Here is a 104,742-nt window from a genome sequence, read left to right on the forward strand (position 1 = left end):
CATGCTTCGCTTAACGTTTTTGGTTTTAGGTCCCCTGCTTCACTTAACGATGTTCATTTTTTTCAATTACAAAAGTGTCTTAACGTGTTGAAAAATGGTTTTAAATGCCTGGAATCGTTAGTGCACCTTCTAAAATGTGTGCATACTTAATTTCGCGTTGATCTGACTTTTCGTTAATTTTTTGTGAATTTTTTCTCCCCCATAGGAAACAATGGAGCTGTCAGATTTTGACAGCTGTCAAAAGTTGGGGGGAAAAATTCAGCATAAATTAACGAAAAGTCAGATCAAAGCCAAATTAACTTTTGCATCCGTTTTAGAGGGTGCAGAAGCTAATCCAAGCATTTAAAACCATTTTTGGCCCTTTTATGACACACTTAAATTTGCAAAAATTGACTTCGCAAAGCCATTGAAATGTATTGAGTCGGCTTCAATACATTCCAATGGAGGAAACATTGTATCGTTTAACAATGTTTCCTATGGGTTTTTTCGCTTAAGGACGCCAATTCGTGCCTACTGGAACGGATTAACCGGTTTCCAATGCATTCCTATGGGAAATGGTGTTTTGCATAAAGTTTTTTTCGCATAAGGTTTTTTTTTTTTGGAACCAATTAAAAACGTTATGTGAGGCACCACTGTATTCAGGTTTAATTGCAGTGTTGGCACTTTGAAATAAATAATTTGGTTTTGTGTTGCCATTTGGGCACTTGGGCTCAAAAAGGTTCGCCATCACTGCACTGTATCATTTGCCAAATTTACTCTTCTGGCACAACTAATTCCACACATATTTTTTTAAATTATTGCTAAAGCAAGTCATGTAATGGGTATCTCTTTATGTCAGTTCAAAGCAGTGTTACATTATGAAAACACACATTTTGGGTACGTTAGAAGGTCGTATAACTGTGTTTGTATTTTTGCACATTCTTAAATCACCTTGAAGATTATACACTTAAAAGTGGGACAGAACCCTTCTAAATAAATACAATAAATAATAAGTAGCAACAAGTAGAACACAGATATAATTTTATATTTTTATAGTTCATCAATCAATTAGTATTATGTAAACAAAGCTATCCTAGATTTTTACAAAAAAAGGCAGATTAACTATAATAGCTTTCAGAAGAGCAAAGAAAACAATATAATATAACCAGTTAATGTGCTAATTTATAGTAACACTTTACCTCCAGCATGTAATATTATTTATTCATCCCTCAATAACTGGTAAACATTCATTGTATTTTAATATGTTCTCAGTAGCACAATGCGCTCTTGGAAAATATTAGTAACATTTTATTCCCAAAAATGTAATAGCTAGAACAATGGCTTCTCTGACAACTGCAGAATAAGCGGAGAATGTTAAATGAAACACAATGGGTTTTCTTTGTTTTTGCAGGTACATTAAGTGTCCAATTCATTGAACTCACTGTTCTGCAAAGTGCAACTATCCGGTTAGAGAACAGCAATTGATTATTTATGACAATCTGCATTATATTTTCCAGAGAGAAGCCAAGAGCCACCATCAGCATGCATCTCTCATCTTTTTTGGCTGAGCTGCCTGGCAGGTACTGGGAGGGATGAACACAGATGGGTCACTTATCCCAAGTTTTAGATCAAAGAAACGGGTGGAGGTTGTCACACTGTAGTTCTTACTGTAGGTTTCCTGAACTGGGTAACAGTCCTTGACTGTGTAAACGCCCACCCAGGTTTCAACTGTAATAAAGCACAAAATATTACTGCTTGTGTGGGAAAAGCATGAGAAGTTTAATTATCCTTGCAAACATAAATACATATTCATTTCTCAAGGATTAAATAGCTTCCACTGGTTTCAGTGGAACTGTTTTCTAGTAAGTGATTTGAGAAGTACAATCTGAATAGAGATAGATACTAAATTTAAATTTAAGGACGTGATCCTACTGAACAATGACAGAGCAAAATGTCCCATCAGTGTCCTAACATAGGATTATACAGCTTTGTCAGTGCACAAGCCCTGATCATTGGCTCCCTCTGAGGAAATGTGACCTAGACTCACTCAAGGTCCCCAATGCTGCTGTGCATGAGTTAAAATGTGATACCGTTGGTTCACTATGGGTTTGCTGCATGACACAATCGAATACTGACCAGTGGGGCTCATCTTAAATTCAGTGTTAATATAGCTCTTGTTAGGGTCAGATCACACATTAAGGGAAATGCATATTTTCTCCTGTTAAAGCATCACATCTTCAGGCTTGCAAATATTTTATAGGTACATGCCTGAGATATAAAGTATGTAAAAAAAAAACACCTGCTGACCAGAATATTATTTGGCATTTATCCTGGCATAAGTGGAATAGCAACAATTTTGGTGGTGACTTGCTGTACAGCCATTCACAAGATGCCAAAAGCACCACTAGTTGTTTGCCAACCATGTGACTTCCTGTACAATTGAGAATGCAGACAGAAACTCACAATACATAGAAATATACCAAAATGACTTTTGCAATTACACTTAATCCAGAATAAAAACCCCAAATCAAGCTAGTTTTCTAATAGCAAAGTCTCTTCCTCCTATGTGTGCCTTGCTTTTAGATGCAGAATTGAATTCTCATCTCGTAAAGGTCTTAGATCAACTGAGGACACTCATTTAAGACACTTAATCTGCTTTAGTAGGACCAGGAAACCTGTGATCTTTCAGATATTATTCTAATGCTCATCACCCCTTCACGGATTGCTGCCTTGTCCTGGTGAAGAGGCTTGAGTAATTCAGAGAAGCTATGGGCTATGCCGTGCAGGAGCAGCCAAGATGGACAGGTCATAGTGGAGAGTTCCGACTAAACACGATGCACCTGGAGCAGGAACTGGCAAGCCACTCCAGTATCTTTGCCAAGAAAACTCCATGGACAGTAACAAAAGGCTAAAAGATATGATGCTGGAAGATGAGCTCCTAAGGTCGGAAGGCATCCAACATGCTACTGAGGAAGAGCAGAGGACAAGTACAAGTAAGTCCAGAGCTAATGAAGTGGTGGGGCCAAAGCCGAAAGGACGCTCAGCTGTGGACGTGCCTGGGAGTAAAAGGAAAGTCCAATGCTGCAAAGAAGAATACTGCACAGGAACCTGGAATGTAAGATCTATGAACCTTGGTAAGTTGGATGTGGTCAAACAGGGGATGGCAAGAAGAAACATTGACATCCTGGGTGTCAGCGAACTAAATTGGAGGGGAATGGGCAAATTCAATTCAGACGATTGTCACATCTACTACTGTGGGCACGAATCCCATAGAAGAAATGGAGTAGCCCTCATTGTCAATAAAAGAGTGGGAAAAGCTGTACTGGAATACAATCACAAAAATTATAGAATGATTTCAATATGAATCCAAGGCAGTCCTTTCAACATCACAGTAATCCAAGTTTAGGCAGCAACCACCAATGTTGAAGAGGCTGAAACTGACGAATTCTATGAAGACTTACAACACCTTCTAGAACTGACAGCAAAGAAAGATGTGCTTCTCATTATAGGGGACTGGAATGCTAAAGTAGGGATTCAAGAGATAAAAGGAACAACAGGGAAGTTTGGCCTTGAAGTTCAAAACGAAGCAGGGCAAAGGCTAATAGAGTTTTTTCAAGAGAACAAGATGGTCATCTCAAACACTCTTTTCCAACAACACAAGAGGCGACTCTACACATGGAAATCACCAGATGGCCATACCAAAATCAGATTGATTGTGTTCTCTACAGCCAAAGATGGAGAAGCTCTATACAGTCAACAAAAACAAGACCTGGAGCTGATTGTGGCTCTGATCATCAGCTTCTTATAGCAAAATTCAAGCTTAAATGGAAGAAAGTAGGAAAAACCACTGGGCTAGTCAGGAATAATTTAAACCAAATCCCTTATGAATACACAGTGGAAGTGAAGAACAGATTTAAGAAACTAGATTTGGTGGACAGGGTGCCTGAAGAACTATGGATGGGGGCTCGTAACATTGTACAGGAGACAGCAACAAAAATGATACCAAAGAAAAACAAAATGCAAGAAAGCAAAGTGGCTGTCCAACGAGGCCTTACAAATAGCAGAGAAGAGAAGGGAAACAAAATATAAGGGAGATAGGGAAAGTTACAGAAAATAAAATGCTGACTTCCAAAGAACAGCAAGCAGAGACAAGAGGGTCTTCTTAAACGAACAGTGCAAAGAAATAGAGGAAAATAATAGAAAGGGAAAAAACAGAGATCTGTTCAAGAAAATTGGAGATATTAAAGGAACATGATAAAGGACAAAAATGGTAGGGCCTCACAGAAGCAGAAGACTACAAGAAGAGATGGCAAGAATACACAGAGGAATTATACCAGAAAGATCTGGATGTCCCGGACAGCCCAGATAGTGTGGTTGCTGACCTTGAGCCAGGCATCCTGGAGAGTGAATAAGTGGGCCTTAGAAAGCATGGCTAACAACAAGGCCAGTGGAGGTGATGGCATTCTAGTTGAACTATTTAAAATCTTAAAAGATGACACTGTTAAGGTGCTACACTCTATATGGCAGCAAGTTTGGAAAACTCAGCAGTGGCCAGAGGATTTGAAAAGATCAGTCTACATCCCAATCCCAAAGGAGGGCAGTGCCAAAGAATGCTCCAACTACTTACAATTTCACTCATTTCACATGCTAGCAAGGTTATGCTCAAAATTTCACATGCTAGCAAGGTTATGCTCAAAATCCTACAAGGTAGGCTTCAGCAGTATGTGGACCGAGAACTCCCAGAAGTACAAGCTGGATTTCGAAGGGGCAGATGAACTAGAGACCAAATTGCTAACATGCACTGGATTATGGAGAAAGTCAGAGAGTTCCAGAAAAACATCTACTTCTGCTTCATTGACTACACAAGAGCCTTTAACTGTGTGGTCCACAACAAACTAATGTGGGATAGGAAGCAACAGTTAAAACTGGATATGGAACAAGTGATTAGTTCAAAATTGGGAAAGGAGTATGTCAAGGCTGTATATTGTCTCCCTGATTATTTAACTTATGTTCAGAATACATCATGCCAAAGGCTGGACTGGATGAAACCCGAGCTGGAATAAAGATTGCTGAAAGAAATATCAGCAACCTGTTGTTGTATTGTAATGCAGATGATACCACTCTGATGGCAGAAGGTGAGGAGGAATTAAAGAACTGAGGGTGAAAGAGGAGAGTGCAAAAAATGGTCTGAAGCTCAACATAAAAAAACTAAGATCATGGCCACTGGTCCCATCACTTCCTGGCAAATAGAAAATATGGAGGCAGTGACAGAGTTTACTTTCTTGGGCTCCATGATCACTGCAGATGGTGACAGCAGTCACGAAATTAAAAGATGCCTGCTTCTTGGGAGGAAAGCGAAGACAAACCTAGACAGCATCTTAAAAAGCAGAGACATTGTCTTGCCGACAAAGGTCTGCATAGTCAAAGCTATGTTTTTTTTTCAATAGTGATGTATGGAAGTGAGAGTTGGACCATAAAGAACTGATGCTTTTGAATTGTGGTGCTGGAGAAGATTCTTGAGAGTCCCCTGGACTGCAAGGAGACCAAACTTATCCGTTCTGAAGGAAATCAACCTTGAGTGCTCACTGGAAGGACAGATCCTGAAGCTGAGGGTGCAGTATTTTGGCCATCTCATGAGAAGACTCCCTGGAAAAGACCCTGATGTTGGGAAAGAGTGAAGGCAGGAGGAGAAGGGGACGACAAAGATGAGATGATTGGACAGTGTCTTCGAAGCTACCAACATGAGTTTGACCAAACTCTGGGAGGCAGCGGAAGACAGGAGGGCCTGGCATGCTCTGGTCCATGGGGTCATGAAGAGTCAGACACGACTTAACGACTAAACAACAACAAGAACAAATGCTCATCAGCCTCAACTAGTGTAGCTAATAAGGAAGTGTAATGGGGACAATTCATCAACATCTGAAGGATCATAGTTTTTCCATTTGAGATAAAGCAATGGGAAGTTGCCAATTATGTCGCTCTGGTACTGTAAGAACATTACAAATTGCTTTGTTTAAAATATGGATTCTAGAGGTGTCTGGATCCACAATACACTCAACAGAGTCCACATATTTCAGTGGATCAATTAGTACCTGGGCCTATACTAAACTCTTCTTCAGAGTTAGACAATGAGACCAGCTACAAAACCTGCTGGGGAGTCACACTGATAGTTACCTGTCCATAGACATTTACTGGACACTTTTGTTGACACAGAAATAGCTATTCAAACATAACATTCTGAAGTCATTGATGACATCACAAACATGATATTATCCAAGTCTTGGGAAAGTGAGAGACAGTTAACCCGGACAAGACGGAGGTCTTGGGGGGGGTGGTCCTTCCATCAGCGGCGTGGGTGACTCCTTCTCTTTTGGAGGGTCGACCCTCACCGCAAAGAGTGAGGTTCGCAGCTTGGGGATACACCTGGACCCGGCGCTTACCATGGAAACCCAGGTAGTGTCTGTGGTCCATTCTGCCTATTTTCACCTGTGGCGGATTGCCCAGCTGCGACCATATCTTGATGGGGGGCCCTCACTAGTCTTGTCCATGCGGTCATAATCTCGAGATTAGACCACTGTAATGCACTCTACGTGGGGCTGCCTTTGGGATTGATGCGGAAACTTCAAATGGTGCAAAATGCAGCAGCCAGGCTCCTTAGTGAGGTGAGGAAATATCAACATATCTCCCCCACCCTGGCTGCTCTGCATTGGTTGCCCATTCATTTCCGCATTGATTTCAAAGTTTTAATGATGACGTATAAAGCCCTAAATGGTTTGGGACCTCGATACTTGGCAAATCGCCTTCTCCCACCCGACAAAGCCAGCAGGGACGGCTGAGGGACCTTACGCCAAGGGAGGCCCGGAAGGAAAGAACAAGAAACCGGGCCTTCTCAGCAGTGGCCCCTCGGCTGTGGAATAATCTACCAACAGAAATCCGCCTGGCTCCCTCGCTGAGTGTTTTTTTTTTTTTAAATTAAAAACTTGGTTCTTAGGCAGGCCTTCCCTCCAGTTAATTAACTGTTTCGTTTCTTTAATTTCCCATCTTGATAATGTATATATCCACTAGTTAGTTGCTTGTATTATTAATTTTTAATAACTATATTATTCTATTGTATTTTAACATTTTTTGTAAGCCGCCCCGAGTAGACTTTGTCTAGAGGGATGGGGTATAAATCTAAATAAAGTATAAAGTTAAGAGTCAAACAGAGGGTTAACATTGTTAAGATGGATATTCTTGACACGTTACATTATCTTTTAATATAGTTATGTTCCTTTCATGATAAGGGGACATTTTTGAAATAATCTGCAAAGGAAGTTCACATGGTTCTTATCTGAACTTCTACAGAAAACTAGAACTTAACCAAGTGCTTCAGTCAAGCTTTTTTGGTCAATGATGGTGTATGTGAAGTGCAGATACCTGAACATGGGTTTAGGAGAACCTCAGAAAATATTTAGTGGGATGGGAACTGCAGCCTGGTGCTTATCTGAATTTTATGAAGAAACCAGGGTGGATTAAAATTAATTAACTAAAGAAAAAAAATCCTCAAAATAACATTTAAAGTTTATATCAATTGTTTTTCATTTTAATCAAATCTATTTCAATGAAATGCTTTTGAGGAAAAAATTATCTGAATATAGTTTTCTATTTAAAATACATTATAGTTCAAAGGTTATTCAGCATGAAATAGAGCTTGGTTATTTAATATGATGCTGTATATTCATGCAATATTTACATTTTGGTAAACTAATTCAACTAATCCAAGTTATCCATGCTGAGATAACATGCACTTTTTCACAGTAAAAATGGTATAAAATTTAAAAAGGGACAAGCATTAAAATGAAGTGAAACCTTCTCAGCAGCTTACAAACCTTGGGACCTTTGTGCACATAGCTTGCAGTTCTTTATTCCTTCCCATGAGGAGCAAAATGGCAGCAGGCCATAAAAGAGACCCAGTCTGGTTGCAAATATTAAAGATTATAACTACTAGCAATAATGAGTCTTTACATTTAAAAATGATTTAAATCAAGTCTTACTAATAATATAAATCACTATTTAAATCGTGATTTAAATCGACTTTAAATCAAATGCACCCTGGAAGAAACCAAGAATTTTTAAATTTTGCGTCAGGATGCAACATGCCTTTGTACCTTGTAAACTGAAGGGACGTGCAAAGTGGCAAATCCTCTCGACACTTTCCGTACAGTTCCTTGAAACTTGCCCTACCACCAAAAAGCAGTCTTAACCCCCCCCCCCTTTTAATGGGAGATTAAAGGTTCTGCAAAGGTCGGAGCAATTTATGTGGGATTATTTGCTTTTAAGTTAAAATCTTGAACCATTCTGACAAAAAACAAGCAGAAAGCCAAGGTGTATATATATATATATAAATTGTTGCCAGTTATTTCTCAGTTGAAAAGGGAACACAAACACAGTAGTAATTCCTGTACGTGCTTTCAAGTAATACCATTAATATAGGTACAACAGAAAAAAAACCTTTATGGTCTAGAGGTCAAGAAATAATTTTTAAAAAGCAAACAAATTAATACTTACGTTTTCTAGCTCGCTTCCTGTCAGACCATTCTTGTACTATAATCTGATCACCAGGTCCTCCAATGTAGTATTGATCTTCATAGGTTGAGTTAACAGGAATATCATAAGGATCCCACGGCTCGCTCAAAGCTGTCTTGGAACATAGCTTTGTCACTTGCTCAATCTGAAACATCACTGCCTCTTTATAGAGGTATATATATTCAAAGAATCTGAAAAAAAAATGGACAAGAATGGAATTAATATCCATGCTTGTTTTCTACACAAGATCAGGAGACATATAGAGCATATCTGTCTCATAGACTCTGGCTAAATTGAGGAACCTTTGCAACTTAGTTACAAAACTAAGAGCTTCAAATGGATCTCAGCTCTGTCACCGAATTACATTTTTAGGATTTCTTGGGTGAATCCACTACCGGATATGAAACTGGTATAAAACTGCTATACATTTCTATTGTGGCTGTACCTCAATTTTTTTTCTTTACCACATCCCTCTGCTCAATTTTTCCATCTGTGGACTGCATAACTTGGGCACTGTGGTCAGAAAATTGCAAAGTGCAGGCTATGATGTAAATGTACATCCTTTAATATTTGGCTGTCAAGATTACAGTAAAATATAGGCACACATTAGGTCTGGTCATGTCGTAAGTCAGTCATAAAGCATTCTGCCTTATGCAGAATATGATGATAGATTTAGGTGGGTTAAATACTAAACTGCACCATTTCAGATTATTTATGTGTGCTGTATTTCTAGATGCTCCCTCTCCATGTAAAAAAAGCTGTCTCCATGTACAAAACTAGCATATAAGGGAGAAGCCTATAAGTCTCCCTCTGTTACACAGGGACTTAACATTCCCAACTCTGGATTTCCTTCATGAGGCTAACGCAGGGTTTGGGGGTCGAGTCAGATGTGAACAGTGGTACTTAACATATTCTGTGCCGCATCAAGACTATTTTTTAACTTCTCTCTTCCAGTTTCACTCCAAAATCAGAAGATTCTCTGCTAATGAAGACCAATGCCTATAGGGCACTTACAGGAAAGCCTGAGCAAAAGAATTAAACATATCTTATTTTTTGGTAAGTAACCCCATTCCAAGTTACCTTGCTAAACACAGGATTAGGAAATGCACATTTGCTTGCCAACAGAATGTTTAATTTGGCTGATAGTTGACATATATAGTGTGAGAGTTGGGTGGAGACTTAAAGGTGCATCCCCTTTTTACCTACAGTCTCAAGAGGTATGATCCAGAATTCAACTATATCAGTCTACTATATTCTGTGCAATGTGTAGATTGGCTAACAGCACAGACTGCTTCACTATGCAAACTCAACCAGACAGAGGCAAAATATATGTTGTAAGACACTGTGGGGTCCTTTGACTTGCAGCCTTGATTTTAACAGCAAATGAAGAACCAAACAATGTTTCCATTGCAAATTTAATACGCTAAATATGAGATATTGAATCACTTTCATCTCTTGCACTCAATATAGTTTTAACCATTCTATTCCAGTCAAATTCAAAGGGAAGCAGAGCATGAAATTCAAAAGGAAGCAGAGCATGAAATTCAAAGGGAGGCCGTGCATTTCTGGAAATTCTGTTTGTTTTCTCATTTATATTTGAGATTTCAGACATGTTTTTACTTACAATTATTTTTGTCATACTGGCATCTCAGGACTCACCAAATAAAATAAAATAATAATTTAATATATTGGTCATGCTGGATCACTACTTTGCAACTGCAGTCCTATTAAAAACTAAGAAAATATAACAGTATATATGTTAGCCAAATGTTAAAAGGTTCTCCCTCTGGTATATATATGGTACAAATGCTGTTTCTCAAAGAGCAGCATTAAAATGTTTTACAAAAGTACTCCAGTTTCTAATACAACACATCTACTTGGCTGCCTGCCAAATGTGCCCTCATAGTCACACCAGGTACTGAAATGCAAAGTTAAATAGGGCCTCCTACAGCAAGTGGAGTACCAAAATGGATCACAATTCAGCCTGCTGTGTTGTGAAAAAAATGACAACTTTCATTGAGGGTATTAATATAAGTAGAGGCTACTCCTTATTGAAACCGTTGAAATGTCCCCTGGAAGGTACTGGATCATGCTGCCCATTCTGTACTTGGTGCACTCCTATGAGGAAATAATCCTGCAAAGTTCTGTTTTTTCAGTGAGGAGCTGGGTCTGCATAATCTTCGCAATGAGTTTGTGAAGCACTGGTCACTCCCTGTTTCCTTTGAAAGATCATAGCACTCAGCCATTTTATAGTCCATTTAATGTTATTTGTGAATCTTGATTGTAGTTACCACAGCTCCACCTTTCAGGAACCATTTCGCCCTGAAGACAGCAAAAAACAGAATAGTCTGATAAAATGCATACCACTTACCTCCCAGCATTCAAGCTGATATGTTCTTGTCAAGCTTCCTCACTAAGATGGGAATGGCCAATGCAGCTGCAATCAGTGTGATTAAAGTTACATCTTTTATTTTATTAGGTTGATTATATTAGCTATATGGTTGATAGTGTAATCTTCTAACTGATGTCAACAGCCTTTACACATTAATGTTCTCTGAACTATATATTCCTTGACTTGGTAGGTGAGACAATAACTATATCTTGAAGTAGTTTTTATTTTAACTCACTCCAAGAGGATTAAAACAATGTTTTTTTTTTTCATTTCAAAGAATGGAACACAGCAATTGGGAGTAACAACTTCCAAGAGTTCCAGTATCTACTGACCACAAACAGCCCACAGCTTCCTGAGAATGAAACTGCTTACCAAATGTTTTATCTCTCCCAGAACAGGGAAATACCTTTTCATGTCAAATAGAGATGGGCACGAAACAAACCACGAAGCAACCCCCCCTCCCTGAAATCAGGCCATTCCATGGTTCATTTTGGGGCACTTGGGGAAAATGGGACTACCCAGAACAAAACAAACACTACAAACACTGAACTAATATTGGCACTGGCAATTCATTTGTGGCCTCTAACTTGGGACATCTCAAATCCAATCTTTACAAACTTGGCCTAACTTTTGGGCTGACTCTCTTCGCTACCCCCTCTTATGTTTGGCAACATTTGAGTTATAGCGTCCTGTGAAGATGAACCAGTGCAAGTGGCTGAACCTAGAAGTGAGACGTACCCTCACTCATCTAAGGCTGAAGGATTCAGCACCGTCTTTACTTTATTGTCTTCCATGATCTAGAGGCCATCAATGGTGAACGTATGGCATGCATGCCACAGCTGGCATGTGTAGCCCTTTCTGCCAGCAGGCGAGCCATAAGTCGCCACATCGCTACTCCGCCCCCCCACGCAGTCAAACCTGAGAAGGCGGCTGCAACTGCGGTGCTGGTGCTTCGGCAGGCGGATCCGGAGCAACTGGTGCTGGCAGCAGATCCAGATTGGGGTCTCGAGGCACCTCCGTGCCGGGATTCCCCCTTCCACTGCCACTTCCGGTTCTGCCACCACCATGGCACACCACCCGCTGTCCCCCCCCCGCCAGTTTGTGCATGCGAGCCCAAAAAGGTTCACCACCACTGATCTAGGCCATGGCACTGGGAGGAGAAGGCAGGAAGTTAAGATAAAAGGGAAGCGGGAGGAAAAGATCAACCAATAGCAGAGGGTTTCTTGATGACAGAGGGAGACATGTTCAGGTTAGGAGATATGAAGAGGGAAAAGAGGAGCTGGGGGTCAGAAAAGTGGGAAAGCCCTGAGATGGGAGGTAGAGAGAAAGATAAGTCACTGTCAGAGGGTGCCAAGGAGCCCTACATGTTCCCCTTTCCCCAAAAGAGAGAGGCAAAGGACAACAGAGAAAGGAAGGTTCAAAGGGGAAAGGAGGGTGCAGGAACCGAAGAGCAGTTGGGGAAGGTAGAACCTTTGGAATGGACTGTATATGTTTATCTGAGACGGAAAAGTCCTTGGAAGAAGGCGGTGCACCTAGATTTGATCCCCACAGGCTTGACACAGCCCAAAGGCAACTGGGGTCAATACCCTTGTTGCAGGACTATTCGCACAGTGAGGAGTCAACCCATGAGGAAACCTACTGATTGTGAGAGGTTTGGAATCGCCCCATGTTAAAAGACTATTTTGAGATGGTGGGGTTGCACAAAACGTGGCCCAATGCATATATGGTTGCTGGTCGCATTGGACCCACTGAAGTTGTTGTTCATAATACAGTTAAAAGGCATTAAACCGTTGTCTAATGTTACACAGTCTCCTGTGATGCCTTTATGTAAAGGGGAGGAACTGCCCATCTTAAAACTAGAACCCAGTCACACACCCCCAAAGCAGGTCGCTCCAGGAAAGTGCTCTATAGCCATGTGCCAAGGAGCACTTTACTGGGGGAAATCTGTTTGGGGTGGCTATAATTTGGATGCCACAAATCCAATCTTCACCAAACTTGGTGGGTGTGTGGAAAAGAGACAGCTGAAAGCTCACTGTAGGTTTGACATCTCTACCTGATGAAGGGGCATTCTGCCACTCCCGGAAGTCCTGAATCGCATGAATCATGAAACTGTTCATTTTGTAAGAAAATTTGTGAAAGTTTGTGGGTTGTGAATAGCAACAAACAATGAATCATTTTATTGATACTTACATTTTTCCAGTTTGTGTCCATCTCTAATTTCAAACCAAAAACATTTCATAGCTCCCTTTTAGTTCTTTCCTCACTCAACTGGCTCTACCTGCCTAATACTATCTGACCCCTTTTGCATTAACACCCTGTCAGATAGTTTAACGGTCATCTTCAGTTTTCCAATTCTCCTACTCTCTTCCGTTTAGTTGCTTTTCTACTGAATCGTGATTGGTTGAAATGCATCCCTGGGAAACTGTTTCTTACTTCAACTCTAGGTGGTTTCCTTCACAACAGCCACCCCAGAGCTGTTCAAGAACCATGTTGCTTTAAGAAGAGAGAACTGGCTTTCAAAAGAGGTTTCCCCCCTCCTTTTTAGAAGAAATAGCCATGTTAGTCTATGCTAGCATATCAAGCAAAATCCAAACAAAACATAGACAAAAATATGTGGCACCTTGAAGAGTAACTATTATATTTTAATGTGAGCTTCTGTGGATAAGTCCATGTATCCATGAAAGCTCACATTAAAATATAATAGTCTTTAAGATGCCACATCTTTTTGGCTTTTCTGTTCTGCTCTATGTCTTTGGATTTTGTGTTTTTTTCCTGTAGCTTTTGCTGACTGTAACTGCTTTTATTGATACTTATGTTAACATTTATATATATGTAAACCATTTTCTGAGGTTCCTGTCTAGAGAAAAGTGTGTAATTAGCTTTAATAAATAAATAAAATAGACCAGCTGTTGAATTTCCTAACTGACTAACCACAGCCACATTACAAGCCCTGGTGGTGATTAGTGATTTTCATTATCATGTTGTTCCTGCTTGTTATTTATTGCCTGGGATTAATTTAGCCACAAATCATTGTCATTGTTTACAGAACAATGCTTCCTGGGAGAGGAACTGAATATCAACAGGGATCTTAAAGGTCACTGACAAGTGTAAAATCCTACACTATCAACAATTTATGCCCAGGAAACAAACTGCCTCTTTAAATATAAATATTAGCCATGTAGTCCCACTCCAATTAGATAGTAGCTCCCAGCTGTATGCATGCGAGTATGTTTTAATGAAATATTGGAATCTGGAAGTTATAAGGTTTTATATATGTGTGACTGGTCTAAGGACTGGAAATAAACAACAACAACAACAACAACAACAACAACAACAACTACTACTACTACTACTACTACTACTATCATCATCATCATCATCATCATCATCATCATCATCCCACTCTTATATCTGAGGAAGTGGATGTCAACGAAAGCTCATATTAAAATATAGCAGTTAGTCTTTAAGGTGCCACAACATTTTTATCTTCTTTATTTTTTAATTTTCTTTCATTTTTGGCCCAATAAAGTGGACCAGAATCCTAATGGTTTTTATGCCACTCACTTTGGTTGCACCCAAAGTTGAACCACTGGCATGCCACTGGGAATGTAAATGGCAACTTGCTGCAGACTTACGCCAGCAAAAATCCTCTATCCACTCCACCACAGTGGAGAGCCACTCCACCACAGTATGGCTCTCATACTCACACTGGCACTGATAATACTTTTTAAAAGACAAAAATCATGGAACAATCACTCTTTTCCACTCTACCACCCCACCAATCTTCGACTCCCATCTGTAAGCAGTTTGCACTTTATGCCACTGAACATTGTCATACTGTTTCTAGGTTATCTATTTGGGGATGCAGGTAAGATGAAAAAAATTAGAAAATCCCTTTATATTAAAATGTAGGATGTTTCCATTAATATTTATGGGCAGCTCTTGCTCATCCCTGGAAGATTTTAAAATAATAATCAACGAGAACGAGCAAATGAACTATCTGATTAGTCATTCTCAACAGGGGCTATATGGCTGCCTGGGGAGTCCTGGCACATTTGAAGGAGGCCACAGACTGAAAACAATTTTTCACAAACCACCTTATAAGGTTTGTTATGCAACTTATACAATCCTGATTCCGCCTTTATTTCTTTCATGTTGTGTTTATAGCTGTGGCCAAAAAGAAAAAGAAAAGAAAACACCAAAATCCAAAAAAGAGAGAGTAAGTCAACAAATGTGGAAAACAAAACAATGGTCAACAGATTGAAAACACCAGAGATCATATAACAAATATATGTTGGCTACTCAAGCGTACCAGAGAATTTCAAAAGAAAATAAGGGTACAATAAAGCCTTTGACTCCATTGATCAAAAAGAAATGAAGGTGCCACAATATTTGATTGTCCTAATGCATAATGTATACTCTGGACAAAAGGCTACTATTAGAGCAGAATATGGAGAATTAGAATGATTTCTAATAAGTAAAGCTGTTGGGATAGGAGTTTGAACAGTAAAAAATCATAACTGGATTGCCGCTGGTGATACTGATCCCACTGGCAGTGATCTAGTATATATTTTTTTACCATTAAGGCTACCCCACCACTATATCCTGAGGATGTCAAAGGCTTTCCCAAAGCAAAATAGGGATGTAAGTAACCTTGGAAGTTAAAAGTGGAGGACAGGAAGCTTCCCATTAGTTCAAATTAAAGGTTTCTGACACCCAATCCAGGTTTGTTGTTGTTTAGTCGTTAAGTTGTGTCCAACTTTTCATGACCCCATGGACTAGAGCACACCAGGCCCTCCTGTCTTCCACTGCCTCCCGGAGTTGGTAGCTTCAATGACACTGTCCAACAATTTTGCCTTCACACTTTCCAAACATCAGGGTCTTTTCGAGGGAGCCTTCTCTTCTCATCAGATGCCCAAAGTATTGGAGCCTCAGCTTCAGAATCTGTACTTCCAGTGAGCACTCAGGATCGATTTCTTTCAAAATGGATAGACTTGTTTTCTTTGCACTCCAGGGAACTCTCAAGAGCCTCCTCCAGCACCACAATTCAAAAGCATCAATTCTTTGGTGGTCAGCCTTCTTTATGGTCCAGCTCTCACTTCCATACATCACTACTGGAAAAACCATAGTTTTGACCATGCGGGCTTTTGTCAGCAAGGTGATGTCTCTGCTTTTTAAGATGCTGTCTAGGTTTGTCATTGCTTTCCTCCCAAGAAGCAGGCATCTTTTAATTTTATGGCTGCTGTCCCCATCTGCAGTGATCATGGAGCCCAAGAAAGTAAAATCTGTCACTGCCTCCATATCTTTCCCTTCGATTTGCCAGGAGATGATGCGACCAGTGGCCATGATCTTAGTTTTTTGATGTTGAGCTTCAGACTGTCCCCTTTCACCCTCATTAAGAGGTTCTTTAAGCCCTCCTCACTTTCTGCCATCAGAATGGTATCATCTGCATATCTGAGGTTGTTGAAATTTCTTCCGGCAATCTTAATTCCGGTTTGGGATTCATCCTGTCCTGCCTTTCGCATGATCTAGTCTGCATATAAGTTAAATAAGCAGGGAGACAATATACAGCCTTGTCGTACTCCTTTCCTAATTTTGAACCAATCAGTTGTTCCATACTCAGTTCTAACTGTTCCCTCCTGTCCGACGTATAGATTTCTCAGGAGATAGATAAGGTGGTCAGGCACTCCTATTTCTTTAAGAACTTGCCATAGTTTGTTGTAGCCCACACAGTCAAAGGCTTTTGCGTAGTCAATGAAGCAGAAGTAGATGTTTTTCTGGAACTCTCTGGCTTTCTCCATAATCCAGTGCATGTTAGCAATTTGGTCTCTAGTTCCTCTGCTTCTTCGAAATCCAGCTTGTAATTCGGGAGTTCTCGGTCCACATACTGCTGAAGCCTACCTTGGAAGATTTTGAGCATAACCTTGCTAGCGTGTGAAATGAGTGCAATTGTATAGTAGTTGGAACATTCTTTGACACTGCCCTTCTTTGGGTTTGGGATGTAGACTGATCTTTCCAAATCCTCTGGCCACTGCTGAGTTTTCCAATCTAGGTTACACCAGCATAAATGTACACAACAGGATTTTGCCCAGGAAAAGAAGACCTATGAGATGGATTGCCTCAATAAAGGAAACTGCAACCTGGAGTTTTCAAGAAATGTGTTATTTCAAGGGCATTAGCATTTTTCTTCACTCTATTCTAAACCTATATGTCTTCCATCTCTGGCTAATCCTTTCCACTCCTTCTCATAGCCAGTTTTCATTTTTACTTCATAATTCCCTTTCTTTGCTTACCTGTTTCTCAGGAAGCCTCATCTCCCTGGTCTTTCAAGATATCATGCCATGAAGCTACAATGTGCTGTTCGGATGGGGTCTCCTTCAGCTTTTTCCTTTAAGATTAGTTGCAAACCTTGGAATTACACCAAATCAGATGATGTGTTCTTATTGTATAATGGTGCGGTTATGTTTCTACTTGTATGAATACAGAAGGAATTGGAGACTATAACTCTAGGAGGAATATTTTGATTGAGGGAAGCTTTTCTGTAGCTTCCATCCAGTGATATTTAATACTTATAATCTTTCACAGCTGAATATTTTCTCACCCTTATGCAGCAGACAGTAAACTTTCTTCCAATTTCATGACCACTGACATGTTTATGCGTTTTCCTTGAGAATCTAGGTGTCTTTGACATTAATTTTCAAAAGAAAGAATAAAAAACTTTTTGTATAGTTCACATTGTTTCAAGAATCTGGTATCTTCTACATCCTCATCCAGTTTTTGGCACATTCTTGTAATCATCGTAATTCCTTCTTCCATTAAGGCAGCATCTAACTTTAGATCTCCACACACCTGCTGCTATTTACTGCCTCCATTCTGTAATAATTTCAGGGGAGAATTCAAAAATTCTGCATTCTTTCTTCAAATATGTGTTGACCCACTGAATTCAAAAGGACTTTAATATTCATGATTAAGTTGAGTTCCCCTGATTTTAATGGGTCTTTTTTCGATCAATCCAAAATCCGAATCTAATCCAGTAGCGCTAACCATTATATCAGGATGGGCAAGCTGTGGAGAATAGGGAGGCAAATCTCCTGTTCTGGAAGTCCTGACATATAACATCCTCAGAAATCTAAAATTTAAAAAATGAAACCAGAAATAGCTATTAAGTTCCAATTATGGTTTTTTCAAATGGCACAGGGAGGTCTGTGTCTTGTCTGGGGCAATCATTTCTGCTACAAAGAATTTGAGAAGCTGCATTTTTTTCCGTTTAGTCGATTTTTTTTTCAGCAGCAGAGGATCTGGCTAGAGTTTACATACATTCTGGGTATTGTATAATTCCCATCCCAGCATGTAGGTAGCCTATAGCAAGTTGCAAATCACAGGGTTGGCAACTTTGATCAACTAGTTTCAACAATTTTGAAATGAACTCTTATTAACTTAGAAGTCAGAGTGAAGGTAAAAAATAAATTTATTTAAAGAATTGGGGATAATCTAACAGACACCTGTCTTCTTCCCAGATGTCCTGAGATGCCTACCCACCCAGCCTGTTCCAGAAGAAAATAAATGGTAGATGAGTTACGTAAAAGATACCAATAATACACATAAAGCACTAAATTCAGTTCTTAATTGCAACTAGAGAAGACACACTAATCCTAAGGGCCCTTTTTTGTTGCTGTATAGTCATTAAGTCATGTCCAACCTTCATGACCCCATGAACCAGAGCACGCCAGGCCTTCCTGTCTTCCACTGCCTCCCGGAGTTTGGTCAAATTCATGATGGTTGCTTCAATGACACTGTCCAACCATCTCATCCTCTGTCGTCCCCTTCTCCTCTTGCCGTCACACTTTCTCAACATCAGGGTCTTTTCCAAGGAGATTTCTCTTCTCATGAGATGGCCAAAGTATTGGAGCCTCACCTTCAGGATCTGTCTTTCCAGTGAGCACTCAAATGTTAACTTAAGTCTTATACATTGAATGGGTTTACTCTAGTTGGGATTAATTGTTGGACTTTTGTGAAAAACACAGAATATGAACACACAACAAGCCATCAGGGCCAAGCTTCTCAGCAACAATCTATTCTTCCCTGGCAAACTGCTGATAGTGGCTATGTTTAAACACTCACTCTGATTTACATTCACACCAAGTTGCTGCAGAAAAAAACACAATATAAGGGGTTTTCTGACACACTAGTTCTCTGTCTTCAGCGACATGGTAATTTTTTGTTTCAGTGGAGGATTCAAACGTATGACTTTACCTACAACTCAAAGTAATAAACTTCACCACAGTTCTACAGAGGGTACCAACCAGCCCTAAGAATGAAAAAACAGAAGGTTTTATTCAGTTACAAAATACTTTTAGGTAAAATACAGTTGCCTATATTCTGCACCAGTGGTGATGCAAGTTTTCCATATTCTGCACCAATGGTGGTGCTAATTTTCTTATGCCCTATGCTGATGAATTCCCAGCCACAAACCAGTTCCTGCCCCACTACCTTTTCAAAAGTTCCTACCTTCTGCCAAACCATATTCACTATTGTTTGTGAATGTAGCGCCAGAAAGCCGGCTGATTCTGTCTTACATTAAACTGTGTAAGGAGGCAGGAGCATGCTTGATTGCTTAGCTGGACAGTCATCAGGATGACTCAACATCTTGCAAGATCAAAGTTTCCCAGAATGTTATTGTATTCTATTAAATAATTCTTTGTGCTGGTTTTTTTTAAATCCTCTCATTCTGTCTCTCTACTTCATGCTCTCCCCATGCTCCTCCCCTGCTTCCTCCATCATTTCATTGTTTGCTGACATAAGCAATCTCCATCGTCACCCTGACTGATATACCTGGCTTTAAAGAAGGACTACTCAGGGTAAAGGGCCTGGTGGGCTTACTGAAGAACCACACTGGCTGTTTTTGCTTCATTTGCAGCACCAGGGGGTGCTGGCTGGCAGGGTTCTCAGGACAATTAACCTAGCTGTGCCCACCTGATGCTTTAATCTAAGCATCACTTAACCTAGAGAAGCAACCACATCAAATTCTTCTTGCCTGCAGCATTTCTTAGCAAACAGACATTGATGGCTAGCTTCTCTGAGGCAATAATTTCCAAATCCTGATTGAGCAACAGTGCTTCAATTCACTTGTAATATCAATCATCTGAAAGAGAGGAGAAAGAGAGAGAGAGTACCAGAACTGCAGCTCTACAATGATGAACCATGAAAATGGCCTTTAAAATAAAACCAGCATAATAATGACTGAATCCAGGTTTTGTCATGTTTGAGTGCTGATATAATGAAACCAAAGGGATGATTTCAGTTAATCTAAGGATTATTAAATCTGGATTGGACTATGCGAGTTTGAAGATAAAACCATTTTCACATTCATAAGAAATGCTGTTAATTAAACAAAGAGAAGTGGCACATGATCTTATTTGGTCAGTTTTGAATGGTACCATTTGCATCCCAGACAAATGCTGTTAGATTTGTACTCTAACATATGCTCTGTTCTATCAGTTTAGAAGAATCATCAATTCAAGTAGGCAAACCTCTTTGAGCACCATCCAGTGCAACATCAGATTGTAGCTCTGCACTTTCCTGATTTCAATCAAATTTCATCAATTTTCAAATCACAAAGTACTTTACTTTACTTTACTTTACTTTTACTTTTATTGGATTTGTACCCCGCCCCCCTAGACAAAGTCTACTCGGAGCGGCATTACATACATAAAAACATAGCGAACAGCATCCTAAAAAGATCTAAAACATCAGATTTTTAACAATTATAAAAATCCTTGCCAAGATGGAGTGATTAAAAGAAAAAGTAAAGGTCAGTTTAATTGACTGGAGGGGAAGGCCTGCCTGAAAAGCCAGGTTTTTAAATGGCTTTTGAAATTGATACCTAATCCTCTAAATTCTGGGAAAATTGAACTGGTAATAGTACCTACTGTAGATGAAAATTATAAAGCAAAACATTTTTGCTAGAACTTAATATAACTTTATTCTGCTTCCAAACAGTAAGTCTTCTTTTGCATCCATTGTTGTTAGGTGCTGTCAAGTTGGAACTGACTTGCAGTAGTCCTAAAAGGGTGAGTGAGATATTTAAGGAGTGGTTTTACCCATTCCACTTTCCCAGTGAGTTTCCATGGCTGACTGGGGATTCTAATCTTTTTCTCCAGAGTCCTAGTCTGTCACTCTATCCACTACACCACACTGCTAACCATCCATAATGTGGTATAGTGGATAGCCCACACAAAGAATTGTTAAAATTCTGGAACAAAATCCCTTTCTAGCAATGAAGATAAATCAATCTATAACTTAATAGCTCTTGATTCTCTGTCAAATATTTTGATTGGAGGGCTCTTCAATCCACCCAATTTCTCTGTTTGTCGAACCCAGCTGACCACTGTTCTTCCTTTGTTATTTTACTATATAATTCATGTCCCCCAAATACTTCATAGAAGACAAAAAGGTAAGTTTTAGTGCACATATATCTGGAATTTTTATGATAAAATCTCAGGACATTACATTTGCCTCATTATGGTAGAGGTAGAATTTAGCATTAGCTCACTTTTATACTGGGGAAAGGAAAAAAATAACCCTCGTTTAAGGTAAAATTAAAAATAATGATGACAATCGAAAAGTTTTTTTTTTCATTCACATTGCAGACTGGACTTTCTAATAATACTAAAGGTTCAGAATCGTTTATAGAATAAATAAAGCTGTTGCCATCATGTCTAATGTCAGGTTTTCTAAAACAATTCAGCTATCCATAATTACAAACAGAATAGTGAGCTATATGAGTCTTCTGCAATATGAGTCTTCTGAAAGCCAAAATGGCTTCAAGGTCCATCTCTGCATTCTGCAAAAGTGCAACATTTGATATACTGAAACCATCTGGAAGAATGGATATCCAGCCTATTGGAAATACCTCCAAAGGAGGAATGTACAATTTTGCCAAAACAACTTGTTAAGCTTTATATCTCCTTTCCCAGCCTGGTGCCTTCCAGGCTACAACTCCCATAATGTAAAACCACTGACCATGTTGGCTAGTATTTCTATCAGTAATTAAAAACATTCAAAGAGCACCAGGCTCAGAGGTGAGTAGGCATCATTCTTCTTTGTAGTCTCTGTGAATCACACATACGGGTTTTGTTGCTGAGCTTAAAAAGAGTAGCATTTTCCCTTCCCTCGCAGCCACTGTACATGAGCAGACACACCCTGACAGCTCTCCCTCAGTTCCTTTTTGTTTGCTGAGCAGCACCTAAAGAGAACACCAGAGCTTCAGTACCTAAACAGAATCATCAATGCATAAGAAAGTTGTGCCAGGAACCATCCTGAGATCTGCGATAAAGAAATTAATTAGAATAGGATAGCGACAATTGAAATGTGTATCTCACCAAAACTACTTTTTTTTTGTTCCAAACAGTAACACTTAAAAGAGAAAAGAAATACTTTGAAGATTTAAACAAGATTATTTTAAAGTTTACTTGGCAAGGCAAAAAGGCAAAAATTAAACTGAAAATGCTACAAGAATCTAAAGAAAAAGGAGGGTTCGGACTACCAGAATGGAAGCTATATTGCCAAGCATGTATTTTAGTCTGGCTTAAAGAATGGATCAATCTGAGGAATAAAAGACTGCTCTATCTAGAAGGGCATGATCTACAATTGGGCTGACATGCCTTTTTATGGTATGAGAAAGCCAAAACCCATTGTTGCTGTTTAGTTGTTAAGTCATGTCTGACTCTTTGTGACCCGATGGACCAGAGCACACCAGACCCTCCTGTCTTCCACTGCCACCCAGAATTGGGTCAAAGTCACATTGGTAGCTTCAATGACACTGTCCAACTATCTTGTCCTCTGTTGTCCCCTTCTCCTCTTGCCTTCACATTTTCCCAACATCAGGGTCTTTTCCAGGGAATCTTTTCTTATGAGATGGCTAAAGTATTGGAGCCTCAGCTTCAGGATCTGTTCTTCCAGTGAGCACTCAGAGTTGATGTTCTTCAAAATGGATAGGTTTGTTCTCTTTGCAGTCCAGGGGATTCTCAAGAGTCTCCTCCAGCACCACAATTCAAAAGCATCAATTCTTTGGTGGTCAGCCTTCTTTATAGACCAGCTCTCACTTCCATACATTACTACTGGAAAAATCATAGCTATGACTATGCGGACCTTTGTCGGCAGTGTGATGTCTCTGCTTTTTACGATGCTGCCTAGGTTTATCATTGCTTTCCTCTCAAGAAGAAGGCATCTTTTAATTTCATGGCTGCTGTCACCATCTGCAGTGATCATGGAGCCCAAGAAAGTAAAATCTGTCACTGCCTCCATATCTTTCCCTTCGATTTGCCAGGAGATGATGCGACCAGTGGCCATGATCTTAGTTTTTTGATGTTGAGCTTCAGACTGTCCCCTTTCACCCTCATTAAGAGGTTCTTTAAGCCCTCCTCACTTTCTGCCATCAGAATGGTATCATCTGCATATCTGAGGTTGTTGAAATTTCTTCCGGCAATCTTAATTCCGGTTTGGGATTCATCCTGTCCTGCCTTTCGCATGATCTAGTCTGCATATAAGTTAAATAAGAAGGGAGACAATGTACAGCCTTGTCGTACTCCTTTCCTAATTTTGAACCAATCAGTTGTTCCATACTCAGTTCTAACTGTTCCCTCCTGTCCGACGTATAGATTTCTCAGGAGATAGATAAGGTGGTCAGGCACTCCCATTTCTTTAAGAACTTGCCATAGTTTGTTATAGCCCACACAGTCAAAGGCTTTTGCGTAGTCAATGAAGCAGAAGTAGATGTTTTTCTGGAACTCTCTGGCTTTCTCTATAACCCAGCGCATGTTAGCAATTTGGTCTCTTCTTCCTCTGCCCCTTCGGAATCCAGCTTGTACTTCTGGGAGTTCTCGGTCCACATACTGCTGAAGCCTGCCTTGGAGGATTTTGAGCATAACCTTGCTAGTGTGTGAAATGAGTGCAATTGTACGGTAGTTGGAGCATTCTTTGGCACTGCCCTTCTTTGGGACTGGTATGTAGAGTGATCTTTTCCAGTCCTCTGGCCACTGCTGAGTTTTCCAAACTTGCTGCCACATTGAGTGTAGCACCTTAACAGTGTCATCTTTTAAGATTTTAAATAGTTCAACTAGAATGCCATCACCTCCACTGGCCTTATTGTTAGCCATGCTTTCTAAGCCCACTTGACTTCACTCTGCATGGGGCATAGATCAATAGAAGCTATTTTCTCCTGATAAGATGGCACACAGGAGATTGAGGACCAGCCTGACCCTGCTCCGCACCCAGTGTGGGTTCAACAGCAGGACTAGTGTTTTTTGTTTGTTTGTTTGTTTTGTTTTTGCAGCTATGCTGGAGAAATTTCTGTATGAACAGAAAGGCCACTTTAAGGGAGATCACTTCCAGCAAAGCATCTCTTTCCAGTGAGACTGGACACAAAAACTATCCTTTATTTCCTTTGACTCCATCCTGAGACAGATTGTCATGGCTACTTCTTTTTAAACTGCTACGAAGGAGAACACTACTTGTCAAATTATAGTTGGTATTAAGCCCTAGATTTGAGAATCTTTATGAGGTGAATCAAACGATGGTTGTCCCTGTTCCTGGCAGAATCAAACACCCTGTAGCATCCCCCGAGAATCTCTTAGCATGGCTGGCAAGGCGTTTTGTGCATGCATGGGTTAGTATGGTGCACGAAGGGTTTCAGTGGCTCCCCTGGAGCAGGCTTTTAAGACCATAATGGAGGGCCTCATTTGGCAGAACACGCACAGGCAAGCAGGCCTAGCTTACAAGAGTCTGAAATGATTATATAGAGCTTACTGGAAACAGAGACATCTTTATACATTGCATACATGTGTGTAAACGAGTCAGCGCAACTTTACAAGACGGAAGCCGAAACCTTTTGCTTTCCAATGCTTCCGTTTGTTAGTCACTCTTGCAAGTGCATACACCAATATAAATGTGTGTGCGTGTGTCCAAAGATGTATATACCTTACTACCGCTTGTACAATCGCTGCGCCCACCATACGAGGTGCCTAGCAAAGACGAGGCAGAAAGAGACGCCAACGACGGACTTATAAAAACATCCCGACGTCCACATGATTGGCCGCAAAATTATCCCCCGCCCTGAAAAGGGCGTGGCCCAAAGAGAAAGACCCCCTCCTTCCCCCCCTCCCCCGGCAAAGCTGATCTCTGACGCTCTTTTCAGGGGGTCTCGTTCGCAGGCCATGGGCGGGCGCGCGGGAGGGAACCTACTTCTTGCACGGGATGAGCCCCTTCCTCTCTTCCAGGATCCGGAGGCGCTGGTTGGGGCTGTCGTAAGCCACGGCCGCCCGAGTGTTGGTGCCGGTGCTGTGGTCGTACTCCACCGTCCGCCCCTCCCACTGCAGCGGGGCCTGGCAAGGGACGACCGGCTGCGCGAGGGCCGCCCGGGGGCCGCCCCACCTGGCCAGGCCGAAGAAGAGCAGCAGAGCGAGCCCCCGCCGAGGGGACCCGCCGTCTGTGGCGGCGCCCGTCGCCATCGCTCCGGGCCCTTCTTCCCTCCTCCCCGAAGGCAGCGGCGGAGAGCAAGAGCTGCTTGGCCGGCGGCGTTTCTCAGTCCCTCCCTCCTTCCCTTCGAGAGGCGGGTTCTCTTGCTTGCTTGTGGCCGCTGCCGGGGGTTGGGCACGGCGCAGAAGATGCGGTGCCGGGGGTGCTTCGGCGTCGAAGCCCCGGCGCTCTGACAGGAGGAACTGCAGAGGGAGCCGCTGACGACAAAAATGGGCATCGCCTGCTTTACCCAACAAGCTCTCGGCTTCCTCTGCGCTGGGGCAGGATTGACCCCTTGTCCTTCCCCCGTCAGAAGGGCAGCAGGGCAACACTGATTTCTGGGCATGGTTATCTGAACTGCGCCGCTGCTTGGCAGCCTAACGGCCGAGATTGTCCGAAGGCTGGGGACGTCTTGCGAGAGGGCCATCCATGAGGAGAAGGGAAAAGCCGCGTAGAGTTTCTGAAGCATCTTGACAGGGCAGGTGCTCTGAGGCAGATAATCTCTGAGGCTGGCGAGGGGGGGGGGCGCGCACACACAAATCCATATATTAAGTAGCACTCTGAAATATCTCCCTCTCATGGGGTATTCTGTATGCAGTTGGGAGTTTTTAGTGTTTAAATACAGTAACCAAAATACAGTACAAACACTAAATAGTCCAATAATACACAGGGTTGGAACCAGGCTTAGTCATACTTACAGTAAAACCCCTCCCTGGCCGTGAATGGCACTTAATTTAGTGATGAACTCTTGTCTCCTTGATTTCAGTAGTTCCGCTCTTAAGTTTGGATCCAAGGTAAATCATAATGTTAAAGAGTAGCAATCAAAACATTGGCACTGGTTATTTATACCAAAGACTGTACACAATATTGCTACTAGTACGGTAATTCTCCCTGCTGTCTGCGCTGTGTGTATTTAATCTGAGTTTGGGGCACCCATTTACACAGACTACATGCTGGCACTGCCCTGATCCTATACCTGTTTACTTAGAAGTGAGCCCCAGTGGTTTATTCTCATAGGATTAAATGAACTGAAGAGTCCCTAGTTTAGATGTAGTCAGTGGATAGAAGTGTATTCTAACTACTGACAGAGTGAGAGACTGGGACTCTGGAGAACAGGGTTAAAATCCCCACTTGGCCATGGAAACTCACTGGGGAGATGGTAAAACCACTCCTTAAATATTTCACCTTGAGATATAGGGTCACTATAAATTGGCTCCAACTTGACAACACTTGAATTTAATGTGCACTATAAACAATGGGACTTAAGGTATTAAGTGTGTCTTCTTGATTTCAGTGGAACCTAAGTTCAACTGAATTTGTCTGGTTGAAACAATAAATTTGCTATTCCTCCTACTGTTCAGAGTACTGTATTACTATTGTGAAGGATAAAACTAGTGTTGGGAGGTACTAGTGAATATAGCAGCCTTCTTCAGATTGACAGTCTTCAAATATACTGGAAAGCTCTCTCTGCTCTTATGAGCTCTAGCCAGTGTAGCTGTTATAGCCATTATAGTGTAGTAGTTAGGATGTTACACTGGGACCTGGGAGATCCAGACTTGTTCCACTGCCATGGACACCCTTGGTCCAACCTCCCTCCTTCTGTCTCACTCTTTCTATCTGCTTGACTTATCTCACAATACTGTAAGGACAAAACAAGGGTGAGGACGAGCCATTTAAATCTTGAGCTTACAAGAGGAAAAGCATATGACACTAATTATGAATGAATATATAAGTATTCTAATATGCATACAGTCAATTCACACTTTGTATATTGCATTGGACTCCTGAATTACATTCCATGGAATATCTACACATTTACTTTTAATTTGATGAAGCATAATGAGATGGAACCCCTCCCACTATACAGCAGCATCACCATACTTAGGAAACCAAAATTATTTCCAGAGATAATGCAAAAAAGATGGCTTCTTAAGGTAGCAATGTTTCCTTCTGTTCCATTTCAATCTATGTCTTGCTCACAGTGTGTGCCCATTACTAGTTCCAGTCTGACCATAATGTATGCCTGTCTGCTCCTAGAGGGGGCAGGTAAGTGTGTGGTGATACTGGTACCTTTTTGGCTTCTTCCATGACTTTCACTGGAAGTGTGTCCATGGTGGAGCTGGAAGGTGCACAGTGATTCTTTGCAAATTGTGCCCTTTGTCCATGAATAGAATTTGTGCTCATGTGGATACAGCACCATCTTGGAGATGCCATTTTCCGTTAACTGACACCCACTGGCTAATAGAACAGACAAAGGGAAATGGCCGTCTGTGGATTTTGCCTCAAGAATCCCAAATGTGATTTGGTGAACAACATGAAATAAATGAAGAGCATGCTCTTGGCGTGTATGTGGGATACTGCAGTGGAGTAACCTTGTTCTGTTATTGTTGAAGGACTACGCAAATGTTAACACAGGTAATTTAATATGCATATACCCTGTTTTCCCCAAAATAAGACCTAACCTGTAAATAAGCCCTAGTGTGATTTTTCAGAATGCTCGTAATATAAGCCATACCCCCAAAAGAAGCCCCAGTAAGTGAAACACTGCCCTCCACCAGTATGCAGCAACCAGAAGATGACATGACTGTATTTGAATAAATGTAAATTGTTGTACGTGAAAAAAATAAGACATCCCTAAAGTTTTGTGTTTTTTTTTGAGCAAAAGTTAATATAAGAACCTGTCTTATTTTCAGGGAAACACGGTATTCATCGAATCAAGTAATAAAACAGCCACGGGTGGAAGAAAAAAAGTCTTTGTCCAAAGTAAGATCATGGGCCATTAGTAAATACGTATCAACAATTAGCTGTACCCCAGGTAGTTCAGTACCACTTTTTAAAGGGTTGGCAGCTAATTTCTCTTTTTTCCAAGCACTTGCATGGGAGGGGTTATGACTTATTACAGCTCCCACCACCCTTTGTTTTACTCGTCATGCTGGGTGGGGATAATAAAAGGTCCAAACATTCCATACCTATGCAGTATAGAAACACATCTATGTGGGAAGCTGATGTGTCCCTCTTTTAAAAAACAATTTAAAAAACTACTTTGATGATAAGCACTGTCATATCATGCCATTATTAATTTCCAGATTTCAGTGCCACGAGGTGTGATTGATGTCTGCTAACTTAAACGGCTGACAAAAGGAGACCAGTTCATGGAGGACGCACCTGCCAATAGCTGTTAGTTTTAGTAACTTGCATATACATACATACAAGTTTAGTAACTTGCATATACATACATACATACATACATACACATATGCATATATATATGCATATATATATATATATATATATATATATATATATATATATATATATATATATATATATATATATATATATATATATATATATATATATATATATATATATATATATTTATATTTATATTTATATTTATATTTATATTTATATTTATATTTATATATATGCATATGTGTATGTATGTATGTATATGCAAGTTTTTTTAAATAAGTCCATGAAAGCAGATTATCTGAAGAAGTGGACTTGACCACGAATGCCCACGATAAAATATAGCAGTTAGTCTTTAAAATGCACATTTTTGTCATTTCATTTTTTAATATTTGTTTTGTTTTTGCCAGAAATTTTCATGTAGCTGTTTCTGGTAAATAACCAACATTCACAAATTTGTTCACAAATAGGATCAAAATAATTTGAATTTTTTTTAAAAAAAAATCAGATGTGGGAGAAAGTGAAAATGACATATTCATCCATCTCTAACCCTTCATCAGTGAATAGTATTGTAGACCCCATCAAGTAGTGCTTACGAGAGACAGAAGCACATCTAAATAGTGTTGGTCATGATGATGGCATTCAGTTTTACCTTTATGCCACTATTACTGGTGCTAAAGAAATTTGCACAACTATCCTGACCAGTGATCCTATGAATCAGCAAAATGTAAATATACAGTATGTGCTGTGGGTCACAAATGCTATCTCCACATATCTCAAAAAATATTGTTAGTATTCTATATAGATCAGGTTTAAACTCTGAAAGACAGTTCTGCTGACTGTAAACAAAGTGTAAATATGAAAGCATGTTTAGATGATTGATTTTACTATCAGGTTTTATTAATCAGCAAAAGCTGGATGTCACAGCTTTGCCAAGGAAAAAATGAAACATACTGATCAAATCAGTTCATTATATGCAAAGCATAAATGCAAGGAATTGCTTTTAAAATTCATCATAAAATATTACTATTAACACTGTTAATGTGATGTTCTTACCATTATAGACCAAGGAGTTCTTTAATTAAACTAGATGCTTTGCCTCCGGAAGTTTACAGGTTTAATCTGTGGCACCTGGTTTAAGAATCAGAGGTAGCAGAATTGTAACCATGAGCTCTAGAAACTTACTAAGGAAATGGATTGGGAGGGGAAAGGACATCGGCTGTATATTGTTGATTCCTTTCAGTCGACTCCAATAGAGACCCTGTAGTACTGTGGATTATCAAAAGGGCTTCTCTTCACATCCAAGATATTGAAGATATGTGTTTGTATGAATTGAGGTGTTTTTTCTTTTAAACCTATACAGTATATGTTTCCCAACTTACGGTTAATACATTCCAATCCTACTGATAATGAGGAACTTGTGTGGAGGCTGATCTCTTAAGGGCACATATTTGTGAAACCGCAATGAAAAAGTGGTGGATCTGTCTGAATGAAATAGGTTCAATTGAGTCCAGTTTTTAGCCATACAATTTCATGAGTACACATTTCCACCTACAGTATTTTATTAGAGTCACTATACGATGTAGCCCCCTATGGGTAACGGAGGTCATTACAGAAAATTCAAGGAAAATTAACTCAGAAAAGTTAAAGCTTTACAAGCAGGCAGGAAAGTTGAGAGATGGATTGAAAAGATTGCGCTCGTTCGACGATGAGCTTGGAGCTATAAAACAAGATAAAAAGAATCAGACATCCTACCCTCTTTCCACAGACATCCCTTTTTTCCCAATTCACTTTCAAAAATTTATTACACGCGTCAGATCGCTCACTGGGGGCAAACCAATTGTAAGCTTTGAGACGCGCGGTGAGAAATGTGTGGCTGGTGATGCTGATGTCGCCCCGGGATTAAATTAAACCGAGGTGATGTCAACGTGCGTGCCTGTGAAGAAACACGCGCGCCCGCCCGCCCGCCTCACCCCCACCCCGACCCCCCAATGGATGGTGCTGGCGAAGGAGATCGATCCCGTCCCCCACGTCACCGGCGGCACCGATTATAAATCTGGTCCCGGCAAGCCCATGGTGTCTGCAAGGTTCTCATCGCCGGAGCCGACGGGGAGGCCAGCCCAAGGCGGAAGGCTCGGACTTGTCCCCGGCTACCCGCCACTCTTTCGACGGAAGAGTAGGGACCGAATCAGTGGGCGATCCCTTCCCCTCCGAGAAGGTTCGCAAGGGATCCGCCGGGTGGCTTCTGTCTGTCCGTCCGTCCGTCCGTCTCGGCCGATGGAGGTACTGGCGTGGCTGTGGCTGGGCTTCTTCGCCCGGGCGGCGGGGCTGCCGGGCTCCCCCTGCGAGCCGGTGCGCATCCCCATGTGCCGGCACATGCCCTGGAACATCACGCGGATGCCCAACCACCTCCACCACAGCACCCAGGAGAACGCCGTCCTGGCCATCGAGCAGTACCAGGAGCTGGTGGAGGCGGCCTGCAGCCCCGTGCTCAGCTTCTTCCTCTGCGCCATGTACGCGCCCATCTGCACCCTCGAGTTCCTCCACGACCCCATCAAGCCCTGCAAGTCGCTCTGCCAGCGGGCCCGCGACGGCTGCGAGCCCCTCATGCGGCGCTACAACCACAGCTGGCCCGAGGCCTTGGCCTGCGAGGACCTGCCCGTCTACGACCGGGGGGTCTGCATCGCCCCCGAGGCCATCGTCACCGACCTGCCCGAGGGTGAGTCGGGAAGCAAAGCGCCGCTGCCACCCCGGGGGGGGGGGAGAGGCTCCCTTCGGAAGAGAGCCGGGCCGGGCGGGCGGAGCGGGGGACTCCGGTCCGAGGCTCCAACCGGGAGCCGCGCGGCGGGGATAATGATGCCTCGCAGTACCGGGGAGAGCGAGGCTGCGCTGGGAAGCCCCCCTCCCGGGGCGGCCGGTGCCTCCGCACTTGGACGGCTGGCTCCTGGCTTTCCCGTGGCCCTCCTTCCCTCCCGTTCCGAGACGCCCGTCTTAAGAGGCCGGGCCCCACGAGGAGAGCCAGCCGGGCAGATCCCGCTCTGCCCAGAAGAGGGTCCCGCCTGGAGCCGTCCGGGACGCGGCCCTCCTCGGGGCATTCGCGGCGGGGTGTGTGTGCAGGGGCTGCGCGCTGCCCGCCGTCGAGCCCCGGGGGATAGGCGGCTCTCGGCGCTGCGCCGCCTGTGGGGCTCCAAAAGCTAGAAGAAATCCCCGGCCGTGTCGCTGGACTGAATGACCGGGTCCCGCTTAGATCCCCGACCCGTCTCCTTCCAGTCTCGTGGTTCCAATCCGAAGCTCAGATGTCCCTCTCTGTGTGTTTGTGTTTTCTCTCCTTAAGACGAGGTCAAGTGGATCGACCTGTCCGACGACGTGATGGTCCAGGAGAGACCTCTGCTTGCTGAATGCAAGAACTCCAGCCCGGGTGAGTCGTCTGAACCCCCTTCCCTGAAGCGTTAGAGCGTTTCTTCCTTCGGATCTCCCGACAACTTTCATATCTTATCCTGTTTGTCCTTTCTGTTGTCGTTTTCTCAAAATAAAGCTCGCTGCAAGTGTAAGAAAGTGAAGCCGACGATTATGACGTATCTCGACAAAAACTACAGTTACGGTAAGCATCTATTTTAAACATATCATAGGAAATTATACTACGTCGAGCATTGTAACTGTCGAGTGACTCTTCTTACTTCTTGATCGTGATCACTCTGTAAACTTCTTCGTCTTACCGTCTTTGCGCGCTGAGGATGCGCTTCAGCCGCGGTGAAACCCGACCGGTTGATTATCTCCCCTGAAAGTCAGAGGGTCGAAACAGCAGGAACATAACGCTGAGGAGCTAATGCTTTTTCTTCTTCTTTGCCCTAGATTATGAGAAAGTGAAGCGGACTTATTATTTCCCCTCTCACCTTCTAACTAGCGATGGTTGGGAAGGGGTTGTTTTATTTTTTTTGATCTGGTTGATACTGACCTTTCTTAAGTTCTACTTTGTGGGCCAAAGAGGGGAAATGACAGAGGTTATTTTATTTCTTAGATTTAAAAAAAAAACTAATGATGCACTTAAGTAACATCAAACAAACCCCCTGTCCAAACATTTTTGAAGTAATAAAAATTAAGACAGTGTGTTGTTCAAATAATATTTTTTAAACAAGAGAAATAAGCCTCCTAAAATCTCCTTAAGAGTACTGACCTGAGTATTTGGCGGCTGTATTGACTGCATATTTATTTGGTACTAAGTTTATATTGAACAATGGTCTTTACCTCTGAGCAAACTAGTAAGGACTCAAAGTAAAAGTCCTATTCATTGGAAAGGACTTAGAACCCCAAAATAACTGTATTTATTTGGAACTATTACCAATCACATTAGAACTAATTTCCTAGTAAGTATTCAGAGTATTGCAGAAGTGTATCCAAAACCTCTACATGTTTGCTCAGGTGTGAGTCCAATTCCATTTAGTGGAGCTTTTTCCAATAGATCCCAAAGAACTGCAGCTTCTTACACTCTAAATGCCCCTCCATATGTTTTATGACTTGATATGATGACTCTGGGTCAGTAAGTTCTATTAAAATCTGCTGACTTCTAACTAAAGTGCATTTTCAGTAAGTGTTTTGTTGAAATCAACAGTAGAATGAGAGTGAATCTTTAAAATGCAAACTATTATACACATTTAGACGATTTATTTATTTATTTAAAATGTTTATTTAAAATATTTTATCCTGCCTTTCTCCTTAAAAGGATCCATCCTCTTAGCAAGGAATTTTAAAACAGAGGTTATTATTGATTTTGCCACGTGGTTTTATAGTTGAAAAAGAATGGGCTTTATCTGAATGGTTAGCTACATATGGGTTTTGCTGGAACTTGTAGGTTAAATTGATAATGATCAATGATTTTGTCCAGGGAAATAAGATTTGGTTTGGTACTAAATAAATATTGACCCGGAAGGATGCAGATGTAGTCATGCTCAGAGGAGATTTGTTGCAAGCAAAGGGTTTTGTTTTATATAGTATCCCAAAGAGACAGCCTTTTTTGCACATATAAAAGAAGCCACATTGCTTGTCTGGAGAGTCACTATCCTTAGTGGAATGCATGGGAAGAAGGGAAAAGAATAGGATGAAAAAGGAGACGTGATGGGGGGTTAACAATATTGAGGCCAATAATGCTGGTACTGTTGTTCTCACTCATATATAATTTTCTACTGTTCCAAGCACAGTGATAAACACATCAATTAACAAAATAAATGTTGGTCATTTATTATTTATTATTTCAGCTTATATACCACCCCATAGTGCATGTACTCCCTAGGTTGTTTGCAACACATTAAAATAACATTATTATAAATGAAACCAAGTGCCTTGCAATAAATACCATACAACAGAATAAAATCCTGTCCCTAGTTAAAACCTACCTTAAATACATTAATCAAATCAAGCATATTTGAGCATCTCAGGTGGTAAGGCATTATAAAAGATAACTTTAAACAATGTTGTTTTTACTAATTTCTTAAAAACTGTGAGAGAAGGTGCCTGACAAACCTCTGTTGGAATCTTGTTTCAGAGGAAAGGGACTACAACCCAGAAAGTGTGGTTTGTGGTGTTAACTTTCTTGGCCTCCTTAGGTGTCACCATTTCTAGAATCATGGGCTGTGAGGAGTGAGCAGGATGGGTAGCTGTTTTGTGGGAGGGTGTTCAGTGAGACCTACTCTCAGATAAAGTGGCTTTAGTACTGCAGCATTTGTTTTCAAAGATGATAATGGTGGAAATCCCGTACTATGCTAAAGTAAGTCACATTCCAGAGCAACCTGTTTGAAGCATGCGATGTATGCCAAACATATAGGAATCCAAAGTCAGAGCAAAAGAACTACATTTTAAGTGCCTCTTTTAAGGAGTCAGCTGACTGGATAGCCCAGGGAGTTGGGTACCAGGCAAGGTTGGGGGTTCAGTTCTCTACTGTGCCTTCTTTGGATGGTAGATTCCTTAGTAGGCCCTCATTTCTTGTTCTCAGTTTTCAGGGCAAGTGAGAGAGACACAGCAGCAGGAAGTCCTTCCAATATTGCGACTCAGTAAAAGTCAAAAGCAACCCCAGAAATTTCGCCCAGAAAGCCTTTGTCAGCCCTATTTTCCCATCTTTCTCACTGGGATGAGGGGTAAACCTTGATTTGTGAAGAGAAGCTTGCAACTTTAAGTTACACCCCAATATAAGAAATTTCAGGGGCTCTAGTTACAGGCTGTAGTAAGAGCACAGGTGTGGAGCGAGTCCCACAGTTCAAGGGGGCTGATTCTCCAGCAAGTGTGCTGTGTAGTAAAAGGCTTGTTTCTGAAAAACATGTACCAAATAAGGAAGTTTGTTTCTTCAAAATCTTTCCTCATGGTGGGAAAGATTCACTGAACACTCAACATCTTTACTCATCCATCTACCTTTACCCTACATGTTGCAGTTATTCATGCTAAAGTAAAGAGTTTGGAGAGAGGAAACTGCAATGAAATAATCACAATGGTCGACGTGAAGGAAGTGTTGAAATCTTCCACTCCAGTCCCCCGTTCGCTAGTTCCTCTGTATACCAATTCCTCCTGCCAGTGCCCACCTCTTCTACCAAATCAGGACGTCCTCATTATGTGTTATGAATGGCACTCAAGGTAAGCAAACATATTGTCTTCAGAACGCTACAGTAGATTTTTGTGTCATGAATATTTTCTTCCAGAATATGGAGAGAGTGTAGCACAATCGCTAGAGTGTTCAAATCTCTGCTCAGTCATAAAGCCTAGGGAGTTGGGTCATGCATTACCATTCTATTGTAAGGGTGGATGATACCTTTTATTGGACCACTGAAAAATCATACAGATTCTAAGCTTTTGTGAATAAAATGCCGCTTCTTCAGGCTTAGCAGAACCCCTTCATGGATAGTGCAAATAAATTGTAGACAAGAGTCCAGACATCGATGGGACATGTCTGAAAGGTGATCTCGAGGCTGTCGTGTCAGGCATCCACGCAACATGGTTTGGAATTTTTACACCCTTCCTCCCTTGATCTTTTAAGAACAAAAAGCTGCTAGTTACTCTATGACTGCCCCACCCCACCGCAAACACATACATTGCCTGCTCTGAAACAACAGAAAGTTTCTTTTTATCTTGTGTGGGTGGAGAAGGGGCAGCGTAAAGATACAGTAGTATCCAGCCCAAGTAGCATTCAATTCATCCTGCCAGTGGCTGTTGCCATATGCTCCCATGAGCTCCTTAGAGAAAGAGTGAGGTGGAAATATGATTAGCAATAATAAACAAGAACTTCACAAAATTATTGAAGTGTGGAAGTCTCTTGTTCAAGGCGCTTTGTTGCATGTCAGACAGTACAGTGGTGCCTCGCTGGATGAGGATAATTCGTTCCGTTCAAATTGCTGTTAAGCGAAATCCTCATCAAGCGAAATGAAAAAGCCCATTGAAATGCATTGAAAACCAGTTCAATGCATTCCAATGGGCGAAATACCTTAGTGTCCAGCAAAGATCCTCCATAGGGCGGCCATTTTTCAGTGCCTGTAATGCAAGGAATCTGTCCTAAAGCACAGCGGGGAGCCATTTTGCACAGTGGGTGGCCATTTTGAAACCTGACAATCAACTGTTTTTGATCATCGTTAAGTGAAAAATCGGTTCCAAAAGCAGGGAACCAATCAACGTTAAGCGAAAAAAGCCCATTCAATCATTGTTTAGTGATCGCAATAGCGATCACAAAAAACTAATCGTCAAGCGATTTCCTCATCTAACGAGGTAATCGTCAAGCAAGGCACCACTATATTCTTTATTTGTTCAGCATACACAACTTTCATTTAGTTTTGAACCCTTCTCTAAGCGTTTCCCACTGCACAAGTTTGGTATTTCTGCAAACTTTGTACTTCCTCAGATCTTTCTAGTCACTCCCTCTTGTACAGGGGAAGGGTGATGCCAAATAAACTGAGAGCATTGCCAGTCTGTACAAGTCCTGCAACAAGATGCTGTAGCTTGATGTGCTCTTCAGAACACTCCGTTCCATTGCCCTCTCTCTTGGGTTTCTGTTCCCCTCCTTTCAGCCAGTCAGACTTCTGTGCTCACTGAGCATTCTCTGGCATAAAATCCAAGATTTGGGTGGGGTTTTCCTCTCTGCTCCTTTTCTTTCCTTGTTTTTATTTGTACAAGTCTTTTGTTTCTTACGGCCTGTTTACACTTTCTTTGTGTAAGTAGGTGATTCCATATAGACTACATAACTAACTGAGTTTGGCAAATTAAATGCACCATGAGTGTCAGGGAGTTTTAGGATGGAGAAGCTGAGCTCCCTCTGCCCCCCGCCCCCCCGAACGGGCTAAGACTGCTGTGTAGCTAAGCCCTTTGAAGGAATTAACAACCAGCCATGTATTAAAATAGTCAAGCAGAGGAGAAGGGAAAAATATTGTTGTGGTTTATCCCTCTAGAAGTAACTGGGCTTACAGTAGGTCCTATGCGTGCTTACTTGGAATTAAGCCCAATTAACACAGTCAGAGAGGAGCTCTGCTCTTATGAAGTGTTTTACTGTCCCTCAAAATACATCTCAAATGTAGCTGTCACTGTCATGGCGGGAGGAAATGTGTCTTGCCAATAAGTGGCACTAGAAAACACCCACCTTCTTTAGGAGTCGTTTCATAGAGCCAAACCAGGGCTTACTTTCTGGAGCTGGGGGGGGAAGGAGGGGGGAAGGCTCTGTATCAGCGATATCTATTATGTGTGCTTGAGCTCAACTTGAATGTGGGAATGCAGGGAATACTTATCAGATTTGTGGATGACACAAAATTGGGTGGAATAGCTTGTACCTTGCAAGGCAGGAACAAAATTCAAAAATATCTGGATAGGCTCAAGCACTGGGCTGAAAACAACAGAATGAAATTCAGCAGGGATAAGTGAAAAGTTCCTATGGGAAAAATCCAAATATACAGTTATAAGATGGGGGGGTACTTGGCTCAGTAGTATTATGAGTGAGAAGGATCTTGGAGTAATTGCAGATCAGAAGCTGAATATGAGCCAACAAGGAGATGGGTCTGCAAAAAAGGCAAATTTGATTTTGAGATACATTAACAGAAGCATGATCTTCAAATCCCATGTTCAGCACTAGCTAGGCCTCATTTAGAGTACTGTGTCCAGTTGTGGACATCACACTTTAAGAAGGATGCCAGCAAACTGGAGCAAGTTCAGAGGAGGGCAACGAGGATGATCAGGGGACTGGAAACCAAGCCCTATAAGTAAAGACTGAAATAATTTGATATGTTTAGCCTTGAGAAAAGCAGAGAGCAGGCAGATATGATGGCACTTTTCAAATACTGTACTTGAAAGGCTGTCATTCAGAGGAGGGGCAGGATCTCTTCTCAGTCATCCCAGAGTGCAGGACACGCAACAATGGGCTCAAGTTACAGGAAGTTAGATTTAGGTTGAATGTTAGGAAAAATGTTGGAGCAGTATGACAGTGGAACCAATTACCTGTAGAGGTGTTGAGCACTGCAACACTGGAGGCCTTCAAGAGAAAATTGGACTGTCATCTGCCAGATCTGCTCTGGATTCCTGCACTGAGCAGGGGGTTGGGCTTGATGGTCTTATAGGCCCCTTCCAACTCAATTATTCTATGATCCTAAGTGAGGAACAAAGCCTACAACATGAGGATTCAGAGCCATCAATGAGAAACATCCATAAATGTGTTGTTTTACTGTAGCATGTGTTTGCGCTCTGCATATGCTCCAGAGCTAGTGTTTTTAATAGACCAGATGGGCGGGATATAAATCAAATAAATAAATAAATAAATAAATAAATAAATAAATAAATAAATAAATAAATAAATAAATAAATAAATAAATAAATAAATAAATAAATAAATAAAATTTAACACAACACAGGACCCATGTTTAACTGGGATAAATTTCAGTAATGGAGAACTAATGAAATTGTGGGACCATCTGAATAGTATGTGGTATTTATATTAAGAAGCAGCCCACATTTAGGGACACATTTCTTTTCCCTTTGTTTATACGCTGGCAGATTTTCATTCAGGATGTTCTAAGTTCTTTTAGGATGTGCTAGATTTCAAGTTTGCGCTGAAGGGGAAGAAGGCAATTTGTTCTTGTTCTTTCCTAAAACCAAGAAATGTTCCTCACCCTTTCCATAAGTTATAATTCTCTTTATTCTAGATTTTCCCCCAAGTACTAGTTTGCTCTGAGAGTTCTTCTAGAACAGTGGTTCCCAATCTTGGGTCCCCAGGCGTTCTTGGACTACAACTCCCAGAAATCCTGAGCAGCACAGCTAGTGGTGAAGGCTTCCGGGAATTTTACTCTAAGAACATCTGGGGACCCGAAGTTGGGAGCCGTTGCTCTAGAAACTCAAATAAATGTTATTAATTCTAGGTGTAGCCAGTATAGATTTGTATAAGGGAAGTATTCTGATGCTGGCTTTTTTTCCCTAAGTCCTGTAATCGTTCTTTAATTTTCACTTTCATTGATTACTACTTCTTACATTTTCATTTTTTTGTTTGTTTGTTCCACTGTTGACACATTTGTGATGTCCATCTTAACAAAATGACAGAAAACATGACCAAATGATTCATAAATATCAATCTTGAACCCCACCCCCATCCCTCCCAGAGAAACAGTTCCAGGGGCTCTGATGGTTTCCGTGCCGTATTTATCAGAAAAGGAGACAGATGGACATTAGAATAGAAAGGCTGGCAGAAACTATGGATTAAAAAACCAACAACCCAGCAGAATTTAAATGTCTTTGATTCTGGGTAAATAAAATGAGATTAAATGAAAGAAACGTGATAGCAGTTGATCTTGAGGTATTTCAGAATTACAATGCATCCATGTGAACAAAGACTTTAAAAATTATGTTCAGGTCTATGCAAAGATTAGGAGATCTATATTTCATGGAACAAATTTACCAGTGATGTTTCTAAAGGTCATTGAGGTTTTTGTTTTTATTTTGTGTGCTTCATCAAAGGATTTTGGGGGGAAAGACAGCAAAAACAAAATATTATGTTTCTCATTGCATTTGGCTGTATGTAAACAGGGTTTGAGTTACAGTGGTTTTTAAAAATGTCAGAAGTAATGGTCTCTTCCTTGGAAAAGTACTGGAAGAAATACCACGTTCTTGTTTCTATCACAATTACCCATTTTTCTAATTATATTGTGGGCCTTCATCTTGCATTAAAGGACATGGAAATCTTGCACTGAATTAGGGCAATTACAGCAAAAGGTCATCACAAATGCTCAATGTCATGCAGTATTGGGTCCAACATACATATAGGGATGTATGCATGTCTTGTAAGCAGTTTGTAATAATTTCTTCTCTGTTGAATACAACAGCAACAGACTGAGATACAAAAGTCATGCTTTCCAGGTCATGGACCAATTTGACAGGAAGCATGGAATCCTAAATGAACTCTGTGTGGGCAAGTAACTTGGAAGATAAAACCATGTGATTTTACTTTAGTTGTGGTAGGAATGTGATGAGTACTTGCAGTTTTCCTTGTTCTTGGCGATATTGTGAGTCTTATAATGCTGAGACTCCCCCCGCACATGTGTGAGATTTCCCAGCTACAGCAAAAATGACACCTTCATTTTGTTTCTCTTTTATTTTTTTCAATTTTTGCCTGTTCTTCTGTGCAGGAAATGACCAAACATTGTACACCTTAATATTCTGCCTGGCAAATACAGCTGCAGGAAAAAACACCATTCTTCACAGGAATTCTAACAATCCTGCACAGCCTTGTATTTCTTCTGCCCTTTCAAGATGAATCCTGTGCAGGAAATATGCCATTCTGTGCAGGAATTATAATTATCCTGTGCAGGTTGACATTTTATCCAAAAAACCCCAGATAGTTGCAAGAAATACCACATTTCCTATGAGATTTCTTAGGAAAAAAGTCACACTTGAGGAGAAAAGAATGCCTCTCAGTTTGTCTGTGAGAACAAGAGGCTGTGAGATTCATTTCCTTAAGCTGTGGTAACTTTTACTGGACACAGACACTTAAAAAGGAGAGAAGGATGTTGTCTGTGATGAAGTACAGATGTTGGAAAATGCCACAAAACTTGGGTCTTTGGCTGGATCATGTGGATTCATTTTAAATGTGGCTCGAGATAGTTTTGAGAGTCAAGTCCAACATTTATCTCCAAGGAATACCGTTACTATTGCCTCAGTTTGAGGTCTAATGCAGATCTATTTTTCTGAATTTTAGCAGATATGAAATTAATCAGTTTACTCCAAACTTTCTTCTGGAACAGACATGGGGAAGGAGATGGGTAATCTTGAATACAGCAAATATATAAAATAAACATTGGTCAATTTATGACATACTATATGTCTATAAATATATATAATATAACATAGATAAATAAATGAGATCCTGGAATTAATGTGAAAACAAAGAGACTTGCATTAGTTAAACTATAAAAATGTTGAAATGTTTTATATACTCTCCCATTTTGGGGGGGGGGCTGCACCTGTTAGAGTGAAAAATGATTAGATAAAATTAAGCGAACAATTCTAAGCTTCCTCTGAGGCATCCCAGAAACATAAGCTGTTGAATCTGCAACATCCAAAGCCTGCTTGTTTCCCAGCATGTTCTGAAGCATCCTAGAACCTCATTAGCCCTGTACGGAGTTGGGAAAAGTTACTATTTTGGACTAAAGCATCGTGACCATGGTGTCTGTAGAATTCTGGGAGGTAGAGTCCCACAGTACAATTTTTTCCAGGTCCTGTAGTTTATCTCACCTGCCTTAATATATGTATGGTTTTTTAAAGGGGTGCAGCAGTTATGAGACTGAAAGAAGCCATCTTCTTTTCACCACTTCTGGCTGTAATGACCCAGAAGGGCACAGGATTCTCCTTTCTGCCTTCCATAGGATGGTTCTGTATATCAAATGTTATGGCACAGGCGCAACCAAAATTGCTCAGGTCCCATTGATCTGAGTGAAACAGACTTTGGTTACATTCTATTCAGGTGTAAATTTCAGTAAGTTCAGTGAATTTTTTTTTCTAGCTATGTGGGATTAGGGTAGCAGCATGAGACACATCTCTCCCATTGATATCAGTAGACTATCAGAGTACTGTACTTAATCCTGACTGGAGTGCGTCCTTGTCTTTTATATTGCATTCTGTTATTAGGAAATTAACTATAAATGTCTTTGTGCCCTACTTGTTTCTACCATTATTTCAGGTTGATGCTTCTTGATGGTTGTTCTGTTGAAAAATGGAAGGATCCTTTAAGCAAAAGATTTAAGGTGAGTACATTTAATAACACTTCTAAAATATGTTTCCCTTTCAGTGGTCTAAAAAGATAAGTTGGTTGGTAGTCAGTAGTGAGATGAGCAGATACACAATGCAGAAGAACATGCTATATTTCCAACAAAACCTTTTGCCACTGAACTTAATACCACAAAGAAAGTGATTATGAGAATTTTTGCAGACATGTTAATCACTGGGTATGGCTATTATTGTGGCCAGCCATTGAGTACATGTGTATAAGAAGCCATATTGAACAGCAAATTAACATAAACTGCCACATTATATAAACACGCTGCTATTATATGAACACAAAACTAAGATTTATGCTTTTGCACCACAGGATTTCAGGAGAATGTATTGCAAAAACCACATGCTTGGCAGGCTAGTTAAAATCTTTTCAAACTGTTCCAGGGAATTTTTTTTTGTGTATTCCACTTTTCATCATCCTGGAAATTCCCTTTGAGACATTTTTGGTTGTTTTACTGGAAAATGTGGAGAAGCCAGTTTTTCCTTTGAATACGATAGATTGGTGTGTAGAAACAATGTGTACACTGGCATTTTTTTTTTTGCCTTAGTCTGGTGTGAATAGATAGGTTTTGTTCACTCAGTAAAAGGAGTAGATGAAGGTTTGAAAAGGCATGTGTGAGCCCCGACAGCCCCAGTGGCTTCAGTTGGGTTCTCACTGAATAGGAGAGAACAACCATCACTGAACGCACATAACCAGTAGTCAGTGAGTAAAACTCAAAATGGTTTATTAAAATTGGACTGCGAGAAAAGGTAACAAACTACAGTATTATATGCAGAGTCAGTTGTCCCAGTTCCTGACACTACCCCTACTCTCTCTCTCTCTCTCTCTCTCTCTCTCTCTCTCTGTGCTAGTCCTCCATTCCCTGCTTTTGTTTACCAGGAGGGCTCTTGTCTCTCTGGGAGGGAGCACTCAGTTCCCTTCACTGAGCTCTCAGCTCATTTTGTAGGTTCTGTTTTTTGCCAAGCTTCTTTCCCTCAAGGTTGTTGGCAGGTAGAGTGGTATTTTCCCTCCAGTGGCTCCGATCTCACTCCTTGTGGTTGACGGTTGCAAGGTCTCCTTCTCTGCCAGTGACTATTCAAATGGGGAGTGGAATCACTTTACTTCCTCTGTTCCCCTTTTTCTTTTCTCTCCCTCTCTCCTGAAGGCAGCCTGTATTTTTATTTGGAGGCCAATCCTTTGGGCACGCTAAACTGGGACCAGACCCTCTGCCAGGGATGCTCCTTGTAGACACAGTTCCAGTCACTCAGGACTCCTTGGCCCAGCAGTTGCCAGACCACACTTCTTGTGTCCCCAGTCCTTGTCTTTTGATGGCCCAGCATCTCCTCTCACAGCCTTCCCAGGTTGGATTTCAGCCTCCTGGGTGATAACATTGGTTGCCTCCTCTGACAGTTCTCTCTTTGTTTGAAGGGTTTCTTCCTCCCCTCTTGCACTGTGTCATGTATCAGCCCTTCTGATGCCAGGGCTCTATTTTTCTGTCTGGCATCAAGACGTCTTCCTCCTCCTTTTCCCAAGGGATATCTCCTATTTCTCAGATGGGACTACCCTTCTCTGGGTTTCTGCTTTTCTACCATTTCTCCCTTTTCTTCCTGCCACGTTTCTGCTTCTTCATGTAGCAAAATTCCTTATATCTCTCTCGTCCATCAGTTCTTGCCAGTTCCTGTCTATCAGCTCCTAGATCTCATAGAATCACCATGGCCTCGGTTTGTGTTCTGATATCTTGGCATGGGCTAGACATTGAGGCCACAGTACCTTGCAAACTTTTGGCAACCACCAATATTTTGAACAATATTTTGACATGTATTACCAGAACTAGCCACTAGATGGAGCCAGAAACCGTGCTATGAATACTTGTTAGTGAATAATGCATAGCATAGTCTCTAGCTCTGTCTAGTGGCCAGTTCTGATAATGCATGTGAAAATACTTTATTCTGCTGTTTTCCCTTCTAACATGCTAGATATATAGCATTTGCTATTATCCAGAGTTTTCAGTATCCACAGGAGGGGCTTGGAACCAAACCCCAGTGGATATAGGGGTCCTACAGTACATTGTGTAGAACAGCCTTGTATACTTTGTTCATCCTCAGCTCTACACTATTACAGCTCCATTACCAGCTGAACAGGTGTATCATCACAATATTAGCAAGTTGTTTGTCACGTATCTTTAAAACTTGGACATATATTTTAAAATCTTGTTTTATTTCTAAATTATTTTTCCTAGAGATGGGAACAACGACTTCAAGAACAGAAGCTGCGAGCAGTGGCAAATAAAAACCAGAATGCTAAAAACTCTGGTCGCAACGGGGTGCCAAAACAAAACTCTAAGAATGCCAAACCGGTGGTTGCTAGTCCCAAGAAGATCACTAAGCTCAGAAGTGACCAGAAAGAAGTTAATTCCAAAAAAATGTGAATTGCAGACTTCCCCACAACAAAGCTCACCACTTGGCCAGAATGGCATGTGGGCATTTCCTGAAGTCATCAATGTAAACATTTACAAACAGACATTATTTGCATCAATGTACGGTTAAAGGAATACTTTTTCACATTAAGCCACACATATAGTTTAGCCCTACATGTGGTGAGTTGATGAGAATCAATCGATTGAACCTGCATTTTACATTGCCAGTCATAATTTACTAATGCATATGTATTTGGATAGGCTATTCTCTGTGTTAACGTGTTCCAGAAAATTTCCTCTGAAGTTCACTACACACATATTCTCTAGAAGGGGCATCCAGTATTATTTCTCTCTCCATAGTAAACACCATTTTTTGTTGCTGAACTATGTGAATGCTTGTGTAGCAAAGGCATCCTAAATCAAATGCATTTGCAAATTTTTTTCCTTTGGGTCAGCATCTGTTATGAATGTTAACTTTGCACATAGAAATGTTAACTCAAGATCAGTACATGCAAAACCAAACCAAATCAAATCCAGTTTGAGAATTTAGAACCTAGGCTTACGTATTTACTGCACGAAGAAGAGATTATTAAAATAGAATTAAACTTTTAAAAGTCCTGAACAGATGTGCTACAAATAGCAAATTCTTTAGGTCATTTTCAAAAACTATTTCTAAAAACTTGAGGAAAGAGAGATCTAGGATTAGCTTAGGATAGAAAAAGTGGTGGGAAATTACCCCAATTAAGAGTGTTTAGGGGCACACATGGATCTCTTTTCCATTTGGGGCATCCTATTCTCTTCAGCTTATGGAACCCCTTAGCAAATCCTGCTAATTAATAACAGGTAAATTTGAACTTGTCCCTTCAATGTTACATCTATTATGTGCCTGAATTAGATTCCCTCTAATGTATGGGATCTAGGAAATGTGTTCAGGCACCAGAATATCCTTGGTCCGTAACTTGTCTCTCTGAACAATTGATTGCAATGCAGAAAAGTATGCAGGAACATTTACAATCATGGGATCTTCTGGTGTCCTTTTTTAAAAAAAAAAAAGTGCAGCAGCTCCACTGTATAAATGCCTACATCAAGTGCATTCTGTAAGAAGCTGATCTTCACCCCTGCTGCCACCATGTTTGATGCAACAGAGTCTGAATGCTGATGTTCATGTCCTGTGATCATGATTCTGTAGCTTTCTACCACAAAGCTAGCCAGGGGGTGCCACTGTACGCTACGAAGTGACTTGTGTTGAGATCCTTCACTTTCTGTATCTGACAACAGAACTCAGTTTTGTGTGTGATTTTCTGGATTGCATCACCATGTGGTTTTTTTTTACAGTGATTGGAGATAGAGTTTAATCCCCTACAAGAGATCAATATAGGTGGGCTTTTTGTGTTGTTTATAACTGCACCGAGGTAAAACACTGCTGACATGGTGTAATGTTTGAAACATTGGACACTTTTGAAAGATAATCTGTACAGAGTCTAGAAACATTCCTTTTAATATTAAGTAATGTTACCGGGTGAATCCAGGAGCTGTAGTCCCAAAAAATGGTGTGTTTCTGAGTTCTCCCTCTGTGCTTGTCTTGAAGGGACATCCTCGAGTGTAAATGTAAAGAAAGTGTCGGGTCATTTGTGCATCTGCAATAGGATAGTATGGACCAAGGGCCAATATGATTACTACTGGGATGTAAAGTATTTCTTGAAAGCTGTTGTATAATCTCACACAATTGTAAACTTTTTCATCAATAAATAATTTAATCTTTTGTGGTATAATCTGAATTTCATTTAACTCGAAGGGGTAGATAAAGATGGTCCTCTAAGGTGCAGTCACTATGGAATTTTCTGTTGGCAGCATAAACCTAACCTCCTCCTGACTTTGCTGCTTCTAAACGTTTTCATTTTGAGTCATCTGTGCACAGAGTTGTTTGGTTGTTAGCTGGCTGCTCAGTGCATTGATGGACTATTAATTGTAACCCTTCTTCTTACCCATCCCCAGAGGAATTTATATTTTATAAAGGGACTGTGCCTTTTTACAAACAAGCAAAAACCAAGGTGCCAAGTGATCCATGGATTATCTCTTCATTTGGCACCCTACTGCTGCTCTTACTTTTTTTAAAAAAGCAAAATTCCTCTATAAAACTGCTGTGTGGAGGAGAGCAGGAGCTTCGACAGTAGCAAGCCAATCTGTGCCAAGCAGGCTGGCTTTACAGGTAGAATGCTGTTTCCCCACATGCTTAGTCCTGGAAGAGAATATACAGTGGTGCCTTGCTAGATGATGATAATCCGCTCCACTGAAATTGCTGTTTAGCGAAATCATCATCTAGCGAAAAGCATTTCCCCAGTGGAATGCATTGAAACCTTTTAATGCGTTCCAATGGGGAAGAATCGTTGTCTAGCGAAGATCGGCCATAGGAAAGCCGCTTTGTGAACCGCCGATCAGCTGTTTAAATAGTTGTCTTGCAAAGCTTAAGTCCCGAAAACACCCATTTTGTGAGCAAGGAGGGGGCTGTCAAAATCGTTGTCTAGTGAAAATTGGTTTGCAAAGCAGGGACCAAACATTGTCCAGCGAAATTCCCCCATAGGAATCACTGTTTTGCAAATCGCCATAGCGATCGCAAAAAGTCAATGTCTAGCGGAAAAACTGTCATGCGGGGTAACTGTCTAGCAAGGCACCACTGTATACACTTCCAGAATGCAATATTTCCCTGTGCACTATAATGAAATCCTGCTAATTAATAACAGGTAAATTTGAACTTGTCCCTTCAATGTTACGTTGTTATTACAAGAAATATTGTAGCTCTAATGACACTTAGGAGCAAACCTAAAGAGTTGCCGAAAACGTCTTTAAAGGTTTATAATACCATGAGTTTCTGGAATGTTATTTTTCCAAAAATAAAATGTTTTATCATTTACGTTTTCTTCTTTTTTAATTAAAGAGAAATGTAATTAAAGAGAAATGTAAAATGACTGTCAGCTTAGAAATGTAACTTTTCTTTTGCAAAATATAGGAAACCCTTATTGCCCTCCTAACCCCAGAATAAAGACACGAGACAATAATATGGGTTAAATACGGGCCACACTTTGTTGATTTAAATTCAAATTTGAATTTGCCATCCTTTGGCAAAAAGGAGGTGACCTGCTGTAGTGCGGAAACAGGTAAATGGCAGCGGTATCCAAATAACCCTTGATCATCAAATGTGCAAGTCCCCGGCCCCAGGTTCCAGCGGTCTTAAAGACAGCAGGAACCTAGCCGGCTGCTAATAAACACCCCATACCTCAAGCCATCTTTAGTTGATGACTGTTGATCTGGAAGTGGCCCAGCGCATCTCTGCGTTACAGGCACTGTAATCTTCACCACTGTACACTTTGGAGTTGCACCTCCGGTATCACTTTTGTGCATTACTCCCTATGCTACCCCTGGTTTGAGAAGACCAGCTTGTATCTCATCAGCAAGGCTCTCACTTCTTTTAGTCTCTCTGGGGAAAGTAAGGGACTGATTTGGACATATTCCGGGTTATATTTGGGTTCGCCCCTCCCTACCCAATACAGTGGTGCCCTGCTTAACGGTTATCGCTTGAAGACGACTCTGCTTCAGGATACTGTTTTTGCGATTGCTATTGTGATTGCTATCACTTTACGACATTGAGTTTCGTGCTTCATGAACCGATTCTTTGCATTACAACGATCAAAATAGCTGATCATCAGGTTTTCAAAATGGCCACCGGCTGTTCAAAATGGCACCCTGCTGTGTTCAGGATGTTTTTTTTTTTTTTGCTGCACAGGCATCGGAAAATGGCCGCCCTATGGAGGATCTTCGCTGGACATTGAGGTATTTTGGCTGCTGGAACACATTGAACCAGTTTTCAATGCATTTCAATGGGCTTTTTTATTTCGTTTGATGAGGATTTCGCTCTACAGCGATTTCGCTGGAACGGATTATCCTCGTCAAGCGAGGCACCACTGTAGTGTAATTCATATCTTTCATTGTCAGCTTCTTTCCTAGAAAATAGGACAACGTTTTCCCTTCTATAATATGGTTTTATCATGTTTACGTGAACCACTTTTTGCCCTGGTTCTCCCTCCTCCTGGGTTATATAATTGATTTCATTCATTTTGGAGATTATTCTGTACGGACCTGCCCAATTTAATTGCAACTTATTCCCTTTGATGGGTTTTAGCATCAGATCCTCATCTCTAGGGTTGAATGTTCTCTCTCTGGCCTTTCTGTCATACCTTAATTTTTGTTTCTGTTGCTGGCCCTGTAAATTATTTATGTGTTTGTATGTAAATCATATACAGAAAATCATAAATGGTCTTTTCTTCTTCATTTAATAAACATTACTTTGATTACATTTAAGTTTGATTATATAGATTCACTGTAAACAAGGTATTTATATATTCAAATATTTATTTATTTCTTAACATGTTTAACTCTGTCCAAACTTAACCACATAAACTTTCCAAGACTTGTCCTATTCTTATATCTTTCTCTATCTCTCTATTACTCTTCTCTCGAACACAACTCTGACCCTTACTGCCTAAACTGTCTCCTCACTAGTTCTAACCGATTATGTCTTTCTGTCCCCTTTTATTTTATTTTTTGGTTCTGCCCTCCTGTACGGTCATTGGTTATCCCATCAGTGTTCTATTGTGATGGACAGGCTAGGTATTCGGACTGTCCATCACACAATAGTATCCTCCCCTTATCTCTTCACAGGGATCTCAAGAAATCATCTGATGAGAGCAGTAGCAACATCCTTCAAGGTGCTCTTCAATCAGAACAGTGCAGGGCTTCTACATGAGGCTGAGAGTTCCATTCCCAGCTGAGCCTGCTTGACAGCACCTGGACTTGATCTATACAGTCCCATCCAGCTCTGCAGTTCTCAAATGATGATGATTTTGTCAGGATTTGTTCCTAACATGTGAGCAATGGGTTAAATTTAACATTGTTGGGTGAATGTAAAATGGATGACAAATGCAAAGTCATGCCTGTAAGAGTCAATGTAAAATGGATGACTGATGACATGAAGCTGGAACAAGATTAGGTAGTGCTGGTTAACTACGTTCAGCTGCTTTGTGTATAGTGATAGGCTGCTCTTACTATATAAGCAAAAGAGTAAGAACAGCACATTGCCATACAGTAGTGAGTCTGGTGGCCTTTACTTCTTTGAAGGTCTATGTTGCTCTAAGAGATTTATGCACAAGCTATGTATATAATGCCATGTATATATGTCTGATCTATGCTGAAAAATAATATATGAAGTCTGAATATATTATGTCCTAAGTCTTTATCAAACTCTGTTGGTGTTTTTCCTAAACTGTCTGTGTCTTTTACTCTGCTTATGAATTTGAAGCTGCCTGATAAGGGACTCTGTTTAACCTGTTATGTTAGGCCCAAGATTTGTCTTCATCAACAGAGTGCTTGTGGAGTTTCAGTATCCAAATGCCGACTCCAAATTTCTAAAGAGGCAAACACCACATCTGTTTTTTTGGAGTTGGCACCTCGCCAACAGATTTTAGCCATCCTCCTTTTTGGGATACCGCCAGCAACATGCTTGTGCACCCGACAATGCATCCCTGTCAAAGCCCAGGCTTACAGATGATATGCAGAGATGACCTGGGTGTTTGACATGATGATTCTCAAACAACTTCTCTGCTCCAGAGCTTGTACTGCTTCCAGGCTTATTGAGAAGCTTTGAGCTATGAGGCTAGCTAGGAGATGGGTAAAGAGCAGGTGGAAGGCAGGATCAGAGATGTGTACTGAGGAGGGTGAAGGCCGGGTTCTTGCCAGAAGTCTAATCAGTTCCAGGACATTCAGAGAATGGCTCTGTGCTGGCATGAGATCTTTATGTATGAGTCAAAGATCACAAAGAAGACCAAGATATTTTGTTAGAGGAAGCCATTTCCTCCATAAAGCAGATGGTAAAATTTCAATTACAATCTATGTAAACATTTTTTCTTAATTTGCAGAATTTATTAATCTGTCATTATTGAAAGAGTTGCAGTATACCAGGTGTGCCAGGTGACACCAACAAATAGAGTTTCCCAGACTTATGAAGTTACCAGGCAAGGAAACAGTACTGATAGCAGAAATTATTGTATTGAATTAAGTTCATTGCAGGAAATATACATACACATACAGCTTTGTCCTTGTTTCCAGTCCAGTGGTCAAACACCGCAGTTCCAATAGAGTTCAGGCATAAATCAGATCAGAGTCCTTGTAAATCAATTCAGCAATCAGAGTCCATATAATTCAGTCCAGCAGTCAGAGTCCTTCTCCAAGATTCTTCCACAACGATACAGCACCTTTCACCACGACGACCACATCACCATGACACCACAGAGTGTGTGTGCTGGGTCTGCTTGCTTTATCCAGGGTTAGCCAATCCTAGGTTTTCTTTCTCAGCTGATACAAGTCTTGTATTACCCCAGCTGCATAAATTCTTATTTGGCTTATTTTCTTTGTGTGGATTCTTACAATTACTTACAGTGTTTTTGCTCTTTTACAACTGCTTAGTACAAAACTGTATTAACAATTCCTCCAGGTTTATGTCAAACCTGTCAATCTCCTCCAATTGCTTAATGCAGTTTTGTTTACATATATTCTTCACTTAAATTGTTTACAATATTTTACATTTCAGATTATTTACATGCATATTGGATGATAGTTTCTGGAGGCAAATTAATCTTATTCTAGTAAGCATGCTCATTAAATGATGCACTGCTGCTAAGGATTACTTTGTGTTAAGTAAACCAAATCTATATGCTTTTCTATTTTGCTGGTAACCCAAGAAATACATTAGTTTCGCCTTCCTATCACCTTTCCTTCTTGTCTCTTTAGGGATATGCACCCATGCTGGTGACCCAAATATAAGCAGAAATTTTAAATTTGTTTTTTTCCCAGTCCAGATTGTATGAGGTATATTATTTATGCCACTATGCCAAAGTATATTTAAATTAAAATTTGCACAAAGAATAGCTTTTCCCAAAATTTATCAGATAGTTTACTACCTTTTATCATAGCCTCTGCCATATTTTGAAGTGTTTGACCTCTTCTTTCTATTAAGGCATTTTGTGTTGGGGTATATGGTGCTGACTTTCTTTGAATAATCCCATGCTTGTTCAAAATTGACTGGAACTTTGCAATTGTAAATTCTATTCCATTATCAGTCTGAATTTGCTTAACATTCCTTCCTGTTTTTCTTTCTACAAACCTCAACCACTTTTTAAATTCTATGTGTGTTGAGCTCTTATCCTTCATTAAATAGCAGAAATCAAATCTAGATTTCTGGTCTTGTATTGAAAGGATATACTTTGCTCCTCCTAAGGATGCTTGTTTTGGTCCAATTAGATCCATAGATACTAGGTCTAGAATATTCTCAACTTGTTCCAGTTCCAGTTAGGCATCCTTCAGTCTCGAAAGACTATGGTGACGTGCTCTGTATGGAGGACTTGGAACAGCGTCTAGTGTGGCTGAAGAGGCCAATTCGAGAGTGACAATCTCTTCCACACTGAAGACAAATCCAATCTGTCCCCTGTCCAGCTCCCTGGTTTTGCTGCTTTTGTGACTTCCTCTTTGCCTCGGCCTGCTGGACAAGGGTCTCTTCAAATTGGGAGAGGCTGTGATGCACTGCCTGCCTCCAGGCTGAACGGTCAGATGTCAGGGTTTCCCATCTGTTGAGGTCTATTCCTAAGGCCTTCAGATCCCGCTTGCAGATATCCTTGTATTACCCCAGCTGCATAAATTCTTATTTGGCTTATTTTCTTAGCGTGGATTCTTACAATTACTTACAGTGTTTTTGCTCTTTTACAACTGCTTAGTACAAAACTCTATTAACAATTCCTCCAGGTTTATGTCAAATCTGTCAATTACAAATTTTAAAAACACAGTATTTCATAAGGAGGTAAGATTAGCTTTATTTGTATGACAAATGTGGCTGAAAAGAAACGATCTTCAAAATTTTATTATACATAAACATATTTGTGTTTTAGGCTCTCCAAATCAACATCTCCAAAAACAAACTTTATGTTTTTTGCAGCATGTTCTTCATTTGATGCTCCATGAACAGCATTGTGCAGAATATCTTTTGCAAATTTAGCACGCAGTGAATCAGGATTAATTTCTCTTGCTTTTTCTGGATCTGATGGTCCCATTAATTGTCGCCACTCCTCCACAGCATTTTCTTTGGTTAGGATCATTACCATTGATGGACCACTGGAAAACCAAGGCATAGTACATATGATATTCCAACTCCACAGCTGTGAGACTAAAATCATGTGCATTAACATTCTGAACGAGAGAAACAATCCATATAAATCTGCTCTCCATTACAATAAACAACTCTATGAATAAAATAGATAATCTTGTGAACAAGTTATACTGGGTACTTAGGAGAATCATTGTTTTTAGCCCACCACTATCCAGTGCCTTACTATATCTAGTCTACCACTTCCCATTTGTAAAAAAGTCTTGCCTTATGTCATTACATTGCACCTGTTACAAGAAATGGGTGGGCCTTTATTTTTACATGTGTAAGCAAAATAAAGGAGCAAGCAGACTTTGAAACGAAAGGAAATGCTTTGCTCCTGAACTTCTTCCACAGAGAACTCAACACAAGCACTTTTCCTCTGTTCAGGACCTAACTACAAGCTGCCATCCATAGATTCTTCAGTTCAAAGTGTCTGTAACACCTGTTGCCACCATCCTGACCCTCACACAAGGTTCTCCTGTTTTTTTCAAGGAATTGCTGAGATCCCACAAGCTTCATAAATACTGGATGATATGAAGCTGTTCTTTGATTTTTAAATTGAATGGGCAGCTGAATTGACAGTGAATGGCAGCTGTTGGACTGAACTGGATAGACCTTTAATCTGAAAGCAGAAAAGCTGGAAGGGACCCTATGGATCACTGAGTCCTGAGTCCAGCAGAAACTTACTTAGACATATAATCCACAAGTTGATTATAAAATGGCTTTCCTTCTTGATTTTTATAGAACTCTGCTGCCATTTCAAGAGTTAATTGTGTTTCTTTCATTTCAGATATGATAAATCCTGCGTCTTTTACTTTATTTATAATTTCATCTAGAAATAAAAAAGAAAGAAGTGCATATGGCTTGACAAAGTGTACAGAAGTAGAAAATTATATGTACAACAATTAACATTCATAACAGAAGCTGGCCCAAAGAAAAACAAAAAATGCCTTTGATTTAGGATGAATTTGCTATATAAGCATTCACATAATACAGGAATAAAAAGTAACAGCAGAGTTTACCATGGAGACAGCCATTGGCATGTTCCCAGTGAATGCCCCACCTTCTGGCAAGAATATATTCTTCATTAATTGGAAAGGACTGTACAGTATATGCAACAACACTCTCATTTTTGCACTCACTGCAATCATCAGGACAGGTTGGCCAGCACTTGCCCACTGGAGTTAGGGAATTAGCAAGTGCTATCCTGGCTGATACTCATATGTTTAATGCACATGTGAGGACAGCTGTCCTCTTGGTGTTTACCTTTGTGTTCCTCAAGAGCAGAGGGTTTAATGACAGCCATGGTGTTTTCCACAGGAAAGAAGAATTCTAACTCCCTTGCAGCTTGATCAGGAGTTGAGCTTCCATGCAGCTGATTAATTGGGGCATTCTCAATGGCAAACTCGGCTCGTAAACTAGGAAAAATAGAACCAATAAATTAAGTACAAGAAATGAGGCAGAGGTATCAAGTTCCCAAATTATAATGGCACATTTTTCCTTAGTGTATAATCTAATTTTAAATATAACATAAACATCTTGCATACTTGTGTGAAATCTGAGGGACAATAACTTCTTGAGCTTGTCTGGTTCTGCTCTGCAACTTGCCAAATTCCCCAAATCACGCTATTTCCTTCCTTCCTTCCTTCCTTCCTTCCTTCCTTCCTTCCTTCCTCTCTCTCTCTTTCTCTAGCTTGGGAACACTGGAGCTCTAGATGTGTGCAGAGTATTTGCAGTACAAATGGCAATGTGAAATTATGTATGTGTGGTTGTGTGAGTGTGTGTTTTTACCAGTTATGCAAGGGAGTATTCACTACCCTTGAGCATGTGTAAGTCTAACTGATTTCACCAGAATATTCTCCAGCCTGTGTAAGTACAAGCCAGAGATGGTTGGAGCAATCACAAAGTGATCTACTCTGTAATTGCTAATAGGATCCTGCCCTTGATGTTCAGACTCTTCCAGGTGATGAAGGGAAGGAAAAGTAGAGTACAGATTCAATGGAGTGATTTGTTTTGTTTTGAGACAAGGTTCAAGAGAAAATGATCCAACAGTAGAAAAGAAACAGGATTTTCCCTGAGTTATATATGAGGGAAATGCTTAAGGTTCTGTTCTTCCATAGGAAATTAGCTAGAACTAAAAGAATTTCAATAAGATTGGCAAAAGTCAAAATCCATAGATAGAGAATACCTTCACTGGGATCAGCTAAAATTCCACAAGCATGTGAAAGCTTTAATTTTAAAAAACTTTTAATCCGGTTAGGTTGTCAGACAAGTAATGGCAGAAAGAAGCAGCATAGAAGTCCTCAAATTTGGCAAAGTCTGTAATTAACTTTAGTTCTAAAATGGATATTACAAAGTCACTGGCAGGCAGATATCAGCTCACATATAGCAATGTAACCTTTGTTTGTCCTTAATAAATAGGTACTGTCTGCCAGTGGATTCTGGGTTTTGTTCTTGTCTCAGGGACCAATAACCCAACATGGCTCCTCCTGTTTTTAACACATTTAGCAAAATGTCGGGTGGTGGGATCAGAAGAAGGAGATCCACACTTTCCTACGTTGCCACCCATTTTCATTCTTAGGAATCCATCACCAAAACAGAGAGGACAAAAGAGGGTGCGCAGAAGAAAAAGTACAGATTTCACATATGCTAATATATTACTGATGCAAACTTAGAAATAATTACAAAAGATTAAATAGAAAGGGAATTACCAGCCTAAGGGGAAGACCATGATATCTTGACCTGTATGCTCCTTGGCTTGGTATTGTCTAGGCACTAATTGCTGTTAGGGAACTTCAAGAACCTGGTTGCTCTCCCTTGGCCAGACGGTCCTTCAACTACACGAGGATGTACAGAGACTTGCAATCCGATAGACCTTCTAACAGAGGACTGTGTCTGTACGACATATGGCCACTGTGGCGTTCACCCTTATTATGCTAAATAGGTTGTGCATTATTCATGTTCTATGTTGATGTGGTTGAGAGGTGGGGCCATCAGAGATGTTAAAAAGGCAGAGCCTGAGGGGAGAAGGGAAGAGTAGAGTTCAGTCTGAGTCAGAGAGTGAGAGAGAGGGGGGGATAGTTGGGGGAATCTGAGGTGTGATTAGTCTGAGGAGTGAATAGTAACTTGTAAGATAATATAGAAGATTGTGATTGCTGCTTGATGAACCTGAAGAAGATGCTTATGAATTATTAAAGAAACATCTGTAATCAATAAACCTATTTTATTCAAAAGACAGTGATGAATGGACCTTTGTCTCTCTTAAGCAAAGCATGTTGATTTAGTGAATCAACTGGTGGCAGTGTGTAAAAAAGTGGTTTTTTGTTTACCTTTGTGAGCTCTCTGTGTTTGGAAGAGGAACAGGGGCCACAAACAAGCAAACATCACAATTGGTGTCCAGTGGTGGGATGTGAAGCAATCCAGTAAAGCCTGAGTTTAAAGTAATTTTTTTTAAGTCAATGGTACCTTTTAGACAGAGGTCTGTGGTGAAGAAGTAGGTTACTGGCTAGGGCTTTTGGGAAAAGCGTAGTGGCTGGGCTTCTGAACTCAGATCTGGGGGACTAAGGGAATGACTCAGAAGAAAAAAAATCCTGTTCTTACCTCAGAATTTGAGAGACCTAGTGGCTAGCTTAAGATCCAAGGCTCTGAGAGAAGGAATTGCTGGTGGATAAAAGCAGAAGCCAGGGGTCAGAACAGATCTGAGGGAATAGAAGAAAAAGCAGAGGCTTGAAATGGAAATTATTTCAGTGACTGGAATTAGAAGAAAGACAGGTCCTTTTTAAAATCAGTACAAACTCACTCAAGACTAAGTAGCTCAGATAAAAATGCCACCCAAACATAGCCAAAAGGGGAGACCCGAGGCTGAAGTTTTACCTCAAGATATGGAGGGAAACGGAGACCCTTTAACTCCAAGGGAACAGTTGGAGACTGAGGAGGATGCCTCAGAAAGACAAAAGGATCTAGGCTCCCAGGAATTTGAAAAATGGAAACTACAACAAGAATTTAAATTAAAGGAATTAGAAATCAAAGCCAGGGCTGAGGAGCTAGCTCTGAAAAACCAATTAGAATTGGAGAAAGAAAAAGCCAGAGCTGAGCAAGAAAATAGACAAAGAGAAATGGAATTAAAACAAAGAGATGGAATTTCAAATACAGATGAAACAATTGGAATTGGCTTCTCAAAATAACAATAACAACAGCGCTAGTGACGAAAATCTCTCAAAGATCGATCTAAAGCAATTACCCCAATATAGAAAAGGTGACAACCCAGAATCTTTCCTCATTTCCTTTTAATGTGCTTGTTGGGACTTTAATGTGAAGGATGATGAAAGGATGATGGTTTTGAGATCCCAAATAAGTGGAGATTTAGCTGAGCTGTATTCACAGATGCCTTTGGAGCAGGCAAGAAATTTTGAGGCCTACAGAAAAATGGTTAATTCTATATTTGGTATTAATGCAGAACACCTGAGGTGAAAATTTCATTCTCTTACCAAAAAGCCTGAGGAATTTTATTCCCAGTTGGGGGCTAAATTAGTTCAATGTCTGGAGAAATGGATGGAACGTGAAAATGTAACTTCTCTAGAACAGATGAAAAGTGTGATGGAGTTGGAGCAATTTTATTCTATCTTGCCTGGAGAATTGCGTTATTTAGTTAAGGACAAAAATCCAAAAATCTATTAGAAGCAGGTGAAAGCTGATTACATTGGGGAGACCTGAAACCACAGGTTCTCTGAGGTAAATTTTAACAAGCAGAACTGGGACAACAATAAGAAACCCTTTAATAAAAATTACCTCAGCAAAACAACAGGAAAAGAAGGCCAGGGTAGTACTTCACGTAAATTAGCATGGCCTAGTTCTCAGACCCAAATGAACCCTGAGGAAAAGTTAAAGTTGAACAAATCTCCTCAGAGTGAGAGAAGGACTTATAAACAGTGTTATAACTGTGGGGAGTTCGGTCACTTACAATTCAATTGTATGAAAACTAAACTTAGAAATGAGAAGGATGATAATCAAACTAAGAAGGTGTACTGTTTAAAACCAGTTGAGGCCACAGAGGGAGGCTGTAACAATGGTAATTCTGTCTCCATGGCAACTGGCACGACAGAAAATTCTGATCTGCCACTAGCCCAGGTCATTCATTGTTTTCTAGTAAAGGCAAAAGATACTTTAATCCATAACCCTGGTGAGAGTATTCTTATTAATGAAAAGTCTTATGAAGGAGTGGTTGATGCTTGTTCTAACATAACCCTATGTCATCCTGATGTGATTCCTAAAGAACAAATTCTTCCAAGCCAGACTTACCATCAAGGGAATAAGTTCTACTCCAGTGATTTTACCCATGGCTAAAGTAAAGATAAATTATAGAGACTGGGTTGGAATTTCGGATGTGGCAATCTCTGATTAAATTTCTGCACCTTGTTTAATTGGGCTAGATCTCACTAAGCATGTACAGAGTGCTTTTGAAGTAACTGGTTCCCTGAGAGAGCAGTTGGCAATCCTTGAGGGAAAAATGGAATCCCAAACCTCTGAATCTATCCAGGGAGGCCCCAAGTTAGAAAAGAACCATGAGGTAACCAAAATGGCTGATGAGGTTATACCTAATAATCCTTCCTGTATTGAGGAACAGATGGAAGATAGTACTTTGAAAGACTGTGTTACAAAAGTTAGAGAGAATCCCATTCCTCTAACCCCTAAACACCCAGAGAGGTCTATGACCGATAAAGACCTGACAGAGTGGGTTTACAGCTGATAGAGGATGTTAAGAGTGGTTTTGCACTTACACACTCACAAGGGGACCAGGAATCACCCACTGCAGCAGAAATGGATACAGTAGCAAAGGGAAGCCTGGAGGCAGAAAGTCTCTTAGAAACTGATCTCATGCCCTTGAAAACCCCAAATAAAACTAGTTTGGCTCAGGAGCAGAAGGAGAAAATCAGTTTGGTAGGTTGCTTTGAAGCAGCCACCAGTACACCTACTCTATTATCTCCTGAATGCCCTGAAATGTCTTGCCTGGATAAGGAGCTTTTATATAGGAAAAAGTCCTTAGAAGTGGCAGAGCCAAGCTTGCTAAGTACTCCTGGAAAAGAGAAAGGCTTGTATGAGGCCCAGGAAAGAGTATTCTGTCCTGAGGACTAAGTAGTAGAACTGAGAACTATAGAGGGGAGAAAATTGCTTTTGGCAGGGGTGGAACAAGCAGTCCTTAAATCCTTGCAAAGCAACCCCCTATCTAGTGTGTCACTGAATGAAGAAATACAATCAGCTAGCATACTCAGTGCAGCTAAAACAAACCAATAGTTGATTGCACTTAAGAGAAATTTGCATGAGAATATTAAAGTGACCCATGATCGTGGTCCCACACACAGGGAAAACCCTTCAATGAGAATACCAGTGAGTGAATGTGTGAGTGAGGAGGAAGGCGTAAGCCCTGACCTTTTCAAGAGGGACACACCCAAAGATGTTCGGGAGGAGGAGAGGGAACTGCCTACCCTTTCCCCAGCTGGGGAGCCAGAAAGAAAGCAGGCTTCACTAAGAAACGGCAAGCCAAGGATGTCCAGTGGATATCAGAGGGACAGATGACCTCCAGTTGACGGAAGAGAATGCAGAAGAAGGAGCCAGTGATCATCTGAGGGGCCCCTAAGTGCTAGCATACGCGTGTCCAGCTAAAGGAGGCAATAACGACCGGACCAGTCCCCGGCGCACCTTACTACAATGGGAAGGTGAAAGACTTGGACTTTGCAAACTTGGACTTTGCAAAAGAGACTCAGATTGTGCCTCGAAAGCCAAATGACTGATGGAGGGGGATAAACAAAATTAGTAAGGTATAATAAATGTTCTGTTGGTAAATAGTGATGAAAAATTGAATATTGATGGACAGAAATGTGAAGGATGCAAGGACTTTTAAAATAAACTGGAATGGACTATTGATTTACTGGTTAATTATCTATGTAAAAGTTTCCTGATTGTGATATATTTCTGTAAGTGTAAATGATAAGGTAAATTATAATATTGAATTGTAGTGGAATGTTTAGTATAAAAAGGTATTGTGATTGTTAAAATAAATATTGTTAGTGCTTGCAAAATGATGCCAGAGGGTAAGTAAAGTTTCATGCAATGATGCATGTTTCTTTGGGATGGAAAATGTGTTTCCTTTCCCAAACAAACATATTTAAGGAGGGGGGAGAGGTATGTGGCATTCACCCTTATTACGCTAAATAGGTTATGTATTATTCATGTTCTATGTTGATGTGGTTTAGAGGTGGGGCCACCAGAGATGTTAAAAAGGCAGAGCATGAGGGGAGAAGGGGAGAGAAGAGTTCAGTCTGAGTCAGAGAGAGGGGGGGGATAGTTGGGGGAATTTGAGGTGAATAGTAGAATCAGAATAGAATGAGTCTGAGGAGTGAATAGTAACCTGTAAGATAATATAGAAGATTGTGATTGCTGCTTGATGAACCTGAAGAAGATACTTATGAATTATTAAACAAACATCTGTAATCAATAAACCTGTTTTATTCAAAAGACAGTGATGAATGGTCCTTTGTCTCTCCTAAGCAAAGCATGTTGATTTAGTGAATCAACTGGTGGCAGTGTGTAAAAAGGTGTTTTTTGTTTGCTTGCTTGCTTTTGTGAGCTCTCTGTGTTTGGAAGAGAAACAGGGGATATGGCCACCCTATTTTCCTTTAATCAAAATGTAATGGGAGTTTACAGAGATTTGCATAAATATTTTCAAGAAAATCTGTTTAATTCTGATTAATGGCATTTTTAGGGAAGTTTATATATATCAACATGCTTTGCTTAGGAGAGACTAAGGCCCATTCATATATATGTATATGTATGTGTGTGTGTGTATATATGTGTATATGTATATGTATGCATGCGTGTGTGTGTGTGTGTGTGTGTGTGTGTGTGTGTGTGTGTGTGTGTGTATGTATGTATGTATGTATGTATGTATGTATGTATGTGTTCATTTTAGTGCGTTTTTTGTACACCTCTTTGGGCTCGTGCAAATATAATGAAAGCTGTTTCTTAGCTATTCTTTTTGAACTTCTGTGGTGTAAACAGAAAAATCTGGTTAGCTTATACTGTAACTAATGTTGGCATCCATTTTTTTCACTTCCTCAGCCCCTCCACATAGCTGAGGAAGTGATTAATTTTGTCAGTATCCCGAAGTGCCTGCATTATTATGCCACTTCACAATATTGGCAAAAGGCTTACCTTTGGTCCCTTCCCAGCAATCATATGCACTGGTAACAGACCAAGCCGCAAGCAATCCTACCCCCACCAAAAAAGGAGAAGCCCATTACAGGGACTGGAAAGGTGCTGGTAGGAGTGAGCTCTGGGGAATATTTGTTTGCTCCAGCAATTACATCTTGTCATCGCTTTCAACAGGAATGAACCAATCCATCCCTATAGTGATCCAAACAGTGGGGTAAACACCCATTGGATCGCAGCCTGTGAAACTCTGTGAGGAGTGGGAGAAAGTGTGGTAGTGAAACTTTTCCATTGGACATTGCTGTCTTTAACACATTAGAGTGTCGGCAAATTTAAATAGTAAACACAAATAATATAATTGCTGTCATAATAGTTTGATCCCTAAAATAGAGCAACATAAAATAGATTGCAGACTATACTGCATTTTATCCTGTCTACCAGCCCCTTTTGTAGGGGGAGGGGCAACTTAAAACCTGTAAAAACCTTAATAGAGATTCTCTCTAAGGAGACACAACAGACTATCTGAGATACAATTTATGAATGTATGTGGGCCTTCCAGGTAATCATTTTCATTCTGATACTTTTATGTTTATATTTATTTTAATTTTTTTGCTACAGATGAATGTGCAGACTTCTATGTGGCCATTCAGCTGACTTGTGTTTTAACTTCTCACAAAGTCCTGAAGAACCAGTGACTGCTGTCCAGATGAGGGCACTATTGCTACATGAGTTAGCAACACAACATTTATAACTTTCAAAGTACAAACACAGCTTCATTTATCTATTTAATATATATAAGACATTAATTTCCAAAGCTACCTCATTGGGCACTGTTCCTTTGCTTCTTCAACTATCTTTGGGCCCAGTAAACCCCTCCATTTTTGTATTGCGTTTTCTTTCACCAAAGAAAGTGCGAGTGTAGGCCCACTGTTCAGTATAGAAACAACAACATTTGTAAAAATACACTTTTTAAACATTTAAAATGTATTTTCTATGTAATTAGTCTTTTTTAAAAAATACAAAATCAGTGTGACCTATATAGAATTTCCTCATTCCAAAGTGATTCTGAGCATACAGTCCATTGAAAAAGATAAAATTAAGATTTTAAATAAAGTACAGAATTCAATAAGTGACTGGACAGAATTGAGGGCAAACCTGTCAAAAGTCTTTTAAAGTCAGCTGTTAACACAAACCTCTTATCAGAACAGCTTGGTTTGGGAAATATCTAACTCACTAGCAACAGAGCCTATCACATATCTACAACATTGCTAGACTTAATAAAACTGGTTTCTTTGTAAAACAAAAATGGGCTAACATTGTTCTTTTTTTGTTTAACTGACAGGACTCATTCACAGAATTTTCCAGCATTCATTCAAGGATTTAAATGAGTACTGGATGAAACTGAAACTACTTCTAGACAAGAATGGTTTAGATCACTGGTTCTTAACCTTGGGTTACTCAGGAGTTTTGTACTGCAACTCCCAGAAACCTTCACCACCAACTGTGCTGGCTGGGGTTTCTGGGAGTTGCAGTTCAAAAACATCCGAGTAACAAAGGTTAAGAACCACTGGTTTAGATGGCTATTTGTAAATCTCACCACAAGATTCCTGTGACTTCAGCAGTGGTATCTGCCCCATCATTAGAAATGGCCAAGTGAGATCCAATGTGAGCTATGATGTTGACCCTTACCATTTTAAACAGTGAACTAGTTAAGACCGAACTATGTAAAGCAGTCTTTAAGAAAGTATCACAAACACTGTCAGCATTAATGTTTAAATTTTGGTATTTTGTTTTTACTAATTGTGTTTGAGTTGGTAAATTGCCATATTGGGTTGATATATAGGAGTCAAGCTGGGATTGTGGTTGGGGGTTTCATATTTTATTCTGTAAACCACCCAGAATAGTGTGTGTTCACTAATGTGGTGATATACAAATAAAAAAAAAATAAGCAAAAGAAACAAACAAACTTAGTTTGAGATCACACTGGATCAGCTGTTGAGACATGCTCAGAAATTTTGAGGGGGAACACATGGTGCATACCCCTAAAGTACAGCTTATACGTTGCATGCTTTACTTACAGTACATGCATGTTGTATTCTTATGAATGATACACATTTCTGATTAATATTTGCCTCTCATCCTTGGGGAAAATTATTCAGAAAAACCACTGTATATAAACTAATTCTGTTGGCCAGGATCCTGCTGGATTTTACTGTGCAAATTACAGATGCACTCTTGTGGTAGTGGGGCTGCAGTTATTTGATTAACTGCACAACCAGGGAATTACTGAGAGTGCAAAGGAAAGTCTAATAAATAAAACACACTAATAATATTTATGCAATTGCTCCTTTGTGCTCCACCAGTCCAGCTGGATTCTGCCTCTGTCTTTCTCTGCCTTTCCAGTAGTGTACCTAGTCATTTCTTGTAGAAGAACTGGAAAATAATCCTGATCTTCATGCTGTTTGTAAAACACACGGGCTTGCTCTTCTGTTAGGACCAGTTCTCTTTGCATTGCTATTTCAAAGCCATCTTCCTCAATCCTTTTCAAAACAGAATCTGATTTAAAAGATTAGAAGTGAATAGTTGCAGTGATTTAACTATAGAATACTGTACAGCAACCATTATCAGTGGGGGCCATATGGTTCCATGGGAGGCCCTGGTACGTTTATAGGGGACCACAGAGTGGAAACAGTTCTTCAGACACCATGTTACCTGGTTCATTATATGACTTAGACAACCCTGATCTGCCTATATTTCATTGATATTGTATTTATGGCCATGGCCATGGCCAAAAACAGGTTCAGAATGGCTGCTCTACACCAGGGATCCCCAATCCCCGGTCTGTGGCCCGGTGCCAGTCCATGGGCTTCCTGGAACTGGGCCACGGAGATGGATCTCCATCCCCCCCACATGCACGCATGGTGGGCGTGTCACACTTGCGGAGGGGTGCATCGTGCTTGAGGGTGGGCATGCACGCAAGCATGACACGCCCACCCGCGAGCACAGGGTTGCCCCCCCATGCACAGAGCATCCACCCCCCAACTGGACAACAGTCCCAAAACAGTTGGGAACCGCTGCTCTACACGACCAGCCTTACCGAGGCTGCAACTATATGGTCAAATACTGCGGCATTTCCTTCGCTTAGAAACTGGGTCATTCAAAGTATTTTTTACTGACCACATGATTTGAATCAGTCTAGTCCTTTTTCCTCCCCAAATGTTTTTTCCCCTCTGCCACAGGGGCAGGGAGGGGGAGCGGCTTCTCTTTTTCAAGCTGGAATGATTCAAAAAAAGCTTTTTTTTTCTTGTGTTGTTAGTTAGAATACATTCTTGTAAAAAGAAGGCCATGTTCTTAGGTGTGTTTTGCTGCTGTAGGCAGCTGGAATGTGATGTTCTAGAATGGGAAAACATGCCCCCACATTATTTCCATTCCCCCAATCATCCTCCAAATATTTATTACTTTTCAAAATTATTATGTATATGAGATTATCACTTGATCACCCCATGACCTTCTTTCTGGGTCATTATTATTAATATTTCCCATGTTTATGCCCCATAAACATGGTTCTTCATGGATTATGCTCCATCACGAATTGCTGCCTTTTCATGGCAAAGGGGCTTGAGTAATTCAGAGAAGCTGTGGGCTATGCCATGCAGGAACACCAAAGACGGACAGGTCATAGTAGAGAGTTCTGACTAAATGCAATCCACCTGGAGTAGGAATTGGCAAGCCACTCCAGTATCTTTGCCAAGAATACCCCATTAACAGAAACAAAAGGCTAAAAGATATGATGCTGGAAGATGGGTCCCTCAGGTCAGAAGGCATCCAACATGCTACTGAGGAAGAGCGGAAGACAAGTAGCTCCAGAGCTAATGAAGTGGCTGGGCCAAAACCGAAAGGATTTTCAGCTGTGGACGTGCCTGGACGTGAAAGGAAAGTCCGATGCTGCAAAGAAAAATACTGCATAGGAACCTGGAATGTAAGATCTATGAACCTTGGTAAGTTGGATGTGGTCAAATGGGAGATGGCAAGAAGAAACATTGACATCCTGGGCGTCAGTGAACTAAAATGGACGGGAATTGGCAAATTCAATTCAGACAATTATCATATCTACTATTGTGGCAAAAATCCCGTCGAAGAATTGTAATAGCCCTCACAGTCAACAAAAGAGTGGGAAAAGCTGTACTGGGATATAATGTCAAAAATGATAGAATGATTTTAATATGAATCCTAGCCAGACTTTTCAACATCACAGTAATCCAAGTTTATGCACCTACAACCAATGAAGACTTACAACACCTTCTAGAACTGACACCAAAGAAAGATGTTCTCATTATAGGGGATTGGAATGCTAAAGTAGGGAGTCAAGAGATAAAAGGAACAACAGGGACGTTTGGCCTTGGAGTTCAAAATGAAGCAGGGCAAAGGCTAATAGAGTTTTGTCAAGAGAACAAGCTGGTCATCACAAACACTCTTTTCCAACAACACAAGAGGTGACTCTACACATGGACATCACCAGATAGGCAGTACCGAAATCAGATTGATTATATTCTTTGCAGCCAAAGATGGAGAACCTCTATACAGGCAGCAAAAACAAGACCTGGAGCTGATTGTGGTTCTGATCATCAGCTTTTTATAGCAAAACTCAAGCTTAAACTGAAGAAAGTAGGAAAAAACACTGGGCTAGTCAAATATAATCTAAACCAAATCCCTTATGAGTACACAGTGGAAGTGAAGAACAGATTTAAGAGACTCGATTTGGTCGATAGAGTGCCTGAAGAACTATGGATGGGGGCTTGTAACATTGTACAGTAGGCAGCAACAAAAAACATCCAAATGGAAATGCAAGAAAGCAAAGTGGCTGCCGAATGAGGCCTTACAAATAGCAGAGAAGAGAAGGGAAACAAAATGCAAGGGAGATAGGGAAAGTTACAGAAAATGGAATGCAGATTTCCAAAAAATAGCAAGGAGAGACAAGAGGGCCTTTTTAAATGAACAGTGCAAAGAAATGGAGGAAAAGAATAGAAAGGGAAAAACCATAGATCTGTTCAAGAAAATTGGAGATGTTTAAGGAACATTTTGTGCAAAGATGGACATGATAAAGGACAAAAAGGGTAGGGACCTCACAGAAGCAGAAGACATCAAGAAAAGTTGGCAAGAATACACAGAGGAATTATACCAGATAGATCTGGATGTCCCGGACAACCTAGATAGTGTGGTTGCTGACCTTGAGCCAGACATCCTGGAGAGTGAAGTCAAGTGGGCCTTAGAAAGCATGGCTAACAACAAGGTCACTGGAGGTGATGGCATTCCAGTCGAACTATTTAAAATCTTAAAAGATGATGCTGTTAATGTGCTACATTCAATATGCCAGCAAGTTTGGAAAACTCAACAGTGGCCAGAGGATTGGAAAAGATCAGTCTACATCCCAGTCGCAAAGAAGGGCAGTGCCAAAGAATGCTCCAACTACCATACAATTGCACTCATTTCACACGCTAGCAAGGTTATGCTCAAAATCCTCCAAGGCAGGCTTCAGCAGTATGTGGACCGAGAACTCCCAGAAGTACAAGCTGGATTTGGAAGGGGCAGAAGAACTCAAGACCAAATTGCTAACATGCACTGGATTATGGGAAAGCCAGAGAGTTCCAGAAAAACATCTACTTCTGCTTCATTGACTATGCAAAAGCCTTTGACTGTGTCAACCACAACAAACTATGGCAAGTTCTTAACGAAATGGGAGTGCCTGACCACCTTATCTATCTCCTGAGAAATCTATATGTAGGACAGGAAGCAACAGTTAGAACTGGGTATGGAACAAGTGATTGGTTCAAAATTGGGAAAGGAGTACGACAAGGCTGTATATTGTCTCCCTGCTTATTTAACTTATATGCAGAATACATCATGCGGAAGTCTGGACTGCATGAATCCCAAGCAGGAATTAAGATTGCTGGAAGAAATATCAACATCCTCCGGTATGCAGATGATACCACTCTGATGGCAGAAAGTGAGGAGGAATTAAAGAACCTCTTAATGAGTGTGAAAGAGGAGAATGCAAAAAAGATCTGAAACTCAACATCAAAAAACGAAGATCATGGCCACTAATCCCATCACCTCCTGGCAAATAGAAGGGGAAGATTTGGAGGCAGTGACAGATTTTACTTTCCTGGGCTCCATGATCACTGCAGATGGTGACAGCAGCCACAAAATTAAAAGACTCATGCTTCTTGGGATGTAAGCGAAGACAAACCTAGTCCAAACTATGGTTTTTCCAGTAGCGATGTATGGAAGTGAGACCTGGACCATAAAGAAGGCTGACCGCCAAAGAATTGATGCTTTTGAATTATGGTGTTGGAGGAGACTCATGAGAGTCCCCTGGACTGCAGAGAGAACAAACCTATCCATTTTGAAAGAAATCAACCCTGAGTGCTCACTGGAAGGACAGATCCTGAAGCTGAGGCTCCAATACTTTTGGCCATCTCATGAGAAGAGAAGACTCCCTGGAAAAGACCCTGATGTTGGGAAAGTGTGAAGGCAGGCGGAGAAGCAGATGACAGAGGAAGAGATGGTTGGACAGTGTCACTGAAGTGACCTCCATGAATTTGACCCAACTCTGGGAGGCAGTGGAAAACAGGAGGACCTGATGTGTTCTGGTCCATGGGGTCATGAAGAGTCGGACACGACTTAACGACTAAACAACAACAATGCCCCATAGAAGAATCAGCAGAGACAAGACCAAAGGAAGAAAGGTTAATCAGAGGTGGGACCAGTGGAGGGAAGGGAAGAATTTGATTGGAATATACAGTAACTCACAATGCACCCTGCAGGAAGGCGTAGGCGTAGGCATCCTTCAGTCTCATCCTGCAGGAAGGGTGAACTCCTAAATCAGTCTATAGCTCCTATGTGAGTACTGACTGCAATTTCAAATGTAATACAGACTGCAAAACAAATTGTAGCAAAACTGAATTGCTCTGATTTGCCTATCCATTGTAGTCACACCGTAATTCACATCAGCATTGCTAACAAGGCCAATGGCCAGCATATCTGGAAGCCATCAGATGTGGAACACATTAAGAGCTATAAAATGATTTAAAGTGAGTACTGTATAAGCATATATTGTAATACAGATATAGTGGCTACCATTTCCGTTATTTTTATCATATTTTTAAGGCACAAACACATATAATTTTGAGAGAATCCAAGTGATTCACTTTCCAAACACAAATTAGCCTTTCAGACTTTGGGAAAATAACTGTGATAAGATGACCAAACTATGGTGTAGATCATGATTTTGATTTTTTTTTTCTAAAGTCTCTATCCCTGAATGACTGTGTCTGTTTAGAACTAATATGTTCTGCTCCTCTGTCCATCTGTGGAATCACTCATGAAAGCAGAGCCGTGTTGATGGTGTTTGTGTAGAAAAAGAATCAAGAGTATAGCCCTGCTCTCTGCTGTGGTTAAAATCCTCTTGTTCAGTGTAGTAAGTCACAACTAGAGTAGGCTCATTAAATCAACTGAACTTACAAAGGAATTGGCTCACCAAATCCCCACTGATTCCACAGGCTTACTTTAGTTGTTTCTTACTCTACTAAGTAACATGACATGAGCTGTTTCTATATATCTGCATTTTTTTTCTAAGTGCAAAATATGCATCATTATAATATGGAGAACATGACATATATTTTGGTTCTGAACTGCTACAATTTATTCTCATCCTCTTGCTTGATTAAATTAATCTATTATGACTTCCAGGTCTATGATTCTTTTAAACAACTTTTTAAAAACATTGATTGGCATTATTTATAAGAGCTTTTCCAAGAACTGATCTCAGTCAGTTTATGCATTTGAATTTCTCTCCTCTTCCTGCCTGATTAATTTTCCTTCCAATGCACTTAATAACCAGTCAATCAAATCCTGGAAGAGTTATTCTTTCGAACTAAACTCCCATAATTCCCAGCCAGCATTGCCACTGGTTAATCTTTGCCTTCCCCTAAAATCCCAACCTATTCCATTACTTCACTGGTAAACAAAACAAAGTCTATGCTAGATTTTGTTCTGCTTGTATAGTGTTTTTTGAAACATTTTCCAGTCAAAGATGCCTTTGGAAATTTGATGGAAGTGTTGGATCCTCTCCCAAGAAAAGGGAACATACTGTACATATGCCCAAAAATTTGCATGTAATTTATTTTCTTGTTTTATATCTGGATAAAGCACCCTAAAGCCCATCCATAGGTGTCAGGTTAAAGAAAATTTACACTAGTTCATTTCTAGCTCCAACTCTTTAAGAAAAGTTAAGATGCCATGTATCTTTGAACCATACAGGTGGAACAGGAAATGGTCTTTACTAACCTCTTCTTTCTCTCAAAAGAGCAGGTCTGATCAAGGCCAATGTTCTTTCGACATCTGGCCCTTTCTTTGGTTTGGAAAAATCAGGAAAGAAGAAGGCAAGTTGTCGGCTTGCTGCTTCAACACTGTCTTCAACATCACATAAGCTTAACAATTCCTGATTTTCCAAGGCTCCTTTCAAACTAAGAATGACACAAATAATGCAATTAAAACCAGTCAGTACTTAATTCCTCTATAGTAGCTTTCAAATTAAATGTAGAGATTTGGTAGGCAAGCAATACTAATTTTCCTGAAATATAGAGTATGTGCTTTGTCTTAGACAAGTGGTTCCCAACCTTGGGTCCCCAGATGTTCTTGGATGAAAACTCCCAGAAGCCTTTACCATTAGCTGTGCTGAACAGGATCTCTAGGAGTTGTAGACCAATAACAATGTTGGAAATCATTGTCTTAGACAAATGTGTAAGTATGAATGGAAGCAGGAGTATTTATGCATTTTCAAGGCAACCACAGGATGGAGCAGAGAGCTAGTACCTCCCTCACTTCCTAGTAGTTACCTTAGGAAGCCAGTGGGGGCTTTCTCCTAGTGGCAGAACAAAACAGCAATAATAAAAACGAAAGAGAGCCTCCAGTCTTCACACTGCCGCTCCTGGGCTTACAGACAAACTGCCCTTCTGTCTTGTGTGTACCATTCAGTCTGTGTTCTGGCCTTGTCACTTGTATTTCCTCATTCACAGGAATGGCATTCAGAAATACACAAATATCATAATGGGCTCTGATGACGATCGAATCAGAATGTAACCAAAATGGAATATGTTGGAGCAGCCTCAATCCATGTACAGTGGGGTCTTGACTTAAGAACGGCTCGAGTTAAGAACATTTTGACTTAAGAACCACTCTCATAGGAAAATATTGACTTGACTTACATACTTAGATTTGAGTTAAGCACTGAAAAAAACCCAGGGAAAGTGCAAAATTTGAACTTTCAGTTAACTGTTGGCCAGTGAAAAGGGGTGCCTGTCTGCTTCCTCACTCCTCCCAGCGTTTAGAGAGTGGATTGGGAGACAGTCTTCGGACTGCCTGGTACTGGACTGCCTGGACTGTATTTTCCCTGCCTTCCCTGAACCTTTCTTGACCTAAGAAAAAAAGAAACAAAATATCCCCCTCTAATGGTCGAAGGCAGAATAGCAGCTTCCATTAGTTTCTATGGACGGAAAAGAGCAGATACGGATCAAATGGTTTTCAATGCATTCCTATGGGAAATGCAGATTTGACCTGCAAACTTTTTGACTTGAGAACTGCCTTCCAATACGGATTAAGTTCTCAAGTCAAGACCCCACTGTACCTCTTATTTGGCCATAGAGCAGTTGGGGGCATCTGTATGGAGCCTTATAAAATTAGTTATGTACTGCCTAGTAAATTCTGATTCATGTCAACCCTCCCACACTTATCTAAGTACAAAGTCCCTCCTCCTAATGGTCCTCTGGGGTTGTGCAGCTTCCTCAAGACCACACAGGCATCAGGGTATGGAACCCCACCAGCCACCCATTCTTCATGTGGTCTCAGCTGGAACCTCTCCTAGAAGGCATAGTGGGGATTTGAACTTCCAGTCCACAACTATGCAGTTAGGTGCTCCAACCTACTGAAACTTTACCAGCTCTGTAGATCTCCAACAGAGACATGATTTCAGAAGTTAGAGAGATAGAGGCAATGATGACATACACAGTAAGCCAATACATTGCTCAAGGGAGAGTTAATAGAAGAAAGGTAAACAACATCTATAACATTTACCTTCAGATTTCCCCCCTCCTCCCTTCGAGGCAAACCATGACTTCCTATAGATTTCTAAGATCAGTAGCTAATGTGAGGCAGATAAACACAAAAGCTGAGAAAACAAGGGCCTCTCTCAGATCTGAGCATTCAATGAATGTTAGAAAGTCCATGCATGATACCTTTTCCAATAATTAAAAATTTAATAAGTCCCATTCATGTTCCATTCATTTAGTGGGTCTGCTCTATGGACTGGGCACTTTGTCTCTCTTCCCATGTAGCATAAATGCCAGAAATTCTTTATCATAAGACTAATTTTCCAACATTTGTACCCGTGATATTTTGAATGCCGTTCTTTTCGAAAACTAAATAACAACTGGGAATAACAGTAGGGCTTAGTTCAAAATATTTTCTATAACTGATCCAATCCCATTCTCATGGTTATCATTTGGTTTTTGTAAGCCACCGTATATGACAGGAGAGGTAGAATAGAAATATTTTAAGTAATTAAAATAAAATGTATTAGTATCTGTCAACATTTATCAGGAGAAACTAGAAAAGCTATTACATAGTGATAAAATAATTTGCTTCAAGACATGTTCTTGCAACAAATTATGTTTTAGAGCAGCACAAAAATTGCTATTAGTTATACTGATGGATATTTGCACTCCAAACATGTAATCATTTGCTCCAATTGTTCATTTTGCTTTAGTGGCTTTTTATGCCTCCAGACTGGAGTTCTCTTTGATTCTAATTGGGGTTTTTTTGCCTCAGATTTTATGGTTTGAGATAGTAAGAGAACAATCCCTCTCAAAATCCCACTGAGTTCAGTGCCCAATATTCCCATATAGCTCTAATATTGTGGTCTGAGGTTAAGGATGCCATCTTTGATTGTAATTCTACAGCCTCTTATCTGGGCATAAATCTTTTCAAATTCAATGGCACTGAGGATTTCAATGTGTCATTTCACAGACAAAAGTATTGATGCCAATGGTGATATGTATGAGGCAGGATATAATGAGAACATGTAACAAGATTGGACAAGACAGGCAAAAGTGTTAGGAGAAATTAAAGACACAGTGTATGATGCGTACAGAATTCTCCCTATTCAATGCCCTCTTCAGATTGTTAATTCTGTTATCTTTTTTCTAGAGTGGCACAAATGTACTAGAGATCTGCCATTCTGATGGTTTGGGCTATCAAACTTTTCCTCCCATGAGAGGAAGTTCCACCATTTGAGAGCAGCGACAGAAAAGGCCCTGTCTCGTGTTTACACCAAATGCACCTGAGAGGGTGGCAGGTCTGAGAGAAAAAGCTCCCTGGTTATCTTAAAACCCAGACAACCCCCTATGAGATGCAATCTGTTAGATATATCTGTGAAAATTCTCAGTCCTCCAGGTGAGGTTATCTGGAAGTTAGGTCATGGCAACTTCTCTCAACCTACCGTAGTAAGAAAGATGTCCAGTTGCCATGACTCAACTTCCAGATAATCTGTTAGATAGGTTGGACTCAAGCTGTTTAGGTCTTTATAGGTAAAAACCAGCACTTTGAATCATGCCCAGAAACAGATGTACAGCCAGCAGAGCTTCTGTAACAGGGGGAATATGTAATTGTGGCCAAATCAGTCATCTCCAGGAATGTACTGAAGATGCATTGAAATGCTGTACTGAAATGCATTGAAAACTGTAGAAAATAACGTATAGGCCATTTGCAAAATTCATTTGAGAAATTCTCTGATCTAAACCAGAGTCAGCTCGGTAGGATAGGAGGAACTCACATAAACAGAAACTTACAGAACAATAAAAAAATGAAATAGAGTAAATCTTGTGCATCCTTTCAAAGTGTGGCCTGCAGTTTGTTCAAATGCTGCAATAAGTGAATAGTGAGATGGATCTAGGCTCAAAATACATGCTATATGGAGCATATTGCGAAGCATATCTGTCAGATCAAAATCCAGATGAAGACCAATGTATGCTGCTTGGATACCTTTAAACATTTCTCTGATCTGATATAAAAACAAAACAACAAACCCTTTCACCCTTTCATGCACAGATTAAAAACAACAGAAGAGTTTTCCCCCTCTTTTTTTCACCACTGTGCAAGAACTGGGTGGGTGGGGGGGAGGTGGTTAATTTTTATATATATAAAAACCAGATGGGGAAAGTATTCCCTCATCCACATGCACTGGTTCCAATAGGTTTGGAGCTACATATTTTAGTGTAAAATAGTGTGCATTTAGATGCACGTTATGTGTTTAATGTAGCATATACATTGACCCTGAACCTAACAGAACTTGATCCCGCTGAAACTTAGTCATGACTTCATTTGAGACTCAGAGGTTGTAGCAGGAACAAAATGCGACAAGAACTGGATTCATGTCATAGAGTAGATTCAGTAAAATCAATGGAATCTAAGTCAACCATGACTAACATCCCATTCATTCAAACAGGTCTATGACTAAGTCTAGAGCCAACTCAAAATTATTATCAGCAAGGTATCTGCAAAATCCCTCTCTCTCTCTCTCTCTCTCTCTCTCTCTCTCTCTCTCTCTCTCTCTCTCTCTCACACACACACACACACACACACACACACACACACACACACACACACACACACACACAAAATATCTACCCAGCTGGTTTTCCACTTATTATCTCTGTTTCATGCAAAGCTTCCTCCTCCTCTTCCTCTTCCATCTCCGATTCCTCCTCCTCCTCCTCCTCCACCGCCGCTTCTTCATGTGTTTCAAATTCTTGTACTAAAGGCATAACATCCTGTGCTTGCTTTCCTTCTGATACTACCAGCATATGGCTTGGTGCAGACAGCATAAATGAAACAAAATCTTCAAAATCAGGCTGGAAAAAAGGGGTTGACCATCAAGAAAGAAATAGCCAATCTGATTGTGCATTCACTTAATTTGCAACACATAACACCCCATTATTCTCAAGACACAAAAGCACTTTTGCTACAGCAGATTTATCAAGTACTCTTCCAGTTATTCAGTATGAGGAAGTGCAATCATATCAGATAAGATTCTAAGGTATGTTTTGGTTCATGTACTATAATTTCAGTTCTATCTGCTATTTCTTCTCAGTTCAAGCTACAGTGGTGCCTCGCAAGATGAATGCCTTGCAGGACAAAAAACCCACGAGACGAATGGTTTTGGCAATGGGGGTTGATGACTCGCAAGACAAATGTTCCTATGGCCGTGCTTCGCAAGACGAATATTTTCCATTTTTTGTTCCTGCCTCATGTTTACTGATTCGTAAATGTTTTTCTATGATGTATAAAAAGTTAAAGTTTTTTGAATGAAATTTTTTAAATCATCTGCACAATATGTATGGCTTTAAAGAGCACTTAATAAACCCTTTGTAAACCAAATCTGACTTTGCTCTTACTTTTTTGCCCATTGGAACGCATTAATTAGATTTCAATGCATTCCTATGGGAAAATGCGATTCACAAGATGAATTTTTCGCAAGACAACATTAATCGTGGAATGAATTAAATTCATCTTGCAAGGCACCACTGTACATGATATGTTTCACATAAATTTAGAAGGTTCTGCAGCTGATGAAAGATGCCTGAACAGAACATGCTTTCCTAGTTTTTATATCTTTCATATAAGTGGGCTTTATTTTGTGATTGTTCATTGGAAGATAAACACAAGGATACCTTGCAAGTTTGATATCTGATGTATAGGCATCTCTAAGGAAACAGTGCGGTAATCCTGTAAAGGAAATCCTATACTCATGAATAGTTCAGGTGAACTAAAATGTTTGCAGATCTTTTGTGTATTTTGGTTGGGCATAATACAGGCATTGGCTTTTTTATTTTAATGGATTTAGGAAACCTTCTGTCTCGAGAGACTATGGTAACATGCTCTGTATGGAGGACTTGGAACAGCATCTAGTGTGGCTGAGAAGGCCAATTCAAGAGTGACAATCCCTTCCACACTGAAGACAAAGACAATCTGTCTCCTGTCCAACTCCCTGATTTTGCTGGTTTTAGGACTGCCTCTTTGCCTCAGCCTGCTGTACAAGTGTCTCTTCAAAATGGGAGAGGCCATGATGCACTGATTGCCTCCAGGATGAATGCTCAAGCGTCAAGGTTTCCCATCTGTTGAGGTCCATTCCTAAGGCCTTCAGATCCCGCTTGCAGATATCCTTGTATTGCAGCTGTGGTCTCCCTCTGGGGAGATTTCCCTGCACTAATTCTCCATACAGGAGATCTTTTGGAATCTGACCACCAGCCATTCTCACGACATGCCCAAGCCAATGTAGACGGCACTGTTTCAGTAATGTGTACATGCTAAAAATTCCAGCTCGTTCTTTTTGTTGTTGTTTAGTCCTTTAATCGTGTCTGACTCTTCGTGATCCCATGGACCAGAGCATGCCAGGCCCTCCTGTCTTCCACTGCCTCCCGGAGTTGGGTCAGAATCATGTTGGTAGCTTTGGTGATACTGTCCAACCATCTCATCCTCTGTCGTCCCCTTCTCCTCCTGCCTTCACACTTTCCTAACATCAGCGTCTTTTCCAGGGAGTCTTCTCTTCTCATGAGATGGCCAAAGTATTGGAGCCTCAGCTTCAGGATCTGTCCTTCCAGTGAGCACTCAGGGTTGATTTTCTTTAGAATGGATAAGTTTGTTCTCCTTGCAGTCCAGGGGACTCTCAAGAGCCTCCTGCAGCACCACAATTCAAAAGCATCAATTCTTCAGCAGACAGCTTTCTTTAAGGTCCAGCTCTCACTTCCGTACATCACTACAGGAAAAACCATAGGTTTGACTATTTGGACTTTTGTTGGCAAGGTGTTCTAGGACTACTCTATTTGGAACTTTGTCTTGCCAGGTGATACCAAAAATGCATCAGAGACAATGCATATGGAACGCGTTCAGCTTCCTCTCCTGCTGTGCACAAAGGATCCAGGACTCACTGAAGTTCGGGAGGGTACTCAGGACTCAGTCTCTATAGACCTGGATCTTGGTATATGCCATCAGCTTCTTATTAAGCCATACTCTCTTTGTGAGTCTAGAGAATGTGGTAGCTGCTTTGCCAATGTGTTTATCCAGCTCAACATCTAGAGAGTGTGTGTCAGAGTTCATTGAGCCAAGGTACACAAAGCCATGAACAACCCCCAATTCTTGTGTGGAGATGGTAATAGAGGGAGGTGAGTCCACATTCTGGCCCATGACTTGTGTTTTCTTCTGGCTGATAGTTAGTCCAAAATCTTGGCAGGCCTTGCTAAAATGATTCATGAGTTGCATCATCAGCAAAGAGAAAGTCCCGTATGCATTTCTGTTGGACTTTGGTGCTCTCAATCTGGAGAGATTAAAGAGCGTTCCATTTTACCTAGTCCGGAGAGAGACACCTTTTGTTGCAGTTCCATAGGCATGCTTCAGCATGACAGCAAAAAAGATCCAAACAGGGTTGGCGCGAGGACACAGCCCTGTTTCACTCCACTTCAGATGTCAAAGGGATCTGATGTTGAGCCATCAAAAACTACAGTGCCCCAGCGGAGCTTTGTCATGGTGCAGCCAGCAACTTCTGGGAATAGCTCTCGGGAAAAGCTGGAACCACCCGGTCTGGGGTCCCTCTAGAAATGGGGGAACGAAGGGGAGATCAGGAGAGGTCTCTCTGAAGCAGTTGGTGAGCAATAGAAGGAAGAAGATTGGGCGGCAACCTGATATTTCTTCCCTCTGAAAATTCACCTGAGCACAGATTGGAGACAGGAGACAGCTTGGCAGAATAGCTGTGAGTAACTCCACCCCCACCCCCCGAGGAGAGGAGAACAAGGAATACGGTTGAAAATAACAAAGAAGTTACAGTTAAAGAATCCATGATTAAGTGGGCACAAAACATAGGGCATAACATTGATATTGATCAATAGCTGAAAATATGGCAAAATAACATAAAGCTTACAAGATTGGTTAATTTTAAAGAGAATATATATAAGATGTTTTATAGGTGGCATATGACCCCAGAAAAATTGTCAGAGATGTATACTGATGTATCAAATAAGTGTTGGAAATGAGAAACACAAGTGGGAAGTTATTATTGGTGGCTCGGCACTTGCCTGGCTCCGTTCCTTCTTGGGGGACCATTCCCAGAGAGTTCAGCTTGGGGAGAGCGTCTCGGCCCAGTGGAGTCTCAATTGTGGAATTCCACAGGGGTCGATTATCTCCCCAATGCTGTTTAACATCTATATGAGGCCGCTGGGTGGGGTCATTAGGGGATGTGGGGCTTCGTGTCATCAATATGCTGATGACACCCAGCTCTAGATCTCCTTTTCACCAACTGCAGGTGATGCTGTCCTTTCCCTTCAGCATTGCTTGGGGGCCATACTGCAATGGATGCAGGAGAACGGGCTAAGGCTGAACCCGGATAAGACGGAAGTTCTGAGGGTGGGTGCCCCTGTGGTAGGTGGCTTGGGTGGCTCTCTCACATTTGGAGGGGCCACCTTGGCCACCAAGAGTGGGGTCCGCAGCCTCAGCATATATTTGGACCCGACGCTCACCATGGAAACTCAGGTGGCGTCGGTAGTCCACACCGCATTTTTCCATCTTTGGCGGATTGCCCAGCTGCGACCCTATCTCGACATGGGGGCACTCACTACCTTGGTGCATGCGCTCGTAATCTCAAGATTAGATCACTGTAACGTGCTCTACGTGGGGCTGCCTTTGAGGCTGACACGGAAACTTCAGGTGGTGCAGAATGCAGTGGCCAGGCTCCTTACAGGAGTGAGAAAATATCAACACATCTCTCCAATGCTGGCCACATTGCATTGGCTGCCCATCTGATTCCGTGTCAACTTCAAAGTTTTAATGCTTACTTATAAGGCCCTAAACAGTTTAGGACCTCGATATTTGGTGGAACGCCTCCTCCCACCAAGGTTTACCCGGATCACCTGCACGAGTCAGGAGGTGAGGCTGAGGAGCCTGACGCCGAGAGAGGCCCGGAAGGAGAAGACACAAAACCGGGCCTTCTCGGCAGTGGCTCCTCGCCTCTGGAACAATCTCCCTCCGGCGATTTGCGCGGCCCCCACGCTGGGCACCTTTAAAACCCAATTAAAAACATGGCTGTTTATTCAGGCCTTCCCTCCAGCCAACTCTTGATTTTTTCTTACTTTTCCTTTTTATTTTTACTGCTGTTCTTGTTTGATTATTATGTATTTGTCTATGTTTTATTATTTGATTTTATATTTGGAAGCCGCCTAGAGTGGTCCGGTGGGCCAGATAGACGGGGTCATGTGGAGTAGCGAAAAAATACTGGAAAAGAGTACATGCTATGTTACAACAAATTTTGCTCTGTAAGGTGCCACTAACCCCAGAATTGTTTTTACTAAGTATGATATCCGATAATATAGATAAGTCAAAGGAACACATAGTTATATATATTATTACGGCAGCTAGAATTATATATGCTAGAAATTGGAAAAGTCCGATGGTACCAAAACAAGATCTTATTGAAAAGATACGGGAAATAGCCGAAATGGATATCTTATCAGAAGTCATGAAAGATCAACCCCTGAAAAAGGCAACAGAAAGATGGGATCTACTTAACAAATGGACTGAATCAACAGGCAGCAGCTGAATAATATATATTGAAATGAGAACTTTATCAACAAGGCAGAAAAGAATAAATAGAATAACTTAAAATCTTGATATGGCAATAGGTATAGTTTGGATATCAGTATGTTATCGTCTTCCCTCTCCCTCATAAATTCCAATTCCCTTTTTCCTTTTGTCACCCCTCATGTTAAAAAAATTTAAAAATTGAAAAAAAGAAAATAACAAAGAAGTTGAAGTCTTTGATTTATGAACAACCTCATCAAGATGAAAAAGAAATCAGAGTGAAAATACTTGGCCGAAAGAAGATAAGGAGCTGCAAGTTTTGCTTACCAGCCTGCTTCTTCAAAACAAACTGATTCTTAAACAGCAGGCAGGCTCAAGGTCGAAGAGAGAGACAGTAAGATGGAAAAATCTTGTGCTTCTGGAAAAAATCCCAGAGGGAAAAACTACTGGACAGGCTTTAAGAGACTGAAATTTTATGAAAGCTGTTTAGTCTGGATCTTTCCCTCTACACTGTGTGGGACTCTGATAACAGAATCTTGCTGGGGTTTCAGAGAAGGAGGAATAAGCTTTTGGAAGCAAGAAAATGGACTGTGAATCATCAGTGAGATGATGCAGCCGAACAGACTGAGGAGCTAGGAAAACCAGGACTGGAGCTTGACGGATTATAAGGGTATCTACTGGAGAGACTGACTTCCTGTGTCTGCTGTTTAGTCTGGACTTCTTTTGGCTGGACTGTGTGGGACTCTGATAATACTACCACAGTTGTAATTTAAATTGTTGGGTTAAAGGTTGATCTATATACTATAATATCTAGGTAAGGATGGAAGGAACTACCTAGGGGAGGTTTATGATGGTGTGTTTGGTTTGTTGATAAAACAGTGGGAACTAAAGAGTATTATTTATACAGACCATACTCATTGGAAAGATGGAAATGGCCTCCGAAAAATTAAAATATCAAATGTTGGGGACTTTGTCAGATAAAGAATGGCAGGTTACTATGCAAATGATAATAATAACAGTATTTCAGCAAGTAAATGAGCGTCTCAGCCAGATGGAAGATTTGATGAAAGAGAAGCCATCAGATGTTAAACAACAGTTAAATGAAACTGTACTAACTCCAGAACTGCTTTTATTGAGTGTGATGCCAGGTAACATAGATGGGATAAAGAGTTACCCAGTGAGCTATTTAGCTACAACAGTCAGAAAATGTGATGTTAAAAATTGGATTACTGTCCTGGATTCATCCTTCTCTTCCAAAAACTGGAAGAAAATAGAGCCACGGAAACAAGAAAAGTGTACTGAGAAAATATGGAAAGTGACAGAAATTGATACCTTTTCAGGCCTGCTGAATGTATGTCCAAGACAGAAGTAAATTGAAAGAGGGTATGTATTTTACAAATGGTCTTGGCTTCCTGATAGTGTTGGAGTAACTTACATTTAAACTAAAACATAAATGTAAATTGATAGCTACAGGGTAATCAAATAGTTTTAAAAAGTAGAAAGATGATTTTTTATTGAAAAATGAATAGATTGGATGTTTCTATACTTGATATGAATAGATTGGAGGATTGTATATTCTGTGTTCTCCTATCCTTAAAATCTTTTTCAGCAGGGATGTTATTCTTCTCAGGTGCCTTGCCAGAGGTGAGGGAATCCAAGGCCGATTTTATTTCTGCTAAAGTTGGTTCGCTGTCCAACTCTTCCAAGACAGGCAGGCACTCAATGTTATTTAGTGCCTCTTCAGTTACTACATTCTCTCTGGAATATAGCTCAGAGTAGTGCTGCACCCAGCGTTCTATCTGCTGTGCTCAGTTCTGGATGATCACGCCTGTAGCAGATTTCAAGGGAGCAGATTTCTTCTGTATTGGACCTAAAGCCTGCTTGATACCGTCATACATTTCCTTGATGTTACCTGTGTCCACTGCTATCTGTATCTGAGAGCAGAGCTGAAGCCAATAAATTGTTGGAACATCTCCTGGCAGCCTGTTGGACTTTGCTATGACCAAGTTGAAGAGCCTGCGAGTTGTACTCATGTCATGAGTTCAGCTGAAGAAGGGCTGGAATCAGAGGGGTTAATTACAGTTGAGGAAAATGTTGAGCAATTAGTATTACAGACAGCTGAATCACCACCAGATTCTCCTCCCCCAGTAGCCAGAGTGAGAGATAAGCTTTGGCAGAGACTCACAACACGGAGGTCTGAGTGTTGAATGCTTCTCACAGGAACATCAGGTCGACCAGCCATGAGTTTTAACAGGATGGAATGTTTCTAGGAATTAGGTGATTGTTGCTGCTATATAATTTGTACTGAGATGCTTGGAAGCTCTTGGAAGCAACAAGTCAATTCCCTGGCTTGTATCCATGCTAATGCTTATCTTGAACCTTGCTTTCTTGGCCTTTGGCTTTTGGACTCTGACTTCTGACTACAGTTTGTATTTTGGCTTTGACAATTTGGCATCTGTTTTGTATCTTCCAGACTTCCGACCTTGGACTGGTTTATTGGACTTTCACCTGCTGAATCCCCTAAGAATGTGACAACTCACTAGAATAGGCTTTGTATGCTGCTAGAGCTCTCCTCTTATCATCGATGGTGTTACATACAGCACTGATGTTACCTGTCTGTCATGGGTTTGGAGGGAAAGTTCCATCCTATGGGGAGTGGAAGGCAGGACATCAGGAGGAGGGGCTGTACTGTATATATATGTGGAGCTTGTGTGGAGAAGGAGAGCTGGAGAGAAGAGAAGCTGGGAAGAAGAAGCTGGTGTGGGAGTCTGTGTGTCAGACAGGGTACTACTGTGTGTCAGTCAGTACCTACCTGATAGGTTCAGGTGTCTTTATGGGTAGCCAGAACTGATAGGTTCAGGGTCTGTGCTTTATTTAAAGGTGTTCTGTGTGAACCAAACTGGTGTATGTATGATTGAGACTAAGCCACGTTACTGTATCTTATTCACTTGATCATTTTATTTTCCCTGTGTGTTATTTAAATAAACCTTATTCCTTTATTTGTTAAAAATCCATTCCTGGTCTGTGTGACTCCTTACAGGGAATGGTTGGTGGCAGCTTAGTTATAGTGTGGCATACTCCGGTAGGTCTGGGGTTGTCACAGATGGCTGGCATCAACTCCTCCAAATAGGCTTTGAACCACTCTGTGGTCCTTTTGGTCTTCTTGCCAAATGTGGAGAAAGCGATGTCATAAACAGTGTTCTTGAAACATTCCCATCATTCAGGTGCATTTGCATCAGCCAGGCCTGGAAGGATTTCCTCAAGAGCCTGGGCAAATTCCTCCACTTTTCTTTGATCACGAGTCTTGCTGATGTCAATACGTGATCTTCCTTCTTTTTTCATGTGATACAATCTCTTTGTTCGCAGTTTTACTCTACTACACACCAGGGAACTATCAGTATCGCAATCAGCACACTGATAACTGTGTATGATCATAATACTAGGAAGGCTAGAACATTTAGTGAGGATCAAATTGAGCTGATGCCAATGCTTCAATCTTGCATGCCTCCAGGAAATTCTATGTTGGAGCTTCGTATTAAAGAACATATTGCTGACACAAAGACCATAATAACAGCAAAACTCCAGCAAGCATTGGCCATTTTCGTTCATCTTCCCAATGCCAAAGTGGCCTAGACAAGTCAGCCAAGAATTGTGATCAGCATCAACTCTAGTGTTAAAGTCTCCAAGAATGAACAGTGGCTCTCTCTCGGGCATTTTTTATAGTAGCTGACAGATTGCCGTCGAATTTGTCTTTGACTTCTGTTGTGGACGACAGTGTTGGTGCATATGCACTAATGAGGGTGACCAGTCCAGTTGATGAGTGGAGCTGCTGAGACAGGATTCTTTCTCTCCCTACAGTAGGTGGAACAATGGATCTCAGCAGAGTATTTCTGACCGCAAAGCCAACACCATGTTCCCTGGTCTCATTCAACGGTTTTCCCTGCCAGAAGAAAGAGATGTTTTTTTCTTTGACAGATCCCATGTTTGGCAATTTCATCTCTTGCAGGGCAACAATATCCATCTGATGTCTACTCAGTTCCATGTCGATGGCAGCTGTTTTGCGCATGTCGTCTATTTCCTGCAGGTCATTAGAAAAGCCAGGGGTCATTGTCCAAACATTCCAGGTGCCCAACTTTAGGGCAGAAGTTTTCTTACAGTTGTTGCATGGTGCAGGGTTATCAATCTGCTTGTCGGCTTTCACCCTAAACCCCATGCACCCTGTGAGGTTAATAGACCATGGCGAGGTAGCACCTTATTAACTGGTGACTGCCCAGCTTAAGGCAGGTGATAGCTACCTAGTGAGGTGCAATGACCTCTCCCACCATCAGAAGTAGCCCCTGGTATCATGCTCTACACCAACTGAGCAAAGACATATAACAGGTGACTGCTGCTTCCTGTGTTGTTTCGACACTGTATGCGAAGCTGGAGTGTTCTCTCCAGAGCACGAAGCCTGGGTAAAATAATATGGAGGATAGACTGTTACCCAAGCAGCAGATCCCCCCTCTCCACATCGCAGAAATAGTCCAATGGAAAGGCAAGAGCCAATACAACTGGTTCCAGTGACGTCGCAGGAGTTGCCAGAATGACACGAACTGCGTCTGAGACTCTGGCTCCAGATTTTGCCTCGAGGTTAACTCCTGAAGTCTTTTCCATCAGTGGATATAGCCACAAGGCAGTGGAGGTTTGAAGTCAGAGTTTTCCTTCTCCTAGATGGACTGACATCCAGGGCTGAACAAATCCCACCTACCCAGCCTGTTTCCTCATGGCATGGACGGCGATGGCGGCGCCTCAGTGGGGGTTTGAAATCGGAGTTTTCCCTCTCCTAGATGGGCTGCCTTCCAAGGCTGACAAGCCCCACCTACCCACCTTTAATGGATATGTTATTAGCAAATAGGATTCATGTGTATACTGTGGAATGTGGCAGAATGTGCTTGGAAAGGTAGCTGTGAATATGTCTGCACTATATAATTATAGCAGTCTGACCCCATTATAATAATCTTGCCTGCACCCTTCACCATTCTGGGATTTTTAGTTTGGTATGGTAGATAGACTTCTATGCTAGAGAACTGTAGCACGGTGGTTCTCAAATGTTGGTACTCTAGATGTCTTAAACTTCACTCAGGATTCCCAACTATCGATCATACTGGCTGGAGCTTCTGAATGGGTCAGAAACATGTCTCCAAAACATCTAAAGTTTCAGCAATTGAAAACTACCACTCTAACTCACTTCCAGGAAATACAGTATACTGTAGTTTTCTAAGTAGCTCATCAACTAATAAATCCCAGAATTCTGTAGGACAGAGCCAAGAAAATTAAAGACTGTTTCAACCTGCTGTGTGTGTGCAGTATAGATACAAAGATAGTAAGATAAAATACAGTCTATTCCTATTAGAATTACTACAGTGGTGCCTTGCTAGACGATTGCCTCATGGGATGAAAACCCACAAGATGATTGGTTTTTGCGATCCCTGTGGTGCCTCACAAGACATTTTTTCCTATGACCGTGCTTCACAAGACTATTTTTTAAAGACCAATGCTTCGCAAGACTTTTTTTTTATACCGATGCTTCGCAAGATGTTTGGTGTGTTGTTGTTTTTTGAGACCAATGCATAGGGAACCTTGCAATACGATTTTTTCATAAGACGATGATTTTTGCGGAATGAATTAAAATCGTCTTACGAGGCACCACTGTACTTGGGGGGAGTTTCACTTGTCCCTTTAAACCTGGGCTGGAACCTGCCATTCTTCCTCTAGGTGTTGTAGGATTCAAAGTCCTATCAGTGCCACTCAGAACAGTCAAAGAGTTGTTAGTGAGTTAGAATCCAACATCTGGAGGCCCACAGTTTCCCCAACTCTAAAGCAGCAATGCATGTGTTCAATTGCTTCTCACACAGAAGGATAAGAGTTGCACTGCATACAAAGATGTTTGTGGGAATGGCCTTTCCATGTAGTATTGCTGCTGTCTCTTTCAGTGTGCTGACGTTCTGAGCCACTGAAGGCTCCATTAAAAAAACAACAACACAGTAGCTAAGCTAGTCCTGATGAGGCTATTTGAATGTCTATGAACATGTGAATCTGCCTCATACAAAGTCATATTGTTAGTCCATCTAACTAAGCATTTTGCTTCCTAGAATGGGCAGCAGATCTCCAAGGCCGTAGCAAAAGTTTTGCATAACCTGATGGTATGACACCCTTCTAAACTAGGCTGATGATGGTAGTTTCTACATGCAAAGTAGGTGCCTATCCAATGATCTGTGAATCTTCCTATGGATAGATTTTGAGTGACCTTGAGGTGGTGGTTTCCACTCTTGGGATCTCGAATGTTGTTGAACTATTGCTCCTAGAAATCCAGACGACTGACCATATTAAAAGTCGGGCCTTCTTAGGTTTGTACCCATTCAATATCTTGAAACCTAAAGTACAGAAACTTTGCTTTAAAGGATAGTAAAGTGTCCATTCTTTGGGCTGTAATCTTAAACAGATTAACTCAGATGTAAGCACCTTACAGTGGGATTTCTTCTCAGGTAAACAGGGAAAAAAAGTTGTAAAAATCATCTATTTAAGCAAAATGTAATCACTTGGGGTGAATTACAAGTGCTTGTAATTTAAATGTATATGAAATTGCTGCATATTCTGTTTCTCCACCCTCGTTATTCTGTCATTCTCTATGCATGTTGGTTTTAGATGGAAAGCTCCTCAGGACAGAGACATGTTGTGTCCTTCTTTGTAAAGCATTCTCTACATAGACTGCATTATAATGATAATGTATAAGAACAAAATGTCAGTGCATTAAGGAAATAGGGAATTTTATATAAACAAATGAGGTTAACAATACATGGATTTATGGTCACCACTGATTTTGGTGAAGAAACTGAAAGTTTGTATATACATCAATAGATAAATGCCTTTCAAATTTTAGTATTGCTGTTGAGAGTAAAGTAGATGCACATATGCACCACTGCTTGCATTAGTTGAGATACACATGGTCAGTCAGATTCTGGATTTTCTTTCTGTCTGTGTGTGTGTGTGTGTGTGTGTGTGTGTGTGTGTGTGTGTGTGTGTGTGTGTGTGTGTGTGTGTGTGTGTGTGTGAGAGAGAGAGAGAGAGAGAGAGAGAGAGAGAGAGAGAGAGAGAGAGAGAGAGAGAGGGAGGGAGGGAGGGAGGAGGAGAAGATAGCAAAAGATTCTGTCACAGCATATTTTTATAGCCACAGCCAGTAATGCTCTCTAATAAAAGACTTCCAGATATAACCAACAGCACCTATTCCCCAAACACAAATCTGTCTGTTCTCCTTACCTCTTCTGATTTCCTTTGATAAAAATTCCTAACTTGTTCATCAGTTAATATTTTTTCATCTTCTGCTAGGATGATAAAACCAGCTTCCGTGATCTTCAGTTACAGATTACCATCATGTTCAAGCACATTTTAGAAGAAAAAAACATAGCTTATCAAATTGTTTAAGAGGCAGTCCAGTAAAGCAACAATGACTTGTGAACGTAATCAGTCAATCAGTTAATCAATTTAAATAAATTGACATATTACTCTAACTTTATTGTGATTACTTTTTATATTTAAAAGAAGGTACAAGTATAACTCACTATTTCATAGGGCCAGCATAAGTCATTATTATTATTATTATTTAAAATATTTCTATCCTGCCTTTCTCCCCAAAAGGTACCCAAGGTGGCTCACATTATTAAAAAGACAATATTCAAAAGCTAAAAATAGTAAATATACAAATATTTTAAAAGAATTAAACAAGTATTATATTTAAAAAATATACACAACAATCCGTTTAAACATTTATCTCAATCCATCAGTCATTAAGGAAAAGCCTGCCTAAAGAGAAGGAGAAAGACAGCAAAGATGGGAGCACCTCCTGTGGAGGAAGGTACTAGAATCCAGGAGCAGTGACAGAGAAGGCCTTTTCTCGTGTCTCCACCAAGTGTACCTCAGGGGCTGATGGGACTGAGCGAAAAGCCTCCTCTGATGTTCTTAATGCCTGGGAAGGCTCATAGAGGGAGGTGCAGTCTTCATACAGCTTGGACCCAAGCCATTTAGGGCTTTATATATTAAAATCAGAACTTTGAATTGTGCCCAGAAATGAATTGGCAGCCAATGGAGCTGCAGTAACAGGGGAGTTATATGGTCCCTGTAACCAGCCCCAGTTAGCAATCTGGCTGCAGCATTTTGGACCCGCTGGAGTTTCCAAACACTTTCCAAAGGCAGCCCCATGTAGGACACATAGCTTGTGATCTGGCTTCAGTTTGGAAAGCTACAGGTTTTGAAGATTTGGCTTAGCAAATTCCTGTCAACCTACTATCTGCAAGTCAATCAAATTGTTTACCTTTTGAAACAAAGATTTTGCTTACCGTTTGCTTAATTTCTTCAACTTTTCCTATAGCAACTGCATCAGGTTTTATGATGACAACAGTATATTTTTCCACCTCTAAAAGAAAATGGAAAATATATAACATTTATTATATATCTTTATGAACAATTTTTTAAATGTACATATGGTTGATTTTATACTAAGCTATTCACTATTGCCATGTGAACTATCCATGTGTAATAATCCTTTTAATAAAGCACTTATATTCCTCAGCTCTTTGTTATTAGTGGTCATTGTGATGGAAAATATATCTACATAGCAGTTTGTATTGGTGTGTATGGTGGATGACAGAGGTTTTTATTGATAGTTGTAGGTCGAATGTGTGGTGAGGAGACAGTTAAAACCATTGAAAGATATATGGAAGAGAGACAGGCCGAAAGAGCTATGACAGTGATGAGGTAGTTGTAGTAAGAGTTAGAGATTGGAGGCAGCAAGAGAAAGTGTAGAATAGCTGTACAGTTAGAGTCGAGTGAAGTTGTTATGGAAAAATAGAGTGTCCATGTTGGAACATGTGTAAAAACAAGCATCTATTGATCCTGTTTTCTCACATTGGCTTATTTTTTTGTTTACAAATCTTATTTATCATTTTAAAAGATAACAGTCCTAAGGTTTTATACTCATACATACTGTTAGTCAGTGCTGGTAATGCATGGTTTATATAGTGTCACCAGGGTAACAAATACTGTGTGTTTCCCCAGAGGTATTCTTTTAAAAGGGCACTGTGAGGTTGTCCCTTTGCTGTGGCAGTATTTAAGTGGCAGTGGAAAGGGAAAACTGTTTGCCAGGTTTAGTAGAAGAGGTAATCCATTGAAGGACAGGGGGAGTGTGTCCCTGTTGGTTCAACTGGACATCTCAGCAGCTTATGGTACCATTGGCCATGGTATCCTTCTGGGCAGTCTCTCTGGGGTGGAATTTGGAGGCACTGTTTCAGTTTCAGATCAATGTCTGATGTCAGTAATTAACTGGATGAAGGTGAAAAAACTGAAACCTAATCCAGAGAAGACAGAGGTGCTCCTGATCAGTGTGTGTGTTATGCAGCTTAGCACAATGAACAACTGTAAATAGGAAGGCTCAATTCTAGAAATACAGTGGTGCCTCGCTTGCCGAGAATAATCCGTTTCGTTCAAATCTCTGTTAAGCAAAATCCTCGTCAAGCGAAATGAAAAAGCCCATTGAAACGCATTGAAAACCGCTCAATGCGTTCCAATAGGTGAAATACCTCAGCGTCCAGTGAAGATCCTCCATAGGGTGGCCATTTTCTGGTGCCTGTAATGCGAGGAATCTGTAATAAGCACAGCGGGGAGCCATTTTAAACAGCGGGTGGCCATTTCGAAACCCGGCAATCAGCTGTATTCTGATCGTCGCAAAGTGAAAAATCGGTTCCCGAAGCAGGGAACCGATCATCGTGAAGTGATTTTTCCCATTTAAAACATAGTTTTGTGATCACAAAAATTTCATCATTAAGCGATTCCCTCATCTAACGAGGTAATCGTCAAGCGGGGCACCACTGTATGAATAACCCCTGATCCTATGCAAAGTCCCCCCCATATGAGCTTCAGAATTGTCTTCTCCAGGCAGCAAATTTCAATATCCCAAACATCAGAAACAGCAAGGAGGACTGAACACACATGAATAATTAAAAAACAAAAACAAAAGAGGCTTCAGTTATATGTTCATCTGACTGTCCTTAGATGGAGAATGTTGATTAACATCCATTTTGCTAGCTTTGCTATTGTATTCTACACCACTTCAAAGTTTGATATCTATGGATATCTACAAGAAGATTATCTCCAAGGACATTTTCTAACTCGTACATTAATATCAGAAGTGTCATCAGGAAAATTATCTCTTATTCATAGAACATAGGGGCTGAAAATCAATTCCAGCAAATCTTGCCTAATTTTTTTTCAGCGCAGAAATGTACAAAAAGCAAAGTGATATAGTCTACAGATATCTACCTTCACTACTGTCTGGCAGGTGAAGATAACAAATTCCAAATGTTACTCCTAGCTAGGCAAAATTACAAGAGTTTTGTGTAGGTTTGGCTTTTTTGGTACCTTTTTTGGGGGAAAATATTGTTCAAAAATGTCTTTTGTGCATTTTTACATATAACCTAGGATGGGGACTCGAGTCATGCAACTCACTGTTGAGTTAAGTCACACTAGCGACTCAACTTGGACTCAACTTGGTTTTTGTTTTGTTTTTTCCAGTGACTTGGACTTGACTCATGACTATTTTTCTGAGTCGCATTTTCAAGTCCCAATTCTTTTAATGTTGCAAGCCTGGAAGAAGCTTTGTGATGCTCACCAGAAGACACAGCAGAGATGGGCAGATGGTGGCAAGTGGCAGAGGAGGGTTTTTGAGGGGGTGGAGGGGTGAGGGAAAGAAAGGCAGGCAGGGCAGATGAGACTAAATGTGGGTGGTTCACAAGACCTCCCCCCATACCCCACAGAGCCCACCCACCCCACCCTTTTTCTGGGGAAAAACTGGTTTTTAATAGGGATCCAGATTTGGGGCTTGAGAGTCAGGACTTGATACCAAAGACTTGGTCTCAGACTTGAGACTTCCAAAGACTTGGTCTCAGACTTGAGACTTGGACCTGAAGACTTGCCAACACGACCTTGTATGTTGTGCAGAATGCAGGTATTTTGCACACACATCCTTCCTCTGCCCCCACAACCCAAGACTTCCACTCCTGAAAAAAGTGATTTCTCTCCCCCTCATGCAAGAGCAAAAATTCTTATAAGGGTTGACCATATTTTTCAGTAAGGAAGAGGGAATGTGCAAGTGTTTGTTGCATCCTTAATAATTTCCCCTACTTCGGTTTAGGGTTGTTGCAGGTACAGGTATTCTGCCTGCTTGCTCCTTGCATCTTTAGAGCCAACAGTCAAAAACTGAACTTCTGCTGTGCCACCTGAATGCTGGTTCTCGCCTTCATCCATTCACTTTTCATGTTACAGGCAGAAGCAGGTTGCTTCATTCTGTTACATGGCAGGGCTACACTGGCCTTGATGAGGTATAGGAGCAATTTGCTTTATTGTGAAAGTGAGACCCTGTAATGCTGAGACCCATCTGTAGGACTGATCCTACCATTACATAGAGTGTGGGAGCTACCTCAGGCAGAAGATCTGGAATATCATTAATGTGTTATTACATGATTTGCATTGCCAGAGAGATGAAGAGATGTCCTTTCAGGATTTTCCTGCATTGACCTCTCTTGAAAAGGCACTGGGACTGTCCTTGCAGAGCAATAATTACATCTAGGCCTAAATATTTTATGCCTGAGGAGAAGGACAATATAACATCCACCATCCATTCTGTGCATCGAGGCCCCTTGAGATGCAGGAAAATCTTAGCATTGGAGACAGCATCTTTCACTGCACCTGAAGGTGAGAGACTAGCTTAGAGGGCAGCAGGGCACACCAAGTGACAGATAAAATTCAGACCACCCTGAGATGCAACTCTCCATGATCCAGGATTTGCTGCCCGAAGCAGCAACTGATTCTGTGGAAAAGGTTGAGACTTACTATGTGGAGAAGAATACAAATAATGCATCTCTGTTGGAACCCCTGCTGCCCATATACTGCTACAATCCCTTCTTGAACATACTTTCTCATTTGAGAACAACTGGATATCCCTATTTTTACTCTCTAGATAAAAAATAATCCAGCAGTATTACTTGCCTTCTGGCTCTTCTTCTTCAGGTTCTTCATCTGATTCTTTCTCTTCTATAATCAAGAGCTCTGGCAACTAAAATTGTTTTTATTGTTAAGTTCCAGTGGTATTGTTTATCAGAAAGAAGGTTACATATGACTATTACTCCTTTTTTACATCCAAAATTGATTTAAAATATTTGAATTTGAATTAAAATATACATACTCTCTAGGAAGCTGCATTTGTTAAATAAATTTTCAAAAGTTTCTAAATACCATAAAAAAATAAATGTTTCTAACATGGATTTTCCACAGCTGTATCAATGAGTTGTTTCAACGGAAACTACTCAGTATGTATTAAGAAGATCCCATCATGCTGCAGCAACAAGAGGGAAAAGAAGGGCCATGCTCTTGGCTTTCTACTTCCATTCACTATCATTCTGCAATATCCATTCCATTAGGTGACATTAGAGGGAAAGATAGCAGCAACTCTGCTAAAAGTCCATATACCTTGTTTCCCAGCAGAGTCACGCTCTCAGAAGACTGTCAGGAGCATGATTGTGTTGGGAAACAACATACACACATCCCAGGTGCCACATTCTACAGTGCTGGGATTTTAGCAGTGGAAATGGTAAAATGTTAGTGCCATATTTTTAGTGGTAGCAGGTGTCCAGCTCCCATGAGGTTTTTGGGAGGTAAAGTAGTCTCATACCTGGGAGGTGGCTACTCCCACATTAGAGCATTTTCCTACAAATCTTATGAATGGGCTTTCCCTTTGAAATGTCCCTTAAACATCTTAAAGACTGTCATTCATCCTCAATGGTTTCCAATCCATCTATGCAAGACAGAGTGCTTGGGGATGCAGAAATGCCATGACTGGGGAAAAGATCCATATGAATAAAAAGTAAACACATATTGAGAATGGGCAACAAATTCAGTGGTGCCTCACTTAACGCATTATGATGAAATCACTGTACGACGATCTTTTTGCAATTGCAATTGCGATCGCAAAACAATGGTCTAAATAGGGTTTTTTCGCTTTACAATGATCGGTTCCCTGCTTCGGGGACCGATTCTTTGCAAAACAATGTTTTTTAACAGCTGATTGGTGGTTTCAAAATGGCCACCGGGTGCTTAAAATGGCTCCCCGCTGTGTTTAGGGATGGATTCCTCACTATACAGGCAGCGAAAATGGCCACCGTATGGAGGATCTTTGCTGGACAGTGAGTTTTTACCCCATTGGAATGCATTGAACGGGTTTCAATGCATTTCAATGGGGTTTTTAATTTCGTTTTATGATGTTTTCACTTAACGACGATTTTCCTGGAACAGATTATTATCGTTAAGCGAGGCACCACTGTTCAAACCAATGAGAACAGAGATTCAGGCATAGCTATGTTACCTCTGGTCTTGGTATTTCTCCTGCTACAATTTTTCTCTCTCTCTCTATCATCTCAATCACTTTTCTGGTTAGAAGAGGTCCATTTGCACCTTTTACTAGATCTACCATTTTGCCATCCTGTAAACAAATATAAACAAACCTACTTAAACAATATACTTAGGAGTCTGTCAAGGTTTTGTTTTAGTCACTGCATTGGTTTTGAACATAGAAGGTAATGTTTCTTTTCTTTTTATATTGGCTTAGTATCAGCTGACTGAATGAAGGGAGCAATGAGTAAGCATAAATTAACCCTTCACCAGCACCATGAAGATGCTTGTACGTACACTGTTTTCTTTGTTTTTTTAATAAAACAACTTGTCTTGTTTTTATATTCAGACATTTAACAATTGGCCCTAATAAATTTGAAGCAAATTATTCAAACATCCAAAAGATTTTGATTGATTAACACGATCAAGGAATTTGTTAAATGAAATGAGAAAACCTTCAGATCTCTTGGACCCCAATTTGCCTACCTCTTACCATTGGGACTGCTGGCTACAGCTTATGAACACTCAAGGGACCACTCCTGAATTAAATTGTGCAGGTTTACAGCCAAACCTATAATATTACTGAGCAATGAGCAACTTTGCTTGTTGGTTGGCTGGCTTAAAAACTTATCTCTTTTGGACTGTTGTATGGAAGATGAGAGATAACAATTTCAGGATGACAGGATAATAGTAGAAGACGTATTTTGTTGAAAATAACAGCAATCCAGATAAATCATTGTTTGTGGAAGCTGAGATCAGCACAACAGAAATAAACTGTTTTTAAAGTAGTTCTAATAGCAGTTGGACTTCTAAAAAATAATATAATTAATGTGCCTGCTTTCAGTCTGAAAAATCAGAATAAAATAGCTAAAGCAAAAGAACAAAAACTAACCTCTGTGCACTTACCAAACAGAAGATGAAAGCAGGTTCACATTTGTCCTTAAAAGGGAGCAGAGCCACGACAGTTTCAGCCTCTGCCTTAAATGAAGCATGTACAGATAAGTGCACACATTTTTTTCAGATAGATGCCAGACCAGAGCTTGGAAAAGTTACTTTAAAAGCAATCTGTTACAGATCCTGAATGTAGAAAGCATTAGCTACAGCTGCAGTCACAATTTTGAAAGTAACTATGCAATCATTTTTGAAATGTAATTACAATAGATATGTTTAGGTTACTTTTGAAAAACATCACAATGCCATAGACCAGGGGTCCCCAACTCCCGGGCTGCAGACCCGTTCCAGTCCGTGGCCTTGGAAGGATTGGGCCGCTGGGACAGATGAGTGGTGAGCAGGAGGTGAGTGGCCCTGATGAGGCATAGGAGCAATTTGTTCCTGTTCACCATTTCCTATATGAGCTTGACTCAAAGCTATCCTTCAACAGCCTACTGCATAACAAGTCCCCCCCCCCCGGTCCTTGGGAGAATGGTCTTCAACTAAACCGGTCCCCGGAGTCAAAACAGTTGGGGACGACTGCTACTGAATTCTATACATAATATATCTAACTGGTGATATAAACTCTGTAGCTTTAAAAGTAACATTTACAGTTACACTACAACTCAAGTAAAGTTATCCCTTCTTGTGTTACCACAACTTTTTTCATCCCTATCTATTTTCAAGATTTCTTTAAGACCTTCTAGCCAGAGTGATTCTCATATGGCTGTTTTCTCTATAGACTATACTCAATTGGTTCACTGAGAAATTTGATTTGCAGTACGGAAGTCTTCTAGTTTTTAGCTAAGATTCCCTCAGAGCTTTTAAGGTTGTGACCCAAAAAGGCAATTCTACATTCTTTGGATCACACTCAAAATCAGTATTCTGAATGTCATTTCATGATAGCCCCATAAATATGTTAACATGCTGTCCTGTAGGGCCACATTCTTGGCGTAGATGTGGGCATGCATGCAAGCCCTGCCCCTAAATTTGTCCTGCACTCACCAGTGTTAGAGACCTTTGCACACTGAGCACAGAAGTCTGCAAAGGACACTGTAAGTGTGGCTTGCAGACAACCCAGCAGCCTTTTTACTCCCTGGTGGTGGTGGAGAGGACGGGCTAGGAAGCCCTTCCAAAGAAGCTGTCGGCTCCGGAGAATAAAAACTCAGCAGGATACAGCCAATCCTTTATGATGAGATTCTCCAAGAAACATTCTTTCTCCTTTGAAAATCCCAGCTTGTATCAGCCCTTCATTTAACTTTACCCACACCCTCCTCCTAAATAGCAGCTTTGTGCAAGAGACAAACATGGAGGTGTGGAGAACTGAAAAAGGGTAACAAATTAAGTAGCAAGAGAATAATCAAATGTAAATGACGCATTAAAGAGCTGTATTTGCATTGCTGGAATTTGGTGAGAACTCTTAAAAAATAAGGGGGAAAGGGGGCTCATCTTTACTATTAGTATTTTCTTTATTATTTATTGTGCCTCTTGCACTGAGAGGAGAAACACCATTTTTGAAAACCCGCACTGAAAGACACCATTTGCCCCTCCTTTCTTTTTCCCTATTATTGGCATACAATCAAATACACCAAGCACTCAAGGACATTTGAGATAAGCTTACAGAAGTTAACCCTGTACCTCATACCCTGCGAGAAAGGGAAAGATCAAATAAGTGCTTCAGGAACCATTAGAGGGCAGTAGAAGACAATAGAGGACACAGCGTTCATATATTTAAAGGTTTCCTTTTTCTGCTTTTCTTCTGTTACTGTACCTAGACCAAATCGCGATTATCGGAACTGTACAAATAACTGTATTATTGTGATCTTCAAACATCTGGGAATCTGGTGGATACATTTCTTTTTCTTTTTCCTCCCTTTTTACATTCCTTTTTTTTTGACACTACATTAGAGAATTGTGGTTTTTACAGCTGGGTTAACTCTGAAGGCCAGACTGGAGGAATCCCAAGCCATAACTTAGATTGCCGGAAGAAATATCAGCAACCTCAGATATGCAGATGATACCGCTCTGATGGCAGAAAGTGAGGAGGAATTAAAGAACCTCTTTAAGAGGAGAGCGCAGAAATAGTCTGAAACTCAACATCAAAAAAAACTAAGATCATGGCCACTGGTCCCATCACCTCCTGGCAAATAGAAGGAGAAGATCTGGAGGCAGTGACAGATTTTACTTTCCTGGGCAGATGGTGACAGCAGCCACAAAATTAAAAGATGCCTGCTTCTTGGGAGGAAAATGATGACAAACCTAGACAGCATCTTAAAAAGCAGAGACATCACCTTGCCAACAAAGGTCCACATAGTCGAAGCTATGGATTTTCCAGTAGTGATGTATGGAAGTGAGAGCTGGACCATAAAGAAGGCTGGCTGCTGAAGAATTGGTGCATTTGAATTGTGGTGCTGGAGGAGACTCTTGAGAGTCCCCTGGATTTCAAGGAGAACAAACCTATCCATCCTAAAGGAAATCAACCCTGAGTGCTCACTGAAAGGAGAGATCCTGAAGCTGAGGCTCCAGTACTTTGGCCATCTCATGGGAAAGTGTGAAGGCAAGAGGAGAAGGGGATGACAGAGGACGAGATGGTTGGACAGTGTCATTGAAGCTACCAACATGAATTTGACCAAACTCGAGGAGGCAGTGGAAGACAGGAGGGCCTGGTGTCCTCTGGTCCATGGGGTCACAAAGAGTCGGACAGAAGTTAACGACTAAACAACAATTATAACTTTTTAAAAAACTATAACTATGTTGACTATTGCTTTCTTGACTTGTGGTTAGCTAAACTTCATATATTGTTGTCTTCCACCTCTTGTCCTTTAAAATTAAGCCACAGCTTGCTAAGAATGACTGTGCCTTTGGAAAGTGTTCTACTCCTCAAATCTCAGTTAAGACATGGATAGTATATCATGAATAGCTATGTAGCACTTATTAGCTTTTATGTGTATAAGTGCACTTCTTTAGCTGAAATGTGCTTAGACACACCATCGTTTATGAAAAAGAAAAACTGGTTAGTCTTATGGGTCCTACATGACTATTTCTGGTAGAAATTGTTATAATATGTCTACCTTATGTTTATACCACAGAAGTCTTATCTCTGAAAAATATTTGACAATATAACATTTGCTATTTAGTTCCTTACCACAGCAAAATGTAGAAGATTATCTTCACCATATTCATTTTTTAGTTTTCTGAATAAGTTCACCACAGCTTTGCAAGGTCCACACCAACCTTGATAAACATCTACTACTGAAAAATATACATAGCAACAACAATATTCTAAATGGAAGTAAACTTTAACATAGTTTTTTCTTCTTCTGCATCCCAACAGACTCAGACCAAGACATGTTGCTGTTCTGTATGCTTCAGCACAGAAGCAAGCTAGCTGAGCAGTTGACTCTTACCACCACACTGAAAATATAGGACAGTGCTCTCTGCTGTTCTTAAGGTCATGCTCGTAGATGAGTTTAGAGGTGAAGAATAGCTTGTGAAACACAGACAGCTATGTTGCACAACAGCAGAGAATGGCATGACTATGCAATTAAGTAATTACGAAAAGTTAGATATCTTTTATTGGTTTTTTTGGGGGGGTTGCTAACACTGTAGACTCTAATTGAGAATGCTTTGCATTGTATCAGCACAATTCACTATCTTTTAGTGCTTTATACTTTTATAATAAATCTTTTGGATATTTTACTCAAGTGTGAGTCTTGGGAGGAACAAGGGTGAGTTGCATAAAGAAAGTGCCTTGGCCATAGAGCTGTGCTAGCTATTTTTGTTACTTGGGTGTACTGGTCAAGCTGGTGTGCAACTCTTAAAGTACGCAGCCAACAGAATTTCTGTCACAAAATGAGGGGAGAGATAGAAATCTAGGTTTACAAACCTGCTCATAGTTACCCACTCACACACCCTCTAGTTTCACCCAGCCTAGGGTTCAAAGGGTGGTGGAAGTTGAGAACTAAAGTTAGCATCTTTGCCTAGTAGAAAACTGGTAGCCATCTGCAAGCACAGGAGAATAATTAGATATGTTTAAATTTATCAGAGAAAAATTAGATCTCTTTTCCACATTGCTCCTTTAAAGTGGCTTCAACCCATAACCTGTGCTTGAGGAAGGGACTGGCTGGGCATAACCTGAGCTTGAGGTGAGGCAGTGCCCCACTTGTTCTACAAGTAGCACATCCTGAAGAGTAAGAATCACACCAGGAAAGCAGATACGGGGGGAGTGGGGTGGTCTGTCTTTTTGAAAGCCCAGCAGTGTGTGCACAAAATGCATCACTGACGTGTATGAACAAAGTTCAATGAGTGAGGGGAAAATATCCGTTAAGGAAAATACCTGTTAGACCTTTATTCAGCAACATCTCATCCCATTGTGTTTGACTGGTTATAACTGCCTAAAGTGAAGCAAGAGAGAATTTTGTTAGCACCCTACATCCTGGGTATTCAATGAACAGTTGCTTAATTAACTAACAGGAAAGATCTATACCTGTAGCTGAATTTCTTTCTTCTTGCTTGCCATTTTATTTCATATTAGTATGCAGATATCACAAATAATCCAATTGAAACAGCTGAAAATTATATAAATGCACACTTGAATTTAGTTCAGTATAAAATTGCCATTCAGTTTAAGCAACATAGTCAATATACATTTGTGATTAAAGCTATATATACCGTAATATAACAGATCAAGTAAGTAAACCTAATAAATATAATTATTGAAATAATCAATTTTCCGTTCTTTCAAACTGAGTATTAATCCCTTAATAGTGAGTTAATTTAGGGTTTTATGCAAATATATGTCCATAATTATGCTTAATATGCTTTAGACTGCTTTCATGTAAATATTTTATAATTTCATAAACAAGTATACATGTTTATTTTTTATAATTATTTATTAACAATGACAGTATTAACAATATTAACCAATATATACATTCAGATTTTTCTATACCCTTCTTTCACTTTCACTTTTTCATCCTCTGTGGCAGTGTCATACCTAAAATCTTATGACAAGGCTTTTCTGGGGAAATTATAGTCATATTCCAAGTACTGTATATTATAAAGACCAATATATTCTGTATGGTTCCAGGAGTCCCTTATTATCTAGTCCAATTGTTTTCAGCTACAACTTCCATCAGCCATAGCCAGCATGAGCCATGTCAATGGTAATAAGAGTAGTAACTTTTTTAAAAATATAGATATTAAGAGTTTGAGAAAGACTATGAGATTTTTCGTGGGGGTCGGTGGTTTGAACCGGAAAATTTTGAACAAGGGAAATTACTTTAGTATATATTTTCTGCTCCTATTGTATATCTTCTGCTCCTTTAATCATCATTTTCTAACCTTTTTGCACAGCAATTAATATTGCTGTGAAGAATAGATGTTGTTTAGAACTACAGTAGAAATTAGAAAGGTGAGGTACTTGCAGGGCTGGCAGATTAAACTTAATATCTTACTGTCTTTAATTTCTGATAATTACTGCTGTAATCAACAGAGATTGAACAAGTGGCCTAAACTCCTCAAACACTCAGCAGGCAACTAAATATATGTACGTGTGAAAAGCACTCAGGTAAATCTGGGACAAATCTTTATTTACCAGCAGAGGGAGTTAAGTGGCAGCTTGAGAATGAACACAACAGGACTTCTGCTGAATATTGAGAGTAACAGTTATGATTTGCAATTACAGGAGCACAATTCCACAAATTAGGATCTTGAATGCCATCTCACGTACATCTTTGTCATTAAGACTTAAGTCAGCCTAGCCATATAGATTGCTCACCTTATTAATCTTACACTATTTTCTCTGCAAATGAAGTCAATAGAAAACATAAGACATAAGACATAAGAAATTTATTTGTCATTGCGCTCACAAGTGGGTGCAACGAAATGAGGTGCTCTTCCCCAAAGTAAAACTGGACAACACTACAAAAAAAGTTAAAATATACACAACTTTCACCATCCAAATATAGATACCCCGTTTTCTCTCAGCAATTTAAATTCCACCAAAAACCTATGGCCCCGCATTTAAACTCAATACTGCACTTGGGTAAAAACTGTTCTTGAATCTGCTTGTCCTTGCTTTCAATACCCTGAATCTCCTTCCTGATGGTAATAATTTAAAGAGCTGATGTCCCGGATGAGAGGAGTCTTTCAGTATGTTAGATATCTTCCTCTTACATCTGTTCTTATACAATTCTTCCAAAGAGGGGAGTGAACAGCCAATGATGTTTTGGGCCGTTTTAATCACCCTTTGAATTGCCTTTTTCTCTGCCACTGTGCAGCTCGTGAACCATACACAGAGACAGTAGGATAATATGCTCTCAATCGAACTCCGATAGAAGGTGATCAACAAACTCTCAGTCAATTGTTGCTTTCTAAGAATCCTTAGAAAATACAACCGTTGTTGTGCCTTCCTGATTAACGCAGCGGTGTTTGCACTCCAAGTCAGGTCATTTGTTATGATAGTCCCAAGAAACTTATATTCAACCACCTGTTCCACACAAACTCCATCTATATACAGTGGCTGAATGTCTGTTCTTTTTTTCCTATAGTCCACTATGAATTCCTTGGTTTTTTGGATGTTAAATAAAAGATTGTTTTTTTTGCACCAGCGGGATAGCTGTAATACCTCGTCCCGATACGCATACTCATCATCCCCAGAGATAAGTCCTACTAGTGTAGTATCGTCTGCAAATTTGATAATCCTATTACTGGGATGGTTATTGGTGCAATCCGATGAATAAATGGAGAACAGTAGTGGACTAAGGACACAGCCTTGTGGAGTGCCAGTGCTGAGTATCTTGTCAGTAGAGATGTAGTCATTCAGTTTAACCCTTTGTGGACGATTTGTTAAAAAATCCAAAATCCACAGACAGATAGAATCTGGAAAATCAAGATCTTTAAGTTTGTCTATTAATCTGTGGGGTATAATGGTGTTAAAAGCAGAGCTAAAGTCCGCGAACAGCATTCTTACATAATTCCCTTGTGTTTCCAAGTGGGATAAAGCCATATGAAGCACAGTATTGATCGCATCCTCGGTTGATCTATTTTCTTTATAAGCAAACTGAAGCCCATCAAAGGGATCAGGAAGGCAGGAGATAATATATTTCCGAACTAACTGCTCAAAGCACTTCATTAAGATTGAAGTTAGTGCCACCGGCCTGTAGTCATTCGGACTGTTTGTAGGCAACTTTTTAGGCAGTGGAACGATGACGGAAGCCTTGAGACAGACGGGAACTGCGCATAGTGTCAGGGATCGATTAAAAATTACAGTCCATATCCCGGCTAGCTGATCAGCACAGTCTTTTACCACCCGACCAGGAATCAAGTCGGGTCCAGCTGCTTTTCTGGAGTTAACCACTTTCATAGTCTGTCTCACATCCTGCTCATTCACAATGAAGGGGGGACTCTGCTGAGTAAATGATGGCAAACGAACAGTTTCAGTTTGATCGATCTCGAATCGAGCAAAAAAGTTGTTCAACTCCTCAGCCACCTCCACGCCTCCGCCCGAGGAAACCTTTTTTGCTTTGTAGTTTGTTAGTTGTTGAACCCCCTGCCAAACTTGCCTCATGTTATTGCTGAGAAAGCAGTCTTCAATTCTCCTCTTGTATTCGGCCTTAGCTTGCTTAATGCCTCTCCTCAAATTCGTTCTTGCTGCACTGTAGTCTAGATCATCCCCAGACTTAAAAGCCTTATTTCTAGCATACAACAGGCGTCTAACCTTCCCGGTCATCCAAGGTTTTTGATTGGGATAAACCCGGATACGTTTATCCACTGTGACCGTGTCAATACAGTGTGCCATATACCCTAACACTGCAGCTGTATGTTCTTCCAGATCAGGATGATCAAAAACTTCCCAATTCGTTTGTTCAAAACAGTCCTTTAACTGCTCCATTGCTCCCTCCGGCCAGCTTTTCACTGTCTTGACTACTGGCCTTATATATGGCTTATATAACTAGTTTGTATAACCCTGTATTTGAACCACACAGAATAGCAGTGTTGTAAACTTTGCGGTGAGGTTGTCAGGAAAAGAATAAATAGTCTGGAATGGTTACTTAAACCTGAGCTAAGTTGACAGACAGTATAGTCTTAAGAATCCAGTGTGATATGGGGGTTAAAGTGTTGGACCACAAATTAAGTCCAAGTCTCCACTAAGCCAGGTGGCTCACTGGGATGACCTTAGGCTAGTCACACTCTCTCAGAATGACCCACCTCGTAGGGTTGCATGGTAAGAAAGCCATGCATGTTGCCTTGAGCTCATGGAGGGAGAACCAAGATGAGCTATATAGGGGGAAGTGTAGGGATTTTTGCATCACTTTAATCTTTTTTTCAGAGTTTGTCTGTAGATGTTTGTAGTGTGGTTGACATAAGCAGGAGGGCTGAAATATCAATAAAGAATTGTGTCTATAAACAACTAAGTGATTAACATCCCGTTGTTGGCAAATAAACTAATATGTTCTCATGGGCTAATTCATTAGTTAACTGTTTCCTTTTGATGCTGGCTTATTTTGGAGGATGTTCTGGACTGGAATAGGCATCAACCAAAAGGACATGCCATTCTTCCTTCTTCCTCCCCATAGCAATACGTGATATCTGTGAGTTCCTCTGTAGAAGCCATAAACCTTATATAGTCATCACAAAACCAAAAGCATCAAAGGAACGTATGTACTGGACCCACCATCTTGACCCCTGGGCCAGCCCTAGGCTGTAAGTTTGTTTGTTTGCTTTCTTGCCTGTTTGCCTACCTACTTCTGAAATAAAGAGACAGTCACAGGTGTTGGATTTAACTACGGCCACTTTTATTAATTAAAATTTCCCACCCTCAAGCTGCATAGGGGCCTAAATGTAGTGCAGATTCCTGGGGAAGTCTTTAACCCTTTCCTGACCCCTAATGGGGAGTCCCATGCCCCTGGTCTGAGCAGTCCCCAGCTCGTACCTGGCTGGCTAAAGCGGGGGATCCCTTGTCAGTGCCAACTGTCCACCCCTGAACTTGGACAGCCAGCAGTCCAGTCAGGGCCCGTAGACACCCCTCATCATGGCAAGTGAATCTCGGAAGCCTGGTTGCTGCAACACTGTGTGAAAAAGCACCTCATGTGCCTATAGGGAACTCATCAAAACTGACTTTCCATTCTACACTACCACTATGTGACCTATTTAAAGTGGCTCCACCACCCAATCTGCCGAAAACATCCCATGGGTAACCAGTATAGGATAGGCAAAAACTCACCATTCAAATGCCAATTAGGTAACACAGGTCAAAAATTCCTATCCGGCCCTAAAGCAACCACATAAGCCAGAGAGGCAGGTGAGTTACCAAATTTGAAAGAGGACTGATGGGGGTGGGTGAGCCTGATAAAGGGTCTCAGCTAGCCCCGCCCCCATCCCAGCAACATGTTTGATGCTGATAGGCATATCTACCTGCCTGTCTCTCAGTGGGAGGAGTGGACAAAGAATCCCCTCTGGGTTTGCGCTGCGTAGGCAAGAGTTAAAAGGTTAAGGTTGTGATCTCTGTAAACAAACATTATTTTGGAGTGCTATCTGACATGTTAAAAATCTGAAACAGAATCAGCTGCCTGTTCAAGTGTTTTAGATCAGTGGTTCTTAACCTTGGGTTGCTCAGGTGTTTTTGGACTGCAGCTCCCAGGAGCCTTCACCACCAGCTGTGCTGGCTGGGGTTTCTGGGAGTTGCAGTTCAAAAACACCCGAGTAACCCAAGGTTAAGAACCACTATTTTAGATGAGTGCCTCTACCAGAGCTCATCCTATATAGTATCTTTGTAAATTAACACAGATAGTACAAAACACCAATATATTTCCATTGACCTTCTTGCAAGATAGATGAAACCTGGGTAAGAGTTGTATCCTGGAACTTCCCTCTCCACAAAGAAATGGGGCAGATCTAACAATATTATAATTTCTGAGATACAGAGACATATAACATCTGACTTATTCATTCGCTATAACGGTTGAACATATTGCACATCTATAGGGTGCCTGCTGAGTCCAGTATGGCAGTTCATGTCCTAAGTTTTAAAGTATTTTGTGAGACTCCTGTCCAGTGAAAGGTATGTCTGATGTCTGGGCTGTTCCGGTGATGGGAATGCCCCATTTGAGCTTCTCCATGGTGTGTACCATTTCAGACAGAGCTTGAAGACGTTCCTGTTTAGGACTAAACGTCCCAGACAGCATGACTTGGAAGATCCTGGGGGGGTGTGATCCAAAAACTAATATTTTCCAGTCTCTGGTTTTAGAGGCAAAGCACTAGAGGTGACACATGGTCCATGGGGTGTGAGGGGCAGGGCTCACTCTGAAATACTGGGGCAAGATGACATTACCCCAATTCTTCTCTACTCCCCAGTATTAACTGCATAAAAACAAAACAGAGTATAGTTTGGGGTGGATGTTCCTCTTCCAAGAAGGAGCCTACTGCTGGTTAGCTCAAATTCTCTCCCAGCATGTTGCTTTGCACTATTACTGTGTATCTTTTCTCAGGGCTAATATAGACCTCTGCAATAGCAACACAATCTGGAAATAAAAATAGAAACTTCACCCCCACACCATACATTTTCTCCTCTCTCTCTTTCACACACACCATAATGACTACTGAATTAATATAAATTCTCACTTGCACAAGACATATGTATTATGACATGTCACACCATAACCAAGTTCAGGTCCTTACACACCACACACTAATTAAGCCAAGAGAACCACTTCCATGGATGAAATGAACCTTGTGGAAGGAGGGAATTCAAAAGAGTGGTAGACCAACCGTTATTACTGTTGCCATGGTCACCAAAGAACGTCTAGAGAAAAGCCAACTGTAAAGACTGGATAGGGAAGGTATCAGCCTGATTTATACAATGGCAGAATGATTCTTGTTCAGCTTGTTTGTTTTTATCTACCTTAGCCCAAGAAGACAGAGATTCAGAATCGACTACTTTTCCATTCCTCTGTCCTCTTTAATGGACAGAGGAATCAAACCTGCTGTAACGGCTGCCAATTCCTCATTTGGACAAATAAGTATATAAATTCTGCTTTCTTATAAATTGATGTATGTTTGTTTTTTAAATCAGCTTATTTTCATTTCATTTATGAAAACTAAGACTTGTCTAAAATTCTCAGCCATCTTCATTAGCAAAATTCAATGAGCACAGCAATTCCTAGAATGGGGAGGACTGTGTTTTCCCTTCCACAAGGTAGATGTTTACAATGAGAATTATGTGTCTGTGTGAGAGAAAACTGCCAACGCTAATTCAGTTCATCAGGGCTAGCCCAGTATTTACTTCTGCCTGAGGTGAAGGACAAGATGGTGCCACCCTTCATTCCATGTGGAGAAAGTCACTGAACTGTCCTGTGAATGTTACAGCAACACTGCACTGTGTCTGAGGAAAGCAGAGGGTGCAGAACAGGTATAACTCTTTTGTTCTTCACGAGAGAGGATAATGAGGAGAATGTGTGAAAAGAAGCTGCTACTGCTGCTCCCCCATGTCTACTGCCTGGAACAGCTCTTTTACTGTGTTTAATAGTTAATGCCAGCCTTGAGAACAGGGTCATGGAGGAATGCTCAGAGATTACAGCCCAGATTGTTAAAAGCTAAATGTTGAAAACCTTTTGCCTGGGTGGATGGATCTTTTAATTTCACCTTCTCCCACATGCAATTTTTTTTTTATCCTTAAGTTCTTCTGATCACCTTTTTGAAGAATTGTGAGGACAGTACATTCTGAATGGAAAAAAATAAATGAGATAAAATTTTAACTTACTGTTGTATTGCAGTACTAGTCATAAATTTCTGAGAATTTATAAGTTTCCTTGTTCCTTGGATTTGGTTAGACTTAGGCTTTCTTGCTTCTTGGGTTGTCTAATTTAATTAAACAATTGCATTGTTTCAAAATGCCT

General features: G+C 40.7%; 3 protein-coding genes across 3 annotated transcripts; 1 reads left to right on the top strand and 2 right to left on the bottom strand.

Annotated features, from left to right (window-relative positions):
• Window positions 1-1,003: 1,003 nt before the first annotated feature.
• EPDR1 (ependymin related 1) lies at window positions 1,004-25,681 on the bottom strand. Its single transcript, XM_073003775.2, has 3 exons — window positions 25,178-25,681; window positions 8,527-8,735; window positions 1,004-1,707 (listed from the first exon to the last, which is right to left on the bottom strand). The coding sequence occupies exons 1-3, from the start codon at window positions 25,441-25,443 to the stop codon at window positions 1,517-1,519; spliced, it is 666 nt and encodes a 221-aa protein (XP_072859876.2). The 5' UTR covers window positions 25,444-25,681; the 3' UTR covers window positions 1,004-1,516.
• A 5,129-nt stretch (window positions 25,682-30,810) lies between these two features.
• SFRP4 (secreted frizzled related protein 4) lies at window positions 30,811-46,082 on the top strand. The gene is made up of 6 exons (XM_020788181.3): window positions 30,811-31,361; window positions 31,977-32,060; window positions 32,178-32,243; window positions 35,062-35,260; window positions 41,820-41,883; window positions 44,134-46,082. Exons 1-6 carry the CDS (start codon window positions 30,920-30,922, stop codon window positions 44,320-44,322), a joined length of 1,044 nt encoding a protein of 347 aa, XP_020643840.1. The 5' UTR covers window positions 30,811-30,919; the 3' UTR covers window positions 44,323-46,082.
• Window positions 45,633-96,301, bottom strand: NME8 (NME/NM23 family member 8). The gene is made up of 14 exons (XM_078378726.1): window positions 96,253-96,301; window positions 95,991-96,097; window positions 92,822-92,893; window positions 91,890-92,006; window positions 90,518-90,584; window positions 86,815-86,891; window positions 85,739-85,831; window positions 73,505-73,728; window positions 69,110-69,288; window positions 63,175-63,319; window positions 61,583-61,690; window positions 53,825-53,976; window positions 53,246-53,390; window positions 45,633-52,524 (listed from the first exon to the last, which is right to left on the bottom strand). Exons 1-14 carry the CDS (start codon window positions 96,299-96,301, stop codon window positions 52,275-52,277), a joined length of 1,785 nt encoding a protein of 594 aa, XP_078234852.1. The 3' UTR covers window positions 45,633-52,274.
• Window positions 96,302-104,742: the final 8,441 nt, after the last annotated feature.

This window comes from Pogona vitticeps, chromosome 6, assembly GCF_051106095.1.
Source record: "Pogona vitticeps strain Pit_001003342236 chromosome 6, PviZW2.1, whole genome shotgun sequence".
Classification (NCBI taxonomy): Eukaryota; Metazoa; Chordata; class Lepidosauria; order Squamata; family Agamidae; genus Pogona; species Pogona vitticeps.

Bases quoted from the DNA above. Each gene is read 5' to 3' on its own strand.
- SFRP4 (XM_020788181.3), top strand. From the start codon at position 30,920: ATGGAGGTACTGGCGTGGCTGTGGCTGGGCTTCTTCGCCCGGGCGGCG. The intron at 31,362-31,976 runs GTGAGTCGGGAA...TCTCTCCTTAAG, and splicing joins CGTCACCGACCTGCCCGAGG to ACGAGGTCAAGTGGATCGAC. The intron at 32,061-32,177 runs GTGAGTCGTCTG...CTCAAAATAAAG, and splicing joins ATGCAAGAACTCCAGCCCGG to CTCGCTGCAAGTGTAAGAAA.
- EPDR1 (XM_073003775.2), bottom strand. From the start codon at position 25,443: ATGGCGACGGGCGCCGCCACAGACGGCGGGTCCCCTCGGCGGGGGCTC. The intron at 8,736-25,177 runs GTAGGTTCCCTC...TTTTTTTTTCAG, and splicing joins GGGCTCATCCCGTGCAAGAA to ATTCTTTGAATATATATACC. The intron at 1,708-8,526 runs GTAAGTATTAAT...GCTTTATTACAG, and splicing joins CAGGAAGCGAGCTAGAAAAC to TTGAAACCTGGGTGGGCGTT.
- NME8 (XM_078378726.1), bottom strand. From the start codon at position 96,301: ATGACCTTAAGAACAGCAGAGAGCACTGTCCTATATTTTCAGTGTGGT. The intron at 92,007-92,821 runs GTAAGTGCACAG...ATTTGTTTACAG, and splicing joins CTGCTTTCATCTTCTGTTTG to GATGGCAAAATGGTAGATCT. The intron at 53,977-61,582 runs GTAGCTTTGGAA...TATTTTTCCTAG, and splicing joins AAGGAACAGTGCCCAATGAG to TTTACGAGCCGAGTTTGCCA.